The sequence below is a fragment of the Mauremys reevesii genome, linkage group 4, assembly GCF_016161935.1.
Source record: "Mauremys reevesii isolate NIE-2019 linkage group 4, ASM1616193v1, whole genome shotgun sequence".
NCBI lineage: Eukaryota > Metazoa > Chordata > Testudines > Geoemydidae > Mauremys > Mauremys reevesii.
In genome coordinates, this window is record NC_052626.1 from 143,192,222 (window position 1) to 143,330,249 (window position 138,028).

The window sequence follows — 138,028 nt, forward strand, 5'->3', positions numbered from 1 at the left end:
GAGCTGTCGCTGTTTGCCTGGCTGCCGGGTTGGGCTGGATTCTGATTCTCCCTGGGAGGGACAGACTCCCTCAGCGCAGGGACAGCGCCCAGGGGCCCAGAACTGGGGGGGGGGGGGGCAGGGGACCCCCCCCCTCCAAGCAACTGACAGGTGGAGCCCTTTAAGAAATTAACACGCCATCCTCTCTGCCTGTGACATCACAGCTAGTTGCCATGGAAACAGCTGTGACATCAGAGGTAAATGACATCAAGCCCAGAAAGGGAACAAACAGCTGGGGGGCAGGGGGGAGATGAGTGTGACTCACTTAAAGTGTCAGCCGCCATCCTTCCCTCTGCAGCCAGGGACTGGCCCCCCTCTCTCAGCTCTGCCCCCTTTGGTACCCTTCAGTCCTGACCCACAACCCCTGCGATCCCAACCCTGGGCTCCCCCGCCATAGCTCTGCTAGTGCCAGGGCCAGCTTTAGGAAGTGCCTGGCAGGGATGACTAAAGTAAAGAAAAGGGGGTGTGGGGCTGGCAGGAGACAGGGGCTGGCTGTGGGCAGGGAGTGTGGGTACAGGGGGTACAGCCCACCCTGTACAGTAAGTGCCCCCTCCTCCTTCCCCCACTGGGGTAGCAGCAGCAACCCAGGGCTATTTAAAGGGCCCGGGGCTCCCCTGCGTCTTCCGTCCCGGCCCTTTAAATAGCCATGGGAGCCCTGGGGAAGCAGCAGGACTCCCACGGCTATTTAAAGGACCAGGGCAGCAGAGGCAGTTGGAGTCCCGGCCCTTTAAATAGCCCCTGGAGCCCCCCCACTATCTCAGGGCTATTTAGAGGGCCCAGAGCTCCCCTGTTTCTACCACCCCTGCTGAGGAGCAATCGCTGGCAGAGACGCCAACCTGCCACAAGTAAATCAACCTAAGTTCATGTAGCTCAGCAGTTTGAGCTGGCCCTTGGCGCCACTGAATAGCCAAGCTCACAGCAGGCTGGGGGACAGAGCCCCAGACTGTCCCACACCTGGCACCAAAGAATAATCTATAAGAATCTGGAAATGACACAAGTAGCTATTTGGGGGAGGGCTGGATCTCAGGACCCCTTGGCTGAAGGACCTCAGATTTTCCCCAAAGTCTACCCCAGTCCCTGCTGTGTTGCAGCAGTTTTCAAGACAATCTCCCTCTGTATAGGGATTTTAAGCACTTTGATTATTAAAGTCAGCTCCTTATTGGGGTAAGGAATAAAAGTATTATACTTTATTTACTCCTTCTCATAACACAAGAACTAGGGTCACCCAATGAAATTCATAGGGAGCAGGTTTAAAACAAACAAAAGGAAGTATTTCTTCACACAACACACAGTCAACCTGTGGAACTCTTTGCTAGGGGATGTTCTGAAGGCCAAGACTATAACAGGGTTCAAAAAATAACCAGATAAATTCATGGATGACAGGTCCATCAATGACTGTTAGCCAGGATAGGCAGGGACGGTGTCACTAGCCTGTTAGCCAGAAGGTGGGAACAGGTGATAGGGGATGTCACCCTCTGGGGCACCTGGCATTGGAAGACAGGATACTGGGCTAGATGGACCTTTGGTCTGACCCAGTATGGTTGTTCTTATGAGGGGAGGCAATAGCTGAGAAACCCCTTTGAGCAGATGATGGTAGCTGGCACCTTGAACTACCATTGGCCTGAACATGGAAGCGGACACTTTGTGCAAAACAGTTCATCTACCCATTTTTCCATCAAAACGGCTCCCACTTTGGGAAGCCCTAGAGGAAGGAACCACCAGGCAGATTATCTGGTCTAACCCGAACATCACAGGCCACCAGCATCGCCCAGCCTTGCTCAAACCACCCCAAACTTGGACCAAAACCCTACCCCAGGCTTCCACGGGGCACAGCAAGATTCAAGCAAATCCAGGAAAGAACATGGATTTTAGAGCACTTACAAATATGGGCTGTTAACCAGTGAGTGAGCCTAACCCTTAGCTACCCCACCCTAACCCCCTCCAGTAACAGCTGGGTGTTCCCCCTTCCGCTCCACTGGAACATGCCCTTGATCTGGGATTCTAACCCTGCAGGGTTCCAAGGCTGAAGCCAGGCTTGAGTGCTGGACCCACTCACACTGCCGGCTGGCTGGTCATGCTGAGTCAGTCATGGCTAAGACAGTGGGGAGGCAGTGACAGGTCACTGTGCAGGCAGAACACACGCTCAGAACGCAGGAGGTCGAGCAGTGCAGGTGCGATTAGAGTAGGGCCAGCACAGCCCCTCCCAGGTGCAATCCCAGCACCACCATGCTGCTTTCCCATCAGCCTCAGGCACACTCCCAACCACCAGCTGGGGAGTGTAGCAGGTGGCATGGCTCCGTGTGATGCAGTTCCAGGCTCCAGGTGCTGTGGGCTTTCTCCAGATAGCCCAGGGCATACAGCATCCTGCCCCCAGTGCAAGGCAGCCTCCCTCTTACGAGCTGCTGCTGCTTCCAAGGCCCTGGAAGGCCCCAGGAACGTGCCGTGGGAGGGGCCAGCTCCTTCCTCGTCACCGGGAGCAGCACAAACCACAAGGGCCAGAGGCAGGTCAGAATCCCAACGCTTTCTTTTATTGAGTTATAAAAACAAACACGTTATAAAGATGCGAGAAAAGCCACTGGCTCCTCTCCCTGGAGATCCCTGCAGCATGGCCCAAGCGCCAGCTTCCCCAGCGCTGACTGCCGGCAACAGCTGCACTCCAGCAGGACCCGCTCCAGATCCTCAGCTGCCGAATGCTGAAAGGTCTGTGTGGGGGTATGGCGGAGCTGGGTCTCGGGTGGGAAGGTCCGTGGGAGGGCAGATCTCCAGGTTCTCAGATGATCATTGGTGGGAAGGTCCATGGGGCAGGGCAGCAGCTGTTACGTACGGGCATTGCGCTCTGTCTCTGCCAGACACTCTCTCACCAGCGCCCGGGCGTGGATAATGCCTGCAAGGGGAAAACCCAAGGGAGCCTCAGACCTGCCAAATGGCCTCCGAACCCAGCCCAGCAGGGCACAATGCCAGCGCCACACCTAGGCCACCGCAGGCACCAGCTCCCAGCCAGGAGCAGAATGCCCACAGGCAGGGCTGAGAGGGTAGCATCAGCCTTGCGGGAGAGGCGCCAGCCAGCCCCCTGACCCCCCTGTCCCCAGCACAGGAAGGACGGAGTGGATCCCGACTCCTCAGGCTTTATCTCCACTCTCATGGCACTGAGCCATCGGCATCGCAGGCACTGGTGGGGAGCTGTAGCTTTAAGTGGCTGCACGGGGGCATTCATAGCTTTAGCCTGTGGGGGGATGTCTCACCTCTCTGCCTCCCTATTGCGCAGGGATGGAGGGGACCTTACACTGGGCAGAGGGGTGAACTCCTCCTTCCCACCGGGGAACTAGCTGCCCCACAGCCCCTCACCCCAGTATCTGAGATTGCATCCGACAGCGATGGATACACACTCACAGGCAGAAAACAGTGCCGACAGCGCAACTGTCCTCATGGGGTTTGGCAAAAAGTGCCACTGAGATGCCTGGGGCAGCCCATGCCCCCCTCCCCATGACGGGCTCAGGCTCACTGCAGATTCAGGCAGCGTCGGCCACACCCAGGGCAGCTCCCCACACCCAGCACCAGCAATGGGCTCAGACTCAGGCAGCTTTGCTGCGTGAGCCACGCCTGGGGCAGCTTCCTCGCCCCACACGACCCAGCAACGGGCTCAGGCTCTCAGCAGCCTCAGTCAGCATCACTGCACTGATCACACCTGGGGAAGCTCCTCCCCTCTCCCCCAGCAACGGGCTCAGGCTCTCTGAAGACTCAGGCCGCATCAGTCACCCCCGGGGGTAGCTCAGGCTCTCAGCAGATGGCTCAGCCTCTGTGCACATTCAGGCTGGGTCACTGAGTCAGTCACACCCAGACCGACCCCCCAGCGCCTCGTACCTCGTTTCAGCCGCTCCATGGCACTCTTGCTACCTGCATAGGTGGGTCGAATCTCTTTGCCCATCTCCTCAATGACTGAGAGTAGGTCAGTGTACGTGCTCTGGGAGCCCTGCGAACCTGGTGGCTTCATGGCCTGCAAGGGGCAGAGAGAGCGTGAGGGAGCCAGCCCTCCCCAGGCCATGCTGAGCCAGGCAGCAGAGGTGGGGGCAGCTTACCTGCACGTAGCCCATGGACGGGGGGCCAAAGTCGTTGAAGAGGGGCCGGAAGGGGGCAGAGGCTCCAGGGACAGATCCGGATGGCGATGGGACACTCGTGGCTGAAAGACATGGGAAAGGAGAGGGGAGGTCACCCAGGAAATAGCATCCCTGTTCCCAACCCAGTGCCCTGTGGCCAGCACCACCCAGCACACAGGGCCCTCCCAACCCTGCTGTGGGCTGCAGCGATGCTGGAGAGGCCGCAATATCCCGCGCATGGTGTTCCTTCCCCCTGCTGTGCGGGGTGGGTGGGGGAGTGGATTGGATCGGCTGGGCTTCAGTTGGAGCAGGGCTCTAGCCCTGGCGCTGTTCAGTGATATCTGGCCTGTGCCATTCGCTGTCACCACAAACGAGGGGGGAAGAATCCGCTGCTTCCACCCTTTGCCCCAATGTCCCCTGTAGTCCCCCCGATCTATCAACCCCCTGCCTATGTAATAGCACCCAGGCTGTGCCTCACTGCTAGACCTACAGCACATGCCCTGCCAACCCCTCCAAGCTTGTCTAGCTGGGCTCCTACACTGGCGCGATCACCATGGTACCAGGGCTTCTGCAGGGATTGCCTGGCCTCTGACAACATCCAGGGACCAGGACAGGCCCATGGCCTGAGGAGCACCACCTCCACGCAGCCCTTCCCCCTTCCTTTGGGCTCAATGCAGCCTTTGACACTATGGCCCTTCCCTATAGCGTTCCCACTCCATGGAGGGCTCAGTGCCATTCTCAGCCCTCGCCACCTTCCTGGGGCTGAGAGGCTGGGCGCAGGGCTGGGAGGAGCCCAGGGCTCTCGCCCTCTCCCTGTGCAACCCTACTTGCCAGCTGTGCCATGGGCAGAGTGCCAGTGACCGAGTTCTGCCAGGTGCTGGGAGCATTAACCCCCAGCTCACAGCAGCACCACGGGCTCCTCTCCCCACACCCCCTGCTGGCCTTGGCCACAGGAGCTGATGGGTTTAGCTCAGCTTCCTGCAGCCAAGTGTTGCAAAGGAACAAAAGCCTATTTTGGGCAAGAGCTGCCTCCGCCCCACAACCCCATCTCCACTGCCCCTCCTCCTACTCCCAGCCTGCACTTGCTCCACTGCCCATAACCTGCGCATCCTCCCTGACGCTTAATTCTCTCCTCCCCCTGCCTTGGGTCTGCAGATTGGCCCACCACCCCAACCCGCTGCTCTAGCATGCTGCAGCTGCCTTCCTCTGGGCACAAAGCAGCATGGGTACCTCCATGCATGCAGCTCACTCACCTTCCCTCCAGATCCTAACAAGTCACCCTGCTCTCTAGCCTTCTCAACACTACTCCAGCCTCCCTCACTGGCCTACTGTCTCACTCAGACCATTCATGTCTGGCCTCCTGCATAGCACAGACCAGGGAACCCACCCAGCCCGGTTATCTCCTGCCTCCCCTGCTTCCTCCACTTGTCTGGCACCAGCTCCTCACAAAAGGGTCAATATCAGAGCTTCCCCCACCTCCTCCATCATCTGCATCACCAACTTCTCTCTCACGTCAAGTCTCAGCTACAAGCATCTCTCAAGCCACCTGCAGTATCAATCCTGGCCTAGAGAACTCCTTGTTGGACCAGAGAAGTGGGAGACTCCTGGGTCCCTCATGCAATGGTTTGACTGTTATGGCTTCACAAAATATCTTCTCTCCCAGGCATTGGCATGAGACAAAATCCAGATATTTAAACCTGCTGACTAAGGCCTTGTCTACACAGGGTGGTATTCCAGAATAGCTGTTCCCATGTGGATTAAACTAGCTCAGAACAAGGCACTCTTGTTCTGGAATTAACTGCATGTGTGAATGCTTTTATCAGGAAGAGTTAATCCACTTTTGATTCACATGCCAGCTTCTTCCAGGTTGACTTTCATGTGTAGACACGCTCTGAGCTTCCCTTCCAAGCCCCACAGCTGAGGATTCACTTTTTTGGTGAGGTCACAAGCCTATGGACTGTCCCAGGGGTCAAAGTGTCTTACAGGAGAAAAATGGAAGACGAGATCTGAATATCTAACATGAGTCACACAAGCAGATCAAACCACCACCACAGTACAGCTTTCTTTACACATCATACAGCAGCAAAAGCCAATACCCCTCCATCCCCCCAACTGTGACATTTCCTGATTTTTGCATGCAGCATCTACTTCAAAGGAAGGTGCAAGATACTCTGCAGCAGCAGTCATAGGAGAGCCTGCCCCATAGCAGATAGAATAGTAAATATTAAATAAGAAAAACTAGTTCTGGCTGGATGAAAGGAATCCCCTGTTAGATATCTGATCCTTTTCTGTATCCAGCTAAGGTCTTGGCCTCAGTGATGTCCTAGGACAGTGATTTCCACAAGCTAATTGTGTAAAAAGGTATTTCCTTTTACCAGAGATTCCTGGAGTTAAAAGCAGTGAGCCTGATGTGCCACATTCCAATGTCATTGAATGCCCTTGTTCCTTGCATTACGACAAGGGAAATACACAGTCCTGTTCTACAGTCTCTAGGAGTCTATTCAGTGTTTTGTATCCTTTTGTCAAATCCGCTCTCTTCCAAGCTGAGCTATCCCAACCTCCTTCCAGGGCTGAGAGTTTCTCGTCGCTCATCTCCGAAGCCCCCCCAATTCTGCATTGTCCCTTCTGTAAGGGGTTGACTAGTACTGCACATCATCTCCAAGGGAGGGCACCCCACTGATTTATGGAAGGGCATGCTGAGGATTTCAGTAATGTTCCCCAGCCCATTCCTCAGGCAAACACAGCACTGCGTTTGCCTTTCTCACAGTTGTTGCACAGCAAGCAGAGGTGTCACAGAGTGGTACACACCAGTGCCGTGAGTGGTGATGGTTAATACACAGCCCAGTAAAGTGGACGGTGAGTTCAGATTAGTCCCTCCTATGTGCATTACTTAGCATCTGTCCCCCTGGAATCCCATCTACCATGGTGCTGCTTTTTTCTCCTACCGTGGTTAGGTCCCTCAGAAGTGACCTATCAGCATGAGGCTCCCACTCCAGGAACAGAATTGACACTTCTAACTGAAACAACAAGGAGTCCGGTGGCACCTTAAAGACTAACAGATTTATCTGAGCATAAGCTTTCATGGGTAAACTTCTAATGGAGTTTATCACCAGCTACAAATGCAGCTTTTCTGCATTCAGCCTCCTAATTCCTTAGGAGGGAGTGTACAAGATTACAGTTAACTGCTCTGAAGTCAGAACCGCCCAAGACCCAGCTGCAAGCACTATCCTGTCACCCATAGGCAGCATTACGATAACAAGTCTGACTTCACAATCTGAGGTTACTTCTCAAACAACAAGCTGCTCTTCCAGCTCAGAGGCTATAAAAGCGTGCAGCATCTGCTACAGACACGCAGGCTCTCCAAGTCACTGAATGGAAGAAGACACAGCAAGCAGCTGAACGACCCACACAGCCAAGAAGAGCGAGTGAGGACAGGCCAGCTCACTGCACAGCCAGCTGATGGCCCCTTCTTCTGAGCTGCACTCCAGGAAGGCCATCTTGCTGTTTGAAAAGCAAATGCCTGGCCTGGTGCATAGCTCACATGGGAGGCTGGTCCAGGGGAAAAAAGCACTGAAGTGGGTGTCAGAAGATTTTAGTTCCGCTCTTTACTATGCCATAGACCTTGGAGAAGCAAACTCCGTGTGTCCACCCCCCACCCCCACCCCAGTTCCCCATCTGTAAGATAGGGGCACCTGTACTTTACTTTCTTAATAAAATGCTCTGAGGCCTCAGAATGAGAAATGCTACCGAGGAGCAGGGCTGACAGATCACAATGAGAGGAGAATACACAGAGTCAAAGCTCAAAGGCAGCAGAGACAGACCTGCCAGCGACCACATTAGACCACGCACAGTGCCCACGTGGCTACCCAAGGGGAAGTGGAAAAAGTCCCCAACCAGTGTAATACTGAAGAAACAGTGTGAGCCACAAGCAGCCTGTGTCAATGGTGCAGGGAAGGGAAGCCCTGCGGGCAACAGAGCTGTGGCACTGTCTGGCTGGGGGGATTCAGGATGTTAACATGAACCAGAGTTACTGTGAAGGGGTCCTAGCTGCAGGGGCTCCCCAGCAGGTGGTGCCCTGGGCCCTTGGATGTTCGGTTCAGGGGCTGCATAGGGCTGTTCGGGGGGGTCAGTTGGGGAGCTGGGCTCCTGGGGGAAGAGGGACTTATCTACAATCAAGTTACTCGGGGCTGGTCCCAAGGGGGTTCCTTGGCAAGGGGAGGGCTGTTCTCTGCAGGGGTTGGTCTCTCACTGATGAAGGGAAACAAGGCCAGACACAAGGAGAGTGGACTTCCAGGTTGGGGAGTGGGGGTGTTGGTTTTTCACTATGGGTGGGGAAAATCACTGGCTCCTGTGGGGGAAGGGCCCCACCCCCAGAAGAGGTGCTGTTCTGGGTAGGTCACACCCAGGGGAGGGGCAGTTCTGGGGAGCAGTAACTTGGGTGGGGGAAGATGGGATTGCTCCCACAGGAAGGGCTGTTCCGTGGAGGACTCACAAGGGGGAGGGGGACACTCCCAGGGGAAGAACTGTTCCAGGGGAAAGGACTTGGGGGGGGGGGGTCACTCCTTGGTCAGGAGCTCTTCGGGGGTCTCTCCAGGAGGGGACTGCTCCTGGGGAGCAGCTGTTCTGGGGGTTACTCAGGGAGGGGGTTGCTCCTGGGTAGGGGCTGTTCTGGGGGTGGTCACTCCTGGGGGAGGGGGTGTTCTGGGGGAGTCACTCACAGAAGGGGGGGTTGCTCCCAGGGGGGTGTCCCTATCTTGCTCACTGGCAGGCAGGGCACTGGGGGTCACTACCAGGGGAGGGGCTGTTCTTAGGGGAGTTAGGCAGGGTGGGGTCGCTCCTGGGATAAGGGGGAGTCACTCCCAGGACCGGGGCTGTTCCGGAGGAAGTCACCCAGGGGGGAAATCGCTGCTGGGGGAGGCTCTTCCTGTCTCTGTCACCAGCGGGTGGGGCACTGGGGTAGGGATGGGTGCCGGGGAGGGGATGTTCTGGGAGGCGCTCGGAGCGGGGGTCACTCCCAGGAAGGCGCTGTTCCGGGGAAGAGAGGCGCTCGGGGCGGGGTCGCTCGGGCCGGAGGGGACTCTGTTCGGGAGGAGTCACTCGGGCGGGGGTGTCGCTCCCGGGGCAGGCTCTGTTACGGGGGGGCACTCCCGTGGGAGGCGCTCAGGGCGGGGTCGCTGTTCCGGGGTTTCTCGGGGAGGGTCGCTCCCGGGGAGGCTCTGTTCGGGAGGCTCTGTTCGGGGCGCTCTGTTCCGGGGGCGCTGTTCGGGGTTTCTCGGGGAGGGTCGCTCCCGGGAGGCTCTGTTCCGGGGGCGCTCCCGGGAGGCTCTGTTCCGCTCCCGGGGAGGCTCTGTTCCGGGAGGCGCTCGGGCCGGGGGCGCTGTTCCGGGGGTTTCTCGGGGAGGGGTCGCTCCCGGGAGGCTCTGTTCCGGGAGGCGCTCGGGCCGGGGCGCTGTTCCGGGGGAGGCTCTGTTCCGGGGAGGCGCTCGGGGCGGGGTCGCTGTTCCGGGGCGCTGTTCCGGGGTTTCTCGGGGAGGGGTCGCTCCCGGGGAGGCTCTGTTCCGGGAGGCGCTCGGGGCGGGAGGCGCTGTTCCGGGGAGGCGCTCGGGGCGGGAGGCGCTGTTCCGGGGAGGCGCTCGGGGCGGGAGGCGCTGTTCCGGGGGGGTTTCTCGGGGAGGGGGTCGCTCCCGGGGGAGGCTCTGTTCCGGGGGAGGCGCTCGGGGCGGGGGGGCGCTGTTCCGGGGGGGTTTATCGCGGAGGGGGTCGCTCCCGGGGGAGGCGCTGTTCCGGGGGGGTTTCTCGGGGAGGGGGTCGCTCTGTTCCGGGGGAGGCGCTCGGGGCGGGGGTCGCTGTTCCGGGGGGGGGCGCTGTTCCGGGGGGGTTTCTCGGGGAGGGGGTCGCTCCCGGGAGGCTCTGTTCCGGGGAGGCGCTCGGGGCGGGGTCCTCTCTTGCTCACCGGCGGGCGGGGCCCCGGGGGCGGGGCTGGCGCTGCTGCTGGTGCCGGCTGCTCCGGAGCTGGCGGGGGCGGGCGCGATGGGCTTGTAGGACATCCCCGAGTCCCCTCCCTGACGCGGCGCGCGACTCCTGGGCGCTGATTGGCTGCGGCTCCGGCGCCGGGCGCCTCGACTCCCGGGCTAGTGGGAGGATCCCGCACGCTGCCGCTGATTGGCCGGCTGGCGAGGTTCCTCGCGCCGATTGGCCGGCCCCGCTCACCCCTCGCAGTTGATTGGCCGCAGCCTCACCGTCCCGCTGGGTCCCGACGCCGCTCTCGGCTCTGTCCTCACGCTGGGTGGGCGCGCGGCCCCTTCCCGGCCCCTCAAGCGCGCGCGTTCTGGCGCTCACCCCTCCTGCTCGCGCCCCGTCCCCACAGGCCTGGGCCCGCCAGGCCCGGCGCGCGCCGCTGCCGCCTGGCTCGCTCCGCTCTGACCCCGCAGCGCCCGCTCGCGATGACGCTTTTCCCCCCCGCGCCTGCGTCTTCCGCCCCCTCTGTGACGTAGGCCTCGTACGTAATGGCGCCCGCGCGCTCCCTCCCGTCTCCATGGAGAGCAGCGAGACGCCCGGCTGCGGCCTAGGTGCCCTCGGCCAGCCCGGCCCTGGCCCCTGACCCACGGCAGCGCGCCCAGCCCGGGTCCTGGTGTCCCGGCGCCTGCCCGCGATGTGCCCCCGCCCGGCTCTCGGCCCTCCGGCGCCTGCCGCCGGGCCGCTGCGCCACGTGGCTGGGGCGCGGGGGCGGTTCCGGTCTCGGCCCGGGGCGGGCTCTGAGACGGGGCTCGCGAGGGACGGGCCCCGCCCGCCGGGCTGGAGCCGAACCCCCGCGCGCCGCTGTGGGGCTGGATCTGGCCGAGCAGCCCGCGAGCTACTGGGCACCCGCCTGATCCGAGCCTGCTCAGGGCTGGGACCAGCCTAGCCCGGGGGGCAAGAGAAGGGAGCCCTCGGCCGCGGCTGGTGAGCAGGGAGTGGAGCTTTGCCTGGCTGCATGGGGGCACTCAGGGCCTCTCCTCTTTGCCTCCCTGTTGGGCAGGGATGGGGGGGACCTTTCACTGAGTGCAGGGCTGAATTCCTCCTTCCCACCCTGGGACTAGCTGCCCCTCACCCCAGTAACTGACTCTGCCAACGCCACTGGCAGGAAACAACCCTGACAGCAATTCGCCTCATAGCGTTTGGCAGGAACTACCCGCTGAACCCTGTGATGGTGATGCCTGAGGTAGTTTCCTCATGCACAGCAATGGGCTCAGGCTCTCGGCAGACTCAGGCAGCATCACTGGGTTGAGCACACCTGGGGCAGCTCCCCCCACCCCAGCCATGGGTCAGGCTCTCTGGAAACAGGCAGCATTGCTGCATAAGTCACACCCAGGGTACACAAGAACAGCTAGAACAGGGGTTCTCAAACTGTGGGTCGGGACCCCTCAGGGGGTCACGAGGTTATTACATGGGGGGTTGCGAGCTGTCAGCCTCCACCCCAAACCCTGCTTTGCCTCTAGCATTTATAATGATGTTAAATATATAAAAAAGTGTTTTTAATGTACAAGGGGGGTCACACTCAGAGGCTTGCTGTGTGAAAGGGGTCACCAGTACAAAAGTGAGAACCCCTGAGCTATAAGGTGAATGTTATGAAGCCAAGGGCACAACCATGCAGCAACTGCTGTTTGAGTGCAGCCCCCAGTGGGCCCTCCAAGTACTAGCCTGGCCTTGAAATCTGATGTCCCAGTGATCCCAGTGTCGAACATTAGCACAGACTATCCATGGCTGCGACACAGCCGAACCCAGTGGTTGCTGGGAACTCACCAGAGCAATCCCAAAAAGGGGGCAGCTGGGACATACAGCTCTCTCCCAGCACCCTGCAAGAATGGCTGCAGCCTATAGCCCCCATAGACCCCTAACCAGCACTTCCGGCCAGAACCCTGTCCTATGACAAAGTGGGAATATTTTGTAATAGTTTTATGAATCCTGTGTGTGCCTTATTTCCCAATATGTGGCATGGCTATCCAGTGTCGGGGGGGTGGGGGCAGATTAAGTTTACTCTCGGGGCAGCCTCAGAGACATAGGGGTGGGTGTCACCACCCTGTCTGGGTGGAACAAAGAGTCATTAACATACTGGCTGAAACTGACCCAGACCGACAAGAGAGAGAAAGCGCAAGCTCCATGAGTCGCACATCGACACTCAACAGCAGGATGCTCCGGCCAGGGGGACTGTGACCTCAGCGTGGCCCTGCCTGGAGAATAAAGGACGGATGGGTCCAGCAGGGAACACATATGGGCTCTGGAAGAAGCTGGGGGCTCTCACCTGGGAACTCATGATGGAAGGAAATCAGAGAGATCCAGAGCCTGAACATGGAGTTTGGGCTAGGTGGGGGGCAGGTTCAGGAGGTGGGAGACGGCTTTATGGGCAAGGTCAGGCTTGGCTGGTAAATTGTGGCTCAGCCAGAATGGTTGATTCTTTAACCCTTCTCTCCGCTGACTTAAGGCCTCCCTGGGCTGTGTAAAAGGCAACTAATAAACCTGACCGATTTGAAAATGCCGGCTGGGGTGTCGGAGCCCCCGAAGAGTGGCCAGGGGTCTGGCTCAGTGGGACGTGCCGGGCAGAGCTCGCGGGGTGGAGCCCAGGGGCTCCGTCTTGGAGGCAGTGAGGCCGCAGGGCCGGCCTTGCAGGAAGAGTGGGACCCTTGGGGGGGCTGGCGCACTGAGGGACTCCTCCAGTGGACTATTTAAAAGCTGGGGCCTAGAACTGATCCTGCCCCCCCCAACCTCTGACCCTCCCAAAACGTAGATCCCACCCCATGTCTGACCTTAACTGCTCCCCCCACACACACATAGCCCAGACCCCACTCGCACCAGAGTTAGCAGCAGTACCTGGGGGATGGTGATGGTGAGAGCTTGGGAAGGGCTGCCCTCCTCCCTCCTCCCACCCCATGCCTCCTCTGCACTCTCCCTACTCAGGTGTGAAGAAGAACAACACTTTATTAGATCATCTATTGGGCTCACAAGCAGAACACCTGGGTGGGGGACAAGCAAGGGGCACAGGCTGGGTGGGCTCAGGGGGACACACACTCTAAACCTACTTGGAACCTGTCTGGAGAATTGGACAGGTGCAATTGGGTTGGGGAGTGGGACCAGGGTGTGGAAGGCAGCATTGGGGTTGGAGTGCAAGGGGCATTAGGGGCAGGAGGCATGGTCAGCATGTGGGGGTCCACCTTACGGGTCAGGGTCAAGGTGCAAGGGTGGGTGTTGGGTGCAGGGGTCAGCATTAGGGGTGGGGCAAGGTGAGGCTGCAGAGGGCAGTGTTAGGATTGGAGTGCAGGGGTCTGCGTTGGAGTGCCAGGTCAAGGTTGGAGTGGGGGGGGCACTGTATGGGGCAAGGTCAGGGGGCAGCATTGGGGTGCATGCAGATTGCTGGGGTGACATGCCGGGGACAGCCCTAGGTCGGGGGCAGGTTTGGGGAGTTGGGTTGGGTTGCAGTGTTTGGGGGGAGGGCTTGGTGTGGGAGGGGCAGTATCAGGGGCAAGGTCAGGGTGGTGGGGCAGTGTAAAGGATGGGATCAGGAGCAGGGATGAGGTGAGAGGGGCAGCACTTTGCTACAGGGTATATGCCTGGCTGAGTCCATGTTCCAGGCACCGGCCTGTTCCAGGGCTTGGAGGTGCAGGCCAATCTCAGCAGCAAGGGATGGCATGGGCTGAGGTGCAGGCGGAGCCATCTGGGGGTGTGGGCAGAGTGGCCCAGGGGCCAGTGTGGGGTTGGGGTGCAGGATGAGCAGGCTGGGTGCAGGCAGAGCTCAGCAGTGGGGCCGGCGTGAGGGGTCGGGGGGCACTGTGTCAGGGCCGGCACTGGAGAGGTGAGGTCCTTGCTCAGTGCTTGCGCGTTGTGCTGCTCTGGTGTCCAGACCCTCCAAGCTGCCGCCGGAGCCAGCTCTCTGCAGCCCCCTCCTCTCCGTAAGGCACAGCAGGGCGCTTGTCCTGCACCCTGCACTGGCACTTGTTGCCTCAGCGTGACATCATTCGCACAAACTCTGCCAGAGCAACCCAAGGACACTGTTAGGGCAGTGAAGGCAAAGAACCCAGGAGTCCTGGTACCTCCCCCAACCCACCAGACCTCATTCCCTTCCCAGAGCTGGGGATGGAACCCAGGAGTCCTGGTTCCCAGCCCCTAGCTCTAACCATTAGATCCCACTGCCTTGCCCACACAGTACCTTCGAAATCCACCAGGCCGTCCCCGTTGAGATCCACGTCCTTGAGGATTTCGTCCACCTCGCGGTAGTTGAGTTGCTGGCCCAACAGCTTACGCATGGCCTCGCGCAGCTCGGCTGTGCTGATCCGTCCGTCCCCATTGGTGTCGAACTGTGGGGAGAGCGCTAGGCCGATAGCTGGGCTGGGTGCACAGTCCCCTTGTCCCTGGACTGCCCCAGGGCACCTCTGCCCACACCTGGGCCTGGCCCGCACCTAACCCCCAGGCCCAACCCACCCACCTGCTGCACGCTCAGGACAGCCCTGGCCACATCTGACCCTGCCTGTCCCTGGCACTGCCCTGCCCACCCACCCCTAATACCTCCCCCACATCCATAGGCCTGTCCTGCCCTCTCACATGAGCCATCCCCCACACCGCCCTCCTGGGCCCACTGCTCCCCTACTCCCTGTCACACCCCCAGACCTGCCCCCTGCCCCCTGCCCCAACCGCCTAACCCCGTTACCTCAGCCACCCACCCCTTGCCCCGTCTCCCCTCCTCATGCCTGGCCCGATTGCCCGACTCCCTCCCTTTGCTGGAAGCCAGTTCAGCTGCCTTGTGTCTGTCCCCTCCTCTGCCCTATAGGCTGTGGCATCAATAGGGCGGTGCCATTGGGGTACATCACTGGGCACCACCAAAAGCCCATGGCTGGGCCACACAGAGTGCGTGGAGCGCGTGGGGCCATGCCGGCCTCTCACCTCACGGAAGGCGTCCCGTAGCTCCTTCACCCCAATCATGTCGGCCGTCTCTGCCAGCATCTTGGGGCCCATCAGCTCCACAAAGTCATCAAAATCCACCTTCCCCCCAGCTGTGAGACAGGGATGCTGTTACATGGGATGGGGGGGGGATGGGAACTGGGCCTAGGGTGAGGTCCTGGTGGGGGACTCTACCCCACAGGAGGTGGGGGTGACGAGGGACCACGTCGTGGAGGAGAAGTGCCTGATGGAGTCTGTACCCCATGGGAGGGGAGGCCTGTGGGGTCTCTGTCCTGCGGCAAGTGATTGGGTGTGTGTGAGGGTGCGACCTCGCAAGGTCTGTGACCTGCAGGAAGGGGGCCTGATGGGGTCTGTGACTCAGGGCTATGGGGGGGTGGGAGGGCTGATGGGATCTGTGACCTGGGGTGATGGGGGGCCCAATAGGGTCTGTGACTTGCAGGAAGGGGGTCTGATGGGGTCTGTGACCTGGGGCGATGAGGGGCCTGAGGGGCACAGGACAGTGGGCATGTGAAGGTGCGTGCGGGGTGGTGGGCGGGTGCAGGTGGAAGGGGGTCTGTGACCTACAGGAAGGGGGCCTGACGGGGTTTGTGCCAGGGGTGAGGGGTCTCCAGCTCTGCGGGGGCTGGGCCGTGCCCAGCAGGGAGCTCCCTGGCGGGGGCGCTGTGCCTCCCCCAGCGGGCGGGCATGGGCACCTACTGATCTGCTGCGACAGCTCGATGAGTTCCATCTCGGTAGGCATGTAGCCCATGGTGCGCATGCACTCGCCCAGGTCCTTGTAGCTGATGTACCCGTCACGGTCCTTGTCGAATTCCCGGAAGGCTTCCTTCAGCTCTGGGCAGGGGACAGTGACAGTGCGTGGGGTGCTGGGCACCACAGGGCACCCTGACCCCACAGCCTGCCCCTCAGTGAGGGCGCGCCATGCACCAGCCACTGACAGGGACATGGGTCCACATGGGTTGAGACCCACCAAACTCGTTACATATCCCACAGTGCTCCATGGGGGCGGGATAGTTGAAGGAGACCCCTAGAGGGGAAAGGCCCGGTGCCCCAGTCCCCATCCCCCCTGAGCCAGCCAGTCGCCCGCCCTGGGGCTGGATCGGCGCCAGCACCGCCTAGAGGGGCACAGCCCCATGTCCCTGGGCGTGGTGGTTGGGTGCAGCACTCGCAGGTGGCTGGGGGTGGATCCCCAGTGGGGCAGGCTGGCCCCATCCCAGGGTCCCACTCCCTCCTTTACCTTCGATCTCCTCCGGCCGCAGCTCTCGGTCCTGGGGAGGAAGGAGAATTGGGAGCGGTCAGAGGGTAGCGGCTGCTGTGGATCCTTCCCCCAGCCAGGTCCTGGCCCAGCCTGCCCAAGGGCTCCCCTGAGCTCAGCATCTGCTAGACCCTGAGTCCATGCCATGGGTGCTCTGGGTGGCCTCTCCGTGGCTGCATGACGCAGGCGCTGGCAACTCCATGGGCAGGGCTGGCAAGAGGCGCTGCAGGGCAAGTGCTGGATGAAGAGTGGGGGCGTGGGTTGGAGCGGCTGGTGGAGGGGGGCATAGGAAGGAGGGCGTGGGGGAGGAACTGGCAAGGGTGGGCGTACGTACCTTTGAGCTGGGCGACGGGGAGGAGGCGTGGGAGCAGGGCATGGTGCAGAGGGGAGGCTGGGGCAGGTACAAATTGTGAGGAACGTGGGATAAACTATCCGTAGGACTCTGTCCCTGCCCCTTGGCATCACTTGTTCACTCCCTGGCCTTGGGACCTCAGGCCAGGGATTTGCGACTGAGCCACTGGGACTGTCTAGGGGAACGGCAGACCCTGTAGAGACCAGGGGATCCCCTGTGGCAGGGAGAAGGGGCCAGGCTGGCTTCTCCAGCAGCATGGCTCAAGGACACCCTGGCTTCACCTCTGGCTCCCTGTGCCAACCTAAGGCCTCTCCGCCAGGTGGCGAATACCTCATTCTGCCAAGGCTTCTGGGGGTCGCTGCATCCTGCAGGGCACTGGCTTGGCTGCATTCCCTGCAGGTGCTATGGAGAGCGACAGAGTGGCTGGGACCTGCAGGCTCAGGTTCAGAGTTAAGCCATGGGAGATGGGCACAGGACGGTGGCTGTGGGGAGGTGGGTGCAGGGCAGTGGGCGTGGGGAGGAGGGTGTGTGGAGGTGGGCAGAGGGAGGTGGTCACAGGGCAGTGTCCATGTAGAAGTGAGCGAGGGGCAGTGGGTGTGGGAGGGGGCGCAGGGTGGTGGTGTGGGAGAGCACACAGGGTACGTACAAGCTGGGTGTTGGTGATGCTCTGGTGCAGAAAGATGGAGGCATGGGAGGAGGGTGCTGTGGTGGGGTGGGCGTGGGAGGTGGGTGCAGGGTGACTGTGTGGAAGTGGGCGCCAGGCGGTGGCCGTATGGAGGTGGGCGCAGGGAGGGGGCCATGTGGAGGTGGGCATGGGGCAGTGTCCGTGTAGAAGTGGGCGCCGGGCAGTGGCTGTGGGGAGGTGGCCATGTGGAGGTGGTGGGTGTTGGAGGTGGGCACAAGGAGGGGGCCATGTGGAGGTGAGCGGGGTGTGGGTACATACGAGCTGGGTGATGGCGATGCTCTGGCGCAGGAAGATGCAGGCCGGCCCCACCAGCCCATGCAGCACCGAGTAGCTCTGCAGCGGCGGGGTCTGCGTGCCGGCGTCCGGGTCGTCGGGGTCGTGCCTGCCGGAGGCCGGGGAGCCCGGGGCGCCTGAGCGCTGCTTGCCGTCCTACGGCAGAGCGGGCAGTTAGCAGCGAGCGGGGCCCGCGCCTCCCCAGCCCGGCAGACACTTGGGACCCAGATCGGGGGTGGGCTGTATTGAAAAGTCACACACAGGGGAGAGACAGACAGACAGAGGAACATGGATGAGTCCAAGCGAGGCTCCCATATGCCTCAGCCGCCAAGGCTCCACTCACTGCACCGGCACACCCACATGGCACCGACACACCTGTCTGGCAGCCACACACCTGCATGGCACTGACACATTCGCCTGGCAACCACACACCCGCATGGCATCCACATCCATGAGCCCCGCTGACACCCCCATACGTCTTCTTACTCCCCATAGGCCAGTACTGACAGCACATACCCACGGCACAGTCCCTGCTGCCCCCCACCGCCACTCTCACATCCCCTGCCCCCACATGCACGACACAAACCTGCCGACACTGCAGCCCCCGATCACACAGGTGGTTACACAAACCCAGAGACCCACGATCCCATCCTCAGCTCCTGAGACAGCAGAGCTTGAGGGGGGATGTACACGTGGTACCCCACTGCCACTGGGAGCCTGATACACTGGCTCCAGTGTGTGTGTGTGTACGGGGCCCCGTGGGGGGTGGTGCTGGGGGGGGACCATGAACAGGCGGTCTTTGGGGGGATGGGCCTGTTGGCGGGATGTCAGGGGCCTATCAGCAGGCAGGCATGAGGCGGGGCCTGGAGGTGGGAGTGAAGTGGGGCCCTGTGGGCACAAGTGGGGCAAGAGCCCATGGGAAAATGGGGGGGGCATAGTGGGTACGGAACAGGGACCTGGCAGCAGGAGTGTGGGGTGTTTTAGGGACTGGGCCCGAGGAGCAGCTTTAAGGGGGCATGGGGAGACCATCACCCATGGGCAGGTGTGGGGCAGGGGCCCACAGGTCGGCATGGAGTCTGGCTTGTCCCTGCCCCATTCCTACTGGGATCGCTCACTGCCCCTAAGCAAACCACTCAGGGCAGCCCCAGGCTGTGCATCCCCCAGGGCCAGGCCCCCATTCCCATCACACCCAGCTGGCACCAACAGGCCCCACTGTGGGGTCAATGAACATCAGGGACCCAGGACCCCTCCTCCCCAGCTCCCTGCAGCAAAGATCCAGTCAGGGCCCAACACACAGGAGGAGCCGACTGGCACAAGGGAGTGGGGCAGGACAGGAGCCCTTTGTAGACGCTGCCACCTGGTGCCCTTGGCCCTGGGGTGGAGGTGTCTCTGGCACCCGTAGGGCGGGCCGTGTGGATGCCCAGAAGGACGAGGCACCTGGGCGAGGGGGGAGAGGGGGTGAACGGCAGGGCAGGCAGGGGTGAGCCACAAGCTCCGGGTGCCGACACAGACATGGGAACGGAGAGAGGGATCGGTGCCCGTCTGCCCCTGCCCGCCCCACTCCACCCTGGTCTTACCTTGGAGACCTTCCTCTCAGGGGTCTTGGTGCAGTTGCCCATGGCTTGCGGGCCCCCCCGTGCCAGAGAGCATGCCTGTGCGGGCCTGGCGCTGGCCCTGGCCCTGGCGCTGTGCCTGGCGCTCTGGCCGGGGTGGGTTTTTTTATAGTAACAGGGGCCGGTGGCTGCATGGGGATTTGAGGTTTTTATTGAATATCTCTGGATATGCAGGGCGCGAGGGGGGGCTCTCTCCCGCACACACATAATCCCAGGATTACTCCCCTCTCAGTCACGCCGCTCTGGGCACGGGGACAGCCCCAGCTGGTCCCCACATGGCCCCGCTCCCCACCACCCTGCACCTGAGGGGCTCACGGCCCCTCTTGCTCCCCCAAGGCCAGCTGGCCGGCCTGCTGCCACTTGGGCACCTGCCAAAGGGGCACTGCTCCCACAGCTGGCATGCAGCCCTAATCTCCAATGACAATCACCAGGGATTTACAAATATCTCCCAGCGGCGGGCGGTGCCACCCCGAGCCCTGTACACCATCCCTTGTGATTGCACGGGGGGTGGGGGGACACCAGAGGCGACATGTGGGGGGGCACACGGAGTCATGCCCCCTCTTCCAATTTCTGCCTTCCATTTAGCAACAGCTAAATATTCTGAGGGGACCCATCCAATGGGGACGCTGCAGACTCTGCCCCACAGGGCACTGGGGGTGGGCAAGGCTTGGGGATGCCCAGCAGGGAGGAGGCAGCGGCTCCCCCTGGCGACACTCACCATGTGTCCGTGCAGCATGGGGAGGGAGGGAGGGAGCAGCAGGGCGGTGGGCTGCGGACTGAGCACCCCCATACATGGGGCTGCTTCTCCTTCCCTGCTGCTGAAGTCCCAGCGCTTCCCGCTGCCTGCTTTGCAGGCTGCTCTGGGGCGAACGTCACAGGCAGGGCAGGGGCCACTCTCCCGCTCCTGTAGCAGGGGCTCTGCCCAGGGGGAACTGCTCCCCTCGGGCTGCGGCGGGGCTGTCCCTGCCTGGCGTTTAGCAACAGCTTCTATCTGAGGCTGCCAGTGTCTCTGCAAATGCTCACTGGGGGCATCGCGCCAGCGGGGACCTGGTCCAAGCAAGCCTCTGGCAGGCATCTGGCTTGGCTGCGTTCGCTGCAGGGAGCCACGGAGAGAGACGGGGTGGCTGGTGCCTGCCCCTGTGGAGCTGTGTCACAGCCCAGAGCCCACTGATCCATGACGGTGCTGGTGGGTCTCACCATACTGCCCGGCTGCCAGCCTGCTGCTGCTCCAGCCTGTGGCGTGGCCCGGCTCCCGTGCAGCTGCTGCACTGAGGGGAAGTCCGGGCTAAGCCTGGGGCATCGCAAGGCACCTGTGCAGGTGCTGGGGCTCAGAGCCCCCCAAGGTGGCACCATAGGGATTGGCGGAGAGACAACCCCCAACTCTGAGAGCCCAATCCAGGCCGGCCTGGCTCTCCCCACCGGCAGGGCCAGGGAGCATCGCCCGGCCTGGCTCTCCCCACCGTCAGGGCCAGGGAGCATTGTCCGGCCCGGCCCGGCTCTCCCCACCGGCAGGGCCAGGGAGCATCGCCCGGCCCGGCCCAGTTCTCCCCACCGGCAGGGCCAGGGAGCATCGCCCGGCCCGGCTCTCCCCACCGGCAGGGCCAGGGAGCATCGCCCGGCCCGGCTCGTGCCACCGGCAGGGCCAGGGAGCATCGCCCAGCGCGGCCCGGCTCTCCCCACCGGCAGGGCCAGGGAGCATCGTCCGGCCCGGCTTGCCTCTCCCCACCGGCAGGGCCAGGGAGCATCGCCCAGCGCGGCCCGGCTATTCCCACCGGCAGGGCCAGGGAGCATCGTCCGGCCCGGCTCGCCTCTCCCCACCGGCAGGGCCAGGGAGCATCGCCTGGCCCGGATCAGCTCTCCCCACCGGCAGGGCCAGGGAGCATCGCCCGGCCCGGCCCGGCTCGTGCCACCAGCAGGGCCAGGGAGCATCGCCCAGCCTTGGCCTATCCCACCCCACTGCCCAGTCCAACCCGCCTCTCCAGCAGGCTCTCAGACCTTTCCCCTGCAGCGCCGCAGCCTGACCATGCTGCCCGCAGGAGGCCCCACGGGGGAGCCTGACCCTACCTGGGTGGCTCAGGGTAACTCCACCAGGGCAGGGCCTGGCCTGGGCAACTGGCTGGGGGCATTTCTTGGATATCACCCCAGGGACCCCCACCCCTGTCCCAGGCAGCCCCTCCCCTAGTGTCTCTCATCCTGACCCCGCCATCCCTCCCCCATTGCTCCAGATCCCTCCCCGCCACCCCATCTTTCCCGCTGCCCCCCAATCCCACCCCATCCCCGCTGCCACCCTGCTCCCCAATCTTGCCCCACCCCCTCCCTGCCCAGTCACCTGCCCAAAGATGGAGCTGAGCATGGGCACCAGGTCCTCGGCACACTGAGGCCCCTCCGCAGGGGCCAAGCTGGCCTTGCCCGATGCCTCCTCCTCCTCCGGGCTGCAGGCTCCGTGCGGGTCCCAGCCGGGCATGGCCCCCTTCCCTGTGTGCCCTACGGGGCCAGGCGGCTCCTCCCTCCTCCGGCTGCGGCTACCCCTCCTGCGCGAGCCCTGCCTGCTGGCTGGACGCTGGCGGGAGCTGCGCCGGGGGACCGGGCGGGGGATGTGGGGCTCGGGCATCTCGCCGCTCAGGCGCTGCGACTCACGGAGGAAAAGGAACATGCCAGGGATGCTGAGCTCCCTACTCCTGCTTTCTTCCTCCCGCCTCTTCCTCCTCTTCCCACTGTGCTCCCTCCTTTTCTCCTCTTTCTGCTCCCCCTTCCACTGCCACGCTCCCTCCTTTTCCTTCTCCTCCCACCACTGCTGCGCTCCCTCCTTTTTCTTCTCCTCCCACCACTGCTGCGCTCCCTCCTTCCCTCCTCTTCCTCCTTCCTTCTCCCACCACTGGGCTCCCTCCTCCTGACACAGGCCTTCCCTCCCTCCCTCCTAGGCCTCCTCCCGTCTCCCCGTGCCACACTCCTTTGCTCCTTCCCTCCGACACACACTCTCCCCACCCTGGCACCCTCCCTCTGGCCGTGCTGGGCAGCTCCTGGCTCCCTTCTCTCTGCGACTCCAATGCAGACTCCCAGAAGGGCAGGTTCCAGCTGGCAGCTCTATCCACCCCCACCCCCCTTGCCTGGGTCCCCTTCCTGCCGCCTCTCCGAATCAGGTTCCCTCATTGCCCGGAGTGAGATTGCAGGGGGGTGGAGGGGGAAATCGGATCTGAGGGGTCAGACACGCGACCCGGCCCCTTCTCCGCCAGGTAAAACTACCCGTGTGGCCCGAAACCGGAGAGTGCCTGGGGCTGCCAAGGGATGGTGAGAGTGGGGCATCCTGGCTACAGCACCTGGCCTCTCCCAGCAGGGGGTGCTGTGGGGAGTGGGGCAGGGGTGCTGGCTGTGGGGGGAGCTCCCAGCTACTCCAGTCTCTCCCAGCAGGGGGTGCTGTGGGGAGTGGGGCAGGGGTGCTGGCTGTGGGGAGCTCCCAGCTACGCCCGCCTCTCCCTGCGGGGGGTGCTGTGGGGTGTGGGGCGGGGGTGCTGGCTGTGGGGGGAGCTCCCAGCTACTCCAGCCTCTCCCAGCAGTGGGTGCTGTGGGGAGTGGGGCAGGGGTGCTGGCTGTGGGGGGAGCTCCCAGCTACTCCAGCCTCTCCCAGCAGGGGGTGCTGTGGGGAGTGGGGCAGGGGTGCTGGCTGTGGGGGGAGCTCCCAGCTACTCCAGTCTCTCCCAGCAGGGGGTGCTGTGGGGAGTGGGGCAGGAGTGCTGGCTGGGGGAAGAGCAGCAGAGGGGGTAGGGTGGGGGCTGGGGAGGTGGGAGGGCTGTCTGCTGAGCGATGGTTGAGGTGGAGCCTTTCTTGTGGTAGTGGCTGTGAGGCTGCTGGCTGCAGGAAGGCGGGGTCCCCGGCTGTGGATGGGGTTGTGAGACCCGTGCAGTCCCAGCCAGCTTCCTTGTGCATCCGTAACTGGATGCCACCTGCCCAGCACCGTGAAATCGGAGACAGTGGGCACCGGCCCAGCTCCCCCCCGCCAGCCCCCCAGCTGCTCCCTGCCCACACCCCACTCCCTTCACAGCCGCTCCTGCTTATATCCCACTGCCCCCACAGCTGCTCCCTGCCTACAACCCCCCACAGCCATTCCCTGCCCACACCCTGCTCCCCCCACAGCGACTCCCTGCCCACACCTGCTGCCCCCAGAGCCGCTCCCCGCCCACAACCCCCGCAGCCGCTCCCCGCCCACAACCCGCTCCCATACTCCCCCACAGCTCTCCCAGCCCGTTTAGCTCTGCCCCAGCCTGCACCCCACACCTCCGTTCCCAAATCCCCTATAACCCCACAACTCTCCCCCTCAGGTCTCCACAGCCTGCTCCCTCCCTCAGCTCCTACCAGTGCCTTCCCCAACACAGATCGCTTGAGCTCCCACCAGATCTTCCCTCCTCCCAGTACAGCCCTGTGTCCCCCCTAGTCCTTGGACCAGCTCCCCCACACAACCCCACTCATCCCACCATCCCCACAGAGACCCCCCCCCCTCCCTTTCCTGTGGCCTGCATACCCTCCCCCGGCCCTCCTCCAACCCCCTGCCAGCCACAATGCTCTCACCCAACCCCCCCCCCACAGCTCCCCCCAACTACCTCCAGCTCACCCCTCACCCGCCCCCCTACAGGTCATACCCAACCCCTTCCATCCCCCCAGCCTTTACATAACCTTCACCCCGGCCCCCCACAGGCCTCCCAACCCATTCCATCTCACCCAACCGCCACCCTGCCCACCAGCCCCTACCTGCCCCCCCCAGCCCTCCCCCTACCCCATCAGCTGCGCCCAGGCTGTGAAGTGTGGGGGAAGGCTCCTGGGGGAAAGCGGTCGCTCTCTGTGCAGCATAGAGCTCTCTCTAGCCCTGTGGGGCTGCGTGTGGAGTATAGGGTTTGTGTCAGACACGCCATCTGTTTGCTTTGGGAGCAGAAGGGGTGATTCAGACACACACCCCATAGCCCCATTAGCCGCAATGCATGTGGGGTGGCTGCCAGGGAGGGGCATGGACCCCTCCCTCCCCCCAGTATCTGCAAGAAACCAGGTCACCTCCCCATGGTGTGGAAACTAATACCAGGGAGTCAACCTGGGGGAATGACCAAGGTAATTACAGGCAGGAAGGAGGAGGACCCCCGCCACCGCCTGATGGGCTATGAAGACACCCCCCACACACACACACACACAAGCTGGGTGGGGGAGGGGAGCCCCTGGACTCAGTATGTGGGAACAAAAGGCTGCCCCAGGGGGCTGGGGGATCAGTTCTCTTCCTCCAGAGAAGCTGAGGTGAAGCCACAGGAGTCCCAGCCCCCTTTGTGCCCCCACCCCCATCCCCAGAGGGGTCCTGCCCGTCTCCTCAGCCCCTGACACCTTTTCCCCTGTTGTTCCCCAGCTCGGTTTCCCACCTCCCAGAGGGCCTTGATATGGATTTCTCAGGCCTTGGGGCCTCTTTGGCTGGCTGGCCCCTCTGTGAATTTGGGTCAGGTTCAGCTGTTGTTTAATGGCCCAGACAGGGAGGTGACACCTGTCCACCTGAGAGCAGATCGAACCCCCCCACACACACACACACTGGGTAGCCATGCAGGGCATGGAAGGAAACTGAGGCACACATTGGCATCATAAAAATATTACAGAACCATCCCTCTTCGTGACTGATGGGCGCTGGCAGAGGGCTGGTTCTGTGAATGGGTGAAGTATGAAATTATGCGAGAGAACGGCAGAAATGCCATCCAAGGACTCAACCGGTCCAGGAGATAAATCAAATGTACCTTGCCCCTCCCCGCCCCCAGAGAAGGGGGAGTGGCCAAGGGCACAGAGCCCAACGTGACCCAGAGCAGGGTGAGGGATGGGGCCAGGGGGAGCAGGGGTGGAGAAACAAGACAGTGGGCAGGGCATCACCTGATGCGGGGAGGAGCCGGGGGGCGAGGCAGCGAGTCCAGCATCACTTGATGGGGGGGAGGGGTGGGGCGGTGGCCACAGAGCCCAGCGTGACCCAGTTGTGGGGGCAAGGATGGGTGGGAGCCCTGAGCCCAGTCTCACCCCGTTATGGGGCAAGGGCGAGTGGGACCCCCGAGCCCAGTCTGACCCGGTTGTGGGGCACTGAGCGCAGCCTAAGCCAGTGGAGGCAGAAGGGCTGGTGGGTGCAGCACAATCCATGTCGCGGGGTGAGGAAGATGCGGGTCACAGACCCAAGGATCAGACAAGCCACAGGGCAAGGTCCTGGCAGGGGCTGTAAAATAGAAACTGCTACCAGCCCAATGTGCTACCAGCAGCTCTGACTGACACCTAGCAGCTCTTTTAGAAAAAAGAACAGGAGAACTTGTTAGAGACTAACAAATTTATTTGAGCATAAGCTTTTGTGGGCTACAGCTCTTTGAGAGGCCCTCACCCTCCGCTACCTCTCCCCTTTCCCCATGTCCTCGTCCTGGGGTGGCCTGTTGTGACGGTTGGGGGCACTGCCGCCCCCTTTGCTACCGTGGTGAAATCTCCCGTTTAAATGTGGACACAGACAGAGACCAGTATTTCTGTAAGCTGGAGAAGCAGTGTGCACAGCTGCCGTACGTAAAACCCTGACTGAAGGGGTTTGTCCCCTAGTTGTCCCTCTCCACTGTAGATTCAAGTTTTGTTTACCGCCGGCTGTGCAGTTTCTAACGTATGCCAAACACTGTCACTGGCGGGAAGTGTTGTAAACAGTATTTGAAATACTTATGAATAACTTTTCAACGCAAGCGGTTAGGCAGGAAAATCCACCGTTGCTCTATACACCGACCCTGCCCTGCCCTGCCCCATTGACACGCTTACACACATTGATCCAGTTTTCAAAACCAAATTTACACTTCTCTCCTTTGGCACACACACATATGGGGGTGTGCGTCACCTCCCGAGCCCAGCCCAGCCCAGCCCACCATCTTATTCCAGAGACAGTGGCTCAGGCCTTTTCCTCACTGCTAAAACCAAAGTGCCTTGTCCTCACAATGGTTTTAGCTCAGAATAGCTCCTCCGAGTTAAACAGAACAAAGATCACCTTTTGTAGCAGTGAGGAGGCCTAAGGGACTTAGGCACTGAACGCTCAGCCTCACTAGCTTTTAGGCACCAAAATAGCCACAGGGCCACCCTACAAAGCACAGATCCTGAGCAAGGTGCCCAGGCTCCCTAGGCAATGACTGACAGGAGAGAGGCACCTCAGAGCAGGAGCCACAAAAGCCAGTATGCTGGGTGGGGAGCTGCCTAAACCAGCCAATAGCAGATGCTGAACAGAGGGACCCCTCCCCCAAGTTCAGAACCTAAGTCCCCGCTGCAGGTAGGATCCTAGTTCTGCCTGGCAATCCGCAAATAGGAACCCATCTCCTGGAGTCAGGGGGTTTTGATGCCGCTTAGCTGTTTTAAATAGGTGTGACAACATTGTATGGGAAATTATAAAATTTTCCTGTACAGTGGTTTTGAGAGATGTTCCAACACCCACCCCAGCCCTACCCAAAGAAAAGTCAGCAAACAGGTCTGTCCTAAACAATGGAATGTATGCTTGCCTTTATTTGCATTTAAGCCATAAACAGAGTCATGATGCAGGAAGGGAAACAAAGGAAACTCAAACAGATGGAAAAAAACCTCTCTTTGACTCCTGGTTCTTGGCTGGAAATATTTTTCAAGAGTGGGACTGGAACTATAACAAGATAGGGCAAACACCCCAAGACACCCTCCCTCTCTGCCCACCTCATTCGCTGCACCTAAGACGACAATTGAAATAGTCATTGGACACTAGGGGTCAGGTCCTGACCTGAAAGTTTTATCAATAATCTGCTGCAGCATGTGGTGAGAAAATTTGCTTTGCAACTGAGGTAGTTTCTTAAGCAGATGCTAGTAAGTGTTTTATCTCTATTTTTCTTGTAACCATTTCTGACTTTTATGCCTCATTACCTTAGGCACCGAGTTTCTAATTTGCTGGGGGGAGGGGTGCTCCCCCCTGGCTCCACCCAGGCCCTCCCCCAAGCGCATTACACCTTCCCTCCTTCCCCACCCCCAGTGCCTCCTGATGCCATGAAACAGCTGATTCGTGGGAGGTGCTGATCAGTGCCGCCCCCCAGGAGGAAAGGGGCACTGGGGGGAGGGAGAGGTGTTGATGGGGGGCTGTCAGTGGGTGCTCAGCACCCACAATTTTTTTCCCTGTGAGTGCTCCAGCCCCAGAGCACCCATGGAGCCAGTGCCTATGCTCATTACTTGTACTCCCTTAAAATCTCTCTCTCTGTGTACTTATTAAACTTGTTTTACTGTTTTATCTAATCCAGTGTGTTTAAACTGAAGTCTCTGGGTAACTATTTAAGGTAAGAGCAGCAAAGAGTCCTGTGGCACCTTATAGACTAACAGACGTATTGGAGCATGAGCTTTTGTGGGTGAATACCCACTTTGTCGGATGCAATGTGGAGAGGAATATGTCACAGCCTTTGCCCCTTGAGCCAAGATTCTCATACACTTCACTCCAACTCACTGGTTTAGATAAAGCAAAAAACAAGTTTATTAACTACAGAAGATAGATTTTAAGTGATTATAAGGGATAGCAAACAGATCAAAGCCGATTACCTAGCAAATGAACACAAACAACGCAAACTAAGCTTAGTTTACTACATAGATTGGATGTGAATAGCAGATTCTCACACTAACTGACCATACAAGCAGGCTGCAGATTCTTAAGGTACAAGCTGCCCTTTTCTTTCCAGCTTGGAAGACCCAGGTCTTTCATGCACAGGCTAGAAATCCCTTCCCCCAGTTCAGTCTTTGTTCCTCAGGTGTTTCTTAGGTGGGGAGGGCAGAACCACAGATGATGTCACTCCCTTCCTTATATAGCTTTAGCATATGGTGGGAACCCTGTGTCCCAAACTCAGTTTGTGGAAAAACACTGACTTCCCAAAGTGGAGTCTGGAATCATGTGACCTGGTCACAGGCCCTTGCATACCTTGTGGAGTCATAGCAGCCATTACTCACCAGTTGTCCTCAAAAAGGCTCAGGTGGTGGATAAACATCTCCTAAAACCAATTGTTTTCCCTAATGGCCCATTACCAGGAATAGGCCCTTCCCATCCACCTATCTAGACTGAAAGCATCTTGTCTAGTGGCTGCTACCAGGTGTAACTACATCTGAAATACAGATACATAGTCACTATCCATAACTTCAGATACAAAGTTGATACAGGCACACAAATAGGATAATCACATTTGGCAAATCATCACTTTTCCAATGACACCTCACATGACTTATCTTGTATACAATGCATCATAATTATGCCACAATCATATCATAATGATATCACTGTGAAGAATATGGGGCGCAGTGCCACACTTCACCCTTTAGATCACCGCCAGAGGGTTAGTCACTGACTAATCTGGAGGCAGTATGCCTAATGCCATCTTTAGGTTTTGGCTGTACAACTCCCAAGTGTTTTGGGTTTTTTTTGATGGGAGTGAGGTCAAAGGGTCAAACTGTCACCCAATTTCTTTTCTGTGTTTCTTGTCCCAGGTTGCCTGAAAACATTCTTGTGTGTAGCATTGTTAACACAATGCAGATATCAATATATTTTGGAGCGTAGGTGTCTTGGCATTTAGCCACCAATGCCCCGAGATAGTGTGCCTCAGTTTCCCCTTCCACACAGCAGACTGGGTTTGTTATGCTTTTTCTGCTGTGCCAAGCTCTAATCCTGTTTACAGGTATTAGTTGAGAAGCAATATCCTTATAGGACTTCCCTGATACCACTCTGAGCATGTTCAAAAGTTCTTCCCAACAATCATACATGTTACACCTTTTCCAAGGATTTACCTTCAATATAACCAACAAACTCTGTATTATGAGACTTAACCGTACCAGCAAATTCATGACAGGGAGGTGTTTCCAAGTACCACACCTTCTGTTTAGACAGTCTGGTTTGTTTAATACTCATTGTTTCCCCCCCGCCCCAACTCCTCCCTGAACCATAGCAGGTGTTCAGATACTGGTCTTTCTTCCTGGTTAGTGTTTTTTTCCAGTGTTCCCTTCAGTAAGGGTGTGATGTGATCCCTGGGGTGCAGCCTGGGACCGTGAGACCGCTGTGCCCCCTTAAACTCTCTCCAGCCTGGGCTGGTCTCTTACAATGCCTTGCTAGCGACCAGCAGCAAACCCCTCCAGGTGCTGTTATCACTCAGCCCAACAGCAAGTGGAGCAGCACACCCAGCTAGATTGCATGAATGTTCCCAGAGCCACTCATGAATCACACAGAGAAAGGCACTCGCCGAATCCCTCCAGCTCCCAGCACTGTATCGCAGGAATATACAGTCTTGCACTGCTCAAGATGGGCAGTGCAAATTCATTAATTGGTTCACCACTTCATCAATGGGAAGTGGATATACACCAGCCTTTGCAAAACCGGAGCAGATTTGCCACACGCTTCCTACAAACTCACTGGTAAAGAAACAGTAAAACAAATTTATTGACTACAAAAAGAGAGATTTTAAGTGATAGGCAAAAACTCAGAGTTATCAAAAGAAATAAAATATAACCGCACAGTCTGAACTCTCAACCCTATTAGACTAGGCAACAACTAGATTCAGCAGTTTCTCACCCCACTGGATATTGCAGTTCATAGTACACAGATTTCACCCTTGAAATCTGGGCCAGTCCCCTCAGTTGGAGTCTTCAGAGTGTCTTTGTTGCTTGCAGTGTGGGGGTGGGAGAAAGGCCAACCATGGGCCCCCTGTGTTAGATTTTATACTCTGAGTCCTATGTGCTTGGGGAGCACAAGTCCAGGTGCATCTGGGGGGCATTGCTGAGTCCCCAGGCAATGTTGAGCAATTCTCCCGGGGGGGTCTCATGCAGATGAGCATTGAATTGTAGCTCCTTTGCTGGACAATGGTTGTTGATGGGTTGTTTGACACCCCACCTAGGCATTGGTTACTTTCCTTGCTATTGCCTCTGGGGAGCTAAAATCTGCCTGATTCCCCAACTTACAGCATGCTTTAGTGACCACCATACAACACAATTCTCATAACATCATCTGCATTAACGATATACATATATGGATAGATAAATGACTTTCAGCAGGTCATAACCTTTCCCCTGGTACCTTACAAGGCAGGTTTTATATGTAAGATCATGATTACATAAAAATGAGGAATATGGGGGTTCCAGGACGCTCCCCCAAGGTATAGAATGTCACAAAGGGTTCTCAGTTTATGTATGTCTTTGGGGTTTTGGTGAGGCAAGGATGTGAGGGGACCTTGCATTGGGGTCTGGCCCTCTGTGGAGCTGCATTTGATCTCCAGGGTTATCCCCATACACAAAAATCCACCAGCCCCCCCACTCCTAGGATTTCCTTGTGATTTACCCTCCCAGCACTGGGACTTTCCCCACCCTCTTTTCCTAGAGGGCTGTGATCCTCCAGCAGCTTTTCCTTAGCTGCTTGCTGTATCCCACCCAGGAAATCGCTTCCTCCTCCCCTTGCTCAGGTCGGCCGTTAGCATTTTCACTGACACTCACGTCTTTAGGATTCTCATCTGGTCTTAAAGAGACAGAGTTAGTTTCCACAAGTACATCAGGAACAGCATTTTGCAAAAGTGAGACCTGGACTGGGGTACCCTCTGTCACCCCACTCTCTATCCCCAAGAGGTCAGTTGTGTGACTGCTCCGAGATCAGTTACACAGTTCTCTTTTAAAACCTGAGCCACAGGTTGGGTGCCTGGCTGCACAGAAACTGACCCAGCTTTTCTGTCCTGGGCAAACCCCTCCCCACATGTGATCAGTGAGGAGACATCTCTGTACTCCCACTAATTCCTTTGCAGTTTCCTCCTCTGACCCTCCCTCCAAGACACACACCTCTGTGCTCTCTAGAGTGGGATCTATCCCCTATCCAGCTGTGATGAGCTCGCAGCTAACAGCCTGAACAGTTCTTTCACTGGCAGCGACTACACCCTCCTCCTCTCGGAGTTGGGTTTGCCTCCAGCTACAGAGTCAATGGAACCCTCACCCACCTCAGTGGTCTCTACAATTCCATCACCCTTCGCTGAGCTTCCTTCTAAGACACATCTCCCTATGCACGTGAGGTCTGTCCCTTGCTTATCTGCAGCTAGCAACCTGGACAGTTTTCTCACTGGCAGGCAACATCACTCCCCACCCCCTTCCGACCTCCTTTCTAGGGGAAATGCTGCCTTCAGCTACTGTGCGTGCGAGAGCTGGTCTCAACCACACTCGCAGAGGAAGTATACAGTTTCCCATTGTTGCAGAGGAATTAAAGACATGCTCTCCCTTACTCCAGCAGTACCTGAGACTTTATCTTTTTCCTCTGGGGTTTCAGCTTAATACTCAACATGATTAAACTTTTTTTTTTTAAAAAGTACAATCCCTTTTCCAATAAATCTTTTATGTGGTTCTGCTTCTTTACCAAGTTTAGTTGGTGATTTCTCTCTCTCTCTCTCTCTCTCTCCCCACCCTCCATGGCTAATTTCTGGATCTTAATTTCTTTGTCCTCCTCTATCTGTTTCAGTTCCAAAACACTCTGGTGTGCAGCTTCTTGCCTTGCATTCTCTGCTTTCGTGACTTGCTGCTGGGTTTCAATTACTTTTTTCTGTAATTTTTTTTATCTCCAACAGTCTTTGGGGTTCTCTCTCTTTTTGTTCTGCCTGCACTCTGCACAGCTCCAAATTCACAGTGGTTTCACTATTTTCACTCATCTTGCTGCTTTTCTGTCCCTACCTCCCTTGCCTGAAATAAGCAAACAGAAAATAACAACCAGTAACCTCTTTGAGTAACCTCAAGCCACTACACTTAAAATCACCCTCAGTGTATGAAGTACAAATCTGACTCAGAGCAACAAGCTGCGCATATAACCCTGTTTGACCACGCCACTGTGATGGGTTCCCACAGGGATGCACCTGGAACTGAAGTACTACTGAGCCCTCTGACCTACCAGCCTGGGCTCCCTCTCTCACTATGCTGCTGTGCCAAGCTGCAAAGCCCTCCAGCCTGGACTTTCACTAGCATACCCACAGGCAGGGACACACCCAGCTGCAGTACATGCAGGCTCTCTCCAACCCCTGCAATCAACCTACAACAGAAAGGCTACAACAGGGGTCAGCAACCTTTCAGAATCAGAAGTGCTGTGCTGAGTCTTCATTTATTCACTCTGATTTAAGGTTTCAGGTGCCAATAATACATTTTAACATTTTTCGACGGCCTCTTTCTAGAAATCTATAATATAGAACTAAACTATTGTTGTATGTAAAGTAAATAAGTTTTTTAAAATGTTTAAGAAGCTTCATTTAAAATTAAATTAAAATGCAGAGCCCCCCAGACCAGTGGCCAGGACTTGGGCAGTGTGAGTGCCACTGAGAGTCAGCTCATGTGCTGCCTTCAGCACACGTGCCATAGGTTGCCTACTCTTGGGCTACAGCTAAGGCAACTCCCAGCTCTCCAGGCACCCCCCCCCCACGGTAGTATAAACCCAAAGTAATACCGTCACGTGCTGCACAGGGAACTGTACAGTGTAAGCTCATAAAGTCTGCCCCTTCCCCAGTGTGAAGAGGAATATGTCACAGTCTTTGCCCCTTGAGCTAAGATTCTCATACACTTCCCTCCAACTGACTGGTTTAGACAAAGCAAAAACAAGTTTATTAACTACAAAAGATAGACTGTAAGTGATTATAAGGGATAGCAAACAGATCAAAGCAGATTACCCAGCAAATAAATAAAAAAAATACAAACTAAGCTTAGTTTACTACATAGATTGGATGTGAATAGCAGATTCTCGCACTATCTGACGGTACAAGCAGGCTGCAGATTCTTAAGGCACCAGCTGCCCTTTCTTTACAGCTTGAAAGCCCCAAGTATTTCTTGCACAAGCTACAAACCCCTTTAGTCTGGGTCCAGCACTTCCCCCAGTTCAGTCTTTGTTCCTTAGATATTTCCAGGATTCTTCTTAGGTGGGGAGGGCAGAACCACAGATGATGCCACTCCCTGCCTAATATAGCTTTAGCGTATGGTGGGAACCCTTTGTCCCAAACTCAGTTTGTGGAAAAACACTGACATCCCAAAGTGGAGCCTGGAATCATGTGACCTGGTCACAGACCCTTGCATATCTTGCTGAGTCATATCAGCCATTACTCACAGGTTGTCTGGAGTGTCCTCAGAAAGGCTCAGGTGGTGGATAAACATCTCCTAAGACCAATTGTTTTCCCTAATGGCCCATTACCAGGAATAGGCCCTTCCCATCTAGCTATTTAGACTGAAAACATCATGTCTAGTGGCCGTTACCCAGGTGTAACTACATCTGAAATACAGATGCATAGTCACTATTCATAACTTCAGATACAAAATTGATACATGCACACAAATAGGATAATCATATTTGGCAAATCATCACTTTTCCAATGACACCTCACATGACTTATCTTGTACAAAATGCATCATAATTATGCCATAATCATATCATAATAATATCACTGTGAAGAATATGGGGTGCAGTGTCACAGTCAGCACTTATGCCCACTGCCTGATCAATGCAAAGGAGTAACAGGATAATTAATTTTTTGTTAATCCTTGATTTTGGCAGTACAAAATAGTAAACTTGTCAGAATGAAGAACATCATGTATCATGTTGAAATGTATCATAATAAAACATGTAGCATACAAAAAAAAAGGCTATGAAAATATGCAATTAGAAGTAGGAACAATTCTGTAGAAAATCCACATCTAGGTATGCAATAAATGAAGTCACAGAAGAGTGAAGTCTGCACTTCAGCGTCTGCAGGATGGGGATTACCTACACAAAGAGAATTTTTAATAAGTTTTCAATTACAAAATGTGTGGGGAGGAGGAATCACGTTACTGGAAGTCCAAAATGATAGGGGATGTTATAGGCAGGGGCGGCTCTAGGCACCCAGCGGCGCGCCGCTGGCCGCATCCTGGGGGGGAGATTTGGCTCGGCTGAGCTTGAGCCCGCAGCCTGCTCGCAGGTCCCACCGCAGCCCGGGGACAGCGGACCTGCCAGCGGTTGTTCTCCCGCGCCCGCTTCAGCCGCCCCACTGAGCACCCGCAGGCATGCGCGTCCGCGCGCCGGGTGGTGGGCGGGGTCTGCACAGCCAGCTGGCGAGAGCAACAGAGGCTCTCCCCTCCCTCCCAGGAAGCGAGCAGGGGAACGACCCAGGGAGGGAGGACTGGGACGGGCGCCGCGCCTCTGGCGGCCCAGCCTTAGCCTACTGTAGAGGTTATAGGAATGTGCAACTGTTTTAGGGATATGGATTCTTGGGGAGAGGTAATTGCAAAAGTACCAACCCAGCGCACCCTAAAGGCTCATAAAGAAAAATGCAAATTAAAAGAACCCAGAATTAATTTATTTAAATCTCATGTCTTTGGTTATTTTTTAATGTTTGTGGCTGTCAATCTATTTTGGGGTTGAATACCTAAAATTACAGTAGAAATTTGCCCTTGAGAAGGATTTCATGCAAGATAGCACAGTGCTTAAATAAAGGCACCTAGTGGGATTTTAAAAGTATCAAGGTGCTTTCAACCTTTATACATCTGGCCTGTGTTGAATATTTGGGAACCAACTTTTACACACAAGCTGTGAGGTGAAAAAGCAGGAGGGCGCTAGATAGGGAGGCAACCGCTGACAAAGGGCAATTCCCATTGGTGGATCAACGGAAACTGGAAAAGTTTGAAGAAGGAGGAGTCCTTGTGGCACCTTGGAGAGTAACAAAAACTTATTTGGGCATAAGCTTTTGTGGGCTAAAATCCACTTCATCGGATGCATGCAGTGAATGCCCACTTCGTGGGATGCTGAAACGGACTAACACGGCTGCTACTCTGAAACCTGAAAAAGTTTGGCCACCAAGCCAGGAAATCACTCAGCCTGGATGTCATGTGAACCCAAAGAAAAACCCTGGGTATTAAAAAATATAAAATACAGTAAAAGGAGAACAAAACGTAGAAGGAAAAACGCCTGTTGCAACACAAGCAGGAAGTGCGATCGCTGCCTGGAGCTGGGAGCAAAGTAGGAACAGCTTCAGCCATTACTCGGTATCCCCAGTGTGCCCGGGGCCCTCCAGCTGCACAAGGGGGACGGGGGGCCAGGACGATGTGCGAAGCGTCACATTCTCTAAAGTGAACAGTGCCAAGGCGTGAAGCGGCGGGGACAGGACTGCGCCGAGGCTCTGCAGACCCGGAAACCTAGGGGGGAGTTTTAAATGCCCGACTAGTGTATTGCTCCTCCTGCAGCAGCGCCCTGCGTTGGGGCTTTAGGACCAGAGCCCTGGGAAGCGGCTTAGGCGCTGCACACTCCCAGCCCAGCGGCAAATTCCGCCCCGCTGGCTGGGGGGGGAGAAGGGCGGGGACGGGGCGGTGCCTCTTCCTCTGCTTTTAAGGCACCGGGGGCAAGTGACTCAGCACGTTCCTGGCTCCCTTTGACCCCGACAGGCTCCGCAGCTGCAGAGAGAGAGACCGAGAGTGAGTCCGAGGAGCCCTGGTGCGCACCCCCCGCCCCCCAGGCCGCGTCCCGGACCCCGCTAACTCCGCTCCCTTCTCTGTTCTCTCCGCAGTGCCCGGACCCTTCACCATCACCTACTTCCCCGTGCGCGGTGAGCGATGGGGGGGGCTCGATACTGATCTGCAGCCCCCGCTCCCCCCCAGCCCTGCCGGTGCCCCTCACTCCCGAGCCGCAGACCCTGCTATGCCAGCCCTGGGCTCGCCTGACAACCCCCGTCCCTTCTAGCTCTACTGGTGCCCTGGGTGCAGAGAGCAGCACTATCCCAGTTTGTCTGCTCTGCCTGATCTGTGCCCTGCGGGGGCCGGGCAGCAAAGGGGGCGTGGGGCAGGGGTGTCAATGACTCCGGAGGCTAGATGGTGAGAAGGATGGGGATGCCCGTGCCCTGGGGAGCTGCAGGGAGAATGGGACTGGAGGAGGTCTGTCTGTGCCTGGGGGAGCTGCTGGGAGGCTGGGGGTACCAGAAGGGTCTATCTGTGCCCGGCGGTAGCCAGTGAGGATCTGTCCGTCCCAGGGCGCTGTGAGGCTGTGCGGATGCTGCTGGCCGACCAGGGGAAGGAGTGGCAGGAGGATGTAGTGACCATGGATCTGTGGCAGAAGGGAGAGCTCAAGAAATCCTGTGTGAGTGAAACCCGTGGGGGTGACTGGCACTGAGTGGCAGGGTGGGGCCCCTGAGCGGAATGGGGGAGGTTGGGGGAGTGACCCTGTGGGGATGGATGAATCCCTGGGGAGGTGGGGGGCATGACACCATGGGGGTGGGGGCATATCTGGGAGATCGTGGATGTGACCCCATGGGGTGGGGTGGGGTACTGGGGAGATGGCAAGTGTGGGGCAACCCTTGGGGGAGGTGGGAGGCATGATCCTGGGGTGGGGTGGGGTAGGGAGGGGGGATCCTCAGGGGAGATGGGGGTATGACCCTCTGGAGGGGTGAGGAGGGGGATCCCAGCAGAGATTGGAGCACTGGTTCAGAGTCTCCTCCCCCATTGGCTTTCGGGCCCATCTTGATGTTGGCCCACTGAGGTGGCTGCTCTGCGGTGTGCGTGCGTCTGTCTGTCTGTCCATCCGTCCCGCGGCCTCACCCTGTCAGCCCAATCTGGGGCTTGTGACTCCTCACCTTGTGCTCCCTGCAGCTGTTTGGGCAGCTGCCCAAGTTTCGGGATGGAGACTTGACCCTATACCAGTCCAACGCCTTCCTGCGGCACCTGGCCAGGACCCATGGTATGGCTGGGGGAGGGAGGGACTGGGCAGCTGGGGGGAGCTGGGTGTAGGGGGGCTCCCTGTGCTGGCCACCTCTGGCAGTGCTGTATGGGAAGGAGCTTGGGGAGGCAGGGCTGGGTGTAGGGAGCAGGTGTGGGCAGGGGAATGGGATGGGGAGGTCTCCCCGGGCTGATAGCAGCTCTCGCTCTGGCAGGGCTGTACGGAAAGGACCAGCGGGAGGCGGCATTGCTGGACATGGTGAATGATGGGGTGGAAGATCTGCGCCTCAAATACATCCAGCTCATCTACCAGAACTACGTGAGCCAAGGCCAGAGGGGTGGCGTCAGGAGGGGCAGCTCCAGCACTGGGGCATGGGCCTGCCTGGGGTGTTGGGAGTGGGCCCCATTGCAGTAAGGGCAGGGTTGACTTTGGCAATAGGATGGGGAGTGAGGCCGTGGGTCCAGCATTGGGGAAAGGCCCCATTGTGGCGTGGGTGGTTCCAGCGCTAGGACAGGTCTGGGTGGGGGTGGGGCTGGGCCTGGTCGTGTTGGGGGTGGGTCCAGCACTAGGACGGGTTGCGGTGGGGGAGGGTTCCTGGGGGAGCGGCTGGGCCCTGACCTCTGTCTCCCGCAGGAGAGCGGTAAAGCAGCCTATGTGGAGGCACTGCCAGGGCAGTTGCGCCCCTTTGAGACCCTGCTGTCCCAGAACCATGCCGGCCAGGCCTTCATCGTCGGAGATCAGGTGAGTGTGTTGGGGAGGGGGCTGTCTTACCCCAGCCACTGTGGGGGGCAGGAGTGGGATCTGTCCATCAGTCTCCTCCTCCCCAGGTGACCAGGGTCTCACTGTCCCTGGCCCTGAAACAGATGAGTCTCATCAGCTGCCTGGGGGCATGGCCATGGGCTGACTCCACCTCCTCTCCCCAGATCTCTTTTGCAGACTATAACCTGGTGGAGCTGCTGCGGAACCACCTGGTGCTGGCACCCGGCTGCCTGGCCTCCTGCCCTCTGCTGGCTGCTTACGTCGAGCGGGTGAGTGCCCGGCCCCGCCTGCGCACCTTCCTGGAGTCAGCTGCCCACCGCGACCGGCCCATCAATGGCAACGGCAAGCAGTGATGACCCCCATGGATCAACGGAGTGGGCACTCCCGTGGCACAATAAACAGCTACCAGACCAGGCCCCTGTGTGTTGTTGGGGGGGGGGCGCACATGGCGGCCAGGGGGGAGTTGGTGCTTAAAACCCCATTTCCAGTCCTGGAAGCAGACCCACACGGCTCCAGCAGGTGCCTGCTGCCCAGAGCTCGAGGACCATGCTGGGAGCTGGGTCCCGTGGGGCTGCTGTTGTGTGGGGCAGTGATACCCAGGCACATGGGCTACCTCTTCCCAGGGCCCCACTGCTACTCTGCTTGGCGGCTGCGCCTGAGATGGGGCATTGCCCAGTGAGATGGTCTGGGGGCAGTGCCCTGACCCAGGGGGTGCCCACAACATGCTCTGCATTTATCCTGCCCTGTTCCATCAGGCCAGGCTCTGCCGGGGGCAGGCTGTGTTGCCAGGTGCATGCCCACAAGCACGGAAACACCAACCTTTGAAGTATCACTAGAGGAGGTTTTGGAAACTGCTCTGTCTCACTGCACAGGGCACAGACCCCTCCCCTTCTCTAAGGGGGGGGTGGTCCTTGGTCACAGCCAGCCCAGAGGGATCTGAGCAGCGTGGTGTCCTTTCCTCTCCACCAGCCATATGGAAGGGGGTTGCCATGGCCATGGAACAGCTGCAGGAGCCTTCCATAGGGGGAGGGGATGCAGCCACCCAGGAGACTCCCCATGGGGACCCCAAGGCCAGGGGATCTTCACGCCCATGGGAAAAGGTGGAAGGATGAGCTGCTGCATGACAGGGCCAGGGACCATGCTGGCCCTGGGGAGGGTGCTAGGGGACTGAGAGATGGGGAGGCCAGATGGGCCCATTGACTCACCTACTCTGACCTCCCGTAGGGCACAGAGCGGAGACTCTCACCCACTTCCCCTGTACTGAGCCCTGTCCCTGGGGTTTGACCAAAGCAGCGTCCCGAAAGGCTCCAGTCTGGCTCTGAAGACAGCAGCGATGGAGCCTCCTCCCCGGCCCTCAGGAGTTTGCTATGGGGGTTCCTCACCTGCACCATTAGACATTTGTGCCTCCTTTCTAACTCCATTTCCCAGCCGCTGGGTCTCGCCCCACCTCGCTCTGCTAGATCAAAGAGCCCTTTTGTACCTGGCGTTCTCTCTCCCTGAAGGTACTTCGACCCTGTTAGCGAGTCACCTCTCAGGTGCGGGTTTGAGAGTCTCTCCCTGTCAGGCACTTTCTCCAGCCCTCGAATCATTTTGGTGGCTCTTCTCTGCACCCTCTCCAATTTTTTTTCAACATCCGTAGTAAAACCTGGCCCCCAGAACTGGACCCAGCATCCCAATGTGGGTCTCCCCAGTGCCAGATGCAGAGGTAAATCCAACTCCCTGCTCCTGCTCACCGCTCCCCTGTTTATATAGCCCAGGGTTGCACCAGCCCTTTTTGCCACAGCATCGCACCGGGAGCGGACGACAAGACGTTTGGCCCTGTGATGATTTTGGGGCCTCATCTGGACAGGTGATGGTAAGAAGCTGTTGCTATGGAAAGCACAAATACCCTCCTGTCTGTGCCCCACCGGCTAGCAGAACTGCGTCCCAGCCCAGGACAATGGGGAATGCTCAGCTCATAACAAGAGTGGCTAAGGGGGTTGCTGGACAAAGACACATCCTCCCTCCCTGGCTGTGCTGCGCTGGGGGCAGTGGGAAATTACCGAAAAGACTCAAGCGTTGGTGGGAGGGTACATTAAACAGACCCCCGGGGAGCTGGGGCAAGATGCAGGAGGTTTGGGCAGGACGGAGGGTGCAGAGCAGACAGCCACGCGAGGGGAGCTGAGCTGGGAGAGAATGCGCCAAATGGCGGCAGACAAACTGCTCTGCAGCACAAGGCCTGGCTGGCCCAGAGGACTTTGACCCCAGCCCGGGAATGTGCCCGAGTAGGGAGGATGCTGAGGCAGGGAAATGCTTGGCAAGGTTGTTGCCTTGCATGGGTCTGACTATTGTGCTGTTAAAGGGCAGCCTTGGGGGAGACCCAAAGCGGCTGTGTGTGTCTCTTTTTCACATACCGCAGGCCTCTGGGAACCCAGCCGGCTCACCCCTTCGGTGGAGTGCTGGGAGAGTAGGGTTGCCAGGCGTCCGGTTTTCCACCCTAACGCCGAGTCGAAAAGGGACCCTGGCAGCTCCGGTCGGCACTGCTGACTGGGCTGTAAAAAGTCTGGTGAGTGGCGCAGCAGGGCTAAGGCAGGCTCCCTGCCTGTCCTGGCTCCAGCGCGGCTCCCGGAAGCTGACAGCCCGTCTGGCTTCTAGGCCCAAGGGTGATCAGGGAAGCTGCACGCGCTGCCCCCACCCTGAGAGCCACCCCCACAGCTCCCATTGTTGGCCAATGGGAGCTGCAGGGGCGATGCCTGCAGACATGGGCAGTGCGCACCGTGCAGAGCCACCTGGCAGCACCTCCACGGAGGGGCCGGAGCTGGACATGCCGGCCGCTTGTGGGAGCAGCGCGGAGCCAGGGCAGCGCTGCCGAACGGGAGCCGCCTGAGGTAAGTGCTGCCAGGCCAGAGCCCACACCCCAAACTCCCTCCCAGACCCTGCACCCCCACCCCAGCCCCCTGCCCCAAGTCGGAACCCCTTCACATGTCCAAACTTCCTCCTGGGGCCTACACCCCAAACCCCTCATCCCCAGCCCCACCCCAGAGCTCACACCCCCAGCTGGAGCCTGCACCTCAACCCCCTGCCCCAGCCTTGAGCCCACTCCCACACGCCAAACCCCTTATCCCCAGCCCCACCCCAGAGCCTGCACCCCTAGCTGGAACCCTCACCCCCTCCCAACCTAAAACCCCTGCCCCAGCCTGGAGCCCTCTCCCGCACCTTGAACTCCTCACCTCCAATGGGAGCCCTCACCCCCTCCCGCACCCCAACCCCCTGCCCCAGCCCAGTGAGGGTGGGGGACAGTGAGCAACAGAGTGAGTGGGGGCTGGAGTGAGTGGGGACGGGGCTTCAGAGAAGGGGTGGGGGAATAGACAGGTCCTCGGGAAAGGGGAAGGGCAGGGGGTGGGGCAAGGGTGTTCGGTTTTGTGCCATTAGAAACTTGGCAACCCTATAGGAGAGAGGGATTTAAGCTATGGGGTGGCGGGGGAAGGGTCAGTTCTGAGCCCAGGGGCTGGGCTCCTGGACAGGAGGGGGTGCTAGCCAGAGGGTCTTCACCCCAAGAGTCGGCCTAGGGACCCCCAGACTGAGACAGAGGCTTGAAACACCTGGAAACCCAGCAACAGGATCTCACTCCACCCCCAGCAGTCTAGTGAGCGGTGGAGAGAGGGCGCTTGGCTGAGACTCGTGCTACCCCTAAATCCTCTGCAGACTCTCTGCTCTCCAGGACCAGCCCCCCAGCCTGGAGGTGAGGGCTGCAGGCTTTGCTCATGCACAGGTGACTTTGCATCTGGCCATGTTAAAATGCATTTTGTTTGAATGCGCCCAGCTTACCAAGAGCTCCGGATGGCGCTGTCTGACTGCCCCGACCACCTCACTCTTTCCCACACCCCAGTGGTGCCAGCTGCCCAGCTCCTCAGCTGAGGTTTAATATTTGCTGCCGGGTCGATGGAAACATTAAGTAGGGTCAGGCCTAGTGCCGATCCTGGCATAAGCGCCTATTGGACGGTGATTCCCCATTGACCTCTCCTTTGAGCTCTCTCCATTAGCCACTTCTTAATCCATTTAACAGGGAGGTTAGCACAGCCAGATAGTGCTAATTAGTTAATCTGGAGCAGAAGGAATGCAAGGCTCTGGAGGAGAGCAGGAGAAGAGATGGGGAGGATTAGGGGGGATGGTAGAAGATTAGTGTGGCGGGGCTGGCAGAGGGAGATGGAAGGGAATTAGCACAGCCTGGCCAGGAGGTGGGGAGGGATATCTCATCAGGATATGGTCCCAGAGCCCTGGATTGTTATCTGCCCCAGCACCAGGCTGGCCCCGTACCTGCCAATGCCCACCCCGGTCCCCCTCCCCATGCAGAGGCAGCCCATGAAACAGAAGCTGCAATCAGCACTCCCAGCCCCAGCCCACTTCACAGGGGCCATCCCACTCCATCGCCCAGCACTCTCCAGCTGTGGCCAGGCAGTGCCGGGTTAACGCATAAACTAAGCTACAGTCTGGGCCCCACAATACGAGGGGCCTCTAAAAAAGAAAATACTGACTCCATTTCAGATTTTATCAAAATCGCTTGATTAATAAAGGAGATATGGGAAAAGAAGATTCTCTCTAAATATAGACATTTTTGTTCAAATATGACAAAAATATACACATCTGGCTACACACCTACCCTTCCCCTTCCCCTTCGCTAATTGTTCATTATTGACAGGTAGGAGCCAGGGCTGAGAAAGGAATGATAATTGCACTTGTAAAATTACTATTTCTGCGAGTACGTCTGCTATCAGTCTCCTAAGGCAGCACTTTGTTAGACTCATAGACTTTAAGGTCAGAAGGGACCATTATGATCATCTAGTCCGACCTCCTGCACAATGCAGGCCACAGAATCTCAGCCACCCACTCCTGTAACAAAGCCCTAACCTATGTCTGAGTTATTGAAGTCCTCAAATTGTGGTTTGAAGACCTCAAGCTTCAGAGAATCCTCCAGCAAGTGACCCGTGCCCCATGCTGCAGAGGAAGGCGAAAAACCTCCAGGGTGAGCTGCTACTGGTAAAATTCTGACCGTGCCTTCATCACTTATTTAAATAAATAAATAATCTCACTTCCGATCAATTCGGGAAAAAATGTGAGGTCGGAGATGGCAGTGTCGTGAAGCAACCCTGCCAAGCTCATGCTCGCATGGGACTCGTCCTAGGAGTGACATCATGTACATTGTCCCCGTTGGCTGGTAATAGCTGGAAGGCCACCGTCTTTTGTTTACGGTCCAGCACACTCAGTTGGATAGTGCCTTCGCTCCTGTTTTTCTTTGTTTTCCTATGTGTTAGCATGTTCTTTCTTCTTTTGATCTATACATACGGACAATTGTGTATTTTAGTGCACACGCCGCTTTCTGCTTCACATGCGCTATCCGTGCTTCACATGATTGAGTTTGCAGGGGATTGTCTTATGGACTTGGGTCGAGTGGATCTTGAGGAGGATAAATCTGTGCTGGCTTCCCTCCGTCAGTTTTGGGAACCTTCACCGTGCCGACGAAAGGATAAATAGAGGGTTTTGAGAGCAGTGAAGGAAGATATATGTATATATCAAAATAGTCTGAGTTCTTGGTGAGCAAGTTATTTCAAAGTACATGCATATATGCTTTATTAAATCATAATATTTATTAAATATTCATTACATTTGCTTGAATATAGGCTAGTTTTTCTCACTTTCTCAATGCCTGTCTAGAGATTATCAGTCTTTTTTCTGGTAAATTCTTTCTTTCTCTTTCACGCATATAGCTGGTTGACACTCTGTGTGTCCAAGGTGTTTACTCAAGATTAATTAGTGGTCCTGGGAGAGACAGAGGATAGAGAAGTGAATACGAAGAGAGATGCCTGCCTAGAAAAAAACCTGGGATTTTCTGCTTGGTGGTTTGGAGCACGTAGGGTGACCAGATGTCCCATTTTCATAGGGACAGTCCCGATATTTGGGGCTTTTTCTTATATAGGCTCCTATTACCCCCTCACCCCCGTCCTGATTTTTCACACTTGCTGTCTGGTCACCCTAGGCGCACACAAGATAATATTTTATCATAGGTAGTATGCGATGTAAACATTCTTATATAGACTTATAAATGACATATCATAGGCATATTACATTGTATTTTTATAGTACAGCAAAAGAAAATCCCAACAATTCATTGTTTCGTAGCGAAAGTTAACCCTAACCCTGCCTGGGGAGGCTCTGCCAATTCCAGATCTCTGTCCCCCTCTCTGCGGGGAGTCACGCGCAGTCTGGCTGCACTGCTCTGTCGTTTATCCTACAGTCCTGTGTAAGATCCACCTGAGGGCCATGGGCAGCCCTCGCGCCACCACGACAGCAAGCTATCCCCTCCCAGTGCACACTGGGGCTGCCCCACTGAATGTACCCACATGCTCCCCTGGCCAGCTGTGCTGAAGTGGGAATTTTCTATAATATGTTGACCAATCCTCGGTGTGCCTCAGTTTCCCTCTGTACTGAGCACTGCTGCCCAGTGGGGAGTGGTTAAGCCTGCTCAGTGAGGGTGTGTCTCACCTTGCTCTCTGGGCCGCAATGAATAGGTCATTAAGTAACTGGCTAGAACCTGCTGAAAGCGACCCCATATCAGCGCAGAATCCCAGAATCCGAAAGAGACAATGGGAAGCCTCCCCACCCCCAGCTAGAACATTCATACCCAGCAATCAATGATCGAGAGGAAAGAGGTGCCCCCATGTAGCGAGGTGGTCACCCCGCTCCAGCCCTGAAGGGGTTAAAGCAGCCCTGGAGAGGGCTGCAGCTGGGAAAAGGTAGGCTGATGGGGAAAGCAGCCACAGCTGTGGCCAGATTAATCAGGGCCCAGCTGGCCCTTATAAGAGGGCTGTGGGCCAGAAGCAAAACACCCACTCTCTCTGTAGCTTTCTGAGCGAGAAGGACCTGGCTACCTGGGAGCTGAGCAGGGTACCTGAGGTGGAGCAGTGCTGGGGAAGGGCAGAGGGAGCTGGGGAGCTCCAGCCTAGCAAAACCCCCACAGAGGGGCAGCCCAGAGATAGGCAGAGGCAGCTGGTCCGACCCCTCTTGCCGATGATGAGCGGTTCACAGACTGCAGTCTGCCCCAGTGAGCGGGGGCTAGAAGATGACTGGCAGTAGCCACTGAGGTGAGGTGGGTTTAGAGGGTTGGGGATTCCCCTGGGAGGGGAGACCCAGAGTGTGGGGGTACTGTGGTGGGCAAACCTCTGGGCAAAGGGCACCGGGGTCTGGGAGAGACACGGGGCCAGCGGCAGGCGAGACACTGGCCTGCAGAGGGCGCTCTGGGCTGGAAAGAGCTAATTCCTGAGACGGCCAGCAGGAGGCGCCGCAGCAGCGGTGAGTCTTTGCCCCGCCACACCACAGCAGGGAAGCTGATCAGACACCAGCTGGAGAACAAAGGGCTGAGAGGCGACATTAGAGACACAAAGTGGGGAAGGCAATATCTTTTATTGGACCAACTTTTGCTGGTGAGAAAGACGAGCTTTCGAGCTACACCGATCTCTTCTTCAGGTGTGTGATGCTGTTGGGGTGTTGTGCAGTGTGGTTTCTCCCAGAGGTGGTGTCCCGTGGGTTGTGGAGTTGGTTCCAGTTTTTGGTTTTGTGGTGGATGTGTTGTCAGGTTTTGTGACAGGTGTGTTGCGTTTCTTGCGTGATTTCCAGGTAAGTTTCCTGATTGTTTTCTTTGGGTCCCGAACATTTACCCTGTTATTTTTCACCCCACATCCTAACCCCCTCAAGGCTGAGCCAATAGATCCAGGCTCCCAGTGGCCTGGGTTTTTCTTTGCAGTGTAAACATACTCTAGGAGTCTATCTCTGTTGGACTTGCTGGGCACAGCTCACAGTGTGAAGGAGGCATGGTGAAGCCCAGAGGCTCAGTCTCAGAGGCAGGGAGGCCGCATGACCTACCCTGAAGGAAGAATGGGACCCCTTGGAGGTCTGGCACACTAAAGGGCTCCTTCAAGAGAGTGTGGAAAAGCTGGGGCCTAGCACAGAGCCTGTGGATCTGTGTTAGAGGTGGGATACTGAATGCACCGGTGGTATTTTTGCAGTAAGTGACTTGCAGCAGGAAAACAAGGTTAATAAAGGAAAATGGCATCTAACCAGCTCCCTCAGAGGAGAAGCACAGAACTGGTCAGGAAGAGAGGGATAAGTGTTGGAAAGTTCAACGAGACGTAATTGATTGCATGGTGGAGAAGCTTGATTGGACCAAGAAGCCGGGTCCAGACCCGGGCAGGGTTCCCAGAGAGTCTGAGAACAACAGAAGTTGCTGCAGCAAGGCACGCTTGCGAGCCTGTTCTCCTTGCAGCAGGGTGTGCTCAAGACCCGGTTCCCCTTTGGGAGTTGGAGCTGAGAGTGAAGGAGCTTCAGTTAGAGAGACAGAAATTAGGGGCAGGCCTACATTTAAATTGCTGCAGCTGCGCCGCTGTAGCGCTTCAGTGTAGACACTACCTACCCCAACAGGAGAAGGACCCCTCCTATCAGCCAAGGTGTAATCCACCACCGTGAGAGTCAGGTGGACGGGAGAATTCTCCTATCGATGTAGTGCTGTCTATCCTGGGCATACACTGTCCACACTGAAAAATCCACACCCCTGAGTGACGCAGTTAAACCAACCTGATTTCCTAAAACCTGGCCTGGATGACTGTGAGAGGCAGTGAAAACATGAGGAAGAACAATGGAAAAAGCAGAGAAAGCATGAGCTGGAGATGGAGAAATGGAGGGGTAAGTGGATCCACACAGGAGTAAATGGGAAGGACCATGGGTTACCTATTCCACAGGGAGCTAGATACCAAAGTGTTGCCCCAGTTGTGGCGTGGGGGGAGTATAGATGCCAACCTCACTGCCTTTGAGAAGGGTTGTGATTTGAACCTGGCTGACTCTGCAGACCGGCTCTGCTGTCTCACCCCCATGCTCAGTCCCCCAAAGCCATAGAGCCATACAGCCAGATGGACGGCGTTAATGCTGGGGACTGGGAACTGTTCAAAAAGGCTCCACTGCTTATGTTTGACCTGACGCCTGTGGCTTATGTGAAAGGGTTTCGGGGTGTGCAAAAAAACCCAGGGTGTGACCTAAATGGAAGCCGCCCGCCTGCTGGGGGAATTCTATCTCCACAGCCGGGGTAAAGGTGCAGGCATCACCGTGCTGGGGGATTTGTATAACCTGGGTGGGTTGGAACAACTCTCTGCGCTATCTCCCCATGAGCATAAAACCTGGTTAGTGAACAGAAAACCTAGAGAGCTGCATAGCACAGGCTGAGAAGGGGGGCAGATGCATTTATGGGCAATAGGTCTGGGTATGAAAAGAGACCCAAAGGGGACTGACCTAAGCAAAGGGGATTCGTTAAAGCCAAAGTAGAGGGAGCAGCCAGCTCCATTAGACCCCTGCCAAGGGATTGCAAGGATTTAAGGGGTAGTATATGTAGACAAATGGGGCATAAGTAGGGAAACTGCCTGTGGCCGGACGAAATAGGGTTTGCCCAGGACAGAGGGGCTAACTCCTCTTCTGCCTAGCCAGGAGGGCAGCCTGTAGCTCAGCTTCAAAGAGTGAACATCCCAGGTACCACTGCCCTGTTATACTCTCAGACTCGTCTGACCCCCAGGTGACAGGTGGTACTTCATGGGAAGACATTCATGGGTTGGAGAGATTCTGGGATGGAGAGAACCCTCATCAACCCCTGTGTGATGAAACCCCATCAAATGATGAAAGGAAGGGCAACCTGGTTCCACATGTGAAGCCATGTGCCCTGCCTATGACTCCGATCTCAGGGCAGACACAGGAAAGATCGGGATGGCTGGTAGCTGGGGTTCTCCAGGACGTCAGCTTTGGCCTCCTCCTTGGGAATGACTGTATCACTTTTAACACAAAATCCAGTCTTTTCCTGTAACAGCCAAGAGTTTGAACCAAGTTAACCAGAAGGCTCAGACCGGAGGTGTCAGTGAAAAGGCAAATAGCTCCGCTGCCAGGGAACAGGGTTCCCCCCCACCCCATGCCTGTAACACTAAGGAAAGGCTGCTAAGCTCAGCACACCTGTCTACCTGTCAGCAGGCCCCTGTATCTGAGTGGGCCCGAGGAACATCCCCCACAATCTCCACAGGGGACATGTGAGTCACACGCGCTCTGGCAGAACTTCCCTGAGGCTGTGGCCAAGGGAGCCAGCTCGCAGCCTGCTCTCCCTGGGGAAACAGAGTCAGAGCTGAGCCCAGAGGGAGCTGAGACCCCAGCTGAGTGTGGGCCGACATGGGCAGGGCAGGAAGACGCTAGGCAGGTTTGTCCTCTCCAGGGGGGAGAGAAGTTCAAAGAAGGGTAAAGCAGCCCAATGGCTGCAACTATTAACAGAGACACCTTGTCAGTGGGTGGCCAGGGCCATGGTGGGTTATTTTAACCAAGAGGCCTCAAATTACAGCCCACCAGCATGGGGGCGGGGGAGGGCAAGAGGGGTCTCTGTCTTGGGGGCAACGGCAAGAGGTTAGACCCAAAAGGGAAAATGGGTTCCTGGCATACACACAGCTCTGGGATTGGGACACAGCACTGTTGTAAAGTGTCGAAGGCTGGAATGTCGTTGCCTTAGGGATGCTGTTCAGGCTGCCCAGTGCGTCTCTCCTTGGAGCTCCCATGTTATAGTACGAGCAGCAGATCAGGCAGCCTGCTCGTTCAGCAGATCTCAAGGTTACTCATGAAGAAAGACCACCAGCACGGTGCAGTGACAAAGGCACCCAGTGAGGTTTATTGCCCTCAGGACACAGTTTTAGTGGCCTGGCTCCATGGGTACAGGTACATTAATGCATGAGTGCCCAGTGGCAAGGAGTAGCTCAGTCATCAGCGGGAATCTCTGCTGTCTCCATGGCAACATGAAGAGTTAAGGTCAGGGACCCCAACAGTTATAGACTGAGACAAACAACTGGGATAAACACCTTACGTACCACCTTACGTGTCTGTTACCTCCCCTTGCTCCTCATATCTGGGACAGAACACCCTAATTCGTTAATTTGTCACACCATCTGATCTTGCACTAGATTGGGCTGTACCTGTACTAGCTGGAATATATTTACATAGATATCTAGTGCCTAGTATTAGGTCTTTTTCTTAGATGGGATCCTATTCCCCCCCACCCCGATTTTTCACACTTGCTGTCTGGTCACCCTAGGTGAACGCCCCCTCCCCCCGCAGGGCTCAGCACCGCGTCCCTACACGGACACAAGTGTCAGTGGTGAAAAACTGTGGTGAGTTTTCACAAACCGGAAGAGGGTCTGGCTGATATAACCCCCCCCCCCCCCCCCCCGGTCTGTCACTCAGGGCGCTCAGTTTGTCAAGCGGCCCCGGCGCCACGAGGCCGTGCGACCCTGGTCCCCGGGCGGAGACTAACCAACCCCAGCGCGCGCCGGGCTGCAGGGTGCAGAGCGGCCTGGCCAATGAGCGGCCGGAGGCGAGGCGAGAGCGCGCGGCCGGCGCGAGTCAATGCGCAGGGCGCGGCTCATTGGGCTCCCCCAGCCCCGCCCCCGGACTACGGCTCCCAGCAGGCTCCGCGCGCCGGGGGCGCCTCACTTGCGGGGATGTGACGCCCAGCCCGACGCGCCGGAAGTGGGGCCCGGCGACGTGACGTTATTTGCGCGCGACGCCGCCTGCCCCCCGGGCTGGGTGAAGGTGACGGGTCGGAGCGCGCGGCCCGGACAGACCCGATCCCCGGCGCCCCCCGCCCGCCATGGCCGCGCGGCAGCTGCTGAGCCCCCGCGGGGCTGCCGCCCTGCGCCGCTTCTCGGCCGCCGCCGCCGGCTCGGTGAGTGGGGGGCGGGGCCTGGGGCCTGGGGCCTTCCTCTCCCCGCCCCCCCCCGGGCGATGACTCTGGAGCCGAGTGACGCCGGCCCCGCCCCTGCACCCGCCGGGCCCGGGCCCCATCCCGAGCCTGCCCCCCAGCAGCAGCGTCAGAGCCTGGAATAGAACCCAGGTCGCCCAAGTCCCAGCCAGTGCTCTAGCCACTAGGCCACACTGTCGCTCATTAGAAAAATCATAGAATATCGGGTTGGAAGGGACCTCAGGAGGTAACTAGTCCAACCCCCTGCTCAAAGCAGGACCAATCCCCGGATAGATTTTTGCCCCAGTTCCCTAAATGGCCCCCTCAGGGATTTAACTCATAACCCTGGGTTTAGCAGGCCAATGCTCAAACTGCTGAGCTATCCCCCATTACATTGTCCCTCCTGTGCCCCCACTGGGTGCCAGGGCTGCTCTGGGTAGGATTGGGGTAGGGTGACCAGACAGCAAGTGTGAAAAATCGGGACGGGGCTGGGGGGGTAATAGGAGCCTATATAAAAAAAAGACCCGAAAATCAGGACTGTCCCTATAAAATCAGGACATCGGGCCATCCTAGATTGGGGTAGTGCTGGGGAGTGTGTGTGTGGGGTATAGTCCCAGGTTAATGTCTGCCCATGAGGGAGCGGTGCTGTTTGCTGTGGGGCTGGTACCAGCTCACCTTGGCAATGTGTCTTCTGCAGACAGCGCCTAAGAAAACCCAGTTTGGCTCTTTGAAGGACGAGGACCGGATCTTCACAAATCTCTACGGACGCCATGACTGGAGGTGAGGTCCAAACTGCACAGCCTATAATGTGACTCCTCACTCCAGGACATCCTGGACCTCCACGGAGGTAAAAGAGCCTGTATCTGACGAAGTGGGTATTCACCCACGAAAGCTCATGCTCCAATATGTCTGTTAGTCTATAAGGTGCCACAGGACTCTTTGTTCCTTGTATCTGCTTGGTTTGTGCTCTAGGCTTGGTACTGCTGATCCCCATAATGTAACCAGCTATTTTGCCTTCTCTCTTGTCCAGGCTGAAGGGGGCTCTGAGCCGGGGTGACTGGTACAAAACCAAGGAGATCCTGCTGAAGGGAGTCGACTGGATCTTGAACGAGATCAAGACCTCGGGCCTACGAGGTCGGGGCGGGGCTGGCTTCCCCACAGGCCTCAAATGGAGCTTCATGAACAAACCTTCAGATGGCAGGTGGGGGGGGCAGGGCTGCTACTGTTGGGCCCTCTACAGCATGGGGTGGACGATGGCTCAGGGCGATACAGCTCCTTCTCCGAGTCTGACACATCCCTGTGGGGCAGGGTTTGGGGGGTGGGCAGTGCTGGGGGCCTGCCTAGAACCCAGACATCCTGGCTACAAGTGCCCCCGCACTAACAAGTGTTCCCAGAATACCTCTGCTCTGGGGGCAGTCCCATTGCAGGGCATGGGGCTGCTGAGCTGCAGTGTGTCTGGGCCCCATTGGCTCCCTGGGGTGGGGACAGCTGGCCGTGCTGGCCAAACGGGCTTTCCTCGCCGGCAGCAAGGTGGCAGAGCTGGGTCTGCCAGGGGCTGGTAGCTCACACAGGGAGGGCTGCTGCGGTCGGGCTGATGGGGTCTGTGTTCCAGGCCCAAGTACCTGGTGGTGAACGCGGATGAAGGGGAGCCAGGCACCTGTAAGGACCGTGAGATCATGCGCCATGACCCACACAAGTTGGTGGAGGGCTGCCTGGTGGCAGGGCGCTCCATGGGGGCCCGGGCTGCCTACATCTACATCCGTGGGGAGTTCTACAATGAAGCCTCCAACCTTCAGGTAAGCAGGAGCTATAGGGGGAGCAGATGCACTGACCCACAGAGCCTGAGGGGTGGGGGCAGCAGCTGCCATTTCCCCATGTGGCACAGAGGGCAGGGCTGGGGTTGTGACGGCAGGAGAAGCTGCTCTGACCGGTCTCTCTGCAGGGCACAGAGGGCAGGGCAGGGAGCCAGGCTAGGTGGGTGTGGAGCGGCAGGGCTGGGGGAGCAGCTGTGCTGACCTGTCTCCCTGCAGGTGGCAATCCGCGAGGCCTATGAGGCCGGTCTGCTGGGCAAGGACGCCTGCGGCTCAGGCTACGACTTCGACGTGTTTGTGGTGAGGGGTGCCGGGGCCTACATCTGTGGGGAGGAGACAGCGCTGATCGAATCCATCGAGGGCAAGCAGGGCAAGCCACGCCTCAAACCGCCCTTCCCGGCAGACGTTGGTATGACCCACTGGGGAACTGTGCTGTCGCGGGGGAGATGGTGGGGGCCTTAGTAGGGGTTCGCTTGCCCTCTTTAGGGGACTGAGGGATTGTGGGGTGTTCTAGCTGGGTCCCCCTGCCCTGCAGCTTGTGGGGTGGGGGGCTCACTATTTTGGGGGCACCAGGACCCCCAGCCGTTTGTGTCCACGTCACTGCCCTCTCCTTCCCAGGCGTGTTCGGCTGCCCCACCACCGTGGCCAACGTGGAGACAGTAGCTGTGGCGCCCACCATCTGCCGGCGCGGGGGAGCCTGGTTTGCCAGCTTTGGGCGCGAACGCAACTCAGGCACCAAGCTCTTCAACATCTCCGGGCACGTGAACACACCCTGCACCGTGGAGGAGGAGATGTCGGTGCCGCTCAAGGAGCTGATCGAGAAACATGCGGGTGAGATGCGAAACCCCGGCCCTCCCGACTGCTGGGTGAGCAGCAGGGCTGGACCCCCCCCTCCTCCCCCGCTTCGCTTCGTAGGCCACTTCGTCTCACGGCTGCCCCACAGGTCTAGCTCCAGCTGTTGTGGCTGGGGGTGGCTCACCCTACAAAAGTAAGGCTGGGGGGACAGGTGCTGGCCAGCTAACCCTGCTTGTGGCCTGTGCAGAGGGGCTGATCCGTCACTTCCACCCAGAGCCTGGAGTAGCAGGTCGCACTAGGAGGAGGCTTGCGGGGATGGGGACAGCACTGGGCATCATGGATCTGGTTTGCTATGGGGAGGGGGAGTGCCTAGGCCTAACCCTGCCCCCTCTGTGCAGGAGGCGTGTGCGGGGGCTGGGACAACCTCTTGGCGGTGATCCCAGGAGGCTCCTCCACCCCCCTCATCCCCAAGTCGGTGTGTGAGACGGTGCCCATGGACTTTGATGGGCTGGTACAGGCGCAGACCGGGCTCGGCACAGCTGCTGTCATCGTCATGGACAAATCGGTAAGGCCCCTGGCCTGCCCGGACCCTGTGGCATGCCCCCCACCGTCAGCCGGCCTGGCTCCTACAGCATGGCACTCACCCTCTCCTCCTCCCCCAGACAGACATTGTCCGAGCCATCGCCCGCCTCATTGAGTTCTACAAGCACGAAAGCTGTGGGCAGTGCACCCCCTGCAGGGAGGGTGAGTGCTGGGAGCTGGGCTGCTGCTGATCTGGGTGCGGCGGGGGGAGATACACCAGACTGCCCATTGGTGGGGGAGGAGGATGCTGGGGTCACTGGGGGTAGGATCGGGGAGGGAGGATGTCCAACTAGCTGGGACCATGTGTGGAATTGGGGGTGAGGATGCTGGACTGGCTTGATCCATGGTGTGGGGGGATGATGCCCAGCTCTCAGGGCCTGTGGGTGGGATTGGGGAAGGGCAGCTCTGTGGATGCAGCCTCTCCCCCTGGTGTGCGGGCTGTGATTGGCTGTGGCACCCCCCCCCCCCCCAGGTGTGGATTGGATGAACAAGGTGATGTGGCGGTTCGTGCAAGGCAACGCACAGGCAGCCGAGATCGACGCGCTCTGGGAGATCAGCAAGCAGATTGAGGGTCATACCATCTGCGCCCTGGGCGACGGGGCCGCCTGGCCTGTGCAGGTAGCGGGCGGCTGGGCACCGGGGGGGGCTGGCAGAGGGGAGGGGTGTGTGGGTAGATGGTGGGTGTGCTCATAAACTAGCCGGGCAGAAGGGCTGTGGGGCCTCCTGCTGTTGGGGATACTTCGGGGGGGCGGCTCTGTGTGTGTTGAGGGGTGGGTGGCAGATGCAGGATGGGGGTGGGGCACTACCTTGCCAGCCCTGCACACTCATTCCTTGCTTGCAGGGGCTGATCCGTCACTTCCGCCCAGAGCTGGAGCAGCGGATGCGGCGTCACGAGGAGACCCAGGCTCAGCAAGCATCCGCGTGAGGGCTGGGTGCCGGGTGATGGAGGGGGCCGGATCCCACCTCTCCATGCGTGGTCAGTGCCCCTCCCCCATGATGATGTGTGGGAGGGGACTGAGAACTTGACACATTGGCTGGGATCCGATGGGAGCAGCCCTTGGTGCCGCTGGGTGTTGATAGGTTTCTCTGGCGTGTGCGGGGCGGGTGACTTACCTGTGTGTATATTGGGGTTTCTCTTGCATGAGGGGGAGACCCCCCTGGCTGTACTGTCTCCTCACCCTCCCCCGCTGGGTGAGCTCCCCAATAAACGTGCTGTGGTGGCAGCTGGTATCTCCTACCTGTGTGAACGTGCATCTGTGTAACGCCAGGGAACAGCTGGGTGCTGAGCCACAAGCTGCCATCCCTCACGCGGCCGCCCCCTCCCTGCCAGGAGAGCGGCAGGTTGGGTTCCCCTACAGCTGTGGCGGTCTGGCTGTTCTTGGGGGTGATCTGGTACCAGCTGAGCTCTGCTTGGGTCTCATTTGAAAGCCCAAACCGACACTTCCCCAAGCCTGAGCCAGCGCTGCTGCTGCTGCCTCCTTGTCCTGGGGGCTTCCTGTCCCCAGACCGTGTCTGTGATCTGTCTACGCTGCCTCCTGCCTGGGAGCTCGGTGTGGCAGCGGCCGTGTCCCGCTCCTGCCTAGCTGTGCAGCAGCGAGGTGCTGCGACTCATCGGCACACTCACTCTGCAGCACACGCAGTGCAGCAGCGACTGGCAGGCGGCTGCTGCTGTGCCAACCCCAAGGGCAGCAGGTGGTGGTCAGATTGGACCTCATTTCATCCAAACCGGACCCTAGTGAACAGGTTGCAGTGCTGGGGGAGGGCAGGGTGTGTGGTTGGGGAGCAGCACTGCGAGCATGTGTGTCGGGGGGGAAGAGCGGGGGCAGTGGGTGTGGGGGAGTGCATGCGGTGGGTGTGGGTGGGGCACCCACAGTGTCTGGTGGGAGAGGTAAGGACTGGCCCCAGAGGGCCTGGCTGGGGCCCACATGTGGGTGGGAGGGGGGCCAGGCTGGGGCACCAGGGGTTCCCCCAGTCTTTGCTGCTGGCACCAGCCCCCATTGCTGGCAGGGGTGGGGTGAAGGGGGCTGTTCATGAGTTCCTGTTGGTGTCTCCTGAGACCCAGCAGGGGGCAGCACCTGCCCCTGGGCGCCCCCCCTGCCCCAGCACTGAGATGCACACTGAGCTCAGGGAGGTTTGTTTATGTGTAGGCCCCACGTGAAATACAGCAGGTGCCAGCATCACGGCTCACGCAGGTCTCGTCAGCATCCCCCCCTCCCGACACCAAGGAACTCCCCCCAGCGTTACCACGGGTTGGGGATTCCCTCCTGGGGTCACCCCCTCAGTTCTGTCCCATGCCTCTGGGAGGGGCACACCCAGCCTGCCCCCCTTATTCTTCCTGCCCGTGAGGTGGGGGGACACTCGCCCAGGCTGCCCCGCTGGCTCTCTCTGCCTCTGGGGAGACCTCACCCAGCCCGGCCAGCTGGCTCTGTCCATGCCACAGGGCCGGGGCAGGCCATGGCGCAGGTGGGCTGGGGACTCAGCGGGGGCTGGGTGGGCGTGTTCTCCGGCGGTAGGCGCTGGGCGCCAGCAGCTCCAGCGTGAGGTCCGTGATGATGGCCGTCAGCCCCCACACGCGGTAGCGGCCGTTGAGGAAGACGGGCAGCGTGTAGCTGTAGCGGCCCTGGTGGCGGAAGTGGGTGTAACCCTGGTTCTGGGCCTGCAGCAGGTGAGACAGGGGGATGGTGAAAACATCCTCAACCTGGGGGTGAAGAGAGACAGAAAGGGCATGTTGGTGTTGCCCTGCCCGGCAGGGTCCCCTTACCCCAGCGCCTGGCCCTCGGCCCATGGCTGGGCTGGGCTAGGAAAGCTGCACACCCGAGTGCCCTGCGCCCCCAGCACGCGGTACCCCCTAGAGTAGAGTAGGGGCCCAGGGGAGGAACAGCTGGGACCACGGCTGCTCCCTCCTTGACAAGCCTCCCTGGCCCCATGTCCACCCCACCCTCCCTGCTAGAGGAGAGTATTCTTGAGTACAGATACTGCTGCAGCAGGACAGCATCTTGTCAGCCTGTTTCTCCCCCCCACCCCCCAGGAGCTGCTGGCTGGACTTGGCTCATCCCCTGGCCCCCTGGGAGCTCCCCACTGGGCCATTCCCCCTGGAGTAGTGCTGCTGCTGCACACTGAGCTGTGCTCCAGACAAGGGTGATGGAGGGAGCAGGGGGACGCAGCACCCAGCAAAGGATTAAAGACCAGCCAGCTCAGCAGGTGACTTGTCAATGGGGAGCTGATGGAGGCCTCTACAGGGTGGCCTCCGGGAGCTGTGCTCAGCCCCTGCTGTTCAGCAGCTTTATGAGGGGATGGCTGCTGGCACACCAGGCAGGTGGCACAAAGGGGACCTCTACACTCTTAAAACCTCGTGGTAGTGAGCCTCAGAGCCTGGGCCCAGACTTGGGCTCCCCCTACAGTGCTAAGAGCCGTGTAGATGTTGTGGCTTGGGCTGGAGCTTCAGAGCCATCCTCCTGCTCCGGCTTCAGGCCTCGAACCCGCATGCCGACACGGCTGTTTTCAGAGCTACAGCACAAGCCCAGGGCTGCAGAGCTGAGCTCACTACCTGCTGCACGTTTTAAAACGCAGTGTAGACATCCCCAAAGGTGGCAGGGACACATCAGACCAGGACCCTGGGTACACCTGGCCCCTTCCATCCTGCTCAGTGCCAGCTCCTGTGGCTGGGAATGGAGCCTGCAGGTCATGCTGAAGGGTAGGGCCTGTCCTTGGCAAACTGGGACCCTGATTAGCCCCCAGGAGTCCTGGTGGCTGAGGGGTGAGTGCAGTCCTTGGTGTACAAGTGGAGATAGTGAGTAGGAGCAGCTGTATGCATGTGGGTGGGGAAGAGACCACTACTGGTTACTGCATCCAGTGCTGAGATTGGCCCTGCACAGCAAACTCCACCTCATGGCTCTGTCCAGGAGAAGGTGTCACGGATCCATGGGATTGGTGCTGCACCCCACCTTTGAGAGTCCCTTACAGGAGCCCTTCAGTGTGGCAGCCCCCCCAGGGGTCCCACTCTTCCTCCTAGGCAGGCCATGCAGCCTCACTGCCTCGGAGAGGGAGCCACTGGGCTCCATCCCTCCTGCTCCATCCCATGAGCTCTGCCCAGCACATCCCACTGAGCCAGATCCCTGCTCAGAGACTTTCACACTCTTCAGGGACTAATACACCCCAGCCAGTGTTTGCAGTGACACCAGGCAGCCTTTTTCCACACAGAGCAGGGTTTATTAATCACCTGTAACCAGTCTGGGGAGGTTCTTAGGGCAGCAGAGAGAAATAAAGGTTAAGACACCATCCACCTGGCCAAGCCAGTGCCATCAACCAGCCAAGCTGCTTGGCCTCCATTTCAGGCTCTGTCCTGTTCTCAGTCTCAGGTGAGCATGTGGTGTCTCTCAAACACCCCCTCCTGTCCCCTCCCAGCCTCTCTGTCCTTGGTTCTCGAGCTGGTCTTGGCTCTGGGTCCCTACCGTGAGGTGGGGGAAACCTCCTTCCACCTGCCTGTTGGTTGCTTCGTGGGCATGTTCTCATCACTGGGGCTTCCTATTATTTTTTGGCTTAGGCATTGATATGGCTCGGTTTCAGCAGGTTCTAGCCAGTGCCTTGCGCCCCACACAGCAAAACGCCACCCCCACTTCATGTCTCCTCTGCTGCCCCACACGCAAACTTAACTCTTCTTTCATAGATTTCAAAGCCAGAGAGGCCCATTGCCATCATCTCATGTGACCTCCTGTCTAACCCAGGCCAGGGAACTGCCCCAAAACAATCCCTAGAGCAGAGCTTTTAGCAAAACATCCAGTCTTGATTTAAACATTGCCAGGGGTGGAGAATCCACCAGGACCCTTGGTAAATTGTTCCAATGGTTAATTACGCTCACTGTTAAACATTTACACCTTATCTCCAGTCTGAATTTGTCTAACTTCAACTTCCAGCCACTGGATCCTGGTAGAGACCTTCTCTGCTAGACTGAAGAGGCCATTGTTAAATATTTGTTCCCCGTGTACATTGTGATGGACTCCGAGCGAGCTGCCCCTTAATCTTCTCTTTAAGATAGACTCAAGGTGCTTGATTTATTTATCACTATAGGGCAGGTAATCATTTTCATCGATCTTCCCTGAACCTTCTCCAACTTATCCAAATCTTACTTGAACTGTGGGCTCCAGAACTGGACCCAGCAGTGGTCACACCAGAGGCAACTAGAGGGGTAAAATAACCTCCCTTGTCCTACTCAAGATTAGGCAGGATCACATTAGCTCTTTTGGCCACAGCATCACACGGGGAGCTCATGTTCACCTCCAAAATATTTTCCAGAGTCACTGCTGCTGAGGATACAGTCTCCCATCCTGTAAACACAACCTACTTTTTTTGTCCCTAGATCGGGGTCCCCAACTCAGTGCCCGCAGGCGCCATGGCGCCCACGGGGGCACCTAAATGCGCCCGCATCCTGGCCGGTGGTTGAGCATCCGCCGAAATGCCGCCGAAATTCGGCAACGACGCCTCTCGATGACACCGCTTGCTGCCGACAAGTGACATCATCGAGAGGCATCGCCGCCGAATTTCAGCAGCATTTCGGCGGCTGGTCAACCACCGCCACGGTCCTTCGTTTGGCTCCCACCAGACAAAAAGGTTGGGAACCACTGCCCTAGATGTATACATTTACCTGTAATTAAAACATATTGATTGCTTGCACCCACGTTCCCAAGGGTTCCAGATCACTCGGTATCTGTGCTCCTGTCCTCTTCATTATTTACCACTCCCTGATTTTTGTGTCATCCTCAAACTATCAGTGATGATTCTGTTTTTTTCTTCCAGGTCATTGACAAAAATGTTAAATAGCATAGGGCCAAGGACCAATTCCCGTGGGACCTATGGAAACACACCTTCTCAATGCAATTTCCCATTTAACACTTTCCACCACAGGGTAGCACTGCAAAGTCCCGGGGCGAGGAATTGAGGCACGCATAGCATTCATAAACATATTACAAAAATGTCCCACAGTCACAGAAGATGAAGAGGCGACTTGCTCTGATCTAGAAGGATCTCCAAGGGAGAGCATTTCTGACTCAGACACAGGCAAAGTGAGGCCCCAGGGCTGGGGTCAGACTGGAAATGAGGCACAAGGCTAACAGGGAGGGAAAATAATGCTTGGTACAAGGTGCCCAGGGCAGGGCGGATTCCCCATCATTCTTCAATGAAGTTTCGGGCCATGTCTACGCTAAGGGTGCTAACAGCTAGGGCGCTGCAGCTACGCTACTGCAGCGGAGACACTTCCTACAAGGATGGAAGGGATTTTTCCATCGCTGCAGGAACTGCACCTCTCTGAGCAGCGGCTGCTAGGTCCTCTGAAGTGTTCTTCTGTCGACCTAGCCCTGTCCGCTCCAGGGGCCAGGCTGGTGCAGCTGTAGCGCTCGGGGCAGGAGGGGAATTCTTCACACCCCTGAGAGCTGTAGCCAGCTCACCCTAACATTTAAGTGTAGACCAGCAGGCCTCAAGGTCTCTTTGCAGGAGATGGGCTCTCCCCCAGCCAGGACACTGCTGCCCGAGTGGGTTGCTAGGTGGGGGGCTCCAGTTGCTGCAGGAGGGGAGCTGCTGGGCAGGGGTCCCCAAGCAAGGGGCACTGGGCTGGTCTCAGGTTGCTGGATCGGGGCTCTCAGGAACTCAGCCAGGATGATGGGGAAGGTCCAGTCTGGCCAGACCATGAGTCACTCCGCGCCAGGTGAGCCTGATGAAGGCAGCCAGGTGCACGGTGACACTGGCCCCAGCTGCCCATGGGCCAGGGGCTCTGCTGATCCCCCTCCCTGCAGGAGGCCAGCACACTAACCAGGCTGGGGCGCCGCCCTCCGGCCAGGGACCTGAAGGATGGTGAGGGCCCTGCACGTGCTAAGAGCAGCCGCAAGCGACACAGCCATGGCAGGGTGGGGTCTGCGTGGGGCTCACCTCCTGTGGGTTGGGGCTCAGACACACACACTCCAAGGGGCCCAGATGTGCCAGGACAGGAGCAACAGTCAGTGCCCTCTAGAAGGAAACCAGAGTGAGACCCCCACTGACACTGGCTTCCCTAGGAACCTCCCCCCCTCTGGGACCCACCTTTGCCCACGGGATCCACCTCCACCTTCCAGCACCCCCCCCCCGGAATCCTCCCTAAGAGACCCCTCAGCCTCACAACACTGCCCCCCCACCCCCAAATATCCCCTCCTCAGAGACCCCCATAGACCCTCCGCCTCACAGCACTCCCCGCCCCAATCTCCCCTCCTCAGAGAGACCTCCCCATGGACCTTCCTCCTGACAGCACTCCCCCCGCCCCCGGATGTCCCCTCCTCAGAGAGGCCTCCCCATGGACCTTCCTCCTGACAGCACTGCCCTCCCGAATTCTCTGCTCCTCAGAGAGACCCCCCATAGACCCTCTGCCTCACAGCTGCCCCCCCGAATCTCCCCTCCTCAGAGAGGGACCCCTCCGATAGCCTCTCTGCCTCACCACCCCAACACCACAGGACTCACCCTGCCTCAGAGAGATCCCCCCAAGGCCTTCAACCTCAGCATCTCCCCCTTCTCAGAGGCACCCCCCTTCATCTCACAGTAGCCTCTCTCCTCTGAGACCTGCCTATGGCCCTCTACCTCACACCGCCCCGGGACACACCCCACCTCAGCAACACTGCCAATGGGACATCCCCACCTTACAGTGCACCCACCCATAGGACCCTTCCCTGTCGTGCAGTACACCCACCAAAGAGCCCCCCTCCCAACAGGACCCTCCTGCCTCATAGCACCTCCCCTCCCATTGCCACGCCCAGCAGACCCCAGCCTCAAGGGGACCCCAACTCACATGGCTGCCCCCCATGGGACCCTGCTCCAGAGCAACACCCCACCCTTCACGCTGCTCCTCCCACATGATCCCACCCCAGAGATACCCACCCTGCCCCAAAGTGATCCCCCCTCCCCTCACAGGATCCTGCCCCAGAGACCCCACCCCTTCCCTCACACTGCCCTGCCTCAGTGATTCCCTAACACTGCTAGGGGCGCGGAGTGGTGTTACCCTGGTGGGTAGGGGTCTCATGACCCCCCAGACGCTCTCAGCCCCCAGGTGCAGGCCCAGCTCTTCCTGCGTCTCCCTCAGCGCTGTGGCGATCACATCCTGGTCGGTGCTGTCGCACTTGCCGCCTGGGAAACTGCAACAAGAAAGCCAGAGTCTCCTCAGAGGGGAGGCAGGATCCATTGCCCCAGGCGCCGTGGCAGGCAGGAGGGGAATCTTCCACCCTGGCACCGGATGCTCAGGGATGGCGAAAGGGGCACAGACTGATCACAGGACTGCAGAGAAGAGCTTCCGTTAACTATTGAAACAACAGGGGGGCACCGGCAGAGCTGTGTGTGAGGAGAGCCCTGGGCTGGATTAGTAGGGGACTGTGAGGTGGGATTGAGTGACACCAGTAGGGCTGGGGAGCCCTGGGCTGAGATAATGGGGCTGTGGGTCGGGATTGAGGGGCACCGGCAGAGCTCGGGTGGAGGGGGCAGGGCTGGGATAGCAGGGGGTGCAGGCTGGAATTGAGGGGCACTGGCAGAGCTGTGGGAGGGGTGGGGATAGCCCAGGTCTGGTATAGCAGGGGCTGTGGGTCAGGATTGAGGGGCACCGGCAGAACTCTGGCGGGAGCCCAGGGCTGGGCTAGCAGGGGCTGTGGGTCGGGATTGAGGGGCACCGGCAGAACTCTGGCGGGAGCCCAGGGCTGGGCTAGCAGGGGCTGTGGGTCGGGATTGAGGGGCACCGGCAGAGCTCAGGGGGGGGGGGGAGGCAGGGCTGGGATAGCAGGGGGTGCAGGCTGGAATTGAGGGGCACTGGCAGAGCTGTGCATGCAGTGGAGGTAGGGCGTGGGGAGCAGGGCTGCAGGGCACTCGGTGAGTCGAGGGCCGGGGTACCTGACATCTCCCTTGTGCTGGCCCGTCAGCGTGCTGGAGCGCAGCGTGTACAGCAGCGCAGGGTACCCGCCCACAGAACACAGCGTCACCAGCACAGCCGCTGCCACTGCCTCCTGCCGGTAACGTCTGGTGGAGGCCTCCAGCAGCCCTCGGCACCGCTGCTCGTTCTCCTGGGACAGGTACCCCCGTGCAGAGCCAGCTGCCCTCGTGGCACCGGGTGTTGGGCGGGCGCCCAGGCGGAGATGGTACAGGGCAGGGAACATCACACCCTGCAGAGAGAGCGAGAGGACAGCACAACTGAGGCCCTCTGCCCATCACCGAATCATGGGCATATCAGCTCGCAGGGCAGAGCTCACTGGGTGGAGCAAGGGGGCTGGAGACCAGAGGCTCCATCTCGGAGGCAGTGAGGCCGGGTGGCCTGCCCTGAAGGAAGAGTGGGACCCCTTGGACGTCTGATGCACTGAAGGGTTCCAGGCACTGTTTAAAAACTGGGGCCTAGCCCCGATCCTGTGGATCTGTGGCAGATGAGTTCAAGTACTGGGGAGCCTAGAGGGGGTAGATGGCTGGACAAGGGGGTGCCAGATAGCAGGTCTGCTCTGAGTGTGTGTCTGGGGACCCTGAGATTGGGGCAGTAGCTGGACTCTGTTCAGGCTCCGGGTGTTTGAAATACCCCAGGGATCCTGAGCACAAAGGCTTGGATTCCCCTCACAGCAGCCCTAGCAGAACCCATCTACTACCATGCCCGCTCACCCATCCCCTCCACTACCATGCACCTCCACCCACATCCCCCCATGCCTCCACTCACCCACTGCCATGCCACCCCCCACTGCTACAACCACCACCATGATCCCCATCCGTCCCACCGCCACACTATGCCACCCTTACGAACACCCACCCCTCCTATCCCTCCCCCCATTCAACCCCATGCACTCTCACTCACCCATCTCTGCACCTCATCCCCCCATCACTGCTATGTACACTCACCCATCCCTTCCTCCACCCCCGCTGCACACCAGGGATAGCATGGTATTTATCAGAGGTGGGTTTTTTTACCAGGTAAAATCATGGTTTTTATCTCCCTGAGAAAAACTAGTTAGTCCCAATTTAAGGCATTTTAAACACCGTTTCAGTAATGCATACCACTTTATACATGGTTTATTTACATATTCAAATTGTGGTTCCATAAGGCAGTAGATTCAGTGATTAATTTAGGGTTGTACAAATAAAAAGTAAAACTGCACGGGGCAGAATACGAATGTCTGTAATTAGGAACGTCGGAATGCCTGTGTCCGATTTGGTTTGGTATTTTCCTCAAGGAAATCATACAGGTCATGACTCATTTCGGTTTTGAATATTATACAAATAATCAAAAACACTTGATGATATGAAAGCGACAGTAATGCAGAGGTGCTAGCTTGACACATTATGCAATCAGAAGCATGCAGAGTTGAAGGCTGCCGGTCTGGGTCCATTTGGCCATGCAGCATTCTGCAGCAGGAGACCAACTTTGATGCAGCAGATAGACCGAGCCTATTCCTCAATTATGAATGGATGTATCCAAAGTTTCAAATTCATTCTATGCTTGCTGCACTTTCTGGGCACTGATGCAATTGCACCACCAGTTCTATGAAGTTAGATGGACTATCAGCAGCCTTCAGATTTTTCCATCCTTTTTCTTCATAGTGGATGAAAACGTAGATTTTTGAATCCAGAGATTCTTCTGCTTTAAAGGCAAGTAAATATGGCACAACATCCGGATTTTTGCCGAGCACCCACTGCCTTGCAATATATTCTTGTTCAGCTGATGATTTCTTTCCTGCGTATTTTGGATGAAGGAGGCTGATCAACATGTGTACAGGAGTAATTGCCTCATGACCTCTCTTTTGTACTTTTGCTTTATGTGGTGCAAGATCTTCATTTATCTGCAGATCCAACCACACTTCATCTGTAACAGCAACTGTTGAGGTGTGTCCCTTTGGAGTGAGTCAAGTGCCACAGCAACTGGTTTCAACTGAGTGATCAAGTTCTTTGCTTCTTGGTAAATTCCTTGAGTATTAATTATACTGATTGCTCTATCTTCAAATTCTGCCTCACGATTTCTCACAATCCTAGTATCATAGAATACCAGGGTTGGAAGGGACCTCAGGAGGTCATCTAATCCAACCCCTTGCTCAAAGCAGGACCAATCCCCAACTAAATCATCCTGAGATAATATGGCCAACTTTAACATACGTTTCCAGGCATGTTATTTGATTGTTCCATCATGTCACTGGGGATTTGGCATTCTTTTAGCCAAGCTCCAGGCTGCACGCGATTGCCAAAGTACTTCTATCAATCTACAACGTTTCATCAAAGCACTTGGTGTACGTTCTTGTCCAAGTAGATGGAGTCAATATGATGCACATATATACATTACCCAAGTGCCATCATCTTCTTCCAAATCACTCGTCAGACTTTGCATCTTTCTCTTGTTTTCTGTCATGTAGCTCTTCACAATGCAACCGTACAGTTCATTTGCTAATGCCTTGGCTTCTCTTGCCAGTGTAGCATAGTCCTGTCCAGTCTTCTCATTCCATCCAGTATCAACCACTGATGCATGAAGCACAGTCTTCCCTGTTTGCACACCAGCCATAACGTAACTGCTTTTCCACGTAATCATGCTTCCACCCCTCAAGCCATCACTAACTGCATTTCACTGTTTACCTGCTACCTGCTTTTGACTGGGTCTTGGTTGCCTGGCCATAGGCAGCTGCTCATTGCTTGAAAAGTTGGGTGCTCAATAACAGAAAAGGGAATATTAGAGCTATAAAAAAAATTAGCAATTTTCCAGTCTCTCTTTTGTTTCAGCTTTGGAGTTGTTTTTGTTACAAAACCATTTATGATTGAAAACAACATAATACTTCCTGCTCTTTGTCTTTGGCTGACCTGGATCCAGCTTCCTTCTGATGTACTTGGCAATGCAGCCATATCAGAACCTTCATCCTCAGAGTCTGAGTCTAAGGGTATGGCTACACTTGCAGGTGTGCAGCGCTGGGAGTTACAGCTGTCTTCGTACAGCTGTGTAGGGAAAGCGCTGGTGTGTGGCCACACTCACAGCTACCAGCGCTGCAGTGTGGCCACATTTGCAGCACTGTTGGGAGTGATGCATTATGGGCAGCTATCCCAGCGTTCAAGTGGCAGCAACGTGCTTTTCAAAAGAGGGGGGTGGGGTGGAGTGTGACAGGGAGCAGGGGAGAGAGAGAGGAGGGGGGATTTTTGGAGCCGACACTGTGTATCAGCTCCCTGCCTTGCAAAATCTGAAAATTTCCCCAACCCCTCATTTACTCTTAACTGCAAACAGCCTGCAGACCAGATAAGCAGCTGCTCCAATGGACTCCCTTTCCCCCCCCCCCTGCCCCCGCTGTTTCTCTCCTCAAGCAAACACTCATCCCCCTGCCTGCCTCATTCACAGCAAGGTAGTGGGTTATCTCAATTGATTGTTCACAGTCAGTTACAGATTGATCACAGCAAACAGGAGCTGTGTTTGTTTTTTAGATAAGCAGCTCCCGGAGCCCCGAGTTCACAACAAAACAAAGAGAGGCCTCATAACAAAACAAAGAGAGTAATTTACTTAAAAGCATTCTGGGATATCTCCTAATACCCTGGAGGCCAATAACAGCGCTGGTGTGTGGCCACACTTTACGAGCAGCGCTGCAGCACTAGCGCTGCAATCGTTATACCCCAAGCAGACCCAGGTGTACAGCCAGCGCTGCAGCCAGGGAGTTGCAGCACTGGATGTGCCCTGCAGGTGTGGACAGTTACTAATTGCAGCGCTGGAAAGCCTCCACCAGCCCTGCAACTCTCAAGTGTAGTCATACCCTAACACTCTCAGATGTTTAGCCAAAGTCAGTCCGTTCTGGGCGTTTCCTTTCTTTCCACTGCATTCAGCAAAAAGGTTCCCACCTGAGATCTCGGTCGGCCCACTCACTTGTTCTTTGCAATTTCTGCAGCTCTGTCTCAATTCGCCACCTTCGCAAACTTTCTCACAATAGCCATGAATTGGGCAGAGTGGTTTTTCCACCTTTCGCTCGTGCTGAAATATTTGGAGTTGGAGTCACGGTGCGCACCGAGCCCAGGTGCAGCGGCGACGCTCCAGCCACCCTGGCCAAGGAACAAAGGCCCAGGCAGGGCAGCTCCTCACCAACAGGAGCCGACAGGCTTCTGCAGCTGGGAGTCCCGGGATGGGTTTGCAGAAGGTACATAGGGAATTCCCCACACCCTGCAGGACAGGGGCAGGACCAGGCTCCGACCTTTCCCGTTCTGTTGGAGGGAGCCAAGGCAAGAGTGTATACAGCCCATGCACCCCCTCCACTGCATCCCCACCCCCTGCATCCCACCCCATGGACCCCCTCCACCTGCACCCCCTCCACCTGCATCCCATGCACCCTCCAACCCCATGCACCCCCTCCACCTGCGTCCCCATCCTCTGCACCCTCCAACCCCATGCACCCTCCAACCCCATGCACCCCCTCCACCTGCATCCCCACCCCATGCACCCCCTCCACCTGCGTCCCCATCCCCTGCACCCTCCCACCCCATGCACCCCCTCCATCTGCATCCCCACCCCCTGCACCCTCCCACCCCATGCACCCTCCAACCCCATGCACCCTCCACCTGCATCCCATGCACCCCCTCCACCTGCACCCCCCACCTGCACCCCATGCATCCCCGTCCCCTGCACGCCCCATCATATCTGTATCCCCACCCCTGCACCCCCCACACCTCCACCCCGGCTCCAACTCCCAGGGGCTCGCGCGGCAGCGTCCGGGCCCACGTGCTCTGGGGCACCCCTGGCCGCGCTCGGGCCGGCACCAGGCCCCCGTCCGCCCGCCGGTACCGCAGGGCCGAGTCTCACCGGGCAGCGCCTCGGACACCGCGGGGTCAAACCGCTCGCCTTGCCCTCAACAAAGATGGCCCCTGAGCCAGCCTCGCCTCCCGTTAACGGACCGCCCCCGGCGCCTTCCGCCCCGGAACAACATGGCGGCATAAGCCCCGCCTCCCGACGCTAACAGCCAATCAGATTACGGGAGGGCGAGGGGCGGTGCAGACACGCCCCCTTGTTGGCTCCACCCTCTCCGCTGTTGAGCTGAGCTTGGAGCCAGCTGCCGCCTGGCGGGCACGTGGGGAGGGAGCTTGGGCAGCGCTGAGGCAGAGGGTCTGGGGGCAGTGACCCTCCCCTTAAGCACCTGACCATTCAGAGCCCTCCCCTTTCCAGAGACCCCCCCCAGCCCTGCTGCCTGGCCTCTGGGAATCCCACCCCCTCCCCACAGCCCCTCCCAGTGCTCCTCACCCCCAGCCCTGCTGCCTGGCCTCTGGGAATCCCACCCCCTCCCCACAGCCCTTCCCAGTGCTCCTCACTCCCCCAGCCCTGCTGCCTGGCCTCTGGGAATCCCACCTCCCACAGCCCCTCCCAGTGCTCCTCACTCCGCCCCAGCCCTGCTGCCTGGCCTCTGGGAATCCCACCCTCCCCACAGCCCCGCCCAGTGCTCCCTCACTCCCCAGCCCTGCTGCCTGGCCTCTGGGAATCCCACCCCTTCCCACAGCTCCCAGTGCTCCCTCACTCCCCCCAGCCCTGCTGCCTGGCCTCTGGGAATACCACCCGCTCCCCACAAACCTCCCAGTGCTCCCTCACTCCCCCAGCCCTGCTGCCTGGCCTCTGGGAATCCCACCCCCTCCCAGAACCCCCAGTGCTCCCTCACCTCCCCCAGCCCTGCTGCCTGGCCTCTGGGAATCCCACCCCCTCCCCACAAACCTCCCAGTGCCCCCTCACTCCCCCCAGCCCTGCTGCTGGCCTCTGGGAATCCTATCCTCCACCCCACAAACCCCACCTCTGGGAGCCCCTTCACCTCTCCCCAGCCCTGCTGCCAGCCTCTGGGAACCCCACCCCACAACTCAACCCCTGGGAACTCCCTACTTCCCCCCGCCCCGAACCCTGCTGCCTGGCCTCTGGGAATCACATCCTGGGAGCCCCCTGAGCCCTCCTCTCCCCGAGAACTGTTCTTGCAGAAGCCCCATCCTGCAGAAACCCCACCCGTTCCTGATCCGGACCTGCAGCTCTCAAGCCCGTGCCACCCATGGCAAGGCTCAGCATGGAAACTGTGGCTGATCCCCCGCAGACAGGGCCTGCTCCCACTGATTCAGCAGATGCTGCTGACTAGCCACAGACCCTCTGGGCATATGGCATCTGCTCCTGTCAAATCTCTCCTCTGAGCAGCTGCTGCTGGACTCAGCAGACCCCTGAGATCAAGTTCCTGCTTTCTGTACTGGCTCCTGCTCCTTGTCCCTGCTTCCTCATCCTAACTCCAGTTACTGACCGGCTGGGACCCTTGGCGTGACTCCTGACTATGACCCTGACTCTACTCTGGGCTCCAGCTCCTAGGTCAGACTGCTGACATTATGGGCTCTGACACCCCCAGGAACTCTGCCCCTGGGAACCCTACCTGCTTCCCCTGAGAAGTCCTCCCCCCCTCTGGGAATTGTGTCCCTGCCTCCCAGGAACCCTGCTGTGGCAGTTCTTGGGGTATTCAGGAGTCTGAGTCATCCTGTTACCCCCCACATACCCCCAGTGAGAGGGAGTCTTGCCTGTGGTAGGTGGGTGTCAGCCTCCTAACACCACCAGCCTTTCAGGCACTCAAGCCCTCTCCTCTGGGCTATGCCAGCTGCCCTTTCGGTGGAGAAGCACATGGAAGCTGGCAACTCCAGACTGCTGGACTCCAGACTGCTGTTGGTCACGAATCAGTTTGGCATTGGGAAGTCGACCATTGGGGCTGCAGTAACGCAAGTGTGCAGGGCCATTAATTGCATCCTGCTACGAAGGACTGTGACTCTTGGCAATGTGCTTGAAATATTAGATGGTTTTGCAGAAGGTCTAGATAATACTTAGTCCTCCCAGGTGTGCAGGGGACTGGACTAGATCACCTCTTGAGTTCCCTTCCAGCCCTATGAGTCTATGATTTATGAAATGGGATTCCTTAACTATGGCAGGGTGATAGATGGCACGCATATTCAATTTTGTTCCACAGACCATCTTGCGATGGAGTACATCAATAGAAAGGGATACTTCTCTATGGTACTGCAGGCACTTGTAGTTCACTATGGGCATTTCACTGACATCAGCTCACGGTGGTTCGGGAAGGTGCATGATGCACACATCTTCAGGAACACTGGCCTGTACAGAAAGCTCCAAGCAGGGCCTTTCTTTCCAGACCAGAAGACTCCAGCGGGGAATATTGAAATGCCCATAGTGATCCTGGGAGACCCAGCGTACCCCTTGGTCCTGTGGCTCATGAAGCCTTACACGGCAAACCTGGACAGAAGCAAGAAGAGCTTCAACAATAAGTTGAGCAGGTGCAGACTGACCGTAGAATGTGCCTTTGGCAGATTAAAAGCGCGCTGGTGCTGCCTTTAGGACAGGTTAGACCTAAATGAAGAAAATATTCCTGTGGTCATAGCTGCCTGCTGCACGCTCCATAATATTTGCAAAGTGGACTGAGGGATATAAACAGCAGCTAAAAGAGGTACAATCTGAACAGCTAGATTCATTGGTGTCAGTTCAGGGAAGTGGCTACTGGGCTACAAGGTCGGTCAGTTTATGCCTCATTGCGTGTGGTGGCTCAGCGTATTATTGAAATTGCCTCTCCAGAGTAATCACATGCTCCAAGGTAAACACAACCCAGTATGGATTATTTTTTCAAGCTCATGGGGTGGGTGGGTGTGTAGAAGGACAGGCACAGGATTTTTGAATGTTGGTGTGCATGTGTGAGATGCTGGCTGTGTATCCCTGATTTGGGAGGAAGTTGCCAAGTGCAGATCCAGAGCAGTTTCAATTTCTCCCAAAAGGGCTCTGGAAAAGACATGTGAGACAAGCCACTGAAGAAACTCCCCAAGGGGCAGAGGAAGGAATGTTTCTGAGTTTCCCTGCAAAACTCCATTTCTCTGCGAGCCAGTTCGTGCCATTCCTGAAACACACCGTTACACTGTTCTGACCTAAAAAGCTACAAAAGGGGCACTGTCCATTTAAAAATTAGGCCATTTTTTTAAAACTTCTTCCAATGGATTGTGGCCACAACAAATTGCCAAGAAAAATCCCAACAGTGTTCTGCAGGTGTAGGACTGCACAATGCATTTACCCCTTGAGAATGGGGCTGCCACGTCTCATCCATTTCTCTGTTAGGGCTCACCTGGGATGCAGCATATGGGTTGCAATGGACCCTGGAGGATACATTCACAGGGCTTCTAAAACTGCCTCCTGTGGCTTTTTCAGCCCCAAGCCTTCAAAGAAATGTGGCCTCAGACCCAAAATATCACAAAACCAGTTTTAAAAAATCATGAGATTTAATAAAATAAATTAACATGGAGTGATTTGCCCTCTGGTGTCGTAGCCAATAGGGTTTGAGTTTCCTTGATTTTTCTCCCCAGTCATTGGGCTAGACACAGATTTTCTTTTTATATATAAAAGCAGAGCTGGGGCTTTAAGAGACAGACCACAGATCACAAGAGTTGGTCACACCGGAACCTTTCTTCTCATTTTAGTTCCATAAAGAGGGAGATTTCTAGGGCTTCTTTTACACTCCCTCAGCTCAGGGCCCAATTCGAGAGTTTAAAGTTCATCCAACTCCCTTTCCTGTTGCCTGCTAAGATTTCAGCCTCCTCCTCCCCCTGGCCCAAATGAGAGGGAGAGAGATGTCTGGGTTTGCATTTTATGTGCCAGCCACTTGCTCTGCCAGCTTCAGTCCCAGGAGGGTGGGGAACACTCTCTGCGGTGCCAGAAGTGCCTTCGTGCTGCCCTTCCTCTCCGAGCTGTTAGTGCATCCCACGCCACGCCGGCTTCTCCGCTGCTGCCTAAGTGTGAGCCTATGGCATTGGCATTACTGCCCGCCTGCACACTGATGGGGTTTCACCCCCAGTCAGTGAAAAATCAGCTGAATGCATGTCCAAAGGAGCCAGCCTGGACCCTACCGTGCAGTGATGGGGCTCCTCACAGCCTGTTCCCCCCGTGAGCCACCCCTGCCCCTATCATGCACCCCTGCCGTCTGCGCTCCCGTGTGCCTGGTATGTGATTGGGGCCGGTTCGCCCCTTCCCCATGGCCAGTGCGTGTTCGTGGTTGGCTCTCCTCTTCCCCGTGGCCAGTGTGTGTTTGGGGCCGGCTTTCCCCTTCCCCGTGGCCAGTGTGTGTTTGGGGCCAGCTCTCCCTTTCCCTGTGGCCAGGGCACGTTTGGAGGCATTTCCCTCTTTCCCCGTGGCAAGTGTGTATTTGGGGCCAGCTCTCCCCTTCCCCGTGGCCAGGGCATATTTGGAGGCATTTCCCTCTTTCCCTGTGGCAAGTGCGTATTTGGGGCCAGCTCTCCCCTTCCCCGTGGCCAGGGCATGATTGGGGCCAGCTTTTTCCTTCCCTTTGTCAAGTGCATATTTGGGGCTGGCTTTCCCCTTCCCCGTGGCAAGTGCGTATTTGGGGCCGGTTCTCCCCAGACCCGTGGCCACTGCGTGTTCAGGGCCGGCTCTCCCTTTCCCCATGGCAAGTGCGTGTTCAGGGCCGGCTCTCCCTTTCCCCCTGGCCAGTGTGTGTTTGGGGCTGGCTCCCCCCTTCTCCGTGGCCAGCGCAAGTTTCGGGGCGGCTCTTCGCTGCCTCATGGCCAGCACGAGTTTGGGGGAGGTTCTCCCCTTCTCCACAGCTGATGTGTGGTTTGCTGCTGCTTTGTCCTTCCCTGCCCTCAGTGCATCTTTCAGGGAGTCTCTCTCCTCATGCACGGCTGGTGCATCTGGAGTCAGTGCTCTCTTTCCCCCTATGGCTCGCATGGCTTTTGGAGTGGCTCTGTCCTCTCCTGTGCCCAGCCTGTTCATGGGGGCAGCACTCAACTCACCCAGCCCAGGTGTGGGGGTCTCCCTTTCCTTCCCTGGGGCCAGCATGTCCTTTGTTGCTGCCCTCTCCATCTCCATGGCCAGCGTGTGTTTGGGGGCGGCTATCTCCTTTGTGGCCAAAGCAACTTTCTGAGCTGCTCTGTCCTTCTCCCCCACTGAACCCACTTCCTGGGTGAGTCTATCCTTCCCCACAGTGGGTGTATCTTTCAGGGCTGCTCTTTCCTCCCCTATAGCTGCTCCATTTTGGGGCATGGCACTCCTCTCACTCAGCCCATGAGTGGGGGTAGCTCTCTCCTCCCCAGTGGCTGCCCCATTTTTGGGGCTGTTTCTCTCCACCGCTGTGACTGGTGCTTTTCTGGGGGCAGCTCTATTCTTGGTGCAGGGGCTGGCGTGGGTGCGTCGGTGTTTGACCAGGTGTGAGGCCTGGCTGAAGCACTTGCCGCACTCGGAGCAGGCGTAGGGGCGCTCGCCTGTGTGGAGGCGCCGGTGCTGCACCAGGGTGGAGCGGTCGCTGAAGCGCTTGGCGCAGACGCTGCACTCGTAGGGCCGCTCGCCAGTGTGGGTGCGCTGGTGGATGATGAGGTTGGAGCTGTGGTGGAAGCTCTTGCCGCACTCGAAGCAGGCGTAGGGCTTCTGGCCCAGGTGGATCTTGCTGTGGGTCAGGAGGTTGGAGCTCTGCGAGAAGGCGCGGCCGCACTCCCCGCACTGGTAGGGCCGCTCCCCGGTGTGGGTGCGCTGGTGCACGATCAGGTTGGACTGCAGCCGGAAGCTCTTCTCGCACACCGGGCAGTGGAAAGGCTTCTCTCCCGTGTGGATGCGCCGGTGCCGCTGCAGGTCCGAGCTCTGCCTGAAGTTCTGACTACACAAGGGGCACTGGTAGGACTTCTCAGAGGGGGGCGGGCTCCTACTGGGAGGGGAATCTTGTTCTGCTGGCTCCTTGCTGCCGGACTTAGACAGGGATGGCAGGTGAGGCAGCTGGGTAGGGGGTGGCTGTTCTCTGCTTAGGGGAGGGGGCGGCTGTTGCCTGCGCAGGGGGGAGACAGGCTGTTCCCTGGTGAGGGGAGGGGGCGGCTGTTCCCGGCGCAGGGGGGAGACAGGCTGTTCCCTGGTGAGGGGAGGGGGCGGCTGTTCCCGGCACACAGGATGGGGCGGCTGTTCCCTGCGCAGGGGGGAGACAGGCTGTTCCCTGGTGAGGGGAGGAGGCGGCTGTTCCCGGCACAGGGGGGAGACAGGCTGTTCTCTGCTCAGGGGAGGGGACGGCTGTTCCCGGCACACAGGATGGGGCGGCTGTTCCCTGCTCAGGGGAGGGGGTGGCTGTTCCCTGCTCAGGGGAGGGGGCGGCTGTTCCCTGCCAGGAGTGGAGGGCAGCTGTTCCCTGTGCACAACAGGCGGTGGCTGTTTCCTGCGTACAGGAAGGAAAGGCTGTTGCATGCGCACAGAAGGAAGCGGCTGTTGCAGGTACATGGGACAGGTGGGGAGCTGCTGTTTCCCACCCTCAGAGGGGGCTGCTGGCTCTTCTCCATCCAGAGAAGGTTTCTTTCTCGTCCGGCCAGGGCTCTGGGGCGCTTTCCTCTTGGGCTGCCTTGGTGAGGCCTTTGGCGTTGGAGCTGCTTTGACAGGTGCCTCCGCCTCCCCGTGGTGCTGCACAGCCAGATCCTCAGCGCCCAGCCCCCTCCCGGTGTCTGCAGGGACCAAGAGAGAAGTGGTGTGTGAGCCGAGCCCCAGGCGCAGGGGGAAGCCAGCAGAGGGATCTAAACTAACACTGCCTGGAAAGTGGAATTCAAAGTTCACAAAAAATATTCGAGTTTTTGGAAAAAAGTTTGTCCCAAATTGGGACGAAAAAACAAAAACTGGAAATGTTCCCCACAACTTGAACCCCGCAATACTTGGTTTGGGACACACCGAGCTGCAGGAACATGTGTGTGTGAAATGAAATGTGCTCCCTAAGATCTCCGGCTGCCCCAGCTCTGGGGCAGCCACCCGGCCAGCTGCTGATGGCCCTGGGAGCTGGGAGCCGGGTATCCCAGTGCTTCCAGGCTCCTGGTGCCTCTGTGGTTCAGAAACCCCAGGCCAGGGGCAGCTGCTGAAGCGCTGGGGAGGGACGAGCTGGCGAGACACCAGGCAGGTTTCTGTCAGTCCCTGGCCTGCTTTCTGCCCAAATTCTGTCAGAACTGAGATGTTTCCATGGAATGTTTCAAATTCGGCAAATCATCATTTTGTGATGGAAAAAATCTCCAGCCAGCTCCAAAGAAACCCCCTTATCTAAACCAGGGCAAACTGCCACCTGGAGGCGCCCACTTCGGTTTACCCTTAACCTGTTTCCAATTGCATGGAACTGAACCAAACCAAGCTTGGTTAAAACCAGAACAAGGCCGTCCACACGGCCCAGTGCAGCTCTAACAGACACGGGTTATATTATAGTGTCTGTCTATCTCTGGTATTGACAGGCCCCAGCACCATAGTATGCAGGCACCTCACAATCCTTAATGTGTTTATCCACATGCACGCCTGGGAGGCAGGGCAGGGCTGTTATCCCCTGGGATGGGAACTGACACACACAGGGACTAAGGTCACACAGGGAGTCTGTGGCAGAACCCAAATTGGACAGAGTGCAGCTTGGAGAACCAGGAATTTGTGGTTCTGCCTCCACCATGGCTCAGTGGATCTGACCCTGGGGAGGGGCTGCGCCTGCGGGAGCTCCTGGCTGTGCTCTGCCTACCCCATGGCTCTGCAGACGCAGCCAGGAGGCACTGCCTTGGGAGCTTGTGGCTGGGATCCCAGGATTTTGCCTTCTAAGCTGGCTGATTCATCCCTCACCTGTTGGCATGTCCCTCTGGGTCTCCTGCTCTTCAGGGGCTGGGGGATCTGGGATGCACGGCTCCTCCCCTCGCTCCAGCTGAGAGATCAGGGTGGGTTTGCGAACCGGAAAACCTGCCCATGGGGAAGAGAAGAGAAGCCATAAGAGTGCAGTCAGTGAGCCCGAGGGCTTGGTTCAAAGGCCCCTGCCTGTTGGAAAGAGGGCAATGGGAAAGTCGTATGACTAGTGGGAGGAGGGGCAGGCACAACCCAATGCTGACACTCAAACCAAACAGACTGTTCCAGTACAACAAGAACCAAGAATAGTCAAGGCAAATCAAAATTTTATGTTGGAACTAAACTCAAATTTGCCTGTTGCTCAGGATGCAATTACAACAAGAATAAATAAAACCAGATCAAGAACTGAAAGATCAACGTTTTTCAACTGAAATTTTCTTCAAATGGAATTATCAACCAGCACAAGGACAATGTATAATTAAGACTTGGGTTAAAACATTGCTTTCAGCATGAACGAACAGTACAACTTTGAAAACACATAAGGTACCAAGTCATATATAAGATCTGTATAGATTGGGATATGGTTAGCATTGACGGATAAGGATATGGTTAGCATTGAAAGTTTATATTGTGGAAAGGATTTCCCACTGGAGATCCAAAACCAAAGAAATGTAGTTAGTCAAATACTTTTTCCAACCACTCATAACAAATTTTATCAAAAGGTAAAAAAGTAATAGATAAGAAACTTGTTCTTAAATATAACACAAAAGGAAATGAACACATGCCTCATGTAGATTGGGAGGGGGAGGGGGAGAAATCTCTCCCTTAATTAAGAAATCCAGTGAGGGAGGATATAAAACATATTGCAAGTGAAGGTAAATCTTCACCAATAAGTGATGGAATCACATATGGATCATGGAAAAACAAAACTGAATATCAAAGCTCAGTAAAAACTGAAACACTGACCACATATATGTAACCAAAATTATAAATATAAAGGAGAATATGAAGCTTGTAGCCAAATTAAGTCTTTGGGTATTGTCATAAACAGATAGTTAAGGGTTAATGCCTCTTTTACCTGTAAAGGATTAAGAAGTTCACCTAGCCTAGCTGACACCTGACCAGAGGAACCAATGGGGGAACAAGATGTTTCAAAAGGAAGGAGGGAAGTTTCCTTTGTTTAGTCAGTTTCAGCTGGAGTGAAAAAGATCAAGGAACCAGCCTCTTATCAGAGTAGTAAGTTTTAGAAAGGAATAAATAGGTTTATGTTTATTTTCTTTTGTAACTTGTCTTGGTGCAATTAGGGGAATTATCAAATTGGGTATTCTTGTGTGTATTAAGATTTTTGCCCAGGGGAACATCCTGTGTTTTCTATCTATTGTCTGTGAGATTAGCTGGTATGCTGTCTCCCAGGGTTGTTTTTCTTCTTCTTTCTTTTACCTTTCTTTTCTTTAATTAAAAGCCTTCTTTTTAAGAACCGGATTGATTTTTTCCCTGTTTTTGAGATCCAAGGGAATTGGATCTGGACTCACCAGGGAATTGGTGGAGTAGTCTCTCAAGGCTACCCAGGGAGGGGAAGGTTTTGGGGGGAAAGAGAGTGTTCCAGGTACTCAGAAATCTGGATGGTAGCAGCGAGACCAGATCTAAGCTGGTAATTAAGCTTAGAAGTGTCCATGCAGGTCCCCACATCTGTACCCTAAAGTTCAGAGTGGGGGTGAGACCTATGACAGGTATTGTAAAAGTTTATTAATAAATATTTTAAAGGTACAAGCACCAGTAATGGAAAATACCATTACTCACAGAACCCTGTGAAGTGTTCAGTTCGCAAGAAGGCCCTGTTAGTGGTCTCACAGCTACGTCTATACCAGGGTCTTAATTAATCGAGTTCAGTTCATTCATATCCCTGTTGTATTACATTTATCTAATTGGTAAATAAGTGAATTTAGTTATTGTAAGGATACTAAGGTTGCAACTTTCTTTTCAGTACTTCTCATAGATAAGTTTAATGCTTATCAACGGTGAGTACAAACTATTACCAATTTCAGTATCAAAATACAAACTAATCTTTATGTTGCCAGAAGAAAACAATTCTTTTTGAAGTTTTGAACAGTATCACAGCTTTATTAGTACAGAAGTGCTAATTTGAAATAAGGTTAATGTTAAAAGAATCAAAAGGCATATCAATTATGTGATTTAAAAAAAAAAGCTAAAAAGTAATTAACCCCATGTTAAAGGACTTTATGGTTTAGCAAAATAAAACAATGATTTATGGTATATAATATGCATGAAATAACCAATTTGTTTAATGAAACTTGAAATAAGATTGATCAATTGATAAAATATAATAATGATCATGGAAAAATCATTAACTTGGAAAATAAATTATTTGTTCATTATATGGTGAATATGTAATAGACACTATTAATAATACCTATTAATTCTTGGAACTAAAAAAGGTACCCAAATTAATCAGAGAACAACAAATTTTGAATTGGTATTGTCCACATTGTATTCAAAACATGGAGGAGAGAAAGCTGAATGCCAAACCAAATATATAATAATAATAATAAAAAAATCTTTTGGTTCAAATAGAAACTTGGGATCTGTGACACTGCATCCAAATTATGACACATTATTTAAATGAAACCTGTGACATTTTACGATCCTTATATGTCTCGTTCACAGTATCATTGCTCGTGTTCGATCCAGATAAGGATGTATGTGATCAATTGGCTGTCCATTCCATAGGTCACCTAGAAGATGACATGTATAAGAAACAATGCAAGTACCTCCACTGGTGATGTATCACCAAAATGTCCAAACAAGGAAAGTCCCATGGATTGCTTGCTGCTCTCAATAGGAGCATCAATGGATCTGTAGGTATAATGTGTTTGAGGTAACAACTCCATTCTGTGACCAGCTGGAAAGGTATCAACGCAATGCAACACTGGTATCCTGCCCAGTGCAACTAACCAAATAGAAATCTTTTATGAAAGACAATATCGCCAATGTTTTTGAAAATTTTATTCTTAGCAACCCAGATTACCAGGATCTCATTGAACAAAGTACTCCAGTGTTTCATGCATATAAACTATTAACTTTACAGCTAAAACAATAGTTAAAGAAAAAAAAATTCATAATTAATTAAATTAGGAATAACTTAAATAAAACAAACCAAGCACGGTCTGAAATTTTGGATGGTAGCAGCTCATATAAGATATTCATTGTATCAAGAGGGATAAAAGTTGGCTGCAAAAAATGGATTATTGTCCATAGTATTCTTACTATGTGTACTATTGTATTAATCATTGCTGGATACTGTCATGTAATATGTATGTGACACTCACCCTGTCAAGGAGGGGAATGTAGCCAATGATTTTAGTTTATTATCCATTTATTGTGTGATGTTATGATTAATATGTTATATTACATATATTCATTGTTGTTAATTAGAGTTGATTTGTAGGATTATAAAAGTATAAAACTGATCAGGATTTAGAGAAACCAAGTATTAGACACAAGTAAGACAAGCTGAAACGCAAGAACCTAGGTTGAGGCCTGCAAGACTTTAGCTTAGCTATTTTGGGCCTTGCAGATGAGAAATGATGACTCAAGCCAATGACTGAGAAATAACCTAATGCCCTAAGATTATGGAAAAAGGGGTACCAAGTGGTAAAACTGTGCAAAATTACCCAGAAGATTAATATTAGATCATAAAAATACTGTAAAGGCACATCAGTCTCAGACATGTGCCTTACCCATGGGATACAGGTTGTATCAATGCTAATGAGAACAAAGGGAACTTACACAGCCTATAGAAAATTGGGGTCCCTTAAGTTTCCAGGGGACACAGACCAATAAGAGAAAAGAGGGTTGACACTTTTATGGACACACACAGAATGTAGGTATAGACAGAATCACATTATAAAAAGAGGATGCCCAGAATGGGAAAATTAAACTCCGTCTGGGAGACTCCAGCAGGAACCATCCCTCTACTGATGACTAAGCCATGAGAGACCCATCAGACCCTAACACTATTGTTAAGAATGTGAGTATAACTATATTTGTAACTTGTGCATAAGTCTGTATAGAATTTCTATATGCTTGGGTAATCATAACTTGAACTGTAACTTTAATAAAACCTGTAAAATAGACTAGACTTTGTACTGGTGAATGTATGTGTGGTCACCACCCTTGGTCTTTGTGTTCCTAGAGACTAATTCCGAAGTAAGTAGCAGAGGTAACTTTCACTCTGTTAAGCTTGAAACTAGTCACCAGAACTGAACATATGGTGGTGTAACACCACATTACAAAATTCACTTTAAATAAAATAAAAGGCTACATTGGGCTGCATTAGTAGGGGCATTGCCAGCAGATCGAGGGACGTGATCATTCCCCTCTGTTCAGCACTGGTGAGGCCTCATCTGGAGCATTGTGTCCAATGTGGGTCCCCCACTACAGAAAGGATGTGGACAAATTGGAGAGAGTCCAGTGGAGGGCAACAAAAATTATTAGGGGGCTGGGGCACATGACTTATAAGGAGAGGCTCAGGGAACTGGGCTTGTTTAGTCTGCAGAAGAGAAGAGTGAGGGGAGATTTGATAGCAGCCTTCAACTACCTGAAGGGGGGTTCCAAAGAGGATGGAGCTCGGCTGTTCTCAGTGGTGGCAGATGACAGAACAAGGAGTAATGGTCTCAAGTTGCAGTGGGGGAGGTTTAGGTTGGATATTAGGAAAAACTATTTCACTAGGAAGGTGGTGAAGCACTGGAATGGGTTACCTAGGGAGGTGGTGGAATCTCCTTAGAGGTTTTTAAGGCCCGGCTTGACAAAGCCCTGGCTGGGATGATTTAGTTGGTGTTGGTCCTGCTTTGAGCAGGGAGTTGGACTAGATGATCTCCTGAGTCTCTTCCAACCCTAATCTTCTATGATTCATGTCATGTTAGTTCCACAGGTGTTAAATGTTTTCACAACAACATAAACAGGAAACACTCTGATCTAGAAAATAAGATGTTTCAATCTGTACTAGCCACTGTCAATATTTTTTTAAAATAAAATAAAAATATTTTGAATATTATGTCATAATATGCCATATTATGATATGACTTGACATAAGAGGACATGTTGTATGCAATGGTGTTGTAACCTTCAGACCTGAAGAAAAGCTCCGTGTAAGCTCAAAACTTGTCTCTCTCTCCAACAGGAGTTGTTCCAACAAAAGAAATTACCTCACCCACCTTGTCTCTCACAAGAGGACATGCCATAGTGTGCACTACATGTCATGAAATAAGGTAAAAATAATGCAAATAGCACAACATTGACAAGAAAAAAGAAATAAAATAAATGCCTAGATATTTTTTTTCAAAATTTGTGTTTCATTTCAAGAACATTTGGTTTTGTTCTGATTCAGAATGAAAACAAATTTTGAAGTGTCGAGTGAAACGGAAATTCAGCGTTTTGACCGGACCTGCTCCTGCTCCTGCATAACCCAGGCCAGAGAGTCTCATCCAATGATTCCTGCATCCAGCCCATCAGAGAGCTGCTCAGGACATAGGCACTGACTCTGTGGGTGCTCCTGAGCTGGGGTGGCACTCAGGGAACAGTTCAGTGCAGTGAGGGGGAAGAGGGTCAGGCTATGGCCAAGGCAGCTGGATTCACTAGCTGGGGCTTGCTGATCCAGTGCTGGTTCTTCCCAGCCTGGGCCGTGCCCCCACCCCCAGGCACAAAGCTCTCCACATGTCCAAACCCCACACGCTGGGACTGGGGCAGTTTTGCCTGGCAAAGTTCCTGGGCCGAGCTGGGATTTTGGTGGGTGTCCCGGCCAGTAACTTCCGAACCACCTTGCTGGAGAACTGACCCTGACCCTCCGAGCTGCCACCAGCACCTGGCAGAAGGGTCACAATTTCTGAGGGGTGAATTTCACCAGCACAGCAGCAATTGCAAGGGCTGCTCCCCCTGCAGCTGAAACCCTCTGGGTTATTTGCTGGGAGAAGCTGGAGGCAGGAGGCCCTGGGTGGGGGAGGAGAAGGAGCAGGGGTGGGGTGCACTTGGGGGAGGGGGTGGAAGAAGTGGGGCCTTGGTGGAAGAAGTGGAGTGGGGGTAGGGCCTGGGGCAGAGTGGGGGGTCGAGTACCCCCAGGAAAATCAGAAAGTCGGCACCTGTGCCTCAGGAAAATTATTTTTCGTTCTCCACTGAAATGTTTTTAAGGGGGAGGATTTTTTTAGATCTTTTTCAGGTTTTTGTTGAAACACACATAGTTGAGGGTTTTCAATAACTGAAATCCAAAAATATTTGGTGCAAAAGGCTTTGTGAAAATATCAGTTTTATTAAAAAAAAATCCTATTTCCAGCCAGAAATGTTTATAAAATTCCATTTCAGTTCGTTCATAAACAGAATTTTCCAAACATTTTGGTTCCATGGGAAATTTCTAATTTTTGTTCAAATTTCAGAAACGTGACATTTCTCACAGGTAAAAAAATTCTAGTTGATTACTAATCTCCCTGCAGCCTGCCAGATTTGGGAGTAGCAGAGACTTTACCGTGAGAGTTGCTCAAAAACTATCCATCCAGACTCTTTCTGTGACAGAAAATTTGGGGTTTGATTAAACAAAAATTTTAGCAGAGAGTGTGTGCTTTAGTCAATTTGTTAAAAAAAACAAAAAACTTTTTTTGAACATCGAAGTCCCCAAAATTTAAAATTTTCAGCTAAAACCGAGATTTTGGCTATTTTAATTTTATTGATTTTTAATTTTTTTGGCAGTTTTTGAACCAAAAATGTTGAGGTTACATTGAAAAGTATACATTTTCCACTGAAAACTTCAACAAAAACTAAAACAAATATCAGTTTCCACTGAAATTTTCTATTGAAAAAAATCTCCATTTTCTGTCCAGCTCTGCTCAAAGCCAGCCAGGGGTGGTCAACATTTTTTGTTCTGCAACCTCTTTGGATGAAAAACAGACTTTACTTGCAAGTGAAAATTTTCCAGTTTTTCAACAAAAGAAGTTTCCAGTTTTTGTTTTTTATCTCGTTTTTCCTTTTTTCCCCAGTAGCAAAATAGTAAATGGGGGAAAGAGGGAGCAGGAAGAGGGAGGAAAGGATGGGAAAAAGCAGAGCGAGGAGGGAGAAAAAGAAAAGGCAAAGATTTAAATTTTCAGTTTTGGTTTTGTTGAACAATTTGGAATATTTTTGGGAATTTTTTTTAAAATATTTTCAGTTTCTTTAAAAAATAAAATTCAGTGGAAAAGATTTATGATTTTCTGGACAGCTCTACCCAGAGCTTCCACAGTGGGCAAGAAGTTTGGATAATAATGCAACTCACCCAGTGAGCTGATGCTCTGGTAATTCTCGTACATGATGTCCCTGTAGAGCTGCTTCTTCTCCTCATCCAACAACCACCACTCTGCCTCACTCAGAGTCACAGCCACGTCCTCAAACTGCACTGGCACCTGCAACCACAAATACATCCTCCTCACCACAGGCCACTGCAAAGCTATCCCCTGCTCACCAATGCTTGTGCCAGGGACCAGCCCTTTCCTCCCAACCTCCGCCAGTCCTCCTCCATCCCACTTAGCTCCAGCTTTCCCAGGGCCAATCCCTGAAATCAGGGGATCAGGCACAGAAGCAGGTCAGGGCCAAGTGCCGAGGAAACAGGACCCACAGAATTTGGGCGTGCATGGTGGGGGTTAGAATCCTGACAATAGTACTGGTCCATTACTAGATGGAAATGGTAGAATTATCAATAGTAATATAGAAAAGACAGAAGTGTTCAATAAATATTGCTGTGCTGTATTGGGAAAAGAAAAACAGATGATTTAGTCTCATCATATGATGATGACAACACTCTTTCCATTAGTATCTCTGGAGGATGTTAAACAGAAGACATCTGTAAATCAGCAGGCCCAGATCATTTGCATCCAAGAGTTTTAAAAGAAGTGGCTGAGGAGCTCGCTGGATCGTTAGTGTTGATATTCCATAAGTCTTGGAGCATTGGGGAAGTTCCAGAAGACTGGAAGACAGCTAATGTGCCAATTTATAGAACACGTAAATGGGACGACCTAAATAATTACAGGCATGTCAGCCGGACATCAGTCCTGGGCAAGATAATAGAGGGGCTGATACAGGACTCAATTAATAAATAATTAAAGCAGAGTAATGTAATTTATGCCAATCAACATGGGGTTATGGAAAATAGGTCCGGTCAAATTACCTTGTTTTTTGTTTTATGAGAGTTCAGATTTGGCTGAAAAAGGTAATAGTGATGACATAATATACTTAGACTTCTGTAATGCATTTGACTTGGTACCACACAACATTTTGATTAAAGAACTAGAAAGATATCCAGTTTTTAATTCCTTTAATGTAATGTAAATTTTATAACTGCTAGATCTCAAAATGTAAATATATACAACTAGGAACAAAAAATGGAGGCCATCCTTATAGAAGGGGGGACTCTATCCTCAGAAGCAGGGACTCTGAAAAAGATTTTGGAGTCGTGATGGGTATTCAGCTGAACATGAACTCCCAGTGTCATGCTGTGGCCAAAAGAGCTAATGCGATCCTGGGATGCATAAATGGGAATCTCGAGTAGGAATAGAGAGTGACCACTGCTGCAATACTCTGTTCAGTTCTGGTGCCCACAATTCAAGAAGGATGTAAATAATTGGAGAGGATTCAGAGAAGATCCATGAACATGATTGCAGGATAAGTAAACCTTCCTTATAGTGATAGACTTAAGGAGCTCAATCTATTTAGCTTAACAAAGAGAAGGGGTGACTTGATCACGGTTTATAAGTATTGACATAGGGAAGAAATATTTAATAATGGACTTTTCAGTCTAACAGAGAAAGGACTAACATGATCCAATGGCTGGAAGTTGAAGCTAGACCAATTCAGATTGGAAATACAGTGTAAATTTTTACCAGTGAGGGTAATTAACCATTGGAATAATTTACCAAGAGTGAGGAGTGGATTCTCCATCCCTGACAATTTTTAGATCAAGACTGGATGTTTTTCTAAAAGTTCTGCTCTAAGAATTATTTCAGGGATATTCTCTGGCCTCTGTTAGACAGGAGGTCAGACTAGAGGATCACAATGGTCCCTTCTGGTCTTTATGAATCTTAGTGTGGGGAGATGGTGTTTGTAGCCACATCAAGCAATTACCATGTTGTTTTCTGTGCCCTACAAAGTAACTCTGGTGAGGAGGTGATTTGCATGTTAGCTTGAGGGCCCCCAATTTGGAGAGCACATTCTCTGGGAGACAGCCACCCTTAGATACTGACTTTAAAGAGCAAGCTGGCTTGTTTCCAGAAGGCCCACAATTTTGTAGAGCACATGAGTGGCCACTAACTTGGGGCACTACAATGTTTAGTTGTGCAGCTGGGAGAGGGGTGGGGCCTGGTTTCCAGGGGGGATGTGCTGAGGATAACACAGCTGTATCTGCGCAGCACCTGAACCATCAGGGAGGCCCTGGTTGACTCATGTTGGGCACCCAAACTCTGAAGCACCCACACTCCATGGAGATTCTTGAGCAAGGCTTTACAGGGACAAATACAGGAACCCTGGCTCCCCTGTGGCCACAGTCTGTCTCCCCTTCCCACCCCGGCCCCTCACCGAGATAACCAGAGTTAAACTCTCACCTGTAGCTCTGGCCATTCGGCATCTGTCTGCCCCACCTGGAACCCCTCTGCCAGGGCCACCGCTTGGGCGCCGGTCTCGGGACCACGTTCCCAGACCCAACCCTGAATTTCCTCCGGCAGGATGGTCAGGAACTGCTCCAGGATCAGCAGCTCCAGGATCTGCTCCTTGGTGCGGCTCTGCGGCTCCAGCCAGCGATGGCAGAGCTCCCGGAGGTGGCTGTAAGCCTCCCGGGGCCCCTCGGCCTCCTGGTAGCAGAATTCCCTGAAGCGCCTGCGCTGTGTCTCTGGGCTGATGCCATAGCGACGCAGGATGGTGGCCTTCACCTTCCCATAATCACTTGTCTCTGTGATGTCTAGGCTGCCATAGGCCAGCTGGGCTTTCCCGGTGAGGTACGGCTCCAGTTGAGTTGTCCACTCCCCCCTCGGCCACTGGCAGGCCTCAGCCACCTGCTCAAAGGTGGCCAGATAGGCCTCGATATTGTCCTCTGGGGCCAGCTGTGGCAGCTCCAGGGTTCTCCATGCAGGTGCTGCAGTTGGCTTAACCTCGGCAGGGGTCTGCGTGGCTGACAGCTGCTCCTCTCGACATGGTGCCGTCTCCTCCTTCGGCTCGATCCCAGCCTGCTCCAGACCCCTGGGTGACTCTCTGCCCGCCTGGGAGGCAGGGTTTTCACACCCATGTGCACAAGTCGGTGCTGGCACAACTCCGGGAGGAGGCAGCAGTTCTGGTTCTCCATGGCTGAGGGCACAAGCCGGAGCCGGCCTCACCTCTGGGAGGATGCGCATGGCCTGCAGCACCTCCTGCCAGACGTCCTCCCAGTGCTGCAGCATCTCCTTCTGCGACGCATACCGGGCCTGCTGCGGTGCCACCCATCTCAGCAGCTCCCCAATGGTGCCGGACTGCACCACAATAGGCAGCCTGCCCGACCGCTCCAATCCCGCGTCTGGCTCGGGTCCAGCTGAGGCCTGCTGCTCCGTCAGCCCAGCGGGGCACACCGACTGCTCCACCTGGATCTGAAACTGCAGGTCCAGGGCCCCCTCTGCCCCCGGCCCTGCAGCCATGGCTGCTCCCTGGGGGTGTCCTTATCCCAGCAGGGGATGAGCCCAGACCCCAGGCCTTTCGGTCTCATTCATGCCCCTGGCAGGAAGCATCCAGCCTCTGGCTTCCTACCTCAGTGTCCCATTTCTTACACCATGTGAGCCAGGTGGGGGATCAGGTCCGAGGGCTCAGAAGCACAAACTGTCTCGCAAAGCCAGAGGGACCTCCGGGAGCCGGCAATGCTGCTGTCTGGAATGAGGGGCTTCTCCCGCAGCTCCTGAGAGGGCAAGGGAAACACAGACAGTGAGGGGGCAATTCTGTGGTACTGAGGGTTTTGAGTGCTTAGCTCACCCTGCTAACTCCTGGTAAAAACGACAACGGCCGAGTTATCCCTGGGACTGTGCGTCATGTTCACTAACACTCCTGTCCTCCTAGTGTGGACGCACCCTTCCTTGCCAGAAAAGCTGTGTGTTCTTACAGCCAGCTAGTGACCATCTCTCCTTGTTAGAGAATCATCCCAGAGGGGGGATGGGGCAATGAGGGGCACGAACCAGGGACCTGGGAAAGCCGAGTTCAGTTCCCTGCTGTCAGACTCTGTGTGTGAGCCTGGGACAGTCACTCTAGCCTTGTGTACATGAGGTGGGGTTTGTGGTATGATTACATCAGCATAGCTACACCGCCAATACCCTGTAGTGGGGATGCAGTTATGCTGGTATAAAACATATAGCAGTGATATAGCTAATGTTGGTTTGGTGTCTGGTATAAGCTCTATCAGTGTAACTGCATCTAGGGCATTTAATGGTGTAGCTAAGTCAGTAATAGTATCACACCCTCCATCCCCCTCCCAAGCTGTGCCCATAAAGCTTTGAAGGGTAGACCAGACCTTAGTCTCTCCGTGCCTCAGTTTCCCCACTTGTACCATGGGGACAGTAGCACTGCCCTGGCTCACAGTGGTGTGTGAGGATAAATGCATGAAGGCCTGTGGGATGCTCACACACTATGTTAACAGGGAACACTCCTCCTCACTTACCTTTGAACAAGGGAGTGAGTGAAAGTTCCCATTGGCGGCAGGATTTGCATGGTTCATACCACGTATGCAGAGCTTCCAGAGAAAAAGTCATAACTGAAAGACCCCTGCACATTTCCCCCACTCATACAGGGCCGGCTCCAGACCCCAGCGCGCCAAGCGCGCGCTTGGGGCGGCATTTTGCCTGCAGGGCGGCAGCCGGCTCCGGAGCCGCAGACCAGCGAACCTCCGCAGCTGCAGGAGGTCCACTGGAGCCGCGGGACCAGCGGACCCTCCGCAGTCATGCGTGCGGGAGGTCCGCTGGTCCCGCGGCTCCGATGCACCTCCCGCAGGCATGACTGCTTGGGGCGGCCAAATTCCTAGAGCCGCCCCTGCACTCATATCCCCAGCTCTCTGCCCCCATCCAGCACAGACAGGTCCCTCTCTAACCTCCCCATCCACCTCCCATTCCCTCAGATCCCTGCCCCACCCAGCACAGACAGGTTCGTCCATGCCCGGTGCTGGGTGACATGGGGTTATGTCTAGGTTATTAGGGTCTGCCTACATGGGGAAATTGGCTGGGGAAATTGGGAATGACAATCCCCGCTCCTTTTCCAAGGACCTGGGGGAGGGATATGCACCGGCTCTGACAGCATTCAACTGATCTTAACCCACAGGCGAGGAGAATGGGATCGCACCATCCGTGTTCCCCTGCCACACACACACACATTTCCCTGCTGCACTCACACACACGTCCCCTCATGAGCCTTTGCCGCCTCACATATGAGCACGCCTCCAACTGTATCCCTCCTGACACACACACACGTCCCCTCACCCACGTGGCCACCCCTCACCCAAACATGCTTCTCACATGCACCTTATATTAGTGTCATCCACACATGTTCTTAGCCTTCATCTCTCTTGCATGTCCTCCACACATGCTCCTGCCCTTGATAGACCTTCTTCCCACTAAAATATTGTCTTTGTAGTCACATGCTCTCTTCCCAGTTCTCTCTCTCTCTCTCTCACACATACACACTCTGCCCATCTCGCACTAGGGTGACCAGATAGCAAGTGTGAAAAATTGGGAGAGAGGGTGGGGAGTAATAAGGGCCCATGTAAGACAAAGCTCCAAATATTGGGACTGTCTCTATAAAATTGGGACATCTGGTCACCCTGTGTCTCTCACACACTCACACACATACACACACGTGCGCACGCTCCCTGCCTGTCACACACACACTGCTGGAACAATTGGGGCCTAGCAATTATTGTGAGCCTAACTATGAAAAAGTAAACAAAAGTTTACAAACGTGTTACAATAACCTCTAACAATATATGATGGTGGGGAAAGGTGCAAAAGGGAGACAGAAAGCCTGAATTAATCTAAAAACGGCCTACTGATCTAATCCAAAACTGTGTTACAGTCATGCCTGGGACCAGAAGTCAATGAACCAAAATCGGTGTGTCAGATATTGGGCCTATTGGTGGACAAAATAATGAGGGGATGGGGTATTCCACCCATCACTCCCCTTTTGGGATCTGTGATGGGGTGCGCATACCCCACACTAGGCAAGAAAGGGTTAATCCCACACTGTGGGCAGAGGAAGTCCCACCCCTCGGACCATTCTGGGTATGCTCCAACTGCTGCTTTAGTATAAAAGGGAGCAGCCCAGCTCATTCTAGGCTGACCACTGAGGGGGATGGATGCTTGATGGAGGCTCCAGTCCAGAAGTTGCTTCAGCACCTGACTGTGGGATCCTGAGGACCAGACAGAGACCTGTTGTTAATGGTGGGCTGACTGGAGTCAGAATCCCAGGGAGTGACCTGTGCCAGGAGCCTGGAGACCCTGATGAGGTACATATCCTGGTTTCAGGAGACACAGTAGGAAGTGGCCCAGGGGGGGCGCAGTGAATGGTATCTCCCACCTGAGGAAGGTCAGTGTGTTGCAGTAGGATCCCTGCTGACTGGGTGATGACCACACTCACTGCTGACAGGGCCCTGGGCTGGGACCTGGTGGAGCAGGGAGGGCCTGGTCCCCCTACCCTGGCTGTCAACCTCCCCTTCCCCGAGTGGCCCCCTGACTCTGGCCATTAGGCTGTACAGCCTTGCACCTGAGGGCAGCCGTGTTGACTCTAACCTGTGATCTGTGCTGTCTTAAGCACAAGGACAGTTTGGTGGGCTGTAACTGCAGTGCCCCCTCACCCAAGATCCACCCCAAAAGGGAGATGGGGTGTGCAGACACTGCAATGAGGTCCTTTTTTGAAGGAAAAAAAAAAGACTTTAGGAGGAAAAGTGGCCAAGGGGGATGCAGGCAGACTGAAAGAGAGAAGATCAGGAAGGAACAAGCTTTATCAGCGTGACTGCCTGACCACATAGTCTCCTGGATGACCAGGATCCACCATGACACTGTTGGGTCTTTGTTCTCCTGATCCTAAGAGATTTTCTGACCAGACTCAGGCAAAAAAAGGGACCCAGATGACATCACCACCTCCCCTGGCTCTGACTGAATCCCAAACGCCCCCTGGGATGTAAGACTTTGTCCCTCCACCTCTATGTGGTGTTTTCCTTCCCCATTTTATTTCTCTTTCCTATTCCTCTTCTTTGCCTTCTGTTTAATAAGAGTCTGGCTTAGCCAGCCAAGGCTGTGTATTTTGCAATACAGCTATAAACCTTTGCCCAAAAAAGGCAGCTAAAAGCAATGCCCTACACAGCCCAATACTGTCACAAGTTTGTCAAGTCTTAGTGCGACTGATCAGATGGGTGTGACGGGCAACACGTGTTTTTCCAACAGTGAAACTGCAAGTAAACGTCAACAATGACGCCGACAGGAAACTGCACATTCTCTCTCTGCTGTTCTTTTCTGTCCCCTGAGGTGTGCACATCTTGCTTTGCCTTTTAAATGACAAATCAAACTTCACTAACAATAACAGCTCCAGCCCATTTCTCTTAACTTTGACAATTATTACTATCTTTAATACCATCTAAATGTCTGTCAAATGATGGGGGGGGGGAGGAGCATTCCTCTTAGAGACTCTCTGCAGCTTAACAAAAAAAAGTTGTTAAAACAAAAGCCTTATTTGGTACTTTACACATCAAACATTAACTGTTGTCCCTTCCTTTTTTGTATCTTTATTAAAGGATTAAAAGAATCTTTAATGGGGTGTTTACCAGGGTACCAAGTACTATTACTACCAAACCCTAAACCTTGTTTAATAGTGGACACCTGTGACTCTTTAAGTCCATATATTTCAATAAATTAATGTAATGCACAAACTCTGTGCTGTTTGTCTCTCTCTAACAGACACATACACACTCTGCCTGGCACACACATGTTCTCTCCTGTCATATGTGATGCACGCACACACAGGTTCTCTCTGCCCATCACACAAACACACACACGTTGCCTGGCATGCACACATGTGCTCTAACACATGCACATACATATGCTCTCTGCCTGTCACACACACATGCACACACTTTCTGCCTCTCTCACACACACACACACACACACGCTCTCTGCCTGTCACAGGCGCCTGGTCGCTTTCACAGGTGGGGGCTCTCCCATCTCTTCTACTGTCCCTGTGGCCACCAGGAATATTTTTGGGCCCCCATTTCCCCCTCCCCCACGCCCTGAAAATACGATTTGCTTTATTTCCACAAACAAAAACCAAAACCCAAATCTCCCAACCGGCTCGCACGGAGCCCTTGGGAACGAGTCTGCTGCTGCCTGCGGCCAGCGCTGCTCACACCCTGCCCCGTCACTCTGCCTCTCGTGCCTGCGTGCGCCCCCAGCCCGGCCGGGCTCCCCCCGGCTCCCCGCTTCCCTCCCCGGAGCGCTGCCTCGGTGGGTCCCGGGCTGCGACCCCTCCCGGGGCGGGGGCAGGAAGCAGGGGTCGCTGTCAGCTCCCAGACAAAGGCAGAGCCAGATCCACTGGCTGAGGGCGGCTGGGAGACCCATCCAGGGGCCCGTGGTTACCTGGGCTGGGGAACCCGGGCGGCGGCTGCTGCATCGCGTGTGTATGAGGCGGGGAGGGGGGGGTCCGTCCGTCTCTTGCTCCAGCTCAGCCAGAAGTTATTGGACCGGATGCGCGGGGGGGGGAAGACTTTTTCCCATCATGCAACTGCAGGGTGCTGCTGCTGCTCCTCCCCCACTCGCTCGCTCCCCGGTCCTGCTTCCCAGAGACGCCCCTGGCTCAGCACCGAGATGAGGCCGCTTCTGAGGTGGGGGTCAACGTGGAGGCTGTTTATGCAGGGAGCCCTCGCCGGGTGCTGAGATGCAGCTGACTCCAGTGGCTCTTTATGCAGGTTCTTTCAGTCCGTCCTAAAATAAAGGTACCTCGGGGGTGGGGGAGCAGGGGCTGTTTATGCAGGGATCCCTTGCCCAGTTTTGTGATGCAGCTGATTCTGGGGTGCTGGGGGGTTCTTTACCCAGGGATCCCTTGCCGGGCATTGAGATGCAGTTGATTCTGGGGTGGGGCGCCAGGGATGTTTATACAGGCTCCCTTATCCCATAATGAGATGCAGCTGCCTCCAGGGTGGGCTGCAGGGGCTGTTTATACAGGGATCCTTTGTCTACTGTTGAGTTGCAGCCATCTCTGGGGTGGGGCATGCCAGCTGTTTATACCTTGCATGGTGCAGAGATGCAGCTCATTCTGGGGTGGGGGTGTGGAGGCTGTTTAAGCAGAGATCCTTCCGCCTGGGGCTAAGATGCAGCCACTCTGGGATGCTAGGGGCAGCCCCATGCACTGACTCCAGCACTTGTTTGTATTGGCAGTATATGGCCAGGAGACATCTCCACTCCTCCCCCAGGTCTCTCTGGGGACTAAGGGCTGGAGTAGTGCCAACTGCTCCCAGCCACTGTGATTAGGAATAAAACCATCCCTACAATGAATAGCAGCTGGACAGTGCTGCGACTGAGCCATCCCAGCCTCAGGGACTAGCACAGACTAGGCTGGGGGGTCAGGGCATCATGAGTGCAGGGGCTGCCTCTGACACCCCGCCCCTCCCCCACTGGCTGATTGCAGACCCAGGGCAGCACCAGTTCCGATCCCTGGCTCCCCAGCACCATGGCTCAGTGGCTGTCGCTAGCTCTGGAGCTCTCCTCACATTGATGGGGTCTCTCCATCGTCGCAGAGAGGGGCTACTGGGAGGCTAAATGATCTGCCCTCATGCCCCCTCCTCCATGCAGACATTGATAGGGTTTCTGCCCCCGCAGGCTGGCTCTGCCCTACAGCCAGCACATTAGCGGGGTCTCTCCCCAGCGCAGGGGGCTGTTACAATTGTATGATAGGATGCTCATATAGAGTAATGTTTAAGAATGCAGAGAACTGTACGGTCAGTAATTGCTTGATGAGAGGGGACTGTAGATGTGGTGGAAGGAATAAAACCAGACTGTCGTGCTACCTTAGCTCTTTCTCTTATGCTCTTATCTTGGTGTCAGGAGCTAGCTCCTGCAGGTACCTGAGATTCAAAACTAAGAGTATTGCAGAAAAACAAAACTCAAAGAGGAAACAATAATTAGACTTGTCAGGACTGAATTTTCTTTTTTCTAATTTCACTGGATAATATCTGCTTATTTTAAAGCTTCTTTTTTGTATATTTATATTTTTGTCGATTTAAGTTTCCACATTTGCCCAAATGTCTGGGTTTTAAACATTTTTTTTTCTATTTTTATCAATGTACATTTCTGAAATTTCAGGAAATTGCATGTGTGTCAGATAATACTTAGTTAATGACAGATGTTGAAATTCAAAGAATTAAAGTTTTATAACTATTAAAACACAAATTGGCAATGTCACATGTCAAAATATACAATGTAAATATTCTTACATTGAATTCTAAGTAATTCTCCAGCAGCATTTTTCTTATCTTGCTTATCTGTAAATTTCAGTTATAACTGGTAGCAATCATTTTTCATCCCTTTGTGTGTGTTGGGAGAAATTGACGTTTACTGACATTTACTGATAAAACTCTCATCCTCCCAAGCCTAACAAAAGTCCTGGTCACGTGCCAGATCCCTGTCCCTGAATAAGCAGACACAAAAGGAGATGTGTTCAGCCACTGGACATTCTTTAGATCACAACGGGAAAACTACAAAATTACAAAGGGGCTGGATAAAAAGGAAAACAAAATAAAAAGCAGCCACACTGTTAGCTGTAATGATCAAGGGCTGCCACATGCTCCAACAGCATCCGGATTATGTCCGCAGCAGACCAGGTTGACCCATGTAAAATCCTACAAGCACTCCAAATGCACTTTTAACTTACAAGAACAATGTCACACACCAAAGATATCTTTTCAACAAAGGTAATCAAGATTTCAATGGCAGAAGAACTACATTCAGGCTGAGTTAAGCCAGCTTGGTTGTATGCCCTTTCAGAATGCTGAGTTGAGCAAAATTCAGACTTCTGAAAACCAGGAAATGAAGAGCTAAGGTTGCCAGTATAACCTTAATTCTGCCCTTTTTCAGCTGGGCAACTTTGTTTTTTCCTTTTTGTCCTTTAATAGTGTCATATAGAATCCTGTGAATGTGCGGTAAAAGGAGCTTTTACATTTCAGCAATTGTGGGGTTGGCCAAGTAAAAAGGTATACCTGTAACATGGTATATTGGGGCATTGCTAAAAGAAGGCAGAGCTGGTTAGACTGTCTGCTGACTATTCTACTGTGTTCACAGTAACCCTCCCCATAAAATAAAACTTCTAACAGAGACAACTTGAGTTGTTAAATCTTTATTGCACAGGTGTACAAAGGTTGGGACTACACTCATTAGTGCCAGGTGTTCACCAGAGGCACGGCATCAGCACAAATTGCATTTCCTGGTTTTCAGAAGTTTGAGTTTTGCTCAATTCAGCATGCTGCAAGGGTCCGACATACCACCAAGCAAGCATCACTCTGCGTTAACATCTTTTTCCGTCGTTGAATTTCCTACTTTTTTGAACAGGAGAAGATATGGTTTCGGTAGGAGTTAGTAGTCATTTAGGCAGTTGTACATATCGTGTCCTGCAATTTGCATACCCAGCCAGCCCCTCAGTACACATCAGCTAGGCCCCTCTCTAGCACTTCTTTGGCACACCTCCCCAGCTATACCCCTGCCCCTCGGTTTTCCCCACTCCAACCTAGCTTCCTCCACGCTGCTGTTTCCAGGCTCCCCTCCCTGCCCAGCCCACAGCAAGGAGGGAATGTATCTCCCTGGACTCCTCACTCCCTGATATACAATGTTTCTATTGCCATTACTTATCCCCTCTGATAACCCAACTCACATGCAGTGCCTGGAATGAAGGACAGCTCTGTTACAGAGCAGTGGTGTTCCTGGCTGTGCTTCAGAATGGTTGAAGGGTGGAGTTTGTAGCCGGGTCGGTGAGAGAAATCACAGACAGGGTTTCTGTTCCAAAATATTGACAGTTTTATGGTTGAGAGAGAGATTCTCTGTCCCCTGCCCAATAGATGGACTCCATCTCTGAGAAACACTGCAGGATCAGAGCTCATAATGTTTCTGTGACAAACCCTACACCTTGTCCAGTCAGCCATGAACCCTCTCATTTCCCTATTAATGTTCTTCCAACACTTAGTGATGGCTGCCATATTGTCACTGTCAGAATTATGCAGACAATCAGGGCTTGTGTACACTTGCAATGCTGCAGTGGCCCAGCTGCACTGGTGCGACTGTAGCGCTTACTGAGGATGCTACCTATGCCAACGGGAGAGCTTCTCCTATCAGCATAGGTTCTCCGCGTTCCCGAGAAGCATTAGCTGTGTCAACAGGAGAAACGCTTTCTACAGCGGGGGTTAGATTTCCACACTGCTGAGTGATGTAGTAATACCAACATAAATTGGTAGTGTAGACGAAGTCTTAGCCAAACTATCAGAGGTCCTGGATGCAAATCTCCAATGCAGACCAAATCTGCTTTCATCCCTTGAATGAGGATAAGGCCCAGACCATTTCTGCCTGAGTGAATCAGCACAATGTCTGGTAGAGCACCGTCTTTTAACTCATTAGTTAGGCTTTGTCTACACTACAAAGTTTTGTCGGCAAAAGCTGCTTTTTGCTGACAAAACAGGGAAGTGACACATGCTGCAAAGCTACTTTTGGTGGCAAAACTCTGCTGTTTTGCCAACAAAATAAAACCACCTCAACGAGAGCATAAAACTTTATGTTTAAGTTAAAGTGACAAAGCCTCAGTGTAGACGCTGCTGTTTGTTTTGTCAACAGAACTGGCTTCCGGAATCGGCCTGTATCCCACAATGCCTGCCGGCACCGCTCTGCTCACTGTCTTGATCTCTGTTGCCCGGCAGGCGTCATGCGCCCCTCCCCTTTCATAGCTCCGGGAAGTAGCTGACAGCTGAGTGTGCGGCTCCCTTTGGGGGGACAAAGAGCAAATCATTCATGTGGAATGCCTGTTCCGCCTGCACTAGGAAGGAAAGGGGCAGGCAGACTGCGGCTGCGGGGAGTGGGGGAGGGAGAGTGTTGTGCTGCTTTGCCATGGAGAGCTCATAGAGCTGCTCAGGATGCCGCTCCCAGCAGCTGAGAAGGCTGTGGGAGAACTCAGAGGGCATCACAGAACTGCAGGCAGAGTGGGCTGAGCTGGAGGCTGATGTGGGGGGTTATCCCCCTCCCTCTGCCTCAGGATAGGTCAGTCAGCCTGCTGTCTCCCCTGCCCCAGACACACCACTCTCCTCTCTCCCCCCACTTTCATTGAAAAGGCGACTGACAGAATCCTGCATCATGTACCTGCCCCATGAGGCATTGCAAGCAACAAACCCTTCCCAAAGTACCCTGTGGCCAGTTGCATAGTGGGATAGCTACCCACAGTGCACTGCTCTCTGTGTCGATGCAAGAGCTGTTAGTGTGGATGTGCTCTGCCGACACAAGGAGCTAGTGTGGACACGCAACAGTGGTTTTAATGAAAGTGCTTTAATTAAAGTGGCATAACTTTTACCGACAAAACTTTGTAGTGTAGTCAAGGCCTTAGATGCTGCAGAGTGGGCAAAAGATGATGGGAACGCAGGCCACCTCTGTCCACCCAAATCTGCCTGTAGTCAGCAACCCCTGTGTCACAGTGCACTCCTTGCTCTCCCAAAAACTTCTGCAACCTCCTGGGCCAGGGATCGCCCAGTATTCACATGTTGGCAACCCTGGCAGCACACATATTTCTGTTCCACCCGATATAACAAAAAATTTGATTAGACCGCCTGCTGACTATTCAGCTGTGTTCACAGTAAACCTCCCCATAAAATAAAAGCAAGTTATATTATAACTGAGACAACTTGAGTTATTAGGTCTTTATCACACAGTTGTATAAATCTTGGTTTATTAAAAACCTATGAAGAGACAGAGCCTGGAGAGAGAGAGACGTAGCTGGAATTGTAACCTTTGATAGGTGGTGAACAAGAAGGGACATGATCAAAGTCTATAAAATATTGACTGGTCTAGAGAAAGGAGATCTGGGAGAAAGACGTTTCTGTTCTCCCTGTCCTATAATGCAAGAGCGAAGGGAAACACTATGAAAATAAAAGTTGGGAAATTCAAAACAGATCAAAGTAAATACTTTTCCACACAGCACATAATTATCCTGTGGAATTCACTGCCCCAGGATTCCACTGAGAGCAAGAACTTAGCAAGCTTCAAAGAGGAACTGGGCATTTCTATGGATAACAAGAATATCCAGAGCTAGAGTAATTAATGCAAAAAATGCCTGGCAACCCTTCCTGCTTAAGTGCTCAGGGGAGCAGATTATCCCCCATCTGCTACTGCTGGGTTCTTATATCTTCCTCTGCAGCGTCTGGTATTGGAGATGGGATACTGGACTGGATGGAACTTGGCTCTGACCCAGTCTGACAATGCCTATGTTACTGTGACTCTGCCTGTTGCTACCTGCACCAGGAAGTCAAAGTGCTGTCCTGGGGGGGAAATACTGGGTGCTAAAAGGCTCTTTAATCTAGCGGAGAAAAGCAGAACAAGAACCGATGGCTGGGAGCTGAAGCCAGGCAAAGTTAAATGAGAGACTAGGCACATATTTGTCACCATGAGGGTCATTAATCACTGGAACAAACTCCCAAGGGAAGTGATGGATTCTTCATCTCCTGATGTTTTCAGATCCTGAATGAGGCTTTAGCTGAACACAAGTTACTGGGCTCGATACAGTGGGAACTGGATGGAATTTAGTGGTCTGTGCTATACAGAGGGTCAGACCAATGATCTAATGGTCCCTCCCGGCTTTAATTCTACAAGTCTATGAATACTCCATCACCGGAGACAGCTGATTCTCTTGTCCATGGGACAGGGTTATATTCAGGTCTCTGTGTGACCCTTGCTCCACAGCAGTCAGTGGGGAGTTCCCACTGAGACACCCTCACCAACCCAAAGTGGTCACCGATCAGGAGACTGACTAAAAAAAGAAAAGGAGAGTAAACTAAAAATACACTTTGGGTTCTTTGTATTAGTTTTCTGCTTACTGAGCCAGCGTCTCTGCATTGGTCCTACCCAGGACAGCTCCCTCTCAGAGCAATTGTCTCAGGCTCCCTGCAGATGCAGGCAGGTGTTGCTGCATTAGTTACGCTAGGGGCTTTTTGCCCCAGAGATCAGCCCATAGCACACACCTAAGAGCCCCTCTCTCTCATGTGGAGCAGAGAACCCGTCGGTCCCTGGAGCATGGGGGCCATTTTTCTCTCAGCTCAATCCTTGGCTGCCACCCACTAGAGACCCCCAGCTCATGCGGGGGAGAGACCCTGCTCATGTGCTGGTTGTGAGACAGAGCCAGCCTGTGGGGGCAGAGACCCCATCAATGTCCCACTAGTGGGGCAGTTCACTCAGTCCCCAATAGCCCCCCTTTGTGGTGGTGGAGAGACCCCATCAATGTGGGAAGAGCTCCAGAGCCAGCGATGGCTGTTGAGTTGTGGCGCCAGGGATCTGCACTGGGAACCTAGCACTATCCTGGCCCTGCAGGAAGTTGATGGGGAAGATGGGGTGTCAGGGGCAGCCCCTGCATCTATGAGGGCCTGACCCTCTAGTCCCATCTGAGCCAGGCCCTGCATCTGGGATGGCTCAGTCCCAGCTCTGCCCAGCTGCTGTTAATTGTCAGGATGGTTTTATTCCTAAACACAATGATTGGGGGAAGCCAGCAGCTCTCCAGCCTCCACTTCCCAGGGCTCCCTGGTCCCCAAGCACATCTGACCTGCTGGGGGCAGTTGGGTGCTGGCTATTCACCGTGGCAGGTGAGTGGAGATGCCTCCTAGTCAGACACGCCCAATGTGGACACAAGCTGTGGGTGCTGGACTCAATGCAACAGTGACGCCCAGCCTGGGGGATCCCAGCAGAGAGGGCGCGTGCCCCCAGGCCTGCCCCCAAAGTCAGCTGTAGATCATTGCCAGGTGAAGGACACCTGTATAAACAGGCTTCATGCCCCACTTCAGAGTCAGCTGCATCTCAGTCCCAAGAAAGGGCCAACGCTGAGCAGGGGATGAGCAGGAGAGCAGCGCCCTGTGCTGAATGATGGGAACCAATCCTTCTCAAACACTGCCTGCTCTCTGTTCTGGATGGAGCCCCCACTTACCCCGCCAGGGAGTAAGTATGTAACATCGGCAGGCTCCAGTCATCAGCGGGCAGGATCAAACCTGGGACCGCTGGAGCTAAATGCATGAGTCTCTACCACATGAGCTAAAAGCCACATGGCTCTTAGCTCAGGCTGTAGCAGACACTTTAATCTCTAAGTGGCCTTGGTGCCACTAGAGGGGATGGAGCACCACATCCAGGGGTGTGTGTGTGTGTTACAGGTGCACATGCAGCACAGCCGGGCCTTGATGGAGGAATCAGGACCCAGTCTAGCAGCAGAGCAGGGGCCAGGCCCCATGGTGGGCTGTGAGTTGAGGGTGGCTTCTGGAGGTGAGAGGGAAACAGATAGGCATGTACCTCTCCACTCCCCCTAGCTCTGGGCCCTGTCACTACCAAAATAAAGCAGGAGGGACCCCAACACTCTGACTGGGGCATGAGTGGGGAGCGATCCCCCAGCCCTAGAGCCAGACTTGTGTGGGGCTGGGGTGCACGGAGGAACTGCGAGCTTTTGCCACGGCAGGATCTGTGGTGCAGGAGGGATGCCCTGGCTCTGGATCAGATGGGGGTATCTAAGGGAGAGTCCATCTGTTTGAGACAGACACGGGGGCGTGGGCGTGACATGTGCAGAGCTGTCAGAGGCAGGTGTCCTAGCGCCTCGGCTTTTTAAGGGTAAATTCTGCTTTCCCTTCTATAATGTGAGTGGTGGGGTGAGCGGTGTTGTGAACAGCAGTCTGAGTCTGGGGGGATCATGAGGGGCACCGCTGCTGCTGTTGTCTCTACGGAGCCTGCCTTGTGAGTGGGCAATATGGGTGATCAGTAGGGCCCTACCAAATTTGCGGCCAGGAAAAATGCATCAAGGTCCATGAAATCTGGTCTCCCCAGTGAAATCTGGTGTTTTGTATACCTTTACCCTGTACTATACAGATTTCACAGAGGAAACCAGCATTTCTCAAACTGGGGGTCCCAGCCTGGCCAGCAGCTGCCGCTCTCCAGCTGTCCAGCTCTGAAGGCAGCGCAGAAGGATGTGTGGCAATACCACAACGCCTTACAATAACCTTGCCTGCCCCCATCACTCCCCAGCCATGGCGGGAGGGGTCACTGTACAGGGAGCTGCCCCCTTCCGTCCATCCCCCCCCCCCCACCGCCATATCCAGATTCAAAGAAAAGGCACCAAAAGTTTCCTCAGGGTGCCATTTTACCGAAGGCCAGCCCTGTGTCTCTAGCCAGCTCGGGAAAGCGCCTGTCCACAAACATCAACCCCACAGCCAGACTCCAGGAGCCTTAAATTGCGATTGGCAAACCTGTCCATCTGGATCTCAATGTGCTTCTGCCCATTGGCAACAGGACTGGGGCCCTGGGCAGTGGGAGAGCGATTTCTTCTCTCACAATCCAAACAGAGAGGGCATCCCTGGTTGTGTAGTCTCTGTACCAAGCAGTACCCCAGGCTGAGTGTAGCCCTGCCCTTAGCACAAAGTACAAGACACAGAGGAGTCGATGGACGGGGAAGCAGATTATTCCTCCTTCCTTTAAAATATATTCCATCTTTGTCTTAATATTTTGGTTTCCCTTGAAAAACTGAAAGTTCTTTACTTTTCTGAAACCAAAACGATTTTGTTTTTAAAGCTGAAACTCTGTTGGGCTTTGATTACTGAAAACTGAACATTCATTGGGTTTCAGGATTTGGATTTTTTTCCAGTGAAAATCAAGGAATTTGACAAAAAAAATGTAATACACATTTGCAAAACTGTCCATTTTGATGAAAAACTGTTTCCTTTCAAAACCCCGCCCACATTTTGATGAAAGGTGAAAATTCACCAGCTCCGCCTCAGTCTAAATATTTTCCAGTCTCACTAGAGGCAGCACATGAAATTATCTCATCTGAGTTCATTCCACTCCAGCATCAGTAATTCAGATCTACGTCTCCTCTTCTGATCTAGTAAAAACTCTGTGCTGGATGAGAGATTTCTGTATCATCAGCCCCTGCTGCCTCCAACCCCAGAGGTGGCTCAGATCAACAGGAGACATTAAAACAAGGGGATGTCTGTATATTTAATCAGAAAGGAAACTCCATCCCACTCCACTGAAAAAAAAACAACAAACGCTACACAGGGACATTCAGTAGCATATAGCTCGTCTGGTTATAAACTGAACTGGGAAACAAGCACTCTGGAAGAGTATCTACATGGAGCATTTAATAATTATACTGCTATTGTTATGCCTGTGCATTTCCGGTATGACAATCCCTAGAGGTCTCTCTCTAGGGGCTTATCAGTCCCTATCCCCATCGTGTGTGAGCCTAGTGCAATGGGGCCCTGGGCTGTAAGATTCCAGCCCCCGTGGTTGGGGGAAAAAGCTGCTAAACATGATGCCTAATGGCCCACACACCAGCAGGCGAGTAAACAGGCTCCAAAATTGTTTTTTTAAATACTGAAGTGACAAGATATTTAAGCTAATCTCAGGATTTTGGGGACCTGGCTCCTGAGCATCAGGGTTTGGCAATACTTCAGAGGTGAATGGATTTTATCCTGACATGGCCCTGTGAGGTAGGAGAGCGTTATCTCCATTTTAGAGATGGGGAAAACTGAGGCCTCCAGCGATTCGGTCACTTGCCCAAGGTCATGCAGGGAATCCCTGGCGGAGCTGGGCCTTGAACCCATGTCTGCCTGTGCTGGTCTCTTTTGACAAGTTGGGAGTTCCTCAGTGAACAAAAAGGTAACTAGGATGACTTTGAAGGAGGTCCATCACCAGTACGTAGCTACATGAATTAACATAAGGCCATTTGCTTGTTCCTCCATCATTAACAGTACATTACAATTAATTTAAATATCAGAATACAGCATAGACAGAGAGTGTTGATTACATTGTGGACCTTACTCATACATATGTAAATACACAAAAACCACAAACATTATCTCCCCACATGTCTTTTGAGGGTTATTTATTTTGCAGGATGTTTAACCCTTTCTAGCCAGGCGTTACACTAACCCAGGGGTCCCCAACGCGGTGCCCACGGGCGCCATGGTGCCTGTGGGGGCATCTAAATGCGCCTGAGTCCTGGACGGCGGTCGAGCATCCGCCGAAATGCCGCCAAATTTCTGCGGCATTTCAGCGGCGACGCCTCTCGATGACGCTGCTTGCCGCTGACAAGCGGCGTCATCGAGAGGCGTTGCCGCAGAAATTCGGTGGCATTTCGGCGATGCTCCACCGCCACCACAGTCCTTCATCTGGTGCCCGCCAGACGAAAAGGTTGGGGACCACTGCACTAACCCATCCAAGACAGCTGGTTATCCAGCCTCCTTTTGAAAACCTCCAGTGAAGGAGCTTCCTTCACCTCCCTAGGCAGGTCTGTGCCATTGTCTTACTCTTCTTACAGTTGGGAAGTTTTTCCTGAGATTTAATCTTAGGCTTTGTCTACACTACACAGCTTTTAGCGACATGGCCGCGTCAACACAGCTGTGTCGCTAAAAGTCAGGCAGTGTAGCCGCTGTTGGTCGGCACTTTTGCCAACAAAATACTTGCACCCCCAATGAACAGCGTTCACAGTGTCGACAGAAGAGTGCTCCTGCTGACAACACACTGTTCACAATGACACTTGCCACAGCAAAACTTTTGTCTTGGGGGGGGAGTGGTTTGCCCCTCTGAACGACAAAAGTTTTGTCGCTCAATTGCCAGTATAGACATAAATCTTCTGTGCTATAGTTTGAACCCATTGCCTCTTGCCTCTTTTCTCCATCTCTTTTATGGCAGCCTTTCAAGTATTTGAAGACCACTGTCACGTCTCTCTCTAATCTCCTCTTTTCCAAACTAAACATACCCAGTTCCTTCAGCCTTTGCTCGCATGACTTGCATTCCATTCCTGTGACCATCTTTGTCGTTCACTTCTGGGTCCTTTCCAGTTTCTCTCTACATCCTTTCTATACATTGGTGACCAAAATTGGACACAACTCCAGCTGAGGCCTAACCAGCGCCGAGTAGAGCGGTACTATCACCTCCCATGACTTGCCTGCTGTGCCTCTGTTAAAGCAACTGAAAATTGCATTTGCTTTTTTTGCAACAGCATCATATTGCTGGCTTATGTTTTGGTTGTGAGCCATCACAACTCCCAGATCCTTCTCAGCAGTGCTGCTGCCAGGACAGTTTTCCCCCATTCTGTGTTTGTGCATTTGGTTTTTCTTCCCTAAGTGCAGCACTCTACATTTCTCTTTGCTGAATTTCATTTTGTTGTCTGTCACCCAGTTCTTCAATTTATCAAGATCCCTCTGAATTTTAGCTCTATCCTCCAAAGTGCTGGTAATCCCCTGCCCAGCTTTGTGTCATCTGCAAACATAAGCAGTGGGAAATTCTGCCTGTAAAACATTTTCCCCGTTTCCGGGAGGCTTCTGTCCAACTGGCAGGCGGGAGGAGGAGTTCTTTGTCCAAATGCAGTAGAAGCGCTAAGCACAGTGGGAACTGAGCAGGCTACCGTGGGGTTAAAATGCAGGGCACGAGTAGGGAGGAGTTAGACACTACAAGGAAGCTCAGCCCAAAGGCGGAACTGGAGAGAACAACGGCGGGTTTGATCAGGCTGCAGCTTTCTCCCTGCACACAGACTGCGGGGGGCTTGCCAGCCCGGCTGTACAGAACCCCAGCGCTTGCCGGTGGGAAGGATGCACGTAGGGGCGAAGGGCATGAGGTGTGTGAGGCCAACAGAACGAGTTGGGGGGTGTTTGTGTGAGAGGAGGCGAAGGATTACGAAGTGTGTGAGCTTGGGGGAGGGGGAGGCAACAGACCCATCCAGCATCCCATGTGCTCCCTGAGGGGCGGGATAGCTCAGTGGTTTGAGCATTGGCCTGCTAAACGCAGCGTTGTGAGCTCAGTCCTTGAGGGGACCATTTAGGGAACTGGGGTAAAAATCTGTCTGGGGATGGGTCCTGCTTTGAGCAAAGGGTTGGACTAGATACCTCCTGAGGTCCCTTCCAACCCTGATAGTCTATGATTCCTCTGAGGATCAGGCCAGCTGGACATTTGTGTGAGCCCCATGTCGGGTGGGGGGCAGATTCAGCCCAACTAACCCATGGTTATTGCACTGTTGCTGTGCCAGCCAATTTCCCTATGTAGACAAACCCTAATGAATGCAGCTGTAACCCCATATCACCCTACACAGGGCAAGGAGGGGGCTGGCTGTGCGGGCAGGGCCCTAGGGGTACATGTGGAGGGATGGACAGGGAGGGTCATAAAGGGACCTGTCTGTGCTGGGTTGGGGCAGGGAACTGGGGGTATGTGTGGGAGAGGCGGGCAGGGGCCATTCGGTTTTTCTCTGGAAGCTCTGCATGCGTGCGTGACTGTCCCAGGCTCACATACAGAGTCTGACAGCAGGGAACTGAACTCGGCTTTCCCAGGTCCCTGGTTCGTGCCCCTCATTGCCCCATCCCCCCTCTGGGACGATTCTCTAACAAGGAGAGGTGGTCACTAGCTGGCTGTAAGAACACACAGCTTTTCAGGCAGGGAAGGGTGCGTCCACATTAGGAGGACAGGAGTGTTAGTGAACACAACGCACAGTCCCAGGGATAACTCGGCCGTTGTCGTTTTTACCAGGAGTTAGCAGGGTGAGCTAAGCACTCAAATCCCTCGGTACCACGGAATGGCCCCCTCACTGTCTGTGTTTCCCTTGCCCTCTCAGGAGCTGCGGGAGAAGCCCCTCATTCCAGACAGCAGCATTGCCGGCTCCGGGAGGTCGCTCTGGTTTTGTGAGACAGTTTGTGCTTCTGGGCCCTCGGACCTGATCCCCCACCTGGCTCACGTGGTGTCAAAAACGAGACACTGAGGTAGGAAGCCAGAGGCTGGATGCTTCCTGCCAGGGGCATGAATGAGACCGAAAGGCCTGGGGTCTGGGCTCATCCCCTGCTGAGATAAGGACACCCCCGGGGAGCAGCCATGGCTGCAGGGCCGGGGGCAGAGGGGGCCCTGGACCTGCAGTTTCAGATCCAGGTGGAGCAGTTGGTGTGCCCCGCTGGGCTGATGGAGCAGCAGGCCTCAGCTGGGCCCGAGCCAGACGCGGGATTGGAGCGGTCGGGCAGGCTGCCTATTGTGGTGCAGTCCGGCACCATTGGGGAGCTGCTGAGATGGGTGGCACCACAGCAGGCCCGGTATGAGTCGCAGAAGGAGATGCTGCAGCACTGGGAGGACGTCTGGCAGGAGGTGCTGCAGGCCATGCGCATCCTCCCAGAGGTGAGGCCAGCTCTGGCCTGCAACCACAGACATGGAGTACCAGAACTGCCGCCTCCTCCCGGAGTTGTGCCAGCCCCGACTTGTGCACGTGGGTGTGAAAACCCTGCCTCCCAGGTGGGCAGAGAGTCACCCAGGGGTCTGGAGCAGGCTGGGATCGAGCCGAAGGAGGAGACGGCACCATGTCGAGAGGAGCAGCTGTCAGCCACGCAGACCCCAGCCGAGGTTAAGCCAACTCCAGCACCTGCATGGAGAACCCTGGAGCTGCCACAGCTGGCCCCAGAGGACGATATCGAGGCCTATCTGGCCACCTTTGAGCAGGTGGCTGACGCCTGCCAGTGGCCGAGGGGGGAGTGGACAACCCGACTGGAGCCGTACCTCACCGGGAAAGCCCAGCTGGCCTATGGCAGCCTAGACATCACAGAGACAAGTGATTATGGGAAGGTGAAGGCCACCATCCTGCGTCGCTATGGCATCAGCCCAGAGACACAGCGCAGGCGCTTCAGGGAATTCTGCTACCAGGAGGCCGAGGGGCCCCGGGAGGCTTACAGCCACCTCCGGGAGCTCTGCCATCGCTGGCTGGAGCCGCAGAGCCGCACCAAGGAGCAGATCCTGGAGCTGCTGATCCTGGAGCAGTTCCTGACCATCCTGCCGGAGGAAATTCAGGGCTGGGTCTGGGAACGTGGTCCCGAGACCGGCGCCCAAGCGGTGGCCCTGGCTGAGGGGTTCCAGTTGGGGCAGCCAGAGGCCCAGTGGCCGGGGCTACAGGTGAGAGTGATCACATTGTCAGCGAGGGGCCGGGGTGGGAAGAGGAGACAGACTGTGGCCACAGGGGAGCCAGGGTTCCTGTATTTGTCCCTGTAAAGCCTTGCTCAAGAATCTCCATGGAGTGTGGGTGCTTCAGAGTTTGGGTGCCCAACGTGAGTCAACTTGGGCCTGATGGTTCAGATGTTGCGCAGATACAGCTGTGTTATCCTTAGCACATCCCCCCTGGAAACCAGGCCGCACCCGTCTCTCAGCTGGACAACTAAAAACTGTAGTGCCCCAAGTTAGCAGCCACTCGTGGGCATCTGAGTGCTTGGGGATTCATGTGGCCCCGACAACTTGGAAGGGTCAACAGGAGAGACCTCAGCTAGCGAGAGCTGCCTGTGCTGCTAATCAGGGGATTTTGAGGGAGTGAATTTGCCACAGATGGCATCTCAAACACACCTGTGCTAAGATGTTCCGAGAGGCCGGAAAATATACTACTGGGGAGAGCAGGAGACGGTCTGCTCTCATTTAAAATCTCCCTTGTAACAGTGACGTCTGAGCGCTCTCTCCTGCAGTGTTGTGAGTTCCCAAGTACGCAGCCCAGCTTTGGATCTGAACAGGTTTGGTTTGAGGTGAAAAGGCCCAGTGTTGGGTCTCCATGAGAGTCTGTGATTCCTTCTATGAGGGCAGCCATTTTGAAGGGAACATGCTTCCCAAAATGGAGGAGGTCCTCATGCTGTCGTGCCAGCCTGGTCCTCATATTCGCTGTGTGAGGGTATCTGTCTTGCAGGGAATGTGCTCTCCAAATTGAAGCGCTTCATGCTGACAGGCGGGCCACCTTCTCACCAGAGATATTGTCCAGGGCACAGTGTGGTTATTGTTTGATGTGGCTGAGAACACCACTCCCCACACTAAACCCCACCATTGCACACCGCATTTGTGTGTGTCTTGTTTCCTTCGACACTGGCTCGGTGTCACGGAGTCACTGGGGAGATGCTCTGGAACTACTTCATACGAAGCCAGTCAGGACTGTGGGGGAGCCTCCTCTCTCTGAGCATACTGTCGCCCGGGCAAGAAGCTCACACAGCTTTGACCTTCCTGGGTCTGAGAAGGTAACAAATTTTTTAGACAGATGAAATGCAGTGGATCTAATTTACCTCGATTTCAGTAAGGCATTTGATACAGTTCCACATGGGGAATTATTAGCTAAATTGGAAAAGATGGGGATCAATATGAAAATTGAAAGGTGGAAAAGGAACTGGTTAAAGGGGAGACTACAATGGGTCATACTGAAAGGTGAATTGTCAGGCTGGAGGGAGGTTACTAGTGGAGTTCCTCAGGGATCGGTTTTGGGACCAATCTTATTTAATCTTTTTATTACTGACCTTGGCACAAAAAGTGGGAATGTGCTAATAAAGTTGGCGGATGACACAAAGCTGGGCAGTATTGCCAATACAGAGAAGGACTGGGATATCCTACAGGAAGATCTGGATGACCTTGTAAACTGGAGTAATAGTAATAGGATGAAATTTAATAGTGAAAAGTGCAAGGTCATGCATTTAGGGATTAATAACAAGACCTATTGTTATAAGCTGGGGGAGGCATCAGTTGGAAGTAACAGAGGAGGGGAAGGACCTCGGAGGACTGGCACACAGCATAGTGCAGGGGAGGAGTTGTCCCTGGCACAGCTAGGGCTCAGCAGGGAATTATCCCGGGAGTGGTCAGTGCTGAGCAGTATGTCTTTGTGGTTGCAGATGCCGGTGCAGTTCAAGGATGTGGCTGTGACTCTGACAGAGGCAGAGTGGTTGCTGTTGGATGAGGAGCAGAGGCAGCTGTATGGGACTGTCATGCAGGAGACTTACCAGAGCATTAGCTCACTGGGTTAGTTGGGTGATTATCCAAACTTCCTGCCTCATGTGGAAGCTCTGGGCAACGCTGTCTGGAAAATCGTAAATCTTTTCCTCCAAAAGTTGTTTTGAAAGAAACTAAAAATATTTTTTTCACAAATATTTCAAGTTTTTCAACAAGAACCAAATTGTCTGTCTCTGTTTTTTCCCCCATTCTTTCCTTTCTCTCCCCCCTGACTTTTACTGTTTTGGTACTGGGGGAATAAAGGAAAAATGAGAGAGAAAAAACCCAAACCCGGAAACTCTCTTGTTGAAAAGTAGAATTTTTTTAACATGGAAATAAAGTCTGTTTTTCATCCGAAAATTTTGTCAAACAAAAAAATTTTGATCAGCTCTGGCTGTGAGTAGAGCTGGACAGAAAATGGAGATTTTTTTCCATGGAAAATTTCAGTGGAAACTAATTTTTGTTTTGAGTTTTTTATAAATTTTCAGTGAAAAAAAAACAAAAAATGTTGAGCAAAGCAGAACATTTCTGCTAATTTTTATGTTCAATGTTCCAATTTTAGTTGAAAATAAAGTTTGGATGGCTAGTCTTTGAGCAGTTCTCTCGGTGAGTTCTCTGCTATGCCCAGGTCTGGCAGGCTCCTGGTAGCACAGTGAGGAACCAGAATTTTTGGCTTGTGAGAAATTTCACATTTCTAAAATTCAGACAACAAAGTCAGAAATTAGAAATTTCCCATGGAACTGAAATATTTGAAAAATTCTGTCTCAGAAGAGCCAAAATTGAATTTATAAACATCTCTCAGGGAGCCAGCCAATTTTGCAGCTTCATGGTTTCCACGGAAACTGTTTTGTTGGAAACTTTTTCTCCCATGTTTAGTTACAGGCTATTCCCTGGTCTCTTCGGTTCCTGGTGGGAGGTGGCATTAGAATCCCAGACTAATCTTTGCACCCCTTGTTTTCAAGGAGATTGAGAAACACAATACATGCACATGAAGCATAGAACTGCTTCAAACTTTCCCATCAAAATTATTTTCTATGGAAATTTGATTTTTCAACAAAACTGACATTTTCGCAAAAACTTTCCATCAAATATGTTGGGTGTCAGCTGCTGAAAACCCCCAAATGTGTGTGTTTTCATCAAAAGCCCGAAAAGGTTTTAAAAAAAGAACTCCCCCTTCCCCACCGCTTTTAATCAACATTTTTTTGAAAAGTAATTTCCTAAGCACCTCTGCGATGGGCTGGAAGCAAGAATCTCTGGGTAAGAGTCTCTGGCCTGGGTTATGCAGGAGCAAGTCTGGTCAAAACTCCAAATTTCTGTTTCGTTTCGACATTTCAAAATTTGTTTTCACCCCGAATCAGAACAAAACCAAATATCCTTGTAATTTCCCATGGAACAGACAGTCTGAAAAGTATTGTTTTAAAATGTGTTTTATTTTCATTTTTATATTATTTTTACATTATTTCATTATGTACGGTGCACACGAGGACATGTACTCTCATGTCATGATTTGTAATCTTACGACATAATAGTCAAAATATTTATTTATTTATTAAATACACTAAGGGCCATGGCTGCTTAGTACAGATTGAAACATCTTGACTTTATTTTCTAGATCAAAGTGTCTCCTGTTTATGTTGCAGTGAAACAGCTTGATACCTGTGGAACTAACGTGATGTAAATCTTGGAACTATCATGACATTGTTCTCTCTCTTCTACCCCTTCGCCCACCCTATGTTTTGTCTATTTAGATAATGGGAGTTCTTGTGGCACCTTAGAGACTAACAAAATTATTTGAGCATAAGCTTTCGTGGGCTACAGCCCACTTCTTCGGATGCCAGAAGTACTCCTGTTCTTTTTGCGGATACAAACTAACACGTCTGCTACTCTGAAACCTATTTAGATAATGTTACTGTTGTGTCTTTGTTTGTTGTGGTAACAGTTACATCGTTTTTTCCTTGTATTCCTCTGTCTGTCTGCATAGATCTGTTGTCTCTTGTTATGTACTAGACTATGAGCTTTTTCGGGTACAAACTGTCTATTTGTTGTGTGTTTGTACAGCACCTGGCGCAATAGGGTCCTGCTCCATGACTGGGGCTCTACGGCTTTACCATAACACAAACAATAAATAAATAAGAAACCGCAGCACAAACAGGAGACACTTTGAACTACGTCCTGCGATGCCCTGCCCATAATGTAAACAATGTAATTTAGAAAATATTCAAAACAACATTTATTTTGCAGTATTTTCATTTTTTATATTTTCCAAAGAATTTTCATTTTGAAAATTATTTGCTTGTGTGAAAAAATGTCCTTAAGTTGAAATGGCACTGTCCAAAGGAAACATTTTTTTTTGTAGAATTTTACGTACCTGGCTCGGTGCAGGAGGCCAGACTGGCTGGATAGAATGGGCCCTGCTGGCCTTTGAACCTGTGATGCTATCCTGGGGTTCCCTATCTGAGTACACACATGCACGCACGCCCCCACACACACGCTGCCTGTATTCCCTGCCTGCCTGAGCTGGGGTTCCTGCTCCAGCAGAGAGTGCTCTTATCTGTCTCTGTGGATTCAGAGTTGTCACCGTTGGGTTGTGCCTGCCCCTCCTCCCACTGGTTGTCACACTTCCCCATCGTCCCCTCCCCAGCAGAGAGGGACCTTTGTACCAAGGCCTGGGGCTCGCTGACAGCGCCCTTATTGCATCTTTTCTCTTCCCCATGGGCAGGTTGTCCGGTTCGCAAACCAGCCCTGATCTCTCAGCTGGAGCGAGGGGAGGAGCCGTGCATCCCCGATTCCCCAGCCCCTGAGGAGCAGGAGACCCAGAGGGACATCCCAACAGGTGAGGGATGAATCAGCCAGCTCAGAAAGTAAAATCCTGGGATCCCAGCCACAAGTTCCCATGGCAGTGCCTCCTGGCTGCGTCTGCTGAGCCAGGGGGAAGGCAGAGCTTAGTCACACAGCCAGGAGCTCCTGCAGCCCTGCGCCACGGCCGGATTCACTGAGCCATGGGGGAGGCAGAATCAAGACATGTTCTGCCTTTCCTTTCCACTCCTCACCACGGTGAATCCAGGCATGAGACTCTCACGGTCACCACTTCCAAGCTACTGTTACTCTGACATCCACCAGGCTTGGGTGTGTACAGCGATGCAGTAGTGCAGATAGCTGCATGATCGGGAAGCGTGGCCTGGTGCTTACTCGCTGGCCTTGGATGTTGAAGACTTGGCTTCTGTTTGACCTCTGACACAGACTCCCTGTGTGACCCTGGGCAAGTCATTTAGTCCCTGTGTGTGTCAGTTCCCATCCCAGGGGATAACAGCCCTGCCCTGCCTCCCAGGCGTGCATGTGGATAAACACATTAAGGATTGTGAGGTGCCTGCATACTATGGTGCTGGGGCCTGTCAATACCAGAGATAGACAGACACTTTAGAATCATAGAATCTCAGGGTTGGAAGGGACCTCAGGAGGTCATCTACTCCAACCCCCCCTGCTCAAAGCACAGGCGCCGACTCCGTGGGTGCGCCGGGGCTGGAGCACCCACGGGGAAAAATTGGTGGGTGCTCTGCACCCACCGACAGTTCTCCGCCCCACCCCACCCCTGCTGCCGCTCACCTCCGCCTCCTCCCCTGAGTGTGCCTTCCCTGCTTCTCCCAGTGCTTGCTGCCGCGGAACAGCTGTTTCGTGGCGTAACAAGCTGTGGGAGAGAGGCGGGAGGAGCGGGAACACGGCACACTCAGGGGAGGAGGCGGAGAAGAGGCAAGACCGGGGCGGGGAATTGGGAAAGGAGTTCAATAGGGGCAGGGAGGGGGCGGAGTTGAGGTGGGGACTTTGGGGAAGGGGTTAGAATGGGGGTGGGGCAGGGGTGAATTTGGGGCGGGGCCAGGGGTCGCGAGCACCCACCGGCACCAGGAGAAGTTGGCACCTGTGGCTCAAAGCAGGACCAATCCCCAACTAAATCATCCCAGCCAGGGCTTTGTCAAGACTGACCTTAAAAACCTCCAAGGAAGGAGATTCCACCACCTCCCTAGGTAACCCATTCCAGTGCTTCACCACCTTCCTAGTGAAATAGTGTTTCCTAATATCCAACCTAAACCTCCCCCACTGCAACTTGAGACCATTACTCCTTGTAATGAGAACAGTCTAGATCCATCCTCTTTGGAACCCCCTTTCAGGTAGTTGAAAGCAGCTATCAAATCCCCCCTCACTCTTCTCTTCTGCAGACTAAACAATCCCAGTCCCCTCACCTCTCCTCATAAGTCTTGTGCTCCAGCCCCCTAATCATTTTTGTTGCCCTCTGCTGGACTCTTTCCAATTTTTCCACATCCTTCTTGTAGTGTGGGGCCCAAAACTGGACACAGTACTCCAGATGAGGCCTCACCAATGTCAAATAGAGGGGAATGATCATGTCCCTTGATCTGCTGGCAATTCCCCTACTTATACAGCCCAAAATGCCAGTAGCCTTCTTGGCAACAAGGGCACACTGCTGACTCATATCCAGCTTCTTGTCTACAGTAACCCCTAGGGCCTTTTCTGCAGAACTGCTGCCTAGCCATTTGGTCCCTAGTCTGCAGCAGTGCATGGGATTCTTCCATCCTATGTGCAGGACTCTGCACTTGTCCTTGTTGAACCTCATCAGGTTTCTTTTGGCCGAATCCTCTAATTTGTCTAGGTTCCTCTGTATCCTATCCCTACCCTCTGGCGTATCTACCATTCCTCCCAGTTTAGTGTCATCTGCAAACTTGCTGATCATTAATGAAGACATGGAACAAAACCGGCCCCAGAACCGACCCTTGGGGGCACTCTGCTTGATACCAGCTGCCAACTAGACATGGAGCCATTGATCATTATCCGTTGAGCCCAATGATCTAGCCAGCTTTCTATCCACCTTATAGACCATTCATCCAGCCCATACGTCTTTAACTTTGTGGCAAGAACACTCTGGGAAACTGTATCAAAAGCTTCCCTAAAGTCAAGGAATAAGACGTCCACTGCTTTCCCCTCATCCACAGAGCCAGTTATCTCCTCATAGAAGGAAATTAGGTTAGTCAGGCATGACTTGCCCTTAGTGAATCCATGCTGACTGTTCCTGATCACTTTCTTCTTCTCTAAGTGCTTCAAAATTGATTCCTTGAGGACCTGCTCCATGATTTTTCCAGGGACTGAGGTGAGGCTGACTGGCTTGTAGTTCCCCGGATCCTTCTCCTTCCCTTTTTTAAAGATGGGCACTACATTAGCCTTTTTCCAGTCATCCTGGACTGCCCCCGATCACCATGAGTTTTCAAAGATAATGGCCAATGGTTCTGCAATCAAATCCGCCAACTCCTTTAGCACCCTCAGATGCAGTGCATCCAGCCCCATGGACTTGTGCTTGTCCAGCTTTTCTAAATAGTCCCGAACCACTTCTTTCTCCACCGAGGGCTGATCACCTTCTCCCCATACTGTGCTGCCCAGTGCAGCAGTCTGGGAGCTGACCTTGTTTGTGAAGACAGAGGCAAAAAAAGCATTGAGTACTTCAGCTTTTTCCACATCCTCTGTCACTAGGTTGCCTCTCCCATTCAGTAAGGGGCCCACACTTTCCTTGACCTTTTTCTTGTTGCTAACATACCTGTAGAAACCCTTCTTGTTACTCTTAACATCCTTTGCTAGCTGCAACTCCAAGTGTGATTTGGCCTTCCTGATTTCACTCCTGCATGCCTGAGCAATATTTTTATACTCCTCCCTGGTCATTTGTCCAATCTTCCACTTCTTGTAAGCTTCTTTTTGTGTTTAAGATCAGCAAGGATTTACTGTTAAGCCAAGCTGGTCAGCTGCCATATTTACTATTCTTTCTACACATCGGAATGCTTTGTTCCTGCAACCTCAATAAGGATTCTTTAAAATACAGCCAGCTCTCCTGGACTTCTTTCTCCCTCATGTATTAGAGGAGTAGCCGTGTTAGTCTGGATCTGTAAAAGCAGCAAAGAATCCTGTGGCACCTTATAGACTAACAGTTAGTCTATAAGGTTAGTCTATTAGTCTATAAGGTGCCACAGGACTCTTTGCTGCTTTCTCCCTCATGTTATTCTCCCAGGGGATCCTGCCCACCAGTTCCCTGAGTGAGACAAAGTCTGCATTTGTGAAGTCCAGGGTCCATATTCAGCTGCTCTCCTTTCTTCCTTGTGTCAGGATCCTGAACTCAACCATCTCATGGTCACTGCCTCCCAGGTTCCCATCCACTTTTGCTTCCCCTACTAATTCTTCCCAGTTTGTGAGCAGCAGGTCTAGAAGAGCTCTGCCCCTCGTTGGTTCCTCCAGCACATGCACCAGGAAACTGTCCCCTACACTTTCCAAAAACTTCCTGGATTGTCTGTGCACCGCTGTATTGCTCTCCCAGCAGATATCAGGGTGATTGAAGTCCCCCATGAGAACCAGCACCTGTAATCTAGTAACTTCTGTTAGTTGCCTGAAGAAAGTCTAGTCCACCTCATCCCCCTGGTCTGGTGGTCTATAGCAGACTCCCACCACGACATCACCCTTGTTGCTCACACTTCTAAACTTAATCCAGAGACTCTCTGGTTTTTCTGAAGTTTCATACGGGAGCTCTGAGCAGACATACTGCTCTCTTACATACAGTGCAACTCCCCCACCTTTTCTGCCCTGCCTCTCCTTCCTGAACAGTTTATATCCATCCATGACAGTACTCCAGTCATGTGAGTTATCCCACCAAGTCTCTGTTATTCCAATCACATCATATTTCCTTGACTGTGCCAGGATTTCCAGTTCTCTCTGCTTGTTTCCCAGGCTTTTTGCATTTGTATATACTATAATACACAGTTAAACAGCTGCACTGGGCCGTGTGGATGTCCTTGTTCTGGTTTTAACCAAGTTTGTTTTGATTCAGTTCCATGCAAATGGAAACAGTTTGCCCTGGTTTAGATAACAGGGTTACTTTGGAGCTGGCTGGAGATTTTTTCCATCACAAAATGATGATTTGCCAAATTTGAAGCGTTCCATGAAAAAATCTCAGTTCTGAAAGAATTTGGGCAGAAAGCAGGCCGGGGACTGACAAAAACCTGCCTGGTGTCTCGCCAGCTCGTCCCTCCCCAGCGCTTCAGCAGCTCACCAGGAGGGCTGCCCCCTGGCCTGGGGTTTCTGAACTACAGAGGCACCAGGAGCCTGGAAGCACTGGGATACCCGGCTCCCAAGCTCCCAGGGCCATCAGCAGCTGGCCGGGTGGCTGCCCCAGAGCTGGGGCTCCCAGGCGCTCCTGACTCCACGGCACCGGCCTGGACGGGCAGCCGGGAATCCCAGGGAGCACATTTCATTTCACACACACGTTCCTGCAGCTCGGTGTGTCCCAAACCAAGTATTGCGGGGTTCAAGTTGTGGGGAACATTTCCAGTTTTTGTTTTTTCGTCCCAATTTGGGACAAACTTTTTTCCAAAAACTCGAATATTTTTTGTGAACTTTGAATTCCACTTTCCAGGCAGTGTTAGTTTAGATCCCTCTGCTGGCTTCCCCCTGCGCCTGGGGCTCGGCTCACGCACCACTTCTCTCTTAGTCCCCACAGGCACGGGGAGGAGGCTGGGCGCTGAGGATCTGGCTGTGCAGCACCACGGGGAGGCGGAGGCACCTGTCAAAGCAGCTCCAACGCCAAAGGCCTCACCAAGGCAGCCCAAGAGGAAAGCGCCCCAGAGCCCTGGCCGGACGAGAAAGAAACCCTCTCTGGATGGAGAAGAGCCAGCAGCCCCCTCTGAGGGTGGGAAACAGCAGCTCCCCACCTGTCCCATGTACCTGCAACAGCCGCTTCCTTCTGTGCGCATGCAACAGCCTTTCCTTCCTGTACGCAGGAAACAGCCACTGCCTGTTGTGCACAGGGAACAGCCGCCCTCCACTCCTGGCAGGGAACAGCCGCTCCCTCCCCTGAGCAGGGAACAGCCGCTCCCTCCCCTGAGCAGGGAACAGCCGCCCCATCCTGTGTGCCGGGAACAGCCGCCCCCTCCCCTGAGCAGAGAACAGCCTGTCTCCCCCCTGAGCAGGGAACAGCCGCCCCCTCCCCTGAGCAGGGAACAGCCTGTTCCTCCTGTGTGCCAGGAACAGCCGCCCCCTACTCCTGACAGGGAACAGCCGTCCCCTCCTGTGTGCCAGGAACAGCCGTCCCCTCCTGTGTGCCAGGAACAGCCGCCCCCTCCCCTGAGCAGGGAACAGCCGCCCCCTCCGCTAAGCAGGGAACAGCCTGTTCCTCCTGTGTGCCAGGAACAGCCGCCCCCTACTCCTGACAGGGAACAGCCGCCCCCTCCGCTAAGCAGGGAACAGCCACCCTCCACTCTTGGCAGGGAACATCCATCCCCCTCTATGCACAAGGAACAGCCACTCTCTCCTCTGTGCATTGGACAGCTGCTTCCTGCCCTGCACAGGACACAGCCACACCCCACTCTCAGCCAGGCACAGCAGCCCCCTCTGTCGTCTCCCGTTAATTCCTGCTGCACAGACCTGGTCATGGGAGGATCCCCTACTAGCAATAGCCTGCCCCAGTCTAAGAGGTGCAACCAGTGCCCTGAGTGTGGCCGGGGCTTCAGGCAGAGCTCAGACCTGCAACGGCACCGGCGCATCCACACGGGAGAGAAGCCTTTCCACTGCCCGGTGTGCGAGAAGAGCTTCCGGCTGCAGTCCAACCTGATCGTGCACCACCGCACGCACACCGGGGAGCGGCCCTACCAGTGCGGGGAGTGCGGCCGCACCTTTTCGCAGAGCTCCAGCCTCCGGACCCACAGTAAGATCCACTTGGACCAGAAACCCTATGTTTGCTCTGTGTGCAGCAAGAGCTTCCACCACAACTCAAATCTCGTCCTCCACCAGCGCACCCACACCGGCGAGCGGCCCTACGAATGCAGCGTCTGCGACAAGCGCTTCAGTGACCGCTCCACTCTGGCTCAGCACCGACGTGTCCACACGGGAGAGCGCCCCTACGCCTGCCCTGAGTGCGGGAAGTGCTTCAGCCAGGCCTCACACCTGGTCAAACACCGACGCACCCACGCGGGGCCCTGCACCGTGCTGGCCGGGGACACAGCTGTCCCCCAAAATAGGCCTGGCACAGGGGAGAAGAGAGACACTCCTAGACACAGACCAGACAGAGGGGTAGAAAGAGCCGCCCCCAGAGACAGGCCAGCCAAGGATAGAGCTCCTTCCAGACATGGGCCGGGAATGGGGGATGAGAGAGCCACTCCCCAAAATGGCCCTGGTACAAGACAGGAGCGAGACACCCCCAGAGATGGGCTGGGCACAGCGGAGGAAAGACAGCATGGTAAGATGTGCTGTCTCTGAAAGACGTTTTGGCAGGGAGAAGGAGAGAGAGGCCTCAAAAGACACATCAGCCACAAGGAAGGACACAGCTACCACCAGTCACACACCGGGCATAGGTATGGTGAAAGCAGCAACAAAAACCATATTGGCTACAGGGAAGGAAAGATTGACCCCCCCCAAACCTGGGGCCGATGAGAGGAGAGCTGCCCCTCAAAATGGGCTGGGCATGGGGGAGGACAGAGCCACTCCAGACCATGCCACAAAGAATGCCAAACAAAAGATGCACCAGCCGTGGATGAGGAGAGAGGAGCCCTGAAAGATGCACTGAAGGCGGCGAAGGACAAAGCAGCAACAAAAGATGCATCAGTAGAGGGGAAGGGAGAGTCACCCAGAAACTTGCTTCAGATGGGGAGGAGAGAGAGGCCTCAAGAGACAGTCTGACCACGGGGAAGGGGAGAGCCGCCCCCAAACCCGCACTGGCCACGGGGAAGGGGAGAGCCGCCTTGAAACATGCTCCAGGTACACAAGGCCCAGACTCCAGGGTTGCCCTCTCATGTCACTGCATGGTACGGACAGGGATGACTCATTGGGGGGTAGAGCCTGTGGGGAGCCCTGTCACTGAGCAGTAGGGTTGGGGATGACTCATAGGAACATGCATTAAGCTGGGGGTTCACAGACCAGGTGTGAAACCCCATCAATGTGCAGGCGGGCAGTAATGCCAATGCCATAGGCTCACGCTTAGGCAGCAACGGAGAAGCTGGCCTGGCGGGGGATGCAGTTACAGCTCAGAGGGGACGGGCAGCACGAAGGCACTTCTGGCACCGCAGAGAGGCCCCGCTGGACCCGGAGCTGGTGGAGCGAATGGCTGGCACTTAACATGCAACCACAGACATCTCTGTGTGGGGAGCTAAAACCTGCTAAAAAACAGAAATATGTTCAGGTTCTTGCCAGAAATGGTCTGTTATCAGGTGTTTGGTTTTCCAACAGAAAGTAGCTCTGTAGTGCAGTGAGTCGATATCCCCTCCCCAAGAGCACAATTTTAGAGGTGTCAGGCATATCTCCTTATAGTCTTATCCCGATCTCATAGAGCTAGAAGGGACCCTGAAAGGTCATTGAGTCCAGCCCTCTGCCTTTACTAGCAGGACCAAGTACTGATTTTGCCCCAGATCTCTAAGTGGCCCTCTCAAGGATTGAACTCACAACCCTGGGTTTAGTAGGTCAATGCTCAAACCACTGAGCTATTGTACCCAATGAGTGGGGGATGATGTTACAGAGGTGGCAAAAGGGACTGCCATGGAGTCACTCACCACACTGGCGCCTCCTGCTGGGCATTTTGGGAATTAGCTCAGTCCCAGCAGGTGCAGCCTTGGGTGGTGGTGGGACTCCCATCCTTGCCTCTGCTTGCAGGCCCCTAAATGGCTCCTTTCTGCTCGGCATCTACTTTGTGGCGCAGCCCCCCGGCCGTCTCACCAGCCGGTTTCCCCCCGTTCTGGGGAACTCCTCCAACAAGAGTCCAGCCACTTCTCACAGTGGCTTGGCAGTCCACAGCCGGGCAGCTAGTGGGGGAGGGGGGCAGGTCTGCTCACTACTCTGGGCCCCAGCCCAGGGACCCTGCAAACAGCAGCTTCTTCCTTCCAGCCCACTGTCTATTCCCTGAGCCACTTTCCCGCAGCCTCAGTTCCTTCTGCTCCTGCTCCTGCCTCTGGCTCCAGCTCCTTTGCCCTCTTCCCAGAGCCTTGAGCCTGTAAGTCCTGGCAGCCCGTCAGGAGCTCTCCCTAGCTCCCCCGGTCCCTGCTAGCACCTGCCCTTCCCCAGGTGCTGGTGTCTCTGTAGCCAGTGCACCCTGTCACAGTGACATACAGAGGATATACCATCCTCCTGCTCTTAAGCAGAGGGGACCACTGGGCCCTCTAAGATACCGCACAGGCATCCACATCACCAGCATCAGCAGAGCTTCCCAGTTACGAGAGCAAGCAAACCATTTGTGTTCTAAATAAATTCATAGCCTAGGCTCCACAATAACCTTAACTCTGACCCCAACCCAACTCATGAGACTATGACACCATGTGTCATGACATACTAGTGGCTTATGAGGCTTCAGGGAGTAAGCAGGTCTGTTCTCATGCTGCTTCTGCATGTGCCTGAATTGAGAGGCGAGGTGTTTGGGTTTGTTGCTGTCACTGAGGCTGAAGTGGACGCAGGGTCCATGCAGAAGCCGGTGGGTTGTTGCTTCGATCTACAACACAGTTGTTGATGGAATTTCCAATGTGAGACTCCAAATCCTTCAATTCAGTGCTAAGATTGTTTTGAGGACCCTTAACTATGTATTTCTTGACTTTCAAAACTTTGGGTTGCTGGATTTTTTTATGTTAGCTTTGAATTTCCAGCATTTTATAGAAAAATACAGTTTGTTGTAACACGGTTGTCTCATCTTAATTGTTAACTATTTACAGTCAAGTGTGTATCTTAACACAGTTCTTTGGGAATTTCCTGTGTTTGGTTTTTGTTGGGTTTTGAAAAAGAATTGTAAGACACACATGTGACAATTTCCTGTAGATGATTCTATCTCCCCAATAGTGAGATTATGGGATGGAGCCAGCTTCTGGAAACCCTGACTCCGGTGACTAGATTCCCCCTCAAAGGGCCTGATCCAAAACCCCTTGAAGGTCAATGGAAAGACTTAACTGGGCTTTGGACAGGCCCATGTAGGACTGGAAGGGACCTCATCAAGTCCAGCCCTCTGCCCTGAGACAGAACTAAGTAAACCTAGGCCATCCTTGACAGGTGTTTGTCCAACCTGTTCTTAGAAACCTCCAGTGATGGGGATTCCACAACCTCCCTTGGAAGTCTCTTCCAAAGCTTAACTCCCTTTATAGTTAAAAAGTTTTTCCTAATATCTAGATCTCCTTTGCTGCAGATTAAGCCCTTTACTTCTTGTCCCAGCCTGAGTGTACATGTGCATGAGTTATGTAAGATTTACTGATTTACCAAGATGAGCGCTGCCCTGACAGTTGAGAAGCGAGTGGCGATAGCCCTGTGGAAGCTTGCAATGCCTGACTGCTACCGGTCAGTCAGGAATCAATTTGGAGTGGGCACATCTACTGTGGAGACTGCTGTGATCAAGTAGTCAATGCAATCACTGACGTTCTGCTATCGAGGGTAGTGACTCTGGGAAATGTGCAGGTCATAGTGGATGGCGTTGCTGCAATGGGATTCCCAAACTCTGGTGGGGAGATAGACAGAACGTATATCCCTATCTTAGCACCGGACCATCTTGCCAACCAGTACATAAACCGCAAGGGGTACTTCTCGATGGTGCTGCAAGCAGCAGTGGATCACAAGGAACATTTCACCGACATCAATGTGGGATGGCCGCGAAAGGTGCATGACGCTCGCGTCTTTAGGAACTCTGGGCTTTTTGAGCAGCTGCAAGAAGGGACTTACTTCCCAGACTATAAAATTACTGTTGGGGATGCTGAAATGCCAATAGTTATTCCTGGAGACCCAGCCTATCCCTTGCTCCCATGGCTCATGAAGCCATACACAGGCAGCCTGGACAGTAGTAAGGAGCAGTTCTACTATAGGCTGAGCAAGTGCAGAATGGTGGTAGAATGTTCCTTTGGACGTTTAAAAGCTCGCTGGCGCTGTTTGCTGACTAGGTTAGACCTCAGCACAATCAATATTCCCATTGTTATTACTGATTGCTGTGTGCTCCATAATATCTGTGAGAGTAAAGGAGAAATGTTTATGGTGAGGTGGGAGATTGAGGCAAATCACCTGGCTGCCAGTTTTGAACAGCCAGATATCAGGACGATTAGAAGAGCACAGCTAGGCGCGCTGTGCATCAGAGAGGCTTTGAAAACCAGTTTCATGACTGGCCAGGCTACGGTGTGACAATTGTGTGTGTTTCTCTTCAATGCAAACCTGCCCCCTTTGTTGATTTTAATTCCCTGTAAGCCAACCACCCTCCCCCCTGCCGATCACAGCTGGTAAAGGAAATAAAGTCACTATTGTTTTGAAACCATGCATTCTTTCTTCATTAATTAAAAAAAAAGGGAGATAACTGACAAGGTATCCCGGGTAGGGTAGGGGAGGAGGGAAGGACAAGGCCACATTGCTTATTGTAGCCACACTACAAATCAAAACTGTTTGAATGGCAGCCTTCTGTTGCTTGGGCCATCCTCTGGAGTGGAGTGGCTGGGTGCCCGGAGCCTCCCCCCACTGTGTTCTTGGCCGTCTGGGTGAGGAGGATATGGAACTTGGGGAGGAGGGCAGGCGGTTGTACAGTGGATGCAGGGAGGGTCTGTGCTCTTGTTGGCTTTTCTGCAGCTCCACCAGATGCCTGAGCCTGTCCGTTTGCTCCCTTATTAGCCTCAGCATTGCATCCTGCCTCTTCTCATCACGCTCACTTAATGCTTTCCTGTACTCTCCATGCATTCAGCTGTGCCCCATCAGTGCGGGAGGAGTGCATGAGCTCGGAAAACACGTCATCGCGAGTGTGGTTTTTTTCACCTTCTAATCTGCGATAATCTCTGGGACAGAGAGGATGGGGGAGCATAGAAATACTTGCACCTGCGGGGGGATAAAAAGGAAGAGTAAAGTTTAAGATGATACATTTCTGAGAACAAAAGCGAGACTCTTTCACAGGAAATCAAGCAATTCACAGCAGACAGCACATGTGCTTTAGGTACAAGGTCGGATTTTGCCTTTTATATTGAGCGCCTGCCGGTATGGTGACACATCACACACGGCTGGGCAACAGAATTCGGTTTCCAGGTAGCCATGGTAAGCCAAAGGGTACGTGGGTCTGGCTTCTAACGCCTTCATAACATGTGGGAATGTTTTCAAACTGCAGGACCCTCCTTTCCCATAGCAAGCAATGCTGGTTGGGTTTGCCATTTAAAAGGAGGGGCTGCGGTTTTCGGGTGGATGTGCAGCCCACACCTCCCCCCACCCCTCCATGTGGCTATTTGGGATGACCCCTTCACCCCTCCCCCCACTGCATGACTATTCTCAGGGATGATCCCTTTTAGCCAAGCGCAAACAGCCCAGCATGAACGGGCTCCTTTTACTGTTCCCTTACAAAAATCCCCCTATTTCAACCAGCGACCATGAATGATATCACTCTCCTAAGGCTAACACAGAAAGATATAGACCGAATGTTGCTTGAATGTAACCAAAACCCAGGACCATTCGCTGCCATGCTTTGTGCTGCAATGATTCCAGACCACTTGCTACTGGCTTGGCGTGGTAGTGTGTCCTACTGTGGAGGACAAAATAAGGCAGCCCTCCCCAGAAACCTTCTGCAAAGGCTTTCAGAGTACCTCCAGGAGAACTTCCCTGGAGGATTCCCGCACCATCCCAAGACATGTTAACAGACTTTTCCAGTAGCTGTACTGGCCGCGAATGCATCCCAAGTCTTCAGGGCAAATCAAACATTAAACACTATTGCTTTTAAACCCTGTACTGTAGCCCTCTCTGCAATTCCTTGAGAATGACCCATGCAGGCCCATGGATGCTGCCTCCTTGTTCTTATCCAGGAGACCTCGATATTTGGTGGGATAAAGAGGGGAGCTGATCAAAGGGTCCACTATAGCTCAGTCATAGGGCCAGATGCAGGAATTGCTGGGTGAGGTTCTTTGACCAGGTTACGCCTGAGGCCAGACTGGATGGTGAGAATGGGCCCTTGTGGCCTTCACATCTATGGGACATGAGCTCTTTGGGGCAGATACTGTATCTCACTGCATATCTATGCAGTGCCCAACACAACAGGGCCCCGATCTTGGTCACCGTGTGTCTGTGAAGTGCCTGGCCCACAGGGCCTGGAGCTAAGCTGGGGCCTGTAGGCATCACCATAACATAAATAATAGACTGAATAAGACCAGGGAAATGTGTGCAGAATGCACTGTAGCAAGGTCACCTTTGGCTAAAACCCATATGGCAGAGCCCAACAAAAAATGACAAGTTAGTTTTGGTAAAAATGCTGAAGTTGTTTTCAGTTCACAGGTTTCCAAACAGACTCCTTTATTATTTTCCCTACATTCTTGGTGGAACATTTTTATACGAAATATTATAAAACACGTTAGTGAGATTTTTTTCATTTACAAACCACTCAACTTCTGCTAAATAAAATTTTTCCATTTACCTTAAATCGTTTAAATGATCTTTTTATGACATTTTCAATAACGTTTTGATTTAAAAAAATGAAAATTTTGAGAAATAAAAAAAAGTTTTTCAATGGAAAAAAAAACTTTTCTTTTGAAAAATTGTCATCAGCTCTCCTCCCTCAAGGACTTGGGGAGCAATGCGGAGAGATGTGGAGTCTTAGATGTGTTTGGCGCTGAGGCCCTGGCAAGTTGGTGGCCTCCGAGACCAGTTAAAAATTAGCCCAGTGACACATTTCCAAGGGTTGAAGGACTCTGCACTAAGCTTTGACTCTCTGTTGCCATGACTAGGGCCTTGTTAACTTCCCCTCCATTCCAGATTGGTGTCACACCAATACCAATTACAAGATGTCCAGCAACAATGGAAACCTAAGGGTTTGATTTACACTGACCATGGCTACTGTTGTGGCTACTTTTCCAACATGTACATAATTTCTCTCATCTACTTCTGAGGCCCTCACTGAACCCAACCAACACTCAAAATGACCCCTTACTCCCGAGCCCATCACAACCTCCTCCCAGACCATTCATCTACCACCACAGCACACCCAACCAGACACACCCAGACACAGAGACATGCACCACACCACTGAGAATCAGTTCTGGATTCACACACTGCACCATCCGGAATGGATCTTCTCCACGGCCTCAGTGGAATGGACACACTCGCTGCCCAGGGCTCCCATCCCCACCTCAGGCACAGCCTCTGAAGTGGTGCAAAGGCCATTCCCCAAAGGCCATCTTATGTGCTCTTCAGGGTGGTTGGGCCACTCCTCCCACCCTGTGGATCACATGATGTGCCCCCAGCTGGGGCCCTCCCTACCTCCGGAACCACCATAGAGTCAATCCCCAAATGACGGGGGGAGTATGCTGTGGGAAGCTTCCCTGGCAGGGTCTCCTGTTGCTCTGTGGTCTCAATTGCTATCTCCCCTTTGGACTATCCTGAGAACCTCCTATATGGTTCCCCATCCTGCTCCAAAGTCCCTCTCCCCCATCCGCCCTTGCACAGGGCCCTGGTTCCCTGCTGACATGGAAAGAATCCAGATGTAGGCCAGTCCATGAGCTGTGGGGACTGGATTTATTTTTTTAAAAGATATGTTCTAGTTCAAAAAGAATTATTCTGGGGGCGTTTTATGGCCCATGTTATGTAGGCGGTCAGATTATATGATCACAATGGTCCCTTCTGGCCTTGGAATCTATGAAGCTACTAAAAAATTTGGAAATGGTGCAGAGAAGAACCAGAAAAATTATTTGAGAGTTGGAGAAACTGCCTTACAATGAGAGAATTAAAGAGCTCAGTTTGTTAACCTGATTGTGGTATACCTTCACAGGAGAACATACTGGATAGTAAAGGACTGTTTAATCTGGTGGAGAAAGGCAGAACAAGAAGCAATGACTGGAAGCCAGATACATTTGAATTTGAAATAAGTCACCACTTTAACAGTGGGAAGGATTAGCCATTGGGATAAACTCCCAAGGGAAAAGATGGATTCTGCATGGATTTTTCATGCCTTCAGATCGAGACTGGGTGCCTTTCTGGAGGCATTAGCCAAACACAGGTAACTGGGCTCAATATAGGGGTAATTAAGTGGAATTCTATGGCCTGTGACATACAGGAGGTCAGACTGGATGATCTAATGGTCTCTTCTGATATTAACCTCTATGATAATCCACTTCAAGAGAGGATGGATCCTAAATCAGAGCCTGCACGGATACTTATTTCACAGCCAGGATATTGATAGAGTCTTTCCCTCCGTGGGGACGCTCTGAAGGCTGATGGAGCCTGAGCTCCAACTAATGCTCACCCCTCAGCCAGGATGTTGATGGGTTTTTTCCCTCCCTGGGGGATTCTCTGCTTATTAATTTATCAATTTATCCAATTTATCCACATCCTTCTTGAATTGTGGGCACCAGAACTGGACACAGCATTTCAGCAGCAGTCACGCCAGGGCCAAGTCATTTTCCAAGTTTCAATAATTTCTATGTTTAGTGTTCACAGAAACCATTGCTGAAAACCCAGGCTCGCAGAAATAAAGCAAATGAATGCAACACTTTCACAGCTTTATCATTGGGTTCTTCATACTCTCCTTTAACCAAAATCCTGGTTTGGTAGCATGTGATCACTTGACGATTTAAGAGATTTTCTTGAGCTGAGATACTTAAAGTTGGAATGGAGTCAGCTGTTCCCGAGAACCAGTGTAGAATCCATTTGGTATCTGGAGATTCATGTTCAACTCCAGGAATATATTAATCAAAATGGAAATACAATCCATAGAAATGAGTTAATATTTGGTCTTTAATAGCATTTTGATCACTTTCACTCCGTTTCTTTAAAAAGCTGGACTGGAAACAATGGAACTATTTTGGTAATTTCCTTTTCAATGTGGCGTCTCCATGGATAAAGCTTCTTCCTGAGTCTCCTGACTTGCTCTGTCATATCGAATATATTTGTATTCCTACCCTGAAGTGTTAGGTTCAGTGCATTCAGTTTGCCAAATACTTCCACCAGGTAAACAATCATAGTCAAGAAATCCACAGTACAGATACAATACAGTACAGTATTGCTTCTGGGATACAAGGGTCTTGCCAATGGTGCGTGCTTGTTTGTATTCTGCAATTCGCATGCCCACAACATAAGAATCTTCTACGGCTCTTTGAAAGGCAGTTGCTTCTTTACACAATCCCAACACTACACCCCACTCCCGCTTTAATTCTTATTTCTGAAGGGGGAAAAAAATCACAACTCTTGTTTACAGATTCTGGGTGTTTGGTTTCTAAATGTCTCTGTAGTTGACCTGGCCTCATACTTTCATTTACTAACAATTGAAAACAAATGCCATATTATGGTATGGCCTTTCCACAGTAATATGGAGACACAAAAATCCAAACATAATGTAACTATTATCGTATTGTCTGTTTTCCTTCCTTGTCTGTTCATTATCATCTTCAGTCAAATGTTTGCTATGTGTAGGCTTAGCACTTGGTAAAAATCATTCCTTCATAAAGAGTTACAGATTCCAAGGCCAGAAGGGATCATTATGATAATCTAGTCTGACCTCCTGTGTAACACAGGTCACGGAACTTCCCCAAAATATTTTCTAGAGAATATCTTGTAGAAAACATCCAATCTTGATTTTAAAAATTGTCAGTGATGGGGAATCCACCATGACCCTTGGTAAATTGGTTAATTGTCCTCACTTAAAAAAAAATGACTCCTTATTTCCAGTCTGAATTTGGCTAGCTTTAGCTTCTAGCCATTGGATCATGTTAGACCTTTCTCTGCTAGATTGAAGAGCTCTTTATTAAATATTTGTTCTCCATGTAGATACTAATAGACTGTGTGACGGGGTATGCATATCCCGCACTAGGCAAGAAAGGGTTAATCCCACACTATGGGCGGAGGAAGTCCCATCCCTCAGACCATGCTGGGCATGCTTCAACTGCTATGCTGGTATACAGGAGAGCAGCCCAGCTCACTCTGGGCTGGCCACCAAGGAGGAAGGATCCTTGGTGGAGGCTCCAGCCCAAGAACCGCTACAGCCCTTGCCTGCGGGAGCTGGAGATCCCGAGACCTAGAATGGAGACCTGTTGCCTACAACTGACCATCTGGAGTCAGTGTCCCAGGGAGTTACCTGCGCCAAGGAGCCTGGAGACCCTGATGTCACATGGTAGGAGGTGGCCCAGGGAGGTGGAGTGAGTGGTATCTCCCACCCATGTAAGGTCAGCATGTTGCCATAGGATCCCCACTGAATGGGTGGTGAATGCACTCACTGCTAACAGGGTCCTGGGCTGGGACCCCAGTGGAGTCAGGTGGGCCCACTACCCTAGCTACCCTGGGACTCTCTACCCCAGCCACCATCCCCATTGGGTGGTGGTCCCTGGATCTGGCCACTAGGCCACGCAGCCCTGCACTTGAGGGCTGCTATATTGACTCCGGTCACTAGGCTGCGTAGCCCTGAACCCAAGTGCAGCCACTTTGAGTCTGACCATTGAGCCGCACTGCCTTGAGTCCCAGGGCCCTAGTCTGGCAGACTGTAACCACGGTGCCACCACATCCACAGTCCACCCCAAAGGGGGACAGGGTGTGCATGCACCGCCACAGACTGTAATCAAGTTGCCCCTTTACCTCCTCTTTGTTAAACTCAAGGAGCTCAATCTATTTATCTTATCACTCTAAGGCCTGGTGAACAGTAGAAAATTAGGTCAACATAACTATGTTTTTCAGGGGTGTGAAACACACACATTCCAAGTGGCACAGTTGAGCTTACCTAAGTCCCTATGTAGACAGTGCTAGGTTGATGGCAGAGTTCTTCCATCAACCTCGCTACTGCCTTTCAGAGAAGTGGATGACCTACACCGATGGGAGAACCCCTTCCGTTGGCGTAGATAGTGTCTACACTGAAGTGCTACAGTGGCGCAGCTGCAGCACTGCAGTTGTGCGGCTGTTGCATTTCAAGTGTATACAACCCCTAAGGCAGGTTTTCTAATCCCTTAAGCATTCTTGTGGCTCTTCTCTGAAACCTCTCCAATTTATCCACATAATTCTTGAACTGTGGACACCAGAACTGGACACGCTGTTCCATCAGCACTTGCACAGGTGCATGATTCTTTTCCCTCAGCCCCTTTCCCCCCATCTGCTTCTGCTTCTGCTAATGATGACAGCGCTGGAACCCTCTCTTTGCCCTCTGCTCCAGCAGGGGGCTTTCAGCCAAGGGACTTCCTGCTGAATGCTTCCACCCGCATGGAATCTCGCCGCTGAAAGCCCCCTGCAGGCGCAGAGGCCACAGAGAGGTTCCCACTCAGCCCTTGCAGCAGCATAAGTCGCAGACCCAAAGACAGGGCAGGATTAATCTTTTGTGGGCCCCCACGTAGTCATTATGGGCTCCGAGTGTGGGCCTGGTGGGGCAGTGCCATTGGTGCTGAAGTATACCTGGTACTGAATCTCAGAGACAGTTTTCATTTTGATCACACACCTCTACATGACTATATGCATTGCCATACACCGCGCCCTCAGCCCCCAGTTTTTCTCATTGAGCTGTACACCCATGTGGGTTTACCAGAGTCCGCAGTGAGCAGAAATTTCATAGTGGTCAGGGAACCTCCCCACTGATTTATCTCCTTCCTCATTCAGACCTTCTATAGCCACGTCTCCAGAACCCCCCTATGTCACCAGTCACTGTATGTGGTCCTGGTCTCAGCTCAAAGTTCTAAAGCCAGCAGATACCTGATCAGTTCTGACAAATCCCTCCCTCAGCCCCCATCCTGCCATGTGAGCCAGCCACCTGCAAACACCATTTCCCCAAAGTGAGGACTTAGCCCTTGGGAATCTGAAGCCACCAGCCTCTCTCCCTCTGCTCCCATCTACATGCTAGTCTGCTACCTGATCACCACCACCTCTCCCCAGGCTTGTTTCCTTTCTACTTTGGACATGCTCCCACCCAGCTGGAAGCTCCCTCTGCAAGCCTGACCTGCTCCCTCTTTCCCTGCTGCCCTTGACATTCCTTTCCTGCTGGTGACCTCTGTTCCTTCAGGTTAACGCCAGTGTCTTTATCTGCTCTAGCTTCATGGCCCCCAGTAGTCACAGAGCCACCTGCAGCTTCTCTGGCTATACATGGGGCCAATTGTCGGAGGCCAGCCTTAGACAGCTGCAGCTACTAGCCGCAGGAGGGGTGGCAATGCCAGGGCTGAACATGCTTGAACCTTGCAACGGTGGCACTAGGGACTCTAAATCCTTAGCGCTGGCCCTAGGCAGCTGCAGACTCTGCAGTTAGGTGCTTCCCTCCTCTAGGCCATGGCTTTAAGTACCTGAGATGCTCATCACCTGCAGCAGAGGCCCCCAATTCCCCGCATCCCTCAGCCAGCACCTAGTCATGCAGAAAGTGCAGCCTGAATCATTTTGGAGGCTGGGGTGCCAGGAGGTTCCCATTCCCTGAGCAGCAGCTCTGCAACAAGCTCACATGCCCCTCCCTCCGCTGCGGAACCAGGACCCCGTGAAGACAGTGGAGTTACCCTGTATATAACCAGTTCTATCCAAAGCCTCTTGAAGTGAGTGAGAGTCTTTTTATTGTCTTTAATATGCTGCGTATAGAAGCAAAGGCCCCATTCCAGACTCTAGGAGCAAAGTGCATTATATGCTGCACTGGTTTACTATTGTAACAGGAAGGTCTCACATTACCTAGTGAATAAGCAACACTTCCTACAGCACCTAACTTTTTCTGAGAGGCTTCCCACCCAATTACTTAATGTAAACCTGCTTCGCTTACAAGGGCTGAAAATATCAGGTGGCATGGTTACAAAAGCAAGGCACTTCTGAATTCAGTAAGAATTCTGGATGTGCACAGAACACAGACAGGACTGGTTCCCATATGGTTACAGAAGTAAAGTAGAACCATTTTCAGCTTGTGTGATTGGAGGATATCTGGATCCACATTATAAGACTGTCCTCCATAAATGAAGAAAAGTTGAGGTGCAAATTTGCCAGTGCAATATCACTGTCTTCCTTTTAAACAAACAAAACTAAAAAAAAATGGTAATGGCTGTTGAAAATAGCAATTCCAGTCCTAGTTAGCACTGTGAAGACCCCAGCATTTGTTGCTCAATTTTATCCTACTTCTTCTACAGCAGATTACAGTGGATCAGTATATTTGATTTGGGAGAAATGAAATAACAGCTGCCCAAACTAAGCTTGAGCCCTCCTGAATTTTGAGAGTGTTCAAATCTGGAAGGCAGAAGATAGATTCCCTTTCTGAATATTGGATAAATCTGGAAAGGAAAAGTCAATTTCTGCTTCCATGGCTCAGATGTGGAAATCCTCCTGCGTGCCTGGTACTGTACCTAAAGCTGCCCAGGTCCAGTAGAGCCTCCCCTCCCTTACTTTTCATTTTAACTTCTCCTAGTGGGGTCCACATACCTCCCTTGCTAGGCTTCAGATAGAGGGGCACTGTCCATTCATTTCACCCAGTTCCTTCTTTGGGGGCTGCCAGGCGAGGTCACACCAGCATCCCTAAACCAGTCTGGGGAAGTCTTCTGAGGGTGATATCTTCTACTCCTTGGGCACACTTGTTCCCCATTCACACTGCCACCCCCTTCTAGCAGCCAGCTCTCCATTCACAGCAAGCTGCAGTGCATGGGGGTCTCAGCTTCCCCACTCCCTCCCCCTCCCTTTCTGGTAGATAACAGCCAAGGGAATGCTGGGAAATGTAGTTCCTTCTCTGCTCCAGGGCAGGCTCTTTAGGCAGGGAGCTGGCCAAGGAACTACAGCTCCCAAGGCCCCTTGGCTTCTGTGCTCCCATGCTGGATCCTGCTGCGGGGAGGCTCCGCTTGTGCAGCACTGCGAGAGGGGAGGAAGCGAGTGTTATGGGTCCCCTTCTGAGCTTGGGCCCGGCACCATTGTAAATCCAGTACTGCCCAAAGATAAGATGCAGGTAATTTTTAAGCCTTGTTTACTAATGTCATAATAATAATAAAATAATAATAAATAATTATTAATAATAATAAAAAGGCTATCAAAAATGTTCCCCCCAACATTTGTGGCTGGCTCTGCCATGAACTGGCTCCCCAAGGAAGCCCGTGGCTCACAGCTTGGGACACATTCAAGGATGGTGATTTCAATCTCTGCTTACATAACAACAACTACACATCCTTGTTGCATGCCCAACCCCCTGAGCATGATGAGAATAATAGGCCAAAATGTTATTCACTTGCCTCTTCCCTAGTCAATGTCACTTACAGGGTCTCCATCATGCATGGATTTTCTGATGGCTAATGCAGGCTCAGAACTGACTGAAGTTTTTCCCACACTCAGGACATTTGTAGGGTCTTTCTCCAGTGTGCAACAAGCTGCGAGTACCAACCAAAGATACTCCCACGCTCAGGACATTGGCAGGAGCACTCTCCTGTGTGGATTCTCTGGTGTTCAGTAAGGGGTGCCCGCTGGTGGATGCTCTTCCCACATTCAGGGCACATGTGGAGTCTCTCTCTCATGTGGCTTCTCTGATGAGAAGTAAGGCTTCAGCTCGTACTGAAGCTTTACCCACACTCTGAGCAGTTATAGGGTCTCTCTCCTGTGTGGATTCTCTCATGTCTGAGAATGCATGAGCTGCCGCGGATGCTTTTCCCACACTGGGGGAACTGGTGGGGTCTTTCTCTTTTATGTGGATTCACCAGTGCTCAATAAGGTGTGCATGGTGTAGCTTTTCCCACAGGCACTGCATGTGTTGGGTCTCCCTCCAGTGGGGAGTCTCTGAGGAGTAGTTCCTTTCATTTTCTTGGCCACTCTGCTCCTGTGAGTGGATTTATTCCCTCCCTTTCCTGGCTAGTTTCCCTGTGTGCCTCTCTACCCTGTGCTGACTCTCCTGGGCTTCTCTCTGCTTAGGACTGTGGGAAATGTTCCCCTTGGCTCTTCCTGAGATCATCCCATGCAGTTCCACTTGCTCAGTGCCTTCCTACTGAGGAGTCTTCTCCTTGTTCTCACTCACTGTCCAACCTGGTGCTGGGACAGAGAGAGAGAATCCAGACAGGAGTCATTCTTTCCCTGTGCCGGGGGAAAGGGAACCTCAGAGAAGGGAATGGGAAAGACAGGATCAGTGACACAGGGACGCACTGGTGCCAGATGGCAAAAAAAAAAAGAGGGTTTTATCAGGGATCTTCTTGGTTGGATATATGCATAATAGTTCACCAAAAGGTGGCATGTTGAGGTCTCTACCAAGAGCCAGTAGCCCACTGGTTTTCATAATCATTGCAAAATGTATATACGGATAATATTTAAGGAATTATGTATCTATACTGAGAATTATGGTCTTAAGGTCTTGGAGTTCAGATAGGTCGCCAGGAGATGACATACTTCAGAGATGTTCCTTTCAGGCAGGAGGTGAACTGACACTTATCTCCCTGTCTGGCCATTTGTGTATTGTATATTGTATATTGCATACTGAGCATGACTTACGAGGAGAGGCTGAGGGAACTGGGGTTATTTAGTTTGCAGAAGAGAAGAGTGAGGGGGGATTTGATAGCAGCTTTCAACTGTCTGAAGGGGGTTCCAAAGAAGATGGAGCTCGGCTGTTCTCAGTGGTGGCAGATGACAGAACAAGGAGCAATGGTCTCAAATTGCAGTGGGGGAGGTTTAGGTTGGATATTAGGAAACACTATTTCACTAGGAAGGTGGTGAAGCACTGGAATTGGTTACCTAGGGAGGTGTTGGAATCTCCATCCTTAGATGCTTCTTTCTACCCTGCCCCTTCCCTTCCTCTTCCCTGCCAAGTTACATCCCCTTCCCCAAATGTGCTGCACCTTTGCTCCTTCCCCCTCCCTCCCAGCACCTCCTGATGCTGCAAAACATCTGTGGGGGAAGGGGGAGGTGCTGATCAGTGGGGCCTGCCGGTGGGGGGAGGTTCTGGTATGGGGGGCTCCTCCTCGGCCTCCCTGCCCACCTGCCCCTTGCCTCCCGTTCACCTCCTCACCTCGCTCATCCGCCCACCTCCTGCCTCATCTCCCCACCCACGGGGGCCCCGCAAAGCACAGGGCCCAAGGCACTCACCCCGATTTGCCATACCCAAGGGATGGCTCTGCCTGCGAGCTTGGTGCAAATCACCCATGGTGCTGTTCACTTGGTCCATTGCTCGTCTGGTCACTTATGGGGTCTCTGCACTGGGTGGATTTTCTGATGCCTAATACAAACTGAGAAGGGACTGAGGCATTTGCCATACTCCAGGAGATTTGTAGGGTCTCTCCCCTGTGTGGATTCTCTGGTGTTCAGTAAGGTGTGACTTCTTGTGGACGCTTTCCCCAAGATCTGGACCATTATAGGGTCTCTTTCTTGTGTAGATTCTCTCATATCTGAAAATGTAGGAGCTGCTGCTGCTTGCCTCACATTCGGGGCACTTGTGGGGTCTCTCTTCCATGTGGATTCCCTGGTGCTCAGTACAGTGTGCATGGTGATTGTAGCTGCATTTGTAGGGAGTGCAGGGAAATCCTCTGTGAATCCTCTGAAGTCTGAGCTGAGACCGAAGCTTCTCTCTCACTCATTGCATTTGTGAGGTCTCTCTCCCATGTGGATTCCCTGGTGTGACACGTGGCCAGAAAGGGTTAAGCAGCTCATAGGCTAAGTGACCCAGATTCAACCTTTAGCAACATGTTAGAAAAGTATGTAAATGGTAATTAGGGTCGTTCTATGTTAGCTAGGCTAGAACGTTGAAATGCAAACCTGTAGAATTAGAAAATTAGAGGCAATACTAATTGTACGTGTTTACATCTATATTGTTAGATGTTAACCAGGTAAACAGACAATTCCTGTCTATTACCATAGCTATTGATTCAGAGATCAAAAGGGACTGTTAACAGTTAGATGAACTGTGAGTGTGATAATGTTATTATCTATATGTCTCTTTAAAGTTTGTGATGAACTGCTTAATGGATAAATTACCTTATGTTAATCCATGTAGTTAATTACCGGTAATGTTCGGGAAACCGAAAGTTACATCAAAGGCTTATTGTTCATTCAAGAACTCTGTGCTGTCCAGGAACTGTATAAAGAATTCTTGGGACCTGATTCTTTCATCTCAAATTTGCTTTTGCTTTATCTGGGGAAGCATTGAGCTGCAAGATTGAGATCCCCAGTCCCATCTAGAATACCCTGGTATGGAACATTGGACTAACAGGATGGACTATTGCTACGAACTCCTTGCAACTCCAAAGCTCACCAGGTCTACTATACTACTGTTTCTCTCCCTCCCCGGGGCCACCTCTGGCTGCAACAGTCTGTGTCTCCCCTGTGCCTCGTGTCCCCACTCACTGCCCAGCCGGGGAGATCCCCCGGGGCTGCAGACGGGAACTCACCCTGCTCACACACGGGCCAGAGCCAGGCTCAGGACCCAGATGTCCTGGGCTGGAACTGGAAGGCCCCTCCCTTAGCCCAGCCCTACAGGACTTGCAGGGTTTGGAGACTGGGAACATGTTGGGTCCATTTCCGATCCCCAGAGCCTGGTGCTCCGCTCCTTGCCTCAGGCTGCACCACATGGGGATGGGGCACTTGGGATGAATGGGAGGGGGACCCCCATAGTGCCTCCACTTATCCCTCCACCCACCCTGCTCCCCATATCTCCCACAGCCTCCATCCTCTTCTGCTCCTGGTGCTCCCATAGTGCCCGTAACCCCAGGCTGCATGGTGACTCCCTGTGCCATCTCTAACTCCCCTGCCCCTCACAATGCCCCATGGTGTCTCCCCAGCTCCATGTGGTGTCACCTGCTCCCCCTCTCTGCACACTGCCCCTTTGCTCACCAAACCCCTGCTCCCCCACACCCTCCCATGTCTCCTCAACCGGCACAATGCCTCCTCCCCCCATGGTGTCTCCCCAACCCCACACAGTGCTGCAGTGCCCCCTGCTGCTTCCACGGTGCTCCTGCCCCTCCACGCCACCTTGCTGCCCTCTGCCCCCCCTCCAGTGCCCCGCAACCCTGCTCCTCTGGTGCCACCCGACTCCCTAGTGTCCCCCACTTTATCCTATCCCCTATTCTCCCCACACAGTGCCACTCCACTCCTCCCTGCCTCCCCCATTCTCCTCCTGCCCCCCATGGTGCCCTTCCACTTCAAATCCCCCATCTTCCTGCTCTGCACAATGTGCCCCTGCCCCACTGCCCAGCATAGTGTCCCTGTCACCCCCTTCCCCCCACTCTGCTTTGTGCTCCCTACCCCACATGGAGCCCCCTCCTCGCCCCACAGTGTCCCCAATGGTGACCCTCCTACCCTGCACAATGCCCCCACTGCTTCCACAGTGCCCCGTCCCCCACCCACTCCTCCAACTCTACCCCACATGGTGCCCCGCGCCCCCGTATCCCCTGCTGCCTGCTACTCCCACTATATCCCCCCTGCAGTGCCCCCTCCCCACCCACACTTCCCTGTCTCCCACGGTACCTCCCCACTTCTGTCCACACTTGTGCTTCTGTCGGTGAAACTTATGTCAGTCAGAGGTGTGTTTTTTCACATCCCTGACCAACAAAAGTTTTACTGACAAAAGTGCTAGTGTAGATATAGTCTTAAAATCACTAAATCTGGATAGGGTCCAGAGTGACCTAGACAAACTGGAGGATTGGGCCAAAAGAAATCTGATGAGGTTCAACAAGGACAAGTGCAGAGTCCTGCACTGAGGAAGGAAGAATCCCATGCACTGCTACAGACTTCAGACCGACTGGCTAAGCAGCAGTTCTGCAGCAAAGGACCTGGGGATTACAGTGGATGAGAAGCTGGATATGAGTCAGCAGTGTGCCCTTGTTGCCGAGAAGGCCAACGGCATATTAGGCTGTATAAGTAGGAGCATTGCCAGCAGATCGAGGGAAGTGATTATTCCCCTCTATTCAGCACTGGTGAGGCCACATCTGGAGTATTGTGTCCAGTTTTGGTCCCCCCACTGCAAAAAGGATGTGGACAAATTGGAAAGAGTCCAGCAGAGGGCAATGCAAATGATCAGGGGGCTGCGGCACATGACTTATGAGCAGAGGCTGAGGGAACTGGAGTTATTTAGTCTGCAGAAGAGAAGAGTGAGGGGGGATTTAATAGCAGCCTTCAGCTACCTGAAGGGGGGTTCCAAAGAGGATGGATCTAGACTGTTCTCAGTGGTGGCAGATGACAGAACAAGGAGCAATGGTCTCAAGTTGCAGTGGGTGAGGTCTAGATTGGATATTAGGAACCACTATTTCACTAGGCAGGTGGTGAAGCACTGGAATGGGTTACCTAGGGAGGTGGTGGAATTTCCATTCTTAGAGGTTTTTAAGGCCTGGCTTGACAAAGCCCTGGCTGCAGGGCCAGTGCAACCCATTAGGTGACCTAGGCAGTCGCCTAGGGTGCTAGCATTTGGGGGGCGGCATTCGGGTCCTTCGGCAGCAACCACAGCGGCCGGATCTTTGGTCGCCCCAGTCATCGTCGGCATTTAGGTGGAGGGACCTGGGGCAGGGAGGTGCGGGGAGGGGCACAAGGTGGAAGTTTCACCTGGGGCACAAAACATCCTTGCACCCATCCTGCCTGGCTGTGATGATTTGGTTGGTGTTGGTCCTATTTTGAGCAGGGGATTGGACTAGATGATCTCCTGAGGTCTCTTCCAACCCTAATATTCTATGATTCTATTATTCTAACTGAACAGAGACCCTGGATTTATGGCTTATTACAATAACCGGTAACCCACTAGGTCCCTCTTTGTCCTATGACTGCAGACGCTGCAGTGCAGACGTGTTAATAGGCGACCCTACCTTGAATTGTCCCTTGGAATATGTGCTAACTAGTGATGCTGAACAATCTGGTCTACCTTGCATTTAACTGTGATGCTCGGCGTATCTTTCCCAGACCTGAAGGAGTGGTTTGTGTGGCTCAGAAACGTGTCTCTCTCACCAACAGAGGTTGGTTCAACAAAAGATATTACCTCACCCACTTGTCTCTAAGTACGTGGGTCAGTCAGACCTGTTCTCTGCATCTCAGGTAGACCGATTTAAATCAACAAGCAGGAAACCTTAATTTAAATAATCAGTTTTAATCTTTTGTACTCTTTATTTATTTCCCCTCCAAAAAAGGGTTGATTCTCCTTGCTTGGTAACCATTATAACATGTTCATTTGCAATTAAATATAGCCTTTACAGTAAATTTTTTGCTAATCAGGAGGATACACTATATTTATGCACATTTATTTAAACAGTTATATAGCTTAACAATTCAAAATTTTAATTTTTAGATTTTGTTATATGAAAATTTTGAATGATACTTTTCTTATTTACTAGATGGTTAGTTATTCACATATGATTTGTGTCAAACTGCATTTGGATGGCAATTGGAATTCAAATAAAATGGACAAAAATAGCATTTTAAAATTGTTTTTCATTAGTTAAATAAAATCTTAAATGTGCTGGATACATAAAATAAAGGAAGGTTATTTTAACCTGCTTTGCATTGAAAATTAAGTGAATTATTTAACAAGTGCAGTATTGTCTGTAGTTAGTGAATTGAATTGTTTGTTTCTGGTAACCATGTGCTTCAAAATGTTAGAACTAATAGATCTCATCATCTCACACCTCATTTTTATTCATAGATTGGAAGAGGAAAACAAGTTTTCCTGCTTTTTCAACTCCCAGTCAATTTCTCAACACTGAATGAATTTATCACGTAACTGAACTAACAGCTGTACCACACTAACCAACCCCTCTAGTTAACATGGTACAAGTTGAAGAGTCTTGTGGCATCTTATAGACTAACAGACGTATTGGAGCATGAGTTTTCGTGGGTGAATACCCACTTCGTCGGATGCATGGTATTCACCCACAAAAGCTCATGCTCCAATACGTCTGTTAGTCTATAAGGTGCCACAGGACTCTTTGCTGCTTTTACAGATTCAGACTAACACAGCTACCTCGCTGATACATGGTACAAGTTGTGCATGTTGACAAGGCTTTAGGGGCTAAAGATAGATCCACAAAATGACTTAGAAGACCCCTAACTGCCACTTTAGGGGCCCAAAGCCAACATGTAGGCGCCAATGAGATCCTCCACCCCCACCCGGTGCAGTAGCCGCCTGTAGGCACCTGAAGTCTCACTGTTAAAGTCCCTGAGGCACCTACATTTCTGCCACTGAGTACATGCCTATCTCATACCTAAGCTCCCTGGGACCCTCCAACCCGGTGTTCCCTCCCCTATCTTACCTGAGAGGCCTCGTCTGGTAGCTGTGCTCACTACAAGCAAATTCCAATTTATTTATTTTTAAAAAGGGAGTTTTCTAGCCCTCATGGTTGGAAAGAAGGGTTTGAATCTGTGACTCCTAACATCTCAAAACTCAGAAAGCGAGTACAAAAGAAATCTAACAGGTCTGCACTAGCTCACCCACGAGATAAGGGCTGAATGCAGGAATCACAGCGGGACGTTCTCTGCCCTGAGTTACAGATTAATAGATGTTAAGGCCAGAAGGGCCCATTAGGGCTGTCCAATCTGACCTGCATAATGTAGGCTGGAGAATCTCACCATGGAATATCACTTGGGATCAGGTCTTGGTGGTGTCTCTTCCCAGCAACAGAGCAGAACTGCCCCACCCTGCTGCACCTTAGCCCTTCCTCCCTCCCAGAACTGCACCTACTCCCTGAGCCACTCAGTGTCTGATGTCTGTGAGCAGCGAGTGCCGTCCCACGCCGGCCACCCAGCACCGCCTGGGCCATCAGGGCATGTGGACTTTCCTGTGCTGGGCAAAGCGAGAGTTCTCATGGTACATGAAGCACTCGTGGTATGTGAAGGGGCGCTTGCCCATGCTCATGCACTGATGCCTGATGAGCTTGGAGAGACGGATGAAGCTTTTCCCACACTGGGGGCACTTGTTGGGCCTCACCCCTCCGTGGCTGAGGCAGTGCACCAGCCGGTTGGACCTGGAGATGAAGCTCTTCCCACATTGGTGGCAAAGATGCAGCCGGTTGACTGCGCGGGCCCCACGCTCGAGAACACTGGAGCCTCCGGAGACGCTCTTGGCGGTTTCGATGTAGGCGTGGGCCATGCAGTGGTGCATGATGGAGTTACTCTGGAAGAGAAACAGACTGTGTCAGGGCACTGGTAGGGCCGCTCCCCCATGTGCAGGGCCTGGTGCTTGATCAGATTGTAACCCAGCTGAACTGCAGCGCACAGGCCCTGCGCTGGAATGGCTTCTCCCCAGAATGGTTCCTCCGATGCATCTGCAGGGCCGAGGTGGTGAGGAAGCTTTTACCGCATTTGGGACAGGGGTGGCGCTGCTCCCACGTGCTCAGCGGCTGTGGGGAGGAGACATGGGGCAGTGCCACCCTCTTGGGAGCTTTCTACTGCCGCCATCTCAGCTCCTTCCCACCTCTCGTGGACCTGACGCTGGCTGGAACACAGGAAAGCCAGTCGTGAGGGGTTGTCTATCTCGGCCCCGTCCTGGGAACCTTCCACCATTATATTGGCCATCTTTGTAGCCTTGCCTGTGGCAAGGCATTCTGGGAAGCTTCATCCACCATGGCAGCCATTTTACCAGCCCTACCTGTGACAAGGCATGCTGGGAAATACAATCCACCATGACAGCCATCTAAACAGCCTTGTCTGTGGCAAAGCATGCCGGGAGAGAGGGCTGGGGGAATATAGTATAAAAAGCAATCCCCTTTCGGCTGCTTACGAAAAAGATGGAACTGAAGTGCCCAGGGTGGAAGTCATAGTTTTTGGCGTGAAATCCAGCCATTTTATACCCAGCTGTCGGAGCAGGGGCAGGACTCAGCAGAGAAGGGAAGCACAACTCGGACCTTCTCAGTGGGCCAGAGAAACCTGCTCCTGTTCCTTATTTGACCTTCCATTCTACT

General features: G+C 53.8%; 7 protein-coding genes across 16 annotated transcripts; 3 read left to right on the forward strand and 4 right to left on the reverse strand.

Moving 5' to 3' along the window:
• Positions 1 to 2,545: 2,545 nt before the first annotated feature.
• CDK2AP2 (cyclin dependent kinase 2 associated protein 2) lies at positions 2,546 to 10,562 on the reverse strand. Of its 4 annotated transcripts, none has more exons than XM_039538656.1 (4): positions 10,373 to 10,562; positions 4,116 to 4,216; positions 3,901 to 4,033; positions 2,546 to 2,923 (listed from the first exon to the last, which is right to left on the reverse strand). In XM_039538656.1, the coding sequence occupies exons 2-4, from the start codon at positions 4,128 to 4,130 to the stop codon at positions 2,856 to 2,858; spliced, it is 216 nt and encodes a 71-aa protein (XP_039394590.1). In that variant the 5' UTR covers positions 4,131 to 4,216; positions 10,373 to 10,562; the 3' UTR covers positions 2,546 to 2,855. The 4 variants fall into 4 exon arrangements, with proteins under 4 accessions (XP_039394590.1, XP_039394592.1, XP_039394593.1 ...); XM_039538658.1 differs by having other exon boundaries at positions 10,087 to 10,504; XM_039538659.1 differs by having other exon boundaries at positions 10,344 to 10,500.
• A 2,575-nt stretch (positions 10,563 to 13,137) lies between these two features.
• On the reverse strand, positions 13,138 to 21,657 carry CABP2 (calcium binding protein 2). Its single transcript, XM_039533151.1, has 7 exons — positions 21,567 to 21,657; positions 17,610 to 17,780; positions 16,297 to 16,327; positions 15,759 to 15,893; positions 15,045 to 15,154; positions 14,314 to 14,461; positions 13,138 to 14,133 (listed from the first exon to the last, which is right to left on the reverse strand). The coding sequence occupies exons 1-7, from the start codon at positions 21,588 to 21,590 to the stop codon at positions 14,108 to 14,110; spliced, it is 645 nt and encodes a 214-aa protein (XP_039389085.1). The 5' UTR covers positions 21,591 to 21,657; the 3' UTR covers positions 13,138 to 14,107.
• A 13,846-nt stretch (positions 21,658 to 35,503) lies between these two features.
• Positions 35,504 to 38,087, forward strand: GSTP1 (glutathione S-transferase pi 1). Of its 2 annotated transcripts, XM_039533154.1 has the most exons (7): positions 35,504 to 35,680; positions 35,773 to 35,811; positions 36,232 to 36,338; positions 36,848 to 36,935; positions 37,129 to 37,232; positions 37,548 to 37,655; positions 37,838 to 38,087. In XM_039533154.1, coding segments are annotated over exons 1-7 (636 nt in total). In that variant the 5' UTR covers positions 35,504 to 35,679; the 3' UTR covers positions 38,027 to 38,087. The 2 variants fall into 2 exon arrangements, with proteins under 2 accessions (XP_039389088.1, XP_039389086.1); XM_039533152.1 differs by lacking the exon at positions 35,773 to 35,811 and having other exon boundaries at positions 35,599 to 35,699.
• Positions 38,088 to 49,266: 11,179 nt separating this feature from the next.
• NDUFV1 (NADH:ubiquinone oxidoreductase core subunit V1) lies at positions 49,267 to 53,875 on the forward strand. Its single transcript, XM_039538076.1, has 10 exons — positions 49,267 to 49,437; positions 50,150 to 50,232; positions 50,483 to 50,653; positions 51,065 to 51,248; positions 51,483 to 51,672; positions 51,882 to 52,094; positions 52,457 to 52,623; positions 52,721 to 52,802; positions 53,113 to 53,258; positions 53,482 to 53,875. Exons 1-10 carry the CDS (start codon positions 49,363 to 49,365, stop codon positions 53,563 to 53,565), a joined length of 1,395 nt encoding a protein of 464 aa, XP_039394010.1. The 5' UTR covers positions 49,267 to 49,362; the 3' UTR covers positions 53,566 to 53,875.
• Positions 53,767 to 66,566, reverse strand: NUDT8 (nudix hydrolase 8). Of its 3 annotated transcripts, none has more exons than XM_039538077.1 (5): positions 66,424 to 66,566; positions 61,530 to 61,798; positions 60,655 to 60,787; positions 59,559 to 59,636; positions 53,767 to 55,338 (listed from the first exon to the last, which is right to left on the reverse strand). In XM_039538077.1, exons 1-5 carry the CDS (start codon positions 66,553 to 66,555, stop codon positions 55,117 to 55,119), a joined length of 834 nt encoding a protein of 277 aa, XP_039394011.1. In that variant the 5' UTR covers positions 66,556 to 66,566; the 3' UTR covers positions 53,767 to 55,116. The 3 variants fall into 3 exon arrangements, with proteins under 3 accessions (XP_039394011.1, XP_039394014.1, XP_039394012.1); XM_039538080.1 differs by lacking the exon at positions 66,424 to 66,566 and adding an exon at positions 66,291 to 66,415; XM_039538078.1 differs by lacking the exon at positions 59,559 to 59,636.
• A 2,445-nt stretch (positions 66,567 to 69,011) lies between these two features.
• Positions 69,012 to 90,124, reverse strand: LOC120403127. Its single transcript, XM_039533891.1, has 5 exons — positions 89,895 to 90,124; positions 83,874 to 85,186; positions 81,557 to 81,683; positions 74,245 to 74,358; positions 69,012 to 73,109 (listed from the first exon to the last, which is right to left on the reverse strand). The coding sequence occupies exons 2-5, from the start codon at positions 84,930 to 84,932 to the stop codon at positions 70,546 to 70,548; spliced, it is 3,864 nt and encodes a 1,287-aa protein (XP_039389825.1). The 5' UTR covers positions 84,933 to 85,186; positions 89,895 to 90,124; the 3' UTR covers positions 69,012 to 70,545.
• LOC120403135 (neurotrophin receptor-interacting factor homolog) lies at positions 87,635 to 119,009 on the forward strand. 4 transcript variants are annotated; one of them, XM_039533900.1, is made up of 5 exons: positions 87,635 to 87,772; positions 103,126 to 104,438; positions 106,175 to 106,301; positions 108,991 to 109,104; positions 113,803 to 119,009. In XM_039533900.1, the coding sequence occupies exons 2-5, from the start codon at positions 103,380 to 103,382 to the stop codon at positions 115,563 to 115,565; spliced, it is 3,063 nt and encodes a 1,020-aa protein (XP_039389834.1). In that variant the 5' UTR covers positions 87,635 to 87,772; positions 103,126 to 103,379; the 3' UTR covers positions 115,566 to 119,009. The 4 variants fall into 4 exon arrangements, with proteins under 4 accessions (XP_039389834.1, XP_039389835.1, XP_039389833.1 ...); XM_039533901.1 differs by lacking the exon at positions 87,635 to 87,772 and adding an exon at positions 89,689 to 89,762; XM_039533899.1 differs by lacking the exon at positions 87,635 to 87,772 and adding an exon at positions 90,113 to 90,250.
• The last annotated feature ends 19,019 nt before the right edge of the window (positions 119,010 to 138,028 follow it).

Excerpts from the sequence above, each read along its gene's own strand:
- LOC120403135 (XM_039533900.1), top strand. The coding sequence starts at position 103,380 with ATGGCTGCAGGGCCGGGGGCAGAGGGGGCCCTGGACCTGCAGTTTCAG. Across the intron at positions 106,302-108,990 it reads CCAGAGCATTAGCTCACTGG|GTTGTCCGGTTCGCAAACCA; the intron begins GTTAGTTGGGTG and ends CCCCATGGGCAG. Across the intron at positions 109,105-113,802 it reads CCAGAGGGACATCCCAACAG|TCCCCACAGGCACGGGGAGG; the intron begins GTGAGGGATGAA and ends CTTCTCTCTTAG.
- LOC120403127 (XM_039533891.1), bottom strand. The coding sequence starts at position 84,932 with ATGGCTGCAGGGCCGGGGGCAGAGGGGGCCCTGGACCTGCAGTTTCAG. Across the intron at positions 81,684-83,873 it reads CCGAATGGCCAGAGCTACAG|GTGCCAGTGCAGTTTGAGGA; the intron begins GTGAGAGTTTAA and ends TTGTGGTTGCAG. Across the intron at positions 74,359-81,556 it reads CCAGAGCATCAGCTCACTGG|GTTTTCCGGTTCGCAAACCC; the intron begins GTGAGTTGCATT and ends CCCCATGGGCAG.
- CDK2AP2 (XM_039538658.1), bottom strand. The coding sequence starts at position 10,180 with ATGTCCTACAAGCCCATCGCGCCCGCCCCCGCCAGCTCCGGAGCAGCC. Across the intron at positions 4,217-10,086 it reads CCCCGGGGCCCCGCCCGCCG|CCACGAGTGTCCCATCGCCA; the intron begins GTGAGCAAGAGA and ends CATGTCTTTCAG. Across the intron at positions 2,924-3,900 it reads CATGGAGCGGCTGAAACGAG|GCATTATCCACGCCCGGGCG; the intron begins GTACGAGGCGCT and ends TTCCCCTTGCAG.
- GSTP1 (XM_039533154.1), top strand. Across the intron at positions 36,339-36,847 it reads GAGAGCTCAAGAAATCCTGT|CTGTTTGGGCAGCTGCCCAA; the intron begins GTGAGTGAAACC and ends TGCTCCCTGCAG. Across the intron at positions 36,936-37,128 it reads GCACCTGGCCAGGACCCATG|GGCTGTACGGAAAGGACCAG; the intron begins GTATGGCTGGGG and ends TCGCTCTGGCAG.
- CABP2 (XM_039533151.1), bottom strand. The coding sequence starts at position 21,590 with ATGCTCAGCTCCATCTTTGGGCAG. Across the intron at positions 15,894-16,296 it reads GCGGCCGGAGGAGATCGAAG|AGCTGAAGGAAGCCTTCCGG; the intron begins GTAAAGGAGGGA and ends TCCCCTGCCCAG. Across the intron at positions 14,134-14,313 it reads CGGCCTGGTGGATTTCGAAG|AGTTTGTGCGAATGATGTCA; the intron begins GTACTGTGTGGG and ends TTGCTCTGGCAG.
- NDUFV1 (XM_039538076.1), top strand. The coding sequence starts at position 49,363 with ATGGCCGCGCGGCAGCTGCTGAGCCCCCGCGGGGCTGCCGCCCTGCGC. Across the intron at positions 52,624-52,720 it reads TCATCGTCATGGACAAATCG|ACAGACATTGTCCGAGCCAT; the intron begins GTAAGGCCCCTG and ends CTCCTCCCCCAG. Across the intron at positions 52,803-53,112 it reads GTGCACCCCCTGCAGGGAGG|GTGTGGATTGGATGAACAAG; the intron begins GTGAGTGCTGGG and ends CCCCCCCCCCAG.
- NUDT8 (XM_039538077.1), bottom strand. The coding sequence starts at position 66,555 with ATGCCGCCATGTTGTTCCGGGGCGGAAGGCGCCGGGGGCGGTCCGTTA. Across the intron at positions 60,788-61,529 it reads CAGCACAAGGGAGATGTCAG|TTTCCCAGGCGGCAAGTGCG; the intron begins GTACCCCGGCCC and ends TTCTTGTTGCAG. Across the intron at positions 59,637-60,654 it reads TGAGACCCCTACCCACCAGG|AGGGCACTGACTGTTGCTCC; the intron begins GTAACACCACTC and ends GTTTCCTTCTAG.